The 142,201-nt window shown below is 42.8% G+C and overlaps 11 protein-coding genes, 1 long non-coding RNA gene and 1 pseudogene across 18 annotated transcripts in view; 6 read left to right on the top strand and 7 right to left on the bottom strand.

The window, feature by feature from the left end:
* LOC118380681 (four and a half LIM domains protein 3-like) overlaps window positions 1-27,990 on the bottom strand; it is a 29,100-nt gene extending 1,110 nt beyond the window's left edge. The window contains exons 1-6 of one of the 2 annotated variants that reach the window (XM_052472745.1): window positions 27,804-27,990; window positions 10,903-11,082; window positions 7,710-7,884; window positions 2,639-2,808; window positions 2,313-2,499; window positions 1-1,815 (exon numbers count right to left, since the gene is read on the bottom strand). The exon at window positions 1-1,815 is cut by the window's left edge and continues 1,110 nt beyond it. In XM_052472745.1, coding sequence (XP_052328705.1) covers window positions 1,655-1,815; window positions 2,313-2,499; window positions 2,639-2,808; window positions 7,710-7,884; window positions 10,903-11,058 — 849 coding nt within the window. In that variant the 5' untranslated portion in view covers window positions 11,059-11,082; window positions 27,804-27,990 and the 3' untranslated portion in view covers window positions 1-1,654. Of the gene's footprint in view, window positions 1,816-2,312; window positions 2,500-2,638; window positions 2,809-7,709; window positions 7,885-10,902; window positions 11,223-27,803 lie in introns of those variants that run through there. The other variant, XM_052472746.1, reaches the window with a different exon arrangement.
* Window positions 27,991-35,218: 7,228 nt separating this feature from the next.
* On the top strand, window positions 35,219-38,396 carry LOC118377638 (c-Myc-binding protein-like). The gene is made up of 5 exons (XM_035764582.2): window positions 35,219-35,547; window positions 35,921-35,993; window positions 37,056-37,104; window positions 37,781-37,910; window positions 38,114-38,396. Exons 1-5 carry the CDS (start codon window positions 35,533-35,535, stop codon window positions 38,156-38,158), a joined length of 312 nt encoding a protein of 103 aa, XP_035620475.1. The 5' UTR covers window positions 35,219-35,532; the 3' UTR covers window positions 38,159-38,396.
* Window positions 38,397-38,762: 366 nt separating this feature from the next.
* Window positions 38,763-43,567, bottom strand: LOC118377637 (gap junction alpha-9 protein-like). The gene has a single exon (XM_035764581.2). The coding sequence runs from the start codon at window positions 41,536-41,538 to the stop codon at window positions 39,955-39,957; it is 1,584 nt and encodes a 527-aa protein (XP_035620474.1). The 5' UTR covers window positions 41,539-43,567; the 3' UTR covers window positions 38,763-39,954.
* A 3,503-nt stretch (window positions 43,568-47,070) lies between these two features.
* On the bottom strand, window positions 47,071-55,652 carry LOC118377636 (akirin-1-like). 2 transcript variants are annotated; one of them, XR_004824292.2, is made up of 5 exons: window positions 55,109-55,652; window positions 49,979-50,125; window positions 49,015-49,146; window positions 48,680-48,779; window positions 47,071-48,588 (listed from the first exon to the last, which is right to left on the bottom strand). XR_004824292.2 is itself a non-coding variant. In XM_035764580.2 (5 exons), exons 1-5 carry the CDS (start codon window positions 55,311-55,313, stop codon window positions 48,578-48,580), a joined length of 567 nt encoding a protein of 188 aa, XP_035620473.1. In that variant the 5' UTR covers window positions 55,314-55,627; the 3' UTR covers window positions 47,071-48,577. The 2 variants fall into 2 exon arrangements, 1 of the variants encoding a protein (XP_035620473.1); XM_035764580.2 differs by having other exon boundaries at window positions 48,680-48,751; window positions 55,109-55,627.
* Window positions 55,653-60,154: 4,502 nt separating this feature from the next.
* On the bottom strand, window positions 60,155-67,148 carry LOC118377641 (serine/arginine-rich splicing factor 10-like). Its single transcript, XM_052472743.1, has 6 exons — window positions 66,968-67,148; window positions 63,259-63,362; window positions 62,222-62,326; window positions 61,820-61,997; window positions 61,639-61,695; window positions 60,155-61,275 (listed from the first exon to the last, which is right to left on the bottom strand). Exons 1-6 carry the CDS (start codon window positions 67,030-67,032, stop codon window positions 60,975-60,977), a joined length of 810 nt encoding a protein of 269 aa, XP_052328703.1. The 5' UTR covers window positions 67,033-67,148; the 3' UTR covers window positions 60,155-60,974.
* Window positions 67,149-77,588: 10,440 nt separating this feature from the next.
* LOC118377640 (hemicentin-1-like) lies at window positions 77,589-80,395 on the top strand. Its single transcript, XM_035764585.2, has one exon. It carries the CDS (start codon window positions 77,847-77,849, stop codon window positions 79,983-79,985), a length of 2,139 nt encoding a protein of 712 aa, XP_035620478.2. The 5' UTR covers window positions 77,589-77,846; the 3' UTR covers window positions 79,986-80,395.
* A 4,251-nt stretch (window positions 80,396-84,646) lies between these two features.
* LOC118377639 (lysine-specific histone demethylase 2) lies at window positions 84,647-103,806 on the top strand. Its single transcript, XM_052472742.1, is given in 21 exon segments — window positions 84,647-84,840; window positions 85,132-85,280; window positions 85,582-85,703; window positions 86,850-86,939; window positions 87,051-87,162; window positions 87,292-87,405; window positions 87,589-87,627; window positions 87,734-87,926; window positions 88,427-88,611; window positions 89,160-89,330; window positions 89,412-89,486; window positions 91,384-91,521; window positions 91,772-91,943; window positions 92,450-92,577; window positions 94,285-94,416; window positions 94,752-94,817; window positions 94,819-94,944; window positions 102,076-102,201; window positions 102,442-102,564; window positions 102,708-102,860; window positions 103,319-103,806. Coding segments are annotated over 21 exon segments (2,514 nt in total). The 5' UTR covers window positions 84,647-84,824; the 3' UTR covers window positions 103,403-103,806.
* Window positions 103,807-106,600: 2,794 nt separating this feature from the next.
* On the top strand, window positions 106,601-109,992 carry LOC118381043 (protein DEK-like). 5 transcript variants are annotated; one of them, XM_035768012.2, is made up of 10 exons: window positions 106,701-106,717; window positions 106,849-107,090; window positions 107,220-107,378; window positions 107,493-107,648; window positions 107,777-107,959; window positions 108,075-108,233; window positions 108,346-108,498; window positions 108,625-108,831; window positions 108,933-109,094; window positions 109,242-109,992. In XM_035768012.2, exons 2-10 carry the CDS (start codon window positions 107,072-107,074, stop codon window positions 109,364-109,366), a joined length of 1,323 nt encoding a protein of 440 aa, XP_035623905.1. In that variant the 5' UTR covers window positions 106,701-106,717; window positions 106,849-107,071; the 3' UTR covers window positions 109,367-109,992. The 5 variants fall into 5 exon arrangements, with proteins under 5 accessions (XP_035623908.1, XP_035623906.1, XP_035623907.1 ...); XM_035768015.2 differs by having other exon boundaries at window positions 106,601-107,090; window positions 109,212-109,348; XM_035768013.2 differs by having other exon boundaries at window positions 106,603-107,090; window positions 107,229-107,378.
* A 6,183-nt stretch (window positions 109,993-116,175) lies between these two features.
* LOC118381047 (coiled-coil domain-containing protein 127-like) lies at window positions 116,176-117,084 on the bottom strand (annotated as a pseudogene).
* A 17-nt stretch (window positions 117,085-117,101) lies between these two features.
* On the bottom strand, window positions 117,102-118,750 carry LOC118381048 (uncharacterized). Its single transcript, XR_004824988.1, has 3 exons — window positions 118,612-118,750; window positions 118,356-118,432; window positions 117,102-117,929 (listed from the first exon to the last, which is right to left on the bottom strand). It is a non-coding gene; the product is annotated as an uncharacterized LOC118381048 (long non-coding RNA).
* On the top strand, window positions 118,613-132,150 carry LOC118381046 (succinate dehydrogenase [ubiquinone] flavoprotein subunit, mitochondrial-like). The gene is made up of 15 exons (XM_035768018.2): window positions 118,613-118,764; window positions 119,943-120,020; window positions 120,240-120,401; window positions 121,849-121,992; window positions 123,342-123,506; window positions 123,661-123,809; window positions 124,509-124,633; window positions 124,988-125,156; window positions 127,037-127,232; window positions 127,429-127,603; window positions 127,832-127,950; window positions 128,106-128,217; window positions 128,415-128,545; window positions 129,842-129,955; window positions 131,586-132,150. The coding sequence occupies exons 1-15, from the start codon at window positions 118,705-118,707 to the stop codon at window positions 131,670-131,672; spliced, it is 1,986 nt and encodes a 661-aa protein (XP_035623911.2). The 5' UTR covers window positions 118,613-118,704; the 3' UTR covers window positions 131,673-132,150.
* Window positions 132,151-132,457: 307 nt separating this feature from the next.
* Window positions 132,458-137,282, top strand: psma2b (proteasome 20S subunit alpha 2b). Its single transcript, XM_035768010.2, has 8 exons — window positions 132,458-132,604; window positions 133,098-133,174; window positions 133,380-133,512; window positions 133,758-133,880; window positions 136,339-136,420; window positions 136,519-136,592; window positions 136,781-136,838; window positions 137,001-137,282. Exons 1-8 carry the CDS (start codon window positions 132,564-132,566, stop codon window positions 137,115-137,117), a joined length of 705 nt encoding a protein of 234 aa, XP_035623903.1. The 5' UTR covers window positions 132,458-132,563; the 3' UTR covers window positions 137,118-137,282.
* Window positions 137,279-139,004, bottom strand: ntaq1 (N-terminal glutamine amidase 1). The gene is made up of 6 exons (XM_035768011.2): window positions 138,821-139,004; window positions 138,539-138,638; window positions 138,408-138,458; window positions 138,096-138,244; window positions 137,842-137,966; window positions 137,279-137,731 (listed from the first exon to the last, which is right to left on the bottom strand). Exons 1-6 carry the CDS (start codon window positions 138,898-138,900, stop codon window positions 137,625-137,627), a joined length of 612 nt encoding a protein of 203 aa, XP_035623904.1. The 5' UTR covers window positions 138,901-139,004; the 3' UTR covers window positions 137,279-137,624.
* Window positions 139,005-142,201: the final 3,197 nt, after the last annotated feature.

Raw genomic sequence — 142,201 nt, 5'->3', positions numbered from 1 at the left:
ATACAGAAGATGTCTCACCCTGACCTTAGAGATCCTTTTTATGTCTCTATTTTGGTTTGGTCAGGGCGTGAGTTGGGGTGGGCATTCTATGTTTTGTGTTCCATGTTTTCTATTTCTGTGTGTTTGGCCGGGTGTGGGTCTCAATCAGAGGCAGCTGTCTATCGTTGTCTCTGATTGGGAACCATACTTAGGTAGCCTTTTCCCACTTGTGTTTTGTGGGTAGTTATTTTCTGTTTTGTGTGTTTCTGAACCTGACAGAACTGTTTCATTTGTGTCGCTTTGTTATTTTTTGTTCTAGTGTTCAGTTTGATTAAAAATCATGAACGCGTACCACGCTGCACCTTGGTCCTCTTCTTCAAACAGCCGTTATAAAAGCCCTACATGGCAAAAGACCAAGTCCATATTATCGCAAGAACAGATCAAATAAGCAAAGCGAAACAACAGTCTATCATTACTTGGTGGTCATTCAAACTTGGAAAATGTCAAGATATTTGAAAGTTTCATGTGCAGTCGCAAAAACCATCAAGGGCTATGGTGAAACTGGCTCTCATGAGGACCGCCACAGGAAAGGAAGACCCAGAGTTACCTCTGCTCAAGAGGATAAGTTCATTAGAGTTACCTGCCTCATAAATTGTAGCCCAATAAATGCTTCACAGAGTTCAAGTAATAGACACATCTCAACATCAACTGTTCAGAGGAGACTGCGTGAATCAGGCCTTCATGGTCGAATTGCTGCAAAGAAACCACTACTAAAGGACACCATTAATAAGAAGAGACGTGATTGGGCCAAGAAACACGAGCAATGGATATTAGACTGGTGGAACTCTGTCCTTTGGTACTGATGAGTCCAAATTTGAGATTTATGTTTCCAACCGTGTCTTTGTAAGACGCAGAGTAGGTGACCGGATGATCTCTGCATGTGTGGTTCCCACAGTGAAGCATGGAGGAGGAGGTGAGATGGTGCTTTGCTGGTGACACTGTGTGTGATTTATTTTGAATTCAAGGCACACTTAACCAGCATGGCTACCACAGCATTCTGCAGCGATATGCCATTCCATCTGATTTGAGCTTAGTGGAGAATAATTTGTTTTTCAACAGGACAATGACCCAAAACACACCTCCAGGCTGTGTAATGGCTATTTGGCCAAGAAGGAGAGTGATGGAGTGCTGCATCAGATGACCTGGCCTCCACAATCACTCGACCTCAACCAATTGAGATGGTTTAGGATGAGTTGGACCGGAGAGTGAAAGAAAAGCAGCCAACAAGTGCTCAGCATATGTAGGAACTTCAAGACTGTTGGAAAAGCATTCCTAATGAAGCTGGTTGAGAGAATGCCAAGTGTGCAATGCTGTCATCAAGGAAAAGGGTAGCTCCTTTGAAGAATCTCAAATATGAAATATTTTGATTTGTTTATTCCATATGTGTTATTTCATAGTTTTGATGTCTTCACTATTATTGTACAATGTGTGTCCAATCGTTTGTCTGGTACTGTATATATTTAGGGTGATGTAGTATTAAATATAGGTTGAGGTTTAGAGGCTCTCTTTAATGTACGATAGGTGGTCATGTCACCGCTGTGTGTTACAAACGGGATGGCTATAACTGTACATTTGTGATTGGTCAAGCACAGTTGAAGGACAGAGAAAGTGATTCTCATTGGTCTTCTTGGTCGTTGTTGCAGTCTCCGCAAAGGATCTGGTCCCGGTCAGGGAAGAAGCCGGACCCAACCAGAGAGACAGAGCAGTGGGAGCACTTGAAGCAGGGCTGGTGCCACTGCCTATCCTGGAAAGAAATGTACTTCCCCTCGCCAAACCCTGGAGGGAATAAAACACTTAGCATGTATAGTAGCATACGAGTACATCCCAAATGCCACCCTATTTTCAATATAGTGCACTACCTTTGACCAGCGCCCTATGGGCCCTGGTCAAAAGTAGTGCACTACAAAGGGAATAGGATGCCATGTGGGACGTAGCCTATGTCTACATAGAGAACTTTGACTCCCACCTGGATTGACAGGTGTGCAGTAAGAAATGACATTCTGAACATTAAGTTGTGTGGGTAATTCTATGGTTGGCTGTAATATCAGCACTGAACACCTGCCAGTTCTCTGTGTTCAGTTGAAACACTGGCATTCTAAACAGCCACAGGCTCTACCAGTATATTTCCAGTATGTCTGTGCTCTGGCATGCAGGGCATCTTTGCCTGGGCTGGTACTTAGTGCCACAGTGTAAGTGCAGTAAGTAGGGAATAGGGTGCCATTTGAGTGTTTCAAATCAACCCATATTATCTAGTGAAATGGAGAAGACATGACCTGTGATGGGCGAGTTACAGGAGGCACACTTCTGTGCGTAGAGGCTGCTGAAGCACTTGACGCAGTAGGGCGTGTCCCCCTGGGAAGTGAAGGGCTGGCCCGCCAGTGGGCTCTTACAGCCGTTGCACACCAAACACTCCTTGTGCCACGTCTCATCTTTGTAGCTGACGCCTCCTGTCGCCAGCACCTACGCAGGATACATACCCATCAACCTTACTGACTTGATCTGACAAAGTGGTTTCACAAGAAACCGATCTACTACCGTGAGAACGTCAATAACAGTGACAGGGAGAGGATAATGTTGATTCGAGGAGACTCTGGTTCACCTTTTTGCAGAGGCTGCATCGCGGGGTGAACCTGCCCTCGTAGCAGGGTACACAGTAGTAGTCGTCTTTGTCGGGGATGAAGGACTGGCCACCGATGGGCTTCTCACAGCCATGGCACACAAAGCAGTCCTCGTGCCACACAGAGCCCCCATACTCCAACTTCTTTGAGCCTGCCAGAGGGAGAAGGAGAGAGAGAGAGAGGGGAAGGGAGAGACTGAGACATAGATTGAGACTGAGACAGAGATTGGGACTGCGATTGAGACAGACATAGATTGAGACTGAGACAGAGATTGAGACAGAGATTGAGACAGAGATTGATATTGAGACAGAGATTGAGATTGAGACAGAGATTGAGACTCAGACAGAGACTGAGACAGACAGAGATTGAGACTGAGACAGAGATTGAGACAGAGATTGAGACAGAGACAGAGATTGAGACAGACAGAGATTGAGACTGAGACAGAGATTGAGACTGAGACAGAGATTGAGATTGAGACAGACATAGATTGAGACTGAGACAGAGACTGAGACAGACAAATTGAGACTGAGACAGAGACTGAGACAGAGATTGAGACAGAGACAGAGATTGAGACAGACAGAGATTGAGACTGAGACAGAGATTGAGACAGACTGAGATTGAGACTGAGACTGAGACAGAGACTGAGACAGAGACTGAGACAGAGACAGAGACTGAGACAGAGATTGAGACAGAGATTGAGACAGAGACAGAGATTGAGACAGAGATTGAGACAGAGACAGAGATTGAGACTGAGATTGAGATTGAGACAGAGATCGAGACAGAGATCGAGACAGAGATTGAGACAGACTGAGACTGAGATTGAGACTGAGATTGAGACAGAGATTGAGACAGAGATTGAGACAGATATTGAGACAGAGATTGAGACAGAGATTGAGACAGACTGAGACAGAGATTGAGACAGATATTGAGACAGATATTGAGACTGAGACAGAGACTGAGATTGAGACAGAGAATGATACTGAGATTGAGACAGAGACTGAGACAGAGATTGAGACAGACAGATTGAGACTGAGACTGAGACAGACAGATTGAGACTGAGACTGAGACAGACTGAGATTGAGACATAGATTGAGACAGAGATTGAGACAGACAGATTGAGACATAGATTGAGACTGAGACAGAGACAGACTGAGATTGAGACAGACAGAGATTGAGACTGAGAGAGATCGAGACAGAGATCGAGACAGAGATCGAGACAGAGATCGAGACAGAGATTGAGACAGAGATCGAGACAGATATTGAGACAGAGACTGAGACAGATATTGAGACCGAGACAGAGACTGAGACAGAGATTGAGACAGAGATTGAGACAGAGATTGAGACAGAGATTGAGACAGAGATCGAGACAGAGATTGATGCTGAGATTGAGACAGAGACTGAGACAGAGATTGAGACAGACAGATTGAGACATAGATTGAGACTGAGACAGAGACAGACTGAGATTGAGACAGACAGAGATTGAGACTGAGAGAGATCGAGACAGAGATCGAGACAGAGATCGAGACAGAGATCGAGACAGAGATTGAGACAGAGATCGAGACAGAGATCGAGACAGATATTGAGACTGAGACAGAGACTGAGACAGAGACTGAGACAGAGATTGAGACATAGATTGAGACAGAGATTGATACTGAGACAGAGACTGACTGAGATTGAGACATAGATTGAGACTGAGACAGAGACAGACTGAGACAGAGACTGACAGAGATTGAGACAGACAGAGATTGAGACTGAGACAGACAGATTGAGATTGAGACTGAGATTGAGACTGAGATTGAGATTGAGACTGAGATTGAGACAGAGATTGAAACAGAGATGGAGACAGACTGAGATTGAGACAGACATAGATTGAGACTGAGACAGAGACAGACTGAGATTGAGACAGAGACAGAGACAGACTGAGACAGACATAGATTGAGACTGAGATTGAGACAGACAGAGATTGAGATTGAGACAGAGATTGAGACAGACAGATTGAGACATAGATTGAGACTGAGACAGAGACTGACTGAGATTGAGACATAGATTGAGACTGAGACAGAGACAGACTGAGACAGAGACTGAGACAGAGATTGAGACAGAGATTGAGACAGAGACAGAGATTGAGACAGAGATTGAGACAGAGACTGAGATTGAGACTGAGATTGAGATTGAGACAGAGATCGAGACAGAGATCGAGACAGAGATTGAGACAGACTGAGACTGAGATTGAGACTGAGATTGAGACAGAGATTGAGACAGAGATGGAGACAGACTGATATTGAGACAGACATAGATTGAGACTGAGACAGAGACAGACTGAGATTGAGACAGAGACTGACAGAGATTGAGACAGAGATTGAGACAGAGACAGACTGAGACAGACAGAGATTGAGACAGAGACAGACTGAGACAGACAGAGATTGAGATTGAGACTGAGATTGAGACATAGATTGAGACATAGATTGAGACACAGACAGGTTTGGTATAATTCACTCTGTCTGCAAGAGTCATCACCTGTGTAGTCATCACAACTACCGGTTTGTGTGCCTTGTCAGCCACTTGAGTTCTGGGTTAGAAGGTCAAACCTCAGTATGCGTAATCTCCTAGTTCTGACACCTACTGCTACAGTTGAGGGCCTTGCTACTGATAAATGTGTTTTATTTCTGCTTGCATTTTGGATTTATATTATGACGTGTATTTTTGTTGTAATTCAGGGCTCATATACTTTGTTCTAAATATGACTATCTGACTATCAAGGTTAAACAAAGGTAATATTTTTTTTTTTACCAAACCAGATAATTCAGTAAAACCTGAACTCCATCCAGTCTGACTTGCTATAACTCCATCCATGACTTGCTGTAATACCATCCAGCCATCCAGTCTGACTTGCTGTAACACCATCCAGTCTGACTTGCTGTAACACCATCCAGTCTGACCTGCTGTAACACCATCCAGTCTGACCTGCTGTAACACCATCCAGTCTGACCTGCTGTAACACCATCCAGTCTGACCTGCTGTAACACCATCCAGTCTGACCTGCTGTAACACCATCCAGTCTGACCTGCTGTAACACCATCCAGTCTGACCTGCTGTAACACCATCCAGTCTTACCTGCTGTAACACCATCCAGTCTGACCTGCTATAACACCATCCAGTCTGACCTGCTATAACACCATCCAGTCTGACCTGCAATAACACCATCCAGTCTGACTTGCTATAACACCATCCAGTCTGATTTGCTATAACACCATCCAGTCTGACTTGCTATAACACCATCCAGTCTGACCTGCTGTAACACCATCCAGTCTGACCTGCTATAACACCATCCAGTCTGACTTGCTATAACACCATCCAGTCTGACCTGCTGTAACACCATCCAGTCTGACCTGCTGTAACACCATCCAGTCTGACTTGCTATAACACCATCCAGTCTGACTTGCTATAACACCATCCAGTCTGACCTGCTATAACACCATCCAGTCTGACTTGCTATAACACCATCCAGTCTGACCTGCTATAACACCATCCAGTCTGACCTGCTATAACACCATCCAGTCTGACCTGCTGTAACACCATCCAGTCTGACTTGCTATAACACCATCCAGTCTGACTTGCTGTAACACCATCCAGTCTGACCTGCTATAACACCATCCAGTCTGACTTGCTATAACACCATCCAGTCTGACCTGCTATAACACCATCCAGTCTGACCTGCTATAACACCATCCAGTCTGACTTGCTATAACACCATCCAGTCTGACCTGCTATAACACCATCCAGTCTGACTTGCTATAACACCATCCAGTCTGACCTGCTATAACACCATCCAGTCTGACTTGCTATAACACCATCCAGTCTGACTTGCTATAACACCATCCAGTCTGACCTGCTATAACACCATCCAGTCTGACTTGCTGTAACACCATCCAAACATCCAGTAATATTATTCATACTTTATTTAAACTTCTGACTTTAAGCGTCCCCCACAAATAAACACTTCCTCCAATTAGGTAATAAAAGTAGCCAAAATAAACAGCGAGCCATGCCTATGAAAATGAACATCAGATCTCTTAATTATTGCCTTTTGTTTTACGAGCTTTGGGAACTGAAATGCGCACGTGGGGGAGGTCGGCCAGTGCAATCGCAATTGGCTGCATTTTTAAGAGGGGCGAGGAGGTAGTGTATTGTTCAACTGCGTTAGACCATAGAAACAAGCCAAAACGACTACTCAGTGCTCAGTTGTACAGAAACTGTGGAGAAATAACCCTCAACCTGCCCTGTCCAGATTGAATCCTGTGTCATTTCCAGCCCTGTCCTGTCCAGCCCCTGCTGGTGGTGTAACACTGCCATGCCGTCACAAAGACCGTTGGGCCAGAAGTCAACTGAGAGGTACTTTCGGTAAATTTTTTAAAATGTATTTTACCTTTATTTAACCAGGCAAGTCAGTTAAGAACACATTCTTATTTTCAATGACGGCCTGGGAACAGTGTTCAGGGGCAGAACGACAGATTTGTACCTTGTCAGCTCGGGGGTTTGAACTCGCAACCTTCCGGTTCACTAGTCCAACACTCTAACCACTAGGCTACCCTGCCGCCCCAAATGAGCAGACAAGCACAGTCACATCTAAGCTGTGTCACACCCAGCTCAACCACAAAAATACATTAGTCTGCGTCCCAAATGGCACCCTATTCCCTACGTAGGGCACCACTTCTGACCAGGCCCATACGGCTATGCCTTCCGCGACTGCTTGTGAAAACTCCTATGTCTATACGTGCGTGACGTTGACTGAGAGAGAGAGCTGCTTAGTCAAAAGTCATGACAGTGGTTAAACGCCTGTCTGTGATAGGTGTGAGAACAGCAGTTGAGTAACTGAGGCCAAAGCAGGCAATTTTTTCTGTCACGGCAACCATGATGGATAAGTAACCAGGTCAGCTCAGTACAGCTCGGCTCAGCTCAGGAGGACGAAAGGGTGTTGTCATGTATCCCTGCACGTTTTTGGGAGTTTCGATGTTTCTGCTACTCAAGGGAAGCAGTAGCAGGTGTGGGTACCTGGCATGACGGTCTTGTCGCAGGCCACACACTTGGACGAGAACTCATTATGGTAGCAGTCGTTGCACAGCAGCGCCTCCTCCTGGCTGGTGAAGGGCTCGTCCGCCAGCGAGCGGTCACAGCGCAAACATCGGAAACAGTGTTCGTGGTAGTGCCTGTCCTTGTAGAACAGCTCCTGGAGAGGGAAAGGGAGAAAGGTCATTACTGGTAATTACTGGTAATTACTGATGGGGAACTCAGCAGTAAAATGTTGGCAGTTAAATGCAACAACAAAACACATTATTTATAGAAAGCAAACTATTCATACGTTTAAAAAAAACATTTTTACACTGTAAACAAATACTATAATTTGTTTACAAGTATGATAGCTGTACTTTTAGTTTATGGTTGCTGCATTTCTCAACGAGTTCAAAGCATGTGAATGCATCCAACTGGTATTTGTGACATTACAACTGGTAATTCACACCTTCCTACTTGATCATGAACACAGCATTATAATCCGTAAAATTGGGTTTGAAAGACCATTCAGTGTGGCTTAAGTGTGGCTGATGGGCAGAGATATCGGAGGTTGGGCTCATTCTAATATAATATAATAATATAATAATATATGCCATTTAGCAGACGCTTTTATCCAAAGCTGTTACAGTCATGTGTGCATACATTCTAACAATGGGTGGTCCCGGGAATCTGAACCCACTACCCTGGCGTTACAAACGCCATGCTCTACCAACTGAGCTACAGAAGGAGCCAATATAGTTGGAATGGAATGATTTGAAAGGTATCAAACACATGGAAACCATTTTGATGTGGTCCATACCTTTCCAGATCTGTTAACAAGGAGCTAGATCAGATCTGTTAACAAGGAGCTAGATCAGATCTGTTAACAAGGAGCTAGATCAGATCTGTTAACAAGGAGCTAGATCAGATCTGTTAACAAGGAGCTAGATTAGATCTGTTAACAAGGAGCTAGATTAGATCTGTTAACAAGGAGCTAGATCAGATCTGTTAACAAGGAGCTAGATTAGATCTGTTAACAAGGAGCTAGATCAGATCTGTTAACAAGGAGCTAGATTACATGTGTTAACAAGGAGCTAAATTAACAAGAAGCTAGATTAGATCTGTTAACAAGGAGCTAGATCAGATCTGTTAACAAGGAGCTAGATCAGATCTGTTAACAAGGAGCTAGATCAGATCTGTTAACAAGGAGCTAGATTAGATCTGTTAACAAGGAGCTAGATTAGATCTGTTAACAAGGAGCTAGATTAGATCTGTTAACAAGGAGCTAGATTAGATCTGTTAACAAGGAGCTAGATCAGATCTGTTAACAAGGAGCTAGATCAGATCTGTTAACAAGGAGCTAGATTAGATCTGTTAACAAGGAGCTAGATCAGATCTGTTAACAAGGAGCTAGATTAGATCTGTTAACAAGGAGCTAGATTAGATCTGTTAACAAGGAGCTAGATTAGATCTGTTAACAAGGAGCTAGATCAGATCTGTTAACAAGGAGCTAGATCAGATCTGTTAACAAGGAGCTAGATTACATGTGTTAACAAGGAGCTAAATTAACAAGAAGCTAGATTAGATCTGCTAACAAGGAGCTAGATTAACAACGAGCTAGATTAGATCTGTTAACAAAGAGCTAGATCAGATCTGTTAACAAGGAGCTAGATTAGATCTGTTAACAAGGAGCTAGATCAGATCTGTTAACAAGGAGCTAGATTAGATCTGTTAACAAGGAGCTAGATTAGATCTGTTAACAAGGAGCTAGATTAGATCTGTTAACAAGGAGCTAGATTACATGTGTTAACAAGGAGCTAAATTAACAAGAATCTAGATTAGATCTGTTAACAAGGAGCTAGATTAGATCTGTTAACAAGGAGCTAGATTAGATCTGTTAACAAGGAGCTAGATTACATGTGTTAACAAGGAGCTAAATTAACAAGAATCTAGATTAGATCTGCTAACAAGGAGCTAGATTAACAACGAGCTAGATTAGATCTGTTAACAAGGAGCTAGATCAGATCTGTTAACAAGGAGCTAGATCAGATCTGTTAACATTGAGCTAGATTAGATCTGTTAACAAGGAGCTAGATCAGATCTGTTAACAAGGAGCTAGATCAGATCTGTTAACAAGGAGCTAGATTAGATCTGTTAACAAGGAGCTAGATTAGATCTGTTAACAAGGAGCTAGATTAGATCTGTTAACAAGGAGCTAGATCAGATCTGTTAACAAGGAGCTAGATCAGATCTGTTAACAAGGAGCTAGATCAGATCTGTTAACAAGGAGCTAGATCAGATCTGTTAACAAGGAGCTAGATCAGATCTGTTAACAAGGAGCTAGATCAGATCTGTTAACAAGGAGCTAGATTAGATCTGTTAACAAGGAGCTAGATTAAATCTGTTAACAAGAAACTAGATTAGATCTGATAACAAGGAGGTTTTAAGTAAATATTGAAACACCACCACTTTTGTTCCAGGTCAACCGTAGTGCAAGAGAACACTGTTAACACACATTGCATGATTAATGTCTCACATTATGTTCTGGGTGAAAACTATATATATCATCTATTTGATCTGACACACGTGTAGGTTTTTACAGAACCACTACAGGGAATGGGACTGAGAAGGATGAGTGCTGTGAGTTGTGTGTGGAGGAGGATGAGGGCCAAAGCTAACAGAACCTTAATTTACTGCGAGCCCCTCCAAAGGGAGTCTATAACTCAGGGGTCACCCGCGGCCCGTGGCGCCTACGGGTGTTCCCTCCAGCCTTATGTTTTCATTTGACTCTAACTAAAAGGCCTTAATGTCTGGCTGGAGGAACTCAAATGGGATTTGCAGACGTCTGGGTATTCGATAAAGAGCAGGAATGTTATGTTTTCCAAAAACTCCATCTGCTCTTTAGAATCCACAAAAGATAACCACGAGGACAAGGACAAACACACATACAAGTGAAAACCTCAGAAGAGACCGCACATACAGAAGTGTAGACAGACAACAGAAAAACCCACTAGCCACAAGTAAACACACACACACACACACACACACACACACACACACACACACAGACACAGACACAGACACACACACACACACACACACACACACACACACACACACACACACAGACACAGACACAGACACACACACACACACACACACACACACACACACACACACCCTTGTATATGCTTACCCGTGCGTTGTGTGCGATGAGCTCCTTGCACTCCTGACATGTGTTGGCATACAGGCGGTCATAGCAGGGGATGCAGTGGGAAACGCCCTCCACCTGAATGTATTTGCGTCCGTACAGGGACTCCTTGCACTCACCACAGTCAAAACGGTCACTCATGTTGTCTTATTTCTGATTCACCTCCTGAAGTCAAACATCACAACCACAGTGAAGGAGTGTTAGCTGAGAGAAGGAGGAGAGGAATCAGGACAGCGCTGTGAGCATGTGAGGGCGGAGGGAGTAAAGGAGAGGGGGGTCGAGAGAGAGAGCAAGGGAGAGAGAGAGAGAGAGAGAGGGACAGAAGGGAAAGAGAGAGCGACGGGGGACAGAGGGGAGAGAGAGAGAGAGAGAGGGACGGGGGAGTGACATGTTGACCAGATCGAACATGCATGTTGATTTTGTCCCCCCACACCAGACGCGATCAGAACAAGTAGGTTGAAATATCAAAACAAACTCTGAACCAATTATATTAATTTGAGGACAGGTCGATAAGCAAACATTTATGGCAATTTAGCTAGCTAGCTTGCTTGCTGAAATGCACAATATCCTCTACTCCGAAAATTAATCCACAGGTAAATGGTAAACTGAGTTTTAGGAGATGGGAGTTAGAGAGAGAAAGAGAGAGAGAAAGAGAGAAAGAGGGCAAAAGAGTGAGAGAGAAAGAGGGCAAAAGAGAGAGAGAAAGAGGGAAGGAGAGAGAGGCAAGGAGAGAAAGAAGGAAGGAGCGAGAGGCAAGGAGAGAAAGAGAGAGAGAGAGAGCGAAGGAGAGATAGAAGGGAGGGGAGAGAGGCAAGGAGAGAAAGAGAGAGAGAGAGAAAGGGAGAAAGAGAGAGAGAAGGAAGGAGAGAGAGGGAAGGAAGGAGAGAGCGAGAGAGGCAAGGAGAGAAAGAGAGAGAAAGAGAGAGAGAGAGGGAGAAAGAGAGAGAGAAAGAGAGAAGGAAGGAAGGAAGGAGAGAGAGGGAGGGAAGGAAGGAGAGAGAGAGAAAGAGACAGCGAGAGAGAAAGAGAGAGAGAAGGAAGGAGAGAGAGGAGAGAGCCAGCAGATACAGGGAAATTAGTTAGAGGGAGAGAGAGAGAGAGAAAGGGAGAGCGAGAGAGAGAAGGAGAGAGGGAAGGAGAGAGAAGGAGAGCCAGCAGATACAGGGGAATTGAGAATGAGTTAGAGAGGGGGGGGAGAGAGAGAGAGAGAGAGAGAGAGAGAAATAGAGAGAGACAGCAGATACAGGGGAAATGAAGGCCTATTAACTTTTATTGCTCTCTGATTAGAGATGAAGATAGAGAATAGAGGTTTTAATGGGATTGAACTCTCACATCCATTCTAGTAATGTTTGTTTTGTTATCAATAAGAACCCCATTTGGATCTGTTCTGTGAGAACATGAAACCAAATGATGCGAAGAGAGCGAGAGAGGGGGATATGCATCAACAGCAACCTTGGGAAAATCCTCTGCATTTTCATTAACAGCAGACTCGTACATTTCTTCAGTGAAAACAATGTACTGAGCAAATGTCAAATTGGCTTTGTACCAAATTACCGTACGACGGACCACGTATTCACCCTGCCACTCTAATTGACAAACATACAAACCAAAACAAAGGCAAATTGGCACGAGGGCCTGCTATACAAATTGACGGAAAGTGGTGTTGGGGGAATAACATACCACATGATAAAATCCATGTACACAAACAACAACATTTCTTTCCACAGGACCATGGGATGAGACAGGGAAGCAGCTTAAGCCCCACGCTCTTCAACATGTATATAAACGAACTGGCGCGGGCACCAGAACAGTCTGCAGCATCCGGCCTCACCCTACTAGAATCTGATGTCAAATGTCTACTGTTTTCTGATGATCTGGTGCGTCTGTCACCAACCAAGGAGAGAATACAGCAGCACCTAGATATTCTGCACAAATTCTGTCAGACCTGGTCCCTGACAGACCTGGTCCCTGACAGACCTGGTCCCTGACAGACCTGGGCCCTGACAGACCTGGGCCCTGACAGACCTGGGCCCTGACAGACTTGGGCCCTGACAGACCTGGGCCCTGACAGTAAGTCTCAGTAAGACAAAAACAATTGTGTTCCAAAAAAGGTCCAGTTGCCAGGACCACAAATACAAATTCCATCTAGACACCGTTGCCCTAGAGCACACAAAAACTATACATACCTCGGCCTAAACATCAACACCACAAGTAACTTCCACAAAGCTGTGAACGATCTGAGAGACAAGACAAGAAGGGCTTTCAATGCCATCCAAAGAAACATAAAATTTGACATACCAACGAGGATCTGGCTAAATGGAATTATTTCACTATGGTCTATTTATTGCCCACCTCCCCACTCTTCCCGAAAACAAGCAGGTCCAGGGGCTCTGTTCACAAACACAAATAGACCCAACAGAGCCCCAGGACAGCAACACAATTAGACCCAACCAAACAAAAAGATAATTACTTGACACATTGGAAAGAATTAACAAAAAATAGAGAAAACTAGAATGCTATTTGATCCACAGAGACACAGTGGCAGAATGTCAGGACTTCTGCAGAAGTCGGTCCCTCTCCTTGTTCGGGCGACATTCGGCGGTCGACGTCACTGGCCTTCTAGCCACCGCTGATCGACTTTTCATTTTCCATTTGTTTTGTCTTTGTCTTACACACCTGGTTTCACTCACCCAATTACCAGTTTAGTATTTAACCCTCTGTTCCCCATGTTTGGTTGTGAGTGAATGTTTGTTGTATTTGTGGTCTGTATTGTGGGCTTGGATTTATCTTGTATTTTGATGACTTTGAGTAAAGTTACTTTTATTCACTCATCTCTGCTGTCCTGCACCTGACTCCTCTGCACCAGCTACACATAGACCCTTACAGCGACACTCATCTCTGCTGTCCTGCGCCTGACTCCTCTGCACCAGCTACACATAGACCCTTACAGCGACACTCATCTCTGCTGTCCTCCGCCTGACTCCTCTGCACCAGCTACACATAGACCCTTACACAGAATACCTGACCACTGTGACTGACCCAAACTTAAGGAAAGCTTTGACTATGTACAGACTCAGTGAGCCTTGCTATTGAGAAAGGCCGCCGAAGGCAGACCTGGCTCTCAAGAGAAGACAGGCTATGTGCTCACTGCCCACAAAATGAGGTAGAAACTGAAACGGAGAAGGGGTTGGATCTGTAGCGTTTCCTATGGAACAGGAAGGGCAGATAGGGTCCATTAGGATCCATATTGGCAACATTACAAATGGCACCATATTCCCTTTATAGTAGTTCAAAGTAGTTCACCGCAGGAATTACACGACTGCCAGAAGGTCTCAAGAGTTTAGGCATCACCGGCTCAAGGAAACAATGTCAGGAACATGGCATTGACAGAGACTAAAGGCAGACACAAATGTTTCTCTTGGAAGCTGTTTTGTTTATAATATTTTCCCTCTTTTCTGGGCAAAGAATACCCTTGAACTGCTTGCAGAATGTCAAAAAGTGTGGAGCGAGGAGGAGGAGGAGGAGGAGGAGGAGGAGGAGGGAGGGTTGTGGCTTCAGTGATGTGCAGCTGAGAAACAGACGGTGGGGTTTTTTAAAGTGGGAGTGAAGTGACGGCCCTGGGGGTGAAGGGTTCAGCGGCCCTGGGGGTGAAGGGTTCAGCGGCCCTGGGGGTGAAGGGTTCAGCGGCCCTGGGGTGAAGGGGGCCCTGGGGGTGAAGGGTTCAGCGGCCCTGGGGGTGAAGGGTTCAGCGGCCCTGGGGGTGAAGGGTTCAGCGGCCCTGGGGGTGAAGGGTTCAGCGGCCCTGGGGTGAAGGGTTCAGCAGCCCTGGGGGTGAAGGGTTCAGCGGCCCTGGGGGTGAAGGGTTCAGCGGCCCTGGGGGTGAAGGGTTCAGCGGCCCTGGGGGTGAAGGGTTCAGCGGCCCTGGGGGTGAAGGGTTCAGCAGCCCTGGGGGTGAAGGGTTCAGCGGCCCTGGGGGTGAAGGGTTCAGCAGCCCCCGCCGATCAGACAGAACTGACGTCAGGCTCCATGTCAAAGTGGCGACTGAACCCAGGAACAGGCTGCGTTCCAAATGGAAACCCTATTTCCTATATAGTGCCACCCTTTTTGAACCAGGGCCCATAGGACTGTGGTCTAAAGTAGTGCACTATGTAGGGAATAGGGTGTAATTTGAGATGCAGAACCTGGTGCTCCTAATGAAGCCGACTGCATTTCTCGGAAATGCATTTGCAGGGGGGTGTCTTGATATGGAACGGGAGAGTGGGGGGATCAACCATTTCCCATGAAAGGAATCCCATCCAACAGTTGATGTTTTGTTTTCCAGGTACTGAGGTAAATGTACTGGAAGCCACAAGCTATTTGCATCTGTTCCATTAAGTAGTCATCTCAGCAGTGAGTGGGATTTACGTGCCGTTAAAATGAAGAGCCTCAGACTTTATTTAACATTCTGAGCCCCTTTATTTAAACATTCTGAGCCCCTGAACACCATGACAAGCAAACAAGAAAGAAGAGCTGGTGAAAGAACAACTCCTTATTTGTCTATTTTGTTTATTATCAAGCAACTGAAACTTGGTTGAGTAGCTCCTTTACAAAAATGCATTTGGAAAATGGTAAAATTCAGTCATATCATTTCCCATGAGCAAGACTGCATCAGCCTGAAGAGGGTTGAAGCTTTGCAAGTTCAAAGACAAAATGGACGGAACACGAAACAGATACAACTCCATCACACTTTTCATGTCTGTTTCATGTCTGTTTATTGTCAGAGCAGTGGAACTCAGCTTGACTTCCCCAGCTAATGTCTCTCAGGTTTATATTCTGGTCCATACATCCCTAGGATCACCACTACACTGATACAATGGCCGTTCTTCCGGACATAGTTCCTCCTTCTACAGCTCTCTGAGGGCCCCGGCATGACATCTGCAAATACATTCTTTGTACTCCAGCTGTTGTGTCACCGAGCACAGACATTATGACATTCCTTTCTACGAAAGTCATACCAACAAAAAAAAGACAAGGGAAAAGAATATGTCCGAAATTACAAAACCACGGCCTTTCTGTTGGATGATCTAACGCTATTGAGTCTACCCTCCCACAGACAATAGCTTTGTTTAATTCAGTTTCAGCTCATTTATACAATGTCCAGACTCCTCTGGTATAGTAGTAACTACTGTACTACAAAGAGTCTCCTGTGGGGGAGATGACTGACCCTGAATGAGCCACGTCAGAGGTTCATCATCATTATGACTCTGGGGGTTGAAATACACATGGACGTGACCTGGGTATAGAGGGAACGCCTCAAAGATATATGGAGAATAATAAAGAGAATTGACTGAACAACACACACACACACACACACACACACACACACACACACACACACACACACACACACACACACACACACACACACACACACACACACACACACACACACACACACACACACACACACACAGACCAGGCCTATCTGAACTTGTTTTCTTTCTAATCTAACATTTTATTCAGAGTGCAGAGCCAGTTGGAAGTGTGTGAGCCTTGAGTTAGTTTGGGAGGTTCTCTCTCTGCCATGAGTTAGTTCTGCGGGTGGCTCTATCTGGTACAGTAACAACCTAAACCTGCAGTGGTCCTAGACCATATGAAAACAGTAAGAAACAGTAGTAACAGGACAAGGGGTCAACTGTAATGTAATAGTTACCCTACTTCAGTTTAAAATGTATTCATGGCTGAGGCTATCGGTGGGACGACTCTCTCCTTTATCCCAGTACAAGGAGATGACTGTTCCTCTCTCTCCTTTATCCCAGTACAAAGAGATGACTGCTCCACTCTCTCCTTTATCAAGTATAAAGAGATGACTGCACCCTCCTCTCCTTTATACCAGTATAAAGAGATGACTGTTCCTCTCTCTCCTTTATCCCAGTGCAAAGAGGTGACTGCTCCTCTCTGCTTTATCCCAGTACAAAGAGGTGACTGCTCCTCTCTCTCCTTTATCCCAGTATAAAGAGGTGACTGCTCCTCTCTCTCCTTTATCCCAGTACAAAGAGGTGACTGCTCCTCTCTCTCCTTTATCCCAGTACAAAGAGGTGACTGCTCCTCTCTCCTTTATCCCAGTATAAAGAGATGACTGCTCCTCTCTCTCCTTTATCCCAGTACAAAGAGGTGACTGCTCCTCTCTCTGCTTTATCCCAGTACAAGGTGACTGATCCTCTCTCTCCTTTATCCCAGTATGAAGAGATGACTGCTCCCCTCTCCTTTATCCCAGGATAAAGAGATGACTGCTCCTCTCTCTCCTTTTTCCCAGTATAAAGAGATGACTGCTCCTCTCTCTCCTTTATTCCAGTACAAAGAGATGACTGCTCCTCTCTCTCCTTTATCCCAGTATAAAGAGGTGACTGTTCCTCTCTCTCCTTTATCCCAGTATAAAGAGATAACTGCTCCCCACTCCTTTATCCCAGTAAAAAGAGGTGACTGCTCCCCTCTTCTTTATCCCAGTATAAAGAGATGACTGCTCCTCTCTCTCCTGTATCCTAGTATAAAGAGATGACTGCTCCTCTCTCTCCTTTATCCCAGTATAAAGAGATAACTGCTCCCCACTCCTTTATCCCAGTACAAAGAGGTGACTGCTCCTCTCTCTGCTTTATCCCATTATAAAGAGGTGACTGCTCCTCTCTCTCCTTTATCCCAGTACAAAGAGGTGACTGCTCCTCTCTCTCCTTTATCCCATTATAAAGAGGTGACTGTTCCTCTCTCTCCTTTATCGCAGTGTCAAAGAGGTGACTGCTCCTCTCTCTCCTTTATCCCAGTACAAAGAGATGACTGCTCCTCTCTTTTATCCGGGTACCGGCACCCCCAATGTGAAGTGGCTGATATCCTGACGGATCACTAAGCGCTGTTAGCTGCATGCGTGCACAGAAACCAAAATGAACACTACTGGCATTCGCATTTGTTATCTTTGAGGGGAAAGCTCTCATCAAATCGATATGCAATTTCTGTCTGTTTCAACATTCCCAAACGGGATGTTTTGAGACACAGAGTTCTTGAATGTCAACCAAGCCCAACATTCCTAGACCAACGTCCTTCTGAGGTCACTTCAAGCAATGTGTTGAAAAAAAGACTGCATTGCACTGGGAAACACACACTGGGCGATGATGATGAGGATGATGATGGCGTAGCACATGAAGACACGTGAAGACATCTTTATTCTTATCTGAATTTACTTACAAGCACGGACTGATTAATGTCTCCACCTGCTCGTAGGGTAGTAATCAAAATATCCCTTGCTGACATTAAAACAGAAACCCTGAGTCTGTGATCTTTCACCTGCCCATTGGGGAACATTAAAAGCTAAATTAATGAGAGGCTTCGTGCTTGGCTGTGTTTAGCTTGGGCTTTCAGCTGGCTGTTTTTACCCTGCAGAGAACAATGCAAGCTGCAACTGAAAGAACTCTTAGAACCACGTCCCTCCTACACCACCTCTGGTGCATACCAAAACAAAGGGCCAAACCAGATAACAAATAGAGATATCACTGTGCCAAGGCCTTCTTTGCGCTGAAAGCCTGAGCATGACCTGGTGCTGAAGTCGGTCTAGTCAAGCTAACAAAAAAGAGCATAAAGTTAGAAGAAATTCTGAAGAAAAATCTATTGAAATTAGGAATATAGCATGTATAAATCTACTGTATAAATCTATACTGTATACATCTATACTGTATACATCTACTGTATACATCCATACTGTATACATCCATACTGTATAAATCTACTGTATACATCTATACTGTATACATCTATACTTTATACATCTACTGTATAAATCAATACTTTATACATCTATACTGTATACATCTATACATCTATACTGTATAAATCAATACTTTATACATCTATACTGTATACATCTATACTTTATACATCTATACTGTATACATCTATACATCTATACTGTATAAATCAATACTTTATACATCTATACTGTATACATCTATACATCTATACTGTATACATCTATACATCTATACTGTATAAATCAATACTTTATACATCTATACTGTATACATCTATACATATATACTGTATACGTCTATACTTTATACATCTATACTGTATAAATCTTGTATATTCTTCATGTAGTCATAGATAGCCATGGAATCTCTGGAATCCTCTTCTCGAACAATGTTACTTGTGGCAACAGGCTGTTTCATTTAGATTATTTTTCTGTGGAAATTTGACCAAAGAAGACATAAACAAAAGTTGTCTTGATCTGCACAATCAGCAGTCAGTCATATTCCAAAACAAATATGCTTGTAAAATGTAAACACATTTTCCAAACAGATAGCTGCTGGTAGCCAGTGGAGCATCCATCCGACCCCAGACCCCGAGTGTTAATGTTCTCAAGTGTGTTTATTTTCCCAGAGCCCCAGGCACCCCTATGGCCTGTTGCCTCTGTTTCATGGCTGATTGATTTGAGATTTTTTTGTGTAACATCTCCATGTGTAAGCAGTTTAGGATTGTTGAGACAAATGTCTGTCAACACAACCCAGAAACTCAACAAGCTTTGAGGGAGGGAGTATGAGGAACTATAAGATGGAGTGGAGGACAAATCAATATAAGAGAGAGATGGGGGAGAAAGAGACTGGGGAGAGAGAGACTGGGGAGAGAACGAGAGTGAGAGAGAGAAACGGGGGAGAGAGAGAGAAAGAGAGACTGGGGAGAGAGAGAGAAAGAGACACTGGGGAGAGAGAGATTGGGGAGAGAGAGAGAGAAATGGGGGAGAGAGAGACTGGGGAGAGAGAGACTGGGGAGAGAACGAGAGTGAGAGAGAGAAATGGGGGAGAGAGAGACTGGGGAGAGAGAGACTGGGGAGAGAGAGAAATGGGGGAGAGAGAGAAATGGGAGAGAGAGAGAAAGAGAAACGGGTGAGAGAGAGAGAAAGAGAAACGGGGGAGAGAGAGACTGGGGAGAGGGAGACTTGGGAGAGAGACTGGGGAGAGAACGAGAGTGAGAAACTGGGGAGAGAGAGAAATGGGGAAGATGGGGAGAGAGAGAGAGAAATGGGGGAGAGAGAGAAAGAGAAATGGGGAGAGAGAGAGAAAGAGAAATGGGGAGAGAGAGAGAAAGAGAAATGGGGGAGAGAGAGAGAAAGAGAAACGGGGGAGAGAGAGAGAAAGAGAAATGGGGAGAGAGAGAGAAAGAGAAACGGGGAGAGAAGAAAGAGAAACGGGGAGAGAGAGAAACGGGGAGAGAGAGAGAAAGAGAAATGGGGGAGAGAGAGAGAAAGAGAAACGGGGGAGAGAGAGAGAAATGGGGGAGAGAGAGAGAAAGAGAAACGGGGGAGAGAGAGAGAAAGAGAAACGGGGGAGAGAGAGAGAAAGAGAAACGGGGGAGAGAGAGAGAAATGGGGGAGAGAGAGAGAAAGAGAAACGGGGGAGGGACACATGATGCACAGTTTCACTCATGACACAGAAAGGACACCCCTGTCTGACTCCCAAGTCGTTCCGTGCCAACCAGCTGTTAGTGCCCAGGGCTTCATGTAGAACCCTCCACTGGAGGTCCCCTTAGATGTTAGTCCTGTTAGTGGCCAGGGCTTCATGTAGAACCCTCCACTGGAGGTCCCCTTAGATGTTAGTCCTGTTAGTGGCCAGGGCTTCATGTAGAACCCTCCACTGGAGGTCCCCTTAGATGTTAGTCCTGTTTGTTGTGCCAGGACTTCCAGGGTTTTCCACCCTTCCTCACCCACAGCCGCATGTTGTCCAGCCTTAGTAAACCCGCTGCTGCCATTAGTTGCTTCTGCAGTGACTGAAACAATCTCAAAAGGAGGGAAGATAGGCTCCTCCCACACCCACAGCCCAGGCTCCACAGCCCCTTCTCATTTGGGCCTTAATAGCTGCTAGGGCCTCGGTCCAACCCTAATCCGCCAGCTCTCCTCAGCAGCGAGCATGCAGGTTCCTTCCAGCCAACATCAGTATGGTACAGCAGTCTCGACAAGCCCAACATGTCCCTGACTAAGAACAAGTTGTCAGTGATTGAGCATCCCGGTACACAATATGTCTGGTCCTTGTGCACTATAGAGTCCAGACAGGACTTCAGTTAGCGAGGACCTTGGCAAATATCTTCTAGTCAGCACAGAGTAATGCCACAGGCCTGCAGTTCTTAAGTTCACAGAAGGCCCCTTTTTTGGGCAGAAGAGTCAGAGCCGCCGGACGGCAGCTCATTAGCAACTCTCTTACCCCGACGCACTCACGCAACATGCAAAATAAGTCCAGTCCAATTATTCCCCAGAATTTTTCATTAAACTCCACTGGGAATCCATCGACTGCATAACCTTGGCTTCACCGCTCTGACATCTGGGTTACGGCCTCTGCCAGTTCATGGGACAACAGGGGAATGTCCATTTCATCCCTCTGTGCCAGAGAGAGCTGAACACAGATAGGATCACACATTTCTGCCCTATACAACTCAGTATAAAACTCCACAGTCCGCTCCCGCATCTCCCCCACCACAGAGGTCACCCGCCCATCAGACAGCCACATCTCCCCCACCACAGAGGTCACCCGCCCATCAAACAGCCGTAGACAATGCATACCCTTGGCTTCACCGCTCTGTCTTTCCAAACCAATGAAGGAGACAAGCACAAGGACATGTGAAACAGATCAGAGCGTGACAAGGACACCATGCCCCTCATTTCTACAAAGCTCTCCCTCGCCCTCCATTTGGTAAATCCGACCACAATTCTATCCTCCTGATTCCTGCTTACAAGCAAAAATTAAAGCAGGAAGCACTAGTGACTCGGTCTATAAAAAAGTGGTCAGGTGAAGCAGATGCTAAACCACAGGACTGTATTGGTATCACAGACTGGAACATGCTCCGGGATTCTTCCGATGGCATTGAGGAGTACACCACATCAGTCACTGGCTTTATCATAAGTGTATCGAGGACGTCGTCCCCACAGTGATACTGCCCAAACAGATCCACAGATGATGCAATCTCTATTGCACTCCACACTACCCTTTCCCACCTGGACAAAAGGAACACCTATGTGAGAATGCTATTCATTGACTACAGCTCAGCGTTCAACACCATAGTACCCTCAAAACTCATCACTAAGCTAAGGATCCTGGGACTAAACCCTGACGGGCCGCGCCCAGGTGGTGAGGGTCGGTAGCAACACATCTGCCAAGCTGATCCTCAACACTGGAGCCCCTCAGGGGTGCATGCTCAGTCCCCTCCTGTACTCCCTGTTCACCCACGACTGCACGGCCAGGCGCGACTCCAACACCATCATTAAGTTTGCTGATGACACAACAGTGGTAGGCTTGATCACCAACAACGACGAGACAGCCTATAGGGAGGAGGTCAGAGAGGCCGGGTGGTGCCAGAATAACAACCTATCCCTCAACGTAACCAAGACTAAGGAGATGATTGTGGACTACTGGAAAAGGAGGACCAAGCATGCCCCCATTCTCATCGACGGGGCTGTAGTGGAGCAGGTTGAGAGCTTCAAGTTCCTTGGTGTCCACATCAACATCAAACTAGAATGGTCCAAACACCAAGATAGTCGTGAAGAGGGCACGACAAAGCATATTCCCCGTCAAGAAAATAAAAATATTTGGCATGGGTCCTCAGATCCTCATCTACACCACCATCTCTAGCATGACTAGACCCAGCCTCATCTACACCACCATCCATAGCATGACTAGACCCAGCCACATCTACACCACCATCCATAGCATGACTAGACCCAGCCACATCTACACCACCATCCATAACATGACTAGACCCAGCCTCATCTACACCACCATCCATAGCATGACTAGACCCAGCCTCATCTACACCACCATCTCTAGCATGACTTGACCCAGCCTCATCTACACCACCATCTCTAGCATGACTAGACCCAGCCTCATCTACACCACCATCTCTAGCATGACTTGACCCAGCCTCATCTACACCACCATCTCTAGCATGACTAGACCCAGCCTCATCTACACCACCATCCATAGCATGACTAGACCCAGCCTCATCTACACCACCATCTCTAACATGACTAGACCCAGCCTCATCTACACCACCATCCATAGCATGACTAGACCCAGCCTCATCTACACCACCATCTCTAACATGACTAGACCCAGCCTCATCTACACCACCATCCATAGCATGACTAGACCCAGCCTCATCTACACCACCATCCATAGCATGACTAGACCCAGCCTCATCTACACCACCATCCATAGCATGACTAGACCCAGCCTCAGCTACACCACCATCCATAGCATAACTAGACCCAGCCTCATCTACACCACCATCTCTAGCATGACTTGACCCAGCCTCATCTACACCACCATCTCTAGCATGACTAGGCCCAGCCTCATCTACACCACCATCCATAGCATGACTAGGCCCAGCCTCATCTACACCACCATCCATAGCATGACTAGACCCAGCCTCATCTACACCACCATCTCTAACATGACTAGACCCAGCCTCATCTACACCACCATCTCTAGCATGACTAGACCCAGCCTCATCTACACCACCATCCATAGCATGACTAGACCAAGCCTCATCTACACCACTAGCCAGGCAAGGAGTTGACTCTATATAACTAGCCAGGCAAGGAGTTGACACTATATAACTAGCCAGGCAAGGAGTTGACACTATATAACTAGCCAGGCAAGGAGTTGACTCTATATAACTAGCCAGGCAAGGAGTTGACACTATATAACTAGCCAGGCAAGGAGTTGACACTATATAACTAGCCAGGCAAGGAGTTGACACTATATAACTAGCCAGGCAAGGAGTTGACACTATATAACTAGCCAGGCAAGGAGTTGACACTATATAACTAGCCAGGCAAGGAGTTGACACTATATAACTAGCCAGGCAAGGAGTTGACACTATATAACTAGCCAGGCAAGGAGTTGACACTATATAACTAGCCAGGCAAGGAGTTGACACTATATAACTAGCCAGGCAAGGAGTTGACTCTATATAACTAGCCAGGCAAGGAGTTGACACTATATAACTAGCCAGGCAAGGAGTTGACACTATATAACTATCCAGGCAAGTAGGAAATGGAAACAGAAGTGACAGTATAATGACAGTGAATGATTCACAACCTGTCGGCCAATGGGCCCTGCTCATGGCCTAGTCCAGTATCAATGTGTGCATCCCAAATGGCACCCTATTCCTTATACATTTACATTTACATTTAAGTCATTTAGCAGACGCTCTTATCCAGAGCGACTTACAAATTGGTGCATTCACCTTATGACATCCAGTGGAACAGCCACTTTACAATAGTGCATCTAAATCTTTAGCATGAGAAGGATTACTTTATCCTATCCTAGGTATTCCAAAGATCAGGTGTCTCCGGAACATGTGGTGATTGACTCCGCTGTCCTGGCGTCGTGACCCACCATCCATAGCCAGAGCAGCAAACAGTTTTGATCTACGGGAACATCTCTCATGGTAGGGAGGCGAGCAGGCCAGATGGATGAACCAGTGCCCTTGACTGGGTGTAGCCTCATCTAGACCCTGGCCAGGCAAGAGTTGACGTTCCCCTAACTAGCCAGGCAAGGAGGTCTTGACTCTATATAACTAGCCAGGCAGGAGTTGAGGAGCGGGGTAACTAGCCAGAACTTGGGAAGGTTGAACACCATATAACTAGCCAGGCAAAGAGTTGTACTTATAACTGGCCAGGCAAGGAGTTGAGCCACAGCGATATAACTATCCAGGCAGATGACAATGCCTGAAACATAAGTGACAGTATAATGACAGTGAATGATGAAACCTGTCGGAATGGGCCACCGCCTCATGTTAGCCTGAGCCGACAGGGTGTTGTCCAGGATCACACCAAGGTTCTTAGCGCTCTGGGAGATTATTTATATAGTGCACTACTTCCCCATAGGGCTTTTGTCAAAAGTAGTGCACTATATAGGGAATAGAGTGCCATTTCAGATGTAAACACTCTTAGAAAAAAAGGTGCTATCTAGAACCTAAAAGGGTTCTTTGGGTGTACCCATAGGAGAACCATTTGAAGAACCATTATTGGTTCCAGGGGGGGAAAAAAGGATTCTACCTGGAACACAAAAGGGTTCTCCCTAGAACTAAAGAGTTATCCTAAGGGGTCAGACATTTTTTCTAAGAGTGTACCCTCTCAGGCAGTTTCTGGGAAAGACTCCATCTCTAGAAGTCCTGCCAACCATCTGGCACAGCTTCAATGATTGTACACAAAGCCAACCTTCCCCAATGAGAAGAATGTCAGGGGAATGCCACTGTGGTCAGAATGGGGCAGAATCATGTGGCTGCAATGTTAGGATTAAAAAAAGCTAACAAAATTTATTTTCTACCATCACCCCTCTGTTCTAAAAATGGCAAATTCCTCTTTTCCTACAAATAATCAAATAATGAGTGAGTTCTTTTTTTCTGCCGCCACCTTTCTGCTGGTTACTCACAGGGAAAGACTTTTCACAAAAAGCCAATTGTTTAAATAATCAAACCAATATATGTAGAGTTGGACGAAAGTGGATCGAATGAAGGCGAGGATATTGGTTAGGTTAGATGGCTACATAGGCATCCTGTACAGAACTGCTTTAACGGTGATGCTGATAAGGCTGGCAAATCACACAAAAGTAAAACAGTAGAAAACAAAACTATTGTATTCTTCCTATTAGACAATGTCTCCCCTATACTAGTCAGGACACGGTCAATCAAGCTCTTAGTTTGAACGATCCAGTAAATTAGGGTTCCCCAACTGGTGGCCTGTGGATCGAATCAAGTTGATGATCTGTCTATCCAATCTATCCAGTTTAGAGCCCTAGGAATATGTGCAACAGGACAAGGACTCCCCTATTGTCAGGTTGTGCGCTACTGGTATAGAAGTCAGGTGCAGGAGAGCAGAGAGTTGTGCTCTACTGGTGTAGAAGTCAGGTGCAGGAGAGCAGAGAGTTGTGATCTACTGGTGTAGAAGTCAGGTGCAGTAGAGCAGAGAGGTGTGATCTACTGGTATAGAAGTCAGGTGCAGGAGAGCAGAGAGTTGTGATCTACTGGTATAGAAGTCAGGTGCAGGAGAGCAGAGAGTTGTGATCTACTGGTATAGAAGTCAGGTGCAGGAGAGCAGAGAGTTGTGATCAGGTGCACACTTTATTTGGCAGAAGCAACAACAGACGGACGACGGACGCAACTGCGTCAAAAAACCTCCAGCCAAAGGCAAAATGAAAAGCACGACAACAGTCACAATGATGCAAATGTTTAACAATTAAACATACTTCGGGTTAAACACGGTACCCGGGGAAAAACCAGCCTGGCGCGTCACACAAAACACGTAACAAAACAATTCCACACAAAGACATGGGGGGGGGACAGAGGGAATATATATGTAGTTAGGGAATTAGGGAATGTAAACCAGGTGTGCGGGGAAACAAGACAAAACAAATGGAACAATGAAAAGTGGAGCGGCGATGGCTAGAAGACCGGTGACGTCGACCGCCGAACGCCGTCTGATCAAGGAGAGGAGCCGACTTCGGCGGAAGTCTGACACCTATACTAGTCAGGACACGGTCTATACAGGAAATAAAGTTTAAAGAGAGATAAAGAGGACATTTAACCATTTGTTGGCTGAGAGAAAAAAAATGTAATGGAGAGAGAGGTTTGTGACCTGTTGACACAAGAAAAGGACAACCAGTGAATAACTAACACTTGTAAATACAATCCATATTTATTTTATCTTTTGCACTTGAACTATTTGCACATCGTTACAACACTGTATATAGACATAATGTGACACTTGAAATGTCTTTATTCTTTTTTAACTTTTGTGAGTGTAATGTTTACTGTTAATTTTATTGCTTATTTCACTTTTGTTTATTATCTATTCCACTTGCTTTGGCAAGTGAAATAGGTTTCCCATGCCAATAAAGCTCTTCGAATTGAATTGAGATAGCATCACGACTAAATAGAGAGAGAGTGAGAGAGTTAGAGAGAGAGAGCGCACATGAGGCCGAGAGAGAATATGTTAGAGAGAGAGAAACTGTTTTTCACTTTTGTTTATCCATTTTACTTGCTTTGGCAATGTAAACATATGTTTACCATGCCAATAAAGCCCACTGAAATGAATTGAGAGAGAGAGAGAGAGAGAGAGAGAGAGAGAGAGAGAGAGAGAGAGAGAGAGAGAGAGAGAGAGAGAGAGAGAGAGAGAGAGAGAGAGAGAGAGAGAGAGAGAGAGAGAGAGAGAGAGAGAGAAAGAGAGAGGCTATGAGAGAAATATGTCACATGTTCTGCCTGTGTCTTGTTTAAAACAACACCCAATAAAATGTTCCTCCTAAAGAGCACTGCATCTGCTTCGTTTTCAACCCACATTCATATCACTGGTTTGGTATCACACCAACACTACTCTCTGCGGGGTCAACGGTGGGGACGTTTTTAGTTTTTAAGGGATACAGATTGTCAACCTAAATTCAACGTAACAACGGATGTCGAGACTCAGCTCAGGAGTATTTTTCCTCCTTAGTTACTGACTCACAGTCAGACAGGTGTCTCGTTACAGCTGTGATAGATAGGCTATCTTTGTGTGTCCAGATTTCTTGACCTACAAAGCCACGCTTTGCCACGCTCTGTTCTCTTGATAAAAACACACAGGTTACCTTTCCCAATTTATGAAAGTAGTTAACATATACCAAATATGTTATCTGATAAATATCAACGGATGAACAGTGAGTCGATTCGCATGACTGACACTGCATTATCTAGGTGCTATCTTTGCCTGAAAGTTGACATTTAGTCTAGTAAAATTAAAACGAAATAAGGCAATTCACGTTTTAAATCAAATACTGATAATATCGACTAAGTGTGTTATTATTCGTTATTAACACGTTCACAAATGCCAAATATCTTACCACCAGCTCTTTGCGTGTCAGAGAACTTTGCGAAATGTAGTCCCTTGGTTTCAGTCACCAATCTGTGGCTTGCAGTTTTTCTCCGGCAGCTGAATTGACTCCAAATGATGGCCAGTCAAGATCACACTCCTCCGAGGAAGAAGTAGCGCACCCTCCTCTACTTCAACTACTATGAAATGCATAATGAGCCTGCTACCTCCCCGTGCGCAGCAGCATCAATCAAAGCCGTAAAATCCTGCCCAAAAAAAGGCCCTCCTCGCTTTACTGCTGAAGCATAGGTAACAGGAAACTCATCACTATGAGACAGTAAGTCATCATTATGAGACAGTAAGTCATCATTATGAGACAGTAAGTCATCATTATGAGACAGTAAGTCATCATTATGAGACAGTAAGTCATTATTATGAGACAGTAAGTCATCATTAGACAGTAAGTCATCATTATGAGACAGTAAGTCATTATTATGAGACAGTAAGTCATCATTATGAGACAGTAAGTCATCATTATGAGACAGTAAGTCATTATTATGAGACAGTAAGTCATCATTATGAGACAGTAAGTCATCATTATGAGACAGTAAGTCATTATTATGAGACAGTAAGTCATCATTATGAGACAGTAAGTCATCATTATGAGACAGTAAGTCATCATTATGAGACAGTAAGTCATCATTATGAGACAGTAAGTCATCATTATGAGACAGTAAGTCATCATTATGAGACAGTAAGTCATCATTATGAGACAGTAAGTCATCATTATGAGACAGTAAGTCATCATTATGAGACAGTAAGTCATTATTATGAGATAATAAGTCATTATTATGAGATACAGATTGCCTAAACATATCATTTGAATCCAATGTGCTCTTTGCATCAGGTCCTCCTCAACTTTCAAGGATAACCTTATGTATATCCTATAGTCAATCGGGCTTCCATAAGTAAATGCAAATTGCACAGACATACAAAACTTTACTGAGCTTTTCGTTAACTTGAAACGTGTTTCTTTAGCCAACATGTCAATGTTGTCACTGTAGAAGCTGCTTTTGACTTGAATGTGAAAAAGTCAAACACGAACAGAACTCCATAGGCTCCTGTATAGGCTACTTCTAGATCACAGACCACTCATCTCTTCGTCCCTGCTTTATGTTAGCCTGAGTGAATGAGTGCCAGTCTTTACTATCGTGTCAACTCTCAATTGACATGTCATGTTTTGCTTGACCATGACCAATGGAGTTGCCAAGAGCACAAACAGATCTGGGACCAGGCTGTATGTCGCACTAATATTAATTGATATGAAGCTGATTGGGTAAAAACTGAAGCAGTGAACTACCATAAGGCTTTACTTTCAATGATGTCGCTCTTGCTGCTGGTGATTCTCTGATCGACCTCTACACAGACGACACCATTCTGTTATAATCTCCACCCGACACAGCCAGAAGAGGACTGGCCACCCCACATATGCTCTCTCTAATTCTCTCTTTCTTTCTCTCTCTCGGAGGACCTGAGCCCTAGGACCATACCCCAGGACTACCTGACATGATGACTCCTTGCTGTCCCCAGTCCACCTGACCGTGGTGCTGCTCCAGTTTCAACTGTTCTGCCTTATTATTATACGACCATGCTGGTCATTTATGAACATTTGAACATCTTGGCCATGTTCTGTTATAATCTCCACCCGGCACAGCTAGAAGAGCACTAGCCACCCCACATCGCCTGGTTCCTCTCTAGGTTTCTTCCTAGGTTTTGGCCTTTCTAGGGAGTTTTTCCTAGCCACCGTGCTTCTACACCTGCATTGCTTGCTGTTTGGGGTTTTAGGCTGGGTTTCTGTACAGCACTTTGAGATATCAGCTGATGTACGAAGGGCTTTATAAATCAATTTGATTTATACTTCCTTCTTTGGACACTGTGTTAACTAACCTCCAGACGAGCTTCAATGCCATACAACTCTCCTTCCTCCTCCAACTGCTCAAAACGCAAATAAAACTAAATGCATGCTATTCAACCGATCATTGCCCGCACCTGCCCGCCCATCCAGCATCACTACTCTGGACGGCTCTGACTTAGAATACGTGGATAACTACAAATACCTAGGTGTCTGGCTAGATTGTAAACTCTCCTTCCAGACTCACATTAAGCATCTCCAAACCAAAACTGAAATCTAGAATTGGCTTCACTTTTCGCAACAAAGCTTCCTTCACACATGCTGCCAAACATACCCTCGTAAAACTGACCACCCTACCGATCCTTGACTTCGGCGATGTCATCTATAAAATAGCCTCCAACACTCTACTCAGCAAACTGGATGTAGTCTATCACAGTGCCATCTGTTTTGCCACCAAAGCCCCATACACTACTCACCACTGCGACCTATATGCTCTCGTTGGCTGGCCCTCGCTTCATACTCGTCGCCAAACCCATTGGCTACAGGTTATCTACAAGTCTCTGCTAGGTAAAGCCCCACCCTATCTCAGCTCGCTGGTCACCATAGCAGCACCCACTCGTAGCACGCGCTCCAGCAGGTATATCTCACTGGTCACCCCCAAAGCCAATTCCTCCTTTGGTCGCCTTTCCTTCCAGTTCTCTGCTGCTACTGACTGGAACGAACTGCAAAAATCACTGAAGCTGGAGATTCCCATCTCCCTCACTAGCTTTAAGAACCAGCTGTCAGAGCAGCTCACAGATCACTGCACCTGTTCATAGCCCATCTACCTCATTCCCATACTGTATTTATTTATTTTGCTCCTTTTGCACCACAGTATCTCTACTTGCACATCTACCATTCCATGGCCTATTTATTGCCTTAACTCCCTTATTTGACCTAATTTGCACTCACTTTATATAGACTTTGTTTATTTTTTTTCTACTGTATTATTGACTATGTTTTGTTCATTCCATGTGTAACTCTGTGTTGTTGTATGTGTCGAACTGCTATGCTTTATCTTGGCCAAGTCGCAATTGCAAATGAGAACTTGTTCTCAACAAGCTTACCTGGTTAAATAAAGGTGAAAAACGTTGTGTTGTCATTCATTCAGACTCAATTAGGGTTCCTTACCAATTTACTCACCAGATTACATTCTCTGCGGTCACAAGAAACTGCTGGTCCCTGAGAAACTCTAGCAAGCAAGATATATACCTTCCATTTTCCACTACTCCAAACTGCAGGTCTGGGGTTGATTAGAGATCTACGTTCAATACGTTGTGGCTCCATCCTGCCACTACTCATTAGGCATGACAAAATGGAAGAGCACATGTGGAGTATTAACGAGACGTTGTGTCACATACATATTTCAACCTAGTTATCTTGATAGTTTACCCTGTACTGTTAAAAACCTTGTGGATACGCCTCAGGGGGGTTCTATAATGCTTCAATTATTTAAATAATGGGGGGGGAGTCACATTATGCAATGGAATAATGAAACATCCTCTATGGTTGATATCAACCACCTGACCTAATCATTCCCAACATCAGAAGATCTACCTGAGGGACAACAACACATGGCTCATTAATTTTGAACATCTTAAAAGTAAGCTTTTTGAAATCTAACATTTAACCAGACAAGACAGTTTAGAACACATTCTTATTTACAATGACGGCCTACACCCCGCCCTATTGGACTTCCAATCACAGCCGGTTGTGATACAGCCTGGAGTCGAACCAGGGTGTCTGTAGTGACGCCTCAAGCACTGAGATGCAGTGCCTTAGACTGCTGCGCCACTCGGGAGTCCCATATGTAACAGTATAACTTTCGCCCCTACCCGAGCTTGAACCAGGGACCCTCTGCACACAAAGACAACTGACACCCACGAAGCATCGTTGCCCATCGCTTCACAAAAGACGCGGCCCTTGTAGAGCAAGGGGAACCACTACTTCAAGGTCTAAGAGCGAGTGACGTCAACGATTGAAACGCTATTAGCGTGTACCACCGCTAACTAGCTAGCCATTTCACATCGGTTACACATACATGTACAGTCGAAGTCGGAAGTTTACATATACTTAGGTTGGAGTCATTAAAACTAGTTTTTCAACCACTCCACAAATTTCTTTTTAGGAAACTATAGTTTTGGAAAGTCGGTTAGGACATCTAATTTGTGCATGACACAAGTCATTTTTCCAACAATTGTTTACAGACAGATTATTTCATTTATAATTCACTATGTCACAATTCCAGTGGGTCAGAAGATTACATACACTAAGTTTACTGTGTCTTTAAACAGCTTGGAAAATTCCAGAATATAATGTCATGGCTTTAGAAGCTTCTGATAGGCTAATTGACATCATGTGAGTCAATTGGAGGTGTACCTGTGGATGTATTTCAATGCCTACCTTCAAACTCAGTGCCTCTTTGCTTGACATCATAGGAAAATCAAAAGAAATTAGCCAAGACCTCAGAAACAAAATTGTAGACCTCCACAAGTCTGGTTCATCCTTGGGAGCAATTTCCAAACACCTGAAGGTACCACGTTCATCTGGGCAAACAATACTACGCAAATATAAACACCATGGGATCACGCAGCCGTCATACCACTCAGGAAGGAGATGCTTTCTGTCTCCTAGAGATTAAGGTACTTTGGTGCAAAAAGTGCAAATCAATCCCAGAACAACAGCAAAGGACCTTGTGAAGATGCTCGAGGAAACAGGTACAAAAGTATCTCCATCCACAGTAAAATGAGTCCTATATTGGAAGAAGCCACTGCTCCAAAACCGCAATAAAAAAGCCAGACTACGGTTTACAACTGCACATGGGGACAAAAATCATACTTTTTGGAGAAATATCGTCTGGTCTGATGAAAAAAAAGAACACCACCCCAACCGTGAAGCACACGGATGGCAGTATCCTATTGTGTGGGTGCTTTGCTGCAGGAGGGACTGGTGCACTTCACAAAATAGATGGCATCATGAGGGAAGAAAATTACGTGGATATATTGAAGCAACATCTCAAGACATCAGTCAGGAAGTTAAAGCTTGGTTGCAAATGGGTCTTCCAAATGGACAATGACCCCAAGCATAGTTCCAAATTTGTAGTAAAATGGCTTAAGGACAACAAAGTCAAGGTATTGGAGTGGCCATCACAAAGCCCTGACCTCAATCCCATAGAACATTTGTGGGCAGAACTGAAAAAGAGTGTGTGAGCAAGGAGGCCAACAAACTTGACTCAGTTACACCAGCTCTGTCAGGAGGAATGGGCCAAAATTCACCCAACTTATTGTGGGAAGCTTGTGGAAGGCTACCCGAAATGTTTGACCCAAGTTAAACAATTTAAAGGCAATGCTACCAAATACTAATTGAGTGTATGTAATCTTCTGACCCACTGGGAATGTGATGAAAGAAATAAAAGCTGAAATAAATCATTCTCTCTACTATTATTCTGACATTTCACATTCTTAAAATAAAGTGGTGATCCTAACTGACCCAAGACAGGGAATTTTTACTAAGATTAAATGTCAGGAATTGTGAAAAACTGAGTTTAAATGTATTTGGCTAAGGTGTATGTAAACTTCTGACTTCAACTGTACATAGAGTAAGGTCACCAATGTTGAGACAAAGTCACGGGTAGAGTAACACTAGCTAGGTTTCTGAATGGTGACAGATTTTCATGTGAATATTCTAAAATCTGCATTAAGAAAATATTGACCGTTTCCCACCAGTGGTGTGTTCCCACCAAATTGACTTTCTGTAGATAAAAATCTGTGAGTGATGACATAGTGCACACAAAATGTACCTTTTCACTTAAGTTTTCACATACGGAATAATAATCTTAAGTTTAATTTGTTTCCATCGCATTTTCAACTCTATTAATAGTTTCGTCACAAAAACTGTGTTAAAAAGCAAATGTGCCCACTTTGGACTTGGCACGTGTTCTCTAGCCAAGATACAGTACAGGTAGGGGTAGATTTACTTCAATATTATGATTATTTTATCAATATTTGCGCATAAAGGCATTTCCACTGGCATAATTAATCTTACCGACACAAAAAGATCCCACCATGTTCACTGAAAAAAATGATCTGTTGACATTTGTAAAATTGTATCGTAACTTCCTGTTTCCATTACTGTCATCCATCACACGCTGTCATTTTTTATATGGTATGTCTTTACTCGCATAAAAACTGTGGATGGAAACTTAATTTTTATCTAGGTTTCCATCGAATTAATGACAGATTTTCATGCAAATATGATAAAATATGCACAAAAAAAATACAAGTGAAATGGGTTTCCATTTTTATTTAAACTCTTCTGATGGTTTTGTCATAAAGAATGTTGCGTTATATAGCGAACGAACCCACTCGGATATTGATTGGCATTTGCTCTCTTGTCAACACCTCGCAGATACACAGCTGGTATAGCCTTGCAGGATTTACCGCCCCCACCTACCGTCAACCAATCATGTCAATGCGAAGCTGTACGGTGCCCTCCACAGAACGTAAGAGGCCATGATATACAGAGCTTGATTTGGCCACTGCGTGTCTCTGGCAGATTCGCAATTGCGTCACACCCGCGACACGAAGCCTCCGACCACATTTTCGGATCAAGCATAAATTTGCTTTGTCTATTGTGCTCCACTATCCAGGTTGTATTCCACAAGATGTCGCCAAACGAGACCCTGTTCTTGGAGAGCACCAACAAAATCTACAATGTTGACATCTCCAGTAGCTCTTTCGTCAATTTCCAAATCTGGGGTTTGCCTGGTGCCTGGTCAAGTGGACTATGAGATGATCTTCAGGGGTACGGGGGCTTTGATCGTGTCATTGATGCTCAAGTGAGACTATTAGGACAGTTAGATGTTGCACTACCCATGGCAAACATTGAGAAGGCTATACAGCCTACAGTTTCAGATGTTTATGTCATTCAAAATAGGTGACTCCTCTGCTTCGAGGGGTTTGTCTTTGTTACTTTTTTGACTGGACCAGGGCCTGGTCAAAAGTAGTTCACTATATAGGGCAGGGGTGGACAACTCCAGTCTCCGAGGGCCTGATTGGTGTCATATTGTTTCTCCATCCCTAACAAACACAGCTGATTAATCAAATTGCATTCTAAACTGAAGATCACGATGAGGTGATTATTAGAGTCAGGTGTGTTGTCTGAGGCTGGGTTGAAAAACTGTGACACCAATCAGGACCTCGAGGACTGGAATTGCCCACCCGATATAGGGGATAGGGCGCTGTTTAGCACTAACCCTAATCACACTACTAACATTATGCCTAAAATTAAATTAAGACCTAAAAGCACATTTTTGTTTTCATACATTTTTTTCGATTTAGGATTATTTAAAAAAATAAAAAAAACTTTGTGGCTGTGACGAGCGTCAATTTGTCTGTTTCGTCTCATTTCCGCCATGAGCTGTATTTTCCCCGTTCCCTCAATCTCATTGGTGCTCCAGGCAAACGCTGTTTCACTACATGGCCATGAGATGGCGCCAAATATATAGCTAGGGGGGTTTTCCTTTTACACAAGTAGCTCAGTTTCATTTATTGAATAGCAAATAGTGAAGTAACCGACAGCGTATAGAAAAGTCCATCTTCATATTAGAACATCATCAATCATTGACATTTTATCCCATAATTCACAGTTCAGATAATTGTTTTGTTTTTTGTCGTTGTAGCAACCGCACCACTGTGGGAGAAATTGCTTTGTTTGCAGTCGGGCTCTGGGTCTTGTCGGCTGTTGCGTTGATTAGCTAGCTAGTTTACAAACCTTTAATCATCCTAACGCTACATATCTGTTCGCAATAATGGCCCATTACAGAGTAAGTATACGAAACTGTTCTTCAATGAACAGTGGTTTTAAGATATTTCTTTCATGTCCTATGTTTTCACGTGTTACTTTGTAAACTAAGTTAGCTAACTAACTGCATTCATTGATTACTTTGTATCTAGGTTAGCTCTCCTTTATTGGAATCAGCTGTGTGGTTGTGCTAGTTAAACTATTTGTTTTCAAAGTTTATGGTCAATCAGGCATATATATATATATATATATATATATATATATATATATATATATATTTTTTGTATTCTGCTTACCTGCCTGGAAACTTTCAAAAGAAACTGAAGTAGAGTTATCTAGCTACAGCTTTAAATAGCCTATGCTTTTGCTTCTTCTCATCATTGTTGATTTCACAGGCTTCAGAGTCCAAGAGAGAACAATTTCGAAGGTATCTAGAAAAAGCTGGAGTTCTTGACAGTCTCACCAATGGTAGGCCTCTTTCAGAAATTGAAGAACATTACTGGCAACGTTTCTTTTAATATGCATAAAGTCTAAAGTTTCTCATGCGGTATACTTTGATTTTGTGAATAAATGTTCATCATTTTGATTCCAAATCCTAACCACTTGCATAGTCTATAGCAGGGGTGTCAAACATAGGCAAAGGGTGTCCAATATGGGCCGCACGTGAATTTTGTGTTACAAAATAACTCAATACACTTTAACATTTTAGATTTACATTTTAGTCATTTAGCATAACATCTTATCCAGATCAACTTACAGGAGCAATTAGGGTTAAGTGCCTTGCTCCAAGGCACATCGCCAGATTTGTCGGCTCAGGGATTCGAACCAGTGGCCATTTGGTTACTGGCCAAAATGCTCTTAAAGGGAAACTTAAAAAATGTTCAACGTCATAGGTACTCCAGCACCACCCCAACATCAACATATGTGAAAATGGTAGATTAAGTGTTTACAATGACATCATCGGTGTGTATCGGGTGATTTTTGGACCAATCATTAGTAGGCAATACTAATTGTCTATAAATTAGTTGATATAATTGAAAAAACATGTATTTCTCATTCATAATCTCCAGCACCACCTCAACATTAACATAAGTGAAAATAGCGTAGTTCTATGTTTTGTAGTAAAAAAAAGACAATGAAGTAGACATTAAAAATGCTTTCCCTTTAACCGCGAGGCTACCTATCGCCCAGGACAAAAATACACCAAAAAACAAATTGAAACAGTGTATACATTTTAATACACCTAAATTCATACCGTTTCTTGACTTCGTTCAGCTTGCTATAATCACCGAAATGAAAACTAGACAGTCTGGGAGCATCGAATACAAAACGTCGATGATTACTCGTTTTTCTGTGCTATTTTTCACGGTGAGGATGTATAACGCGTATTCAGTGAGGCCCTATGGGACCTTGTTGAAGAACGAATGTGGCCCCCAGGGGCCAGACCTGTTTGACACCCCTGGTCTATAACAAAACTTTTGACTCGCATATCACAACCAATATCCATAACAATTGTATTGCTGTTTGCAGTGTTGGTCGCCCTGTACGAGGAGCCAGATAAACCTAACAATGCTTTGGAGTATCCTTTTTGTCTTGGTTTGATTCATATTCCAATATGATGACAACCATGACCACCGTCTCAACTGATCCCGTTGGTGCAGATGTTGCTTGCTGATTCAGCTAGTCACTCGTAGTGTTGGGCAGAGAGAATACTTTGCCTGAAATCTGATGAATACTGCCTCCCCCTGTGTGCAAAGCGATCAAGCGTAGACTTTGTGTACGTTACAGTAGCCTCGTCTAAAATTGTAGTTGTTCATGTGATGTCTTTTTAAAGGCTCTTTTTCTTATTGGTCTATTAGCTAATTTACCGCCTGGTGATGTCACCAGGCAGGCCAAAACTCCACCCCACCAAAACAGGCTGAAATCTCAGGTGGCCTTTTCAAACAGCTCTTACACTAAAAGGGCATTATCATTATTCTCATTTCACAGCATTATGCCAATCTCATAGTGTGGAAATATATAAAACACAGGAAAATCACATTTTTGACTGCACTGGGACTTTTTTAAAAGAGTTTATGGTGTACAGTGGCTGGCCGGAGTGGTGGTGCTCTGGTGATATGGGTTCAAACCCTGATTTACACCACTTTCCATTCTATGCACCAGCAGCTCTCCTCTCCCTCCATCTCAATCACTTCTTGTTCAAGGTAGCTATCATCAACAACAACAAGTTTAGACTAGCCTTCACCTAACCCCAGCTTTCTAAAGCATCACCTTGGTGTGGCTGGTGCTGAGCCAGGAGACACGGAGGCCCTCCGTCTGGAGCTAACTGAGCTACAGCAGAAGTGGGATCTGCTCATGGAGGAAAACAAAGACCTCAGAAACAGGGTCAGAGAGAATTGAATTTTTTTCCTAAATTCAAGGCTTTGTTTCCTGGACCCAGATTAAGTTTAGATTCTCCAATGATCTTGTTTTTTTTTAGCCCAGAACTAGGCTTAATCTGTATCCGGGGAAACCACTCCTAAATACCCCAAAAATATTTAATCCCGGTACATTGCAAATACCAGACTTTTCTCTACCTTGTTTTACAGCTTCTGCAGTATGAACCAGCACCTGAGGATGGAGCAGCAGAATAGCGGAGTTGGTTGAATTGTTCTTTTTGTCCACTGTTTTGAGAGAAAAAAGGCACTTTTTTTGTTTGTTATTTCTTAGTAGTATAATGACACTATACCCAAGGATTGGGGGGAAAACTGTTAATTGCAAAAGCAATGTATTTTTGTTAAGTAGTATTTTTCTGTGTACAGGCACTTGTTCAATCTAAAGCGTCAACTTTTTCTCTCCAATTTCAAGTCAATAAATACTATTTTCAGCAAATATTCTTCATGCAAAGTTATTGTGTTGATGTATCTTTAGATGGAACTCCCAACTGATCCTTGCCTATTCATTTAAATGCCACACACACAGGGTCACCGTGACAACAGGCCTACTACTTCTGGTCCAGTATAGGCTTGGCGTTCAAAGCCAATTTTCTTGCCTCTTGCTGTTTGGATTTATAATTTTATATCTCTGTAAACTAATTATGTTAAAATATAATCTCATTAGTAATTCAAGAATAGTAGTACTTTATTTTATCAAGTGAAATTATTATACATTGATTTGTATATTCACAATTGTATGATGTAGTGTTTAGTAAAAAAAAACAAAGTACAGCTTCATATAAGCAATAGGCCTGTTCAAAATCAGTCCCAATCAAAATGTATAATTTATATTGTCAAATGATTAGTGGGCTTTGTGCCACAATATCAACGCTTTTTCAGGATGGAGGACATCTGCAGTATCCCGACCTGAAAGAAAACAGAACACGTTGAAAATATTATGTAACTGGTTTAGCCGAAGACTACATTGTTGTAGTAGTTCAATTATAGTTGAACTGAAATAAGCTGTTGCTTTGTTGTTCATTGGATAGTTTAAATAAAGTTGGCCCGAAGCCTATATCGTGAGTAAAGAAACTGTCTTGGGCTGATACTCAAATAGATTATGTCACTGGGAAAATGTCCTCTGATTTGATTGGTAGCTAGTGAACTCCAGCCACTAATTTAAATTGTAAAGTCAAATTCACTTGGTTATTGTGCTTTTTAAAAGTACAATACCTTAAATACAATATTGAGGAAATCATGCTTTGAAACTTTTTCCTTGTTAACACATTCTTTCCAATGAATATCATTGAGTTTTGTGTTACGTAATTGCGAATTACAGCCTAAAGGATATAGATTTTCTGATTCTGCTTTCTACTGCTCTTGGTTCATTGCTGTGAGCCTTGCATTTAAATGCACGCAATGCAATGAAAGTCCTTCGAACTAAAACAGACCTGGTAACAATGTCTGTCTTTTTTATCTAGATTTACTAAGTGTTTTCCATTGCAAAATTCTGCTTTGCTTTTTGTCTTCTGAAAATAACAGGTGCAAACTTGGTGCATAAAAACAGACTGACAAAATGCATTGTGGCCTGGGCCCAGAACAGTTTATCTTAACGGTAATACTGTGTACTCAACTTCACTGACAGAAAAACATCACTGTCTCAAGAACTGCAATTATATGGAATAATATAATTTCTTGGGCTACACTTCAGGGCACACTTAGCTAACACCGTAACAGTTTACCCTGAAGCATAGCCTATTTTTTTATTTATTTAACCTTTAATTAATTAGGCAAGTTTAAGAAAAAATTCTTATTTACAGTGACGGCCTACCCCAGCCAAACCTTCCCCTAAACCGGACAACGCTGGGCCAATTGTGCGCCACCCTATAAGACTCCCAATCACGGCTTGTGATACAGCGTGGAATTGAACCAGGGTCTGTAATGACTGCTGCGCCACTCTGAAGCCCCAACATCGTAACAGTTTCTTGTGACATGATGAGATAAGGTAATAAACCTTAGATCTGCAGGTCGCCTGGAGCTCGCCTGCTGCTGCCGTTACTTGCCAGTGACATTCGGCGGTTGGGAGAGCAGACGGGAGGGCTGTTGCCATCGCGGCTGTGCTGAGACACTGAGCTCAGTTCTATTGAGTCTTGGCTCTGGGGCCTGCTGAGTCTCTTGATGTCCGGCTTAGAGAAGGCCCTGGCTCTGCTGGCAGCAAAGCTACAGCGTGGCTTCATGGTTATCGTCCCAGGGAAGGAGTCCCCACTGTCTGAGCCATTCCCTTCCACCACAGTGGAACAGTTCCAGGGGGCACTGACCCTCCGTGGTTTTCTTGCAATGACCGAAAGGGTCGGGCATGAGGAGGCATCCATCAAGGGTAGCACGGGTAGGGTGGGGTACTCAGAGCCCCGTGACCCTGTGAAGTCCATGTGGTGGGTGAGAGGATCTACAAGGTGGCGTAGAGGACGCACGACAAGATCCTCTGGCTCATTCTTCTTGTCCACAAGGGCAGAGCGTGTCGTCTCACGGTTGATGTTCTTTGAGTTGCTGTTGTGCTCAGGACTTGGCACTGCCTCCTTACTGGCTGTATCGTGACTGTCTGTACATGGCTCGACACCAGGGTCCACCTGAATAGGAACAAAGGCAGAGGAGGCATTGAGGAGGGAATGCGTCGGTCCGTTGCCCTGTTTCTCTATCAGGAGTGTGTACCCACTGGGTCCGCTATGGATAACAGGCTTGCAGCCCCCAGAGGTTCCCCCCATGTTAACTTGTTTGACGTCAGAGTTTCTTTTGGATTTGCTACGGTAGTAGTCATCCTTCAGGTGTGGGTGGTAGGCCAGGAGGCCCTTCTTAAGCTTCCTGTAGCTCAGGTGCGTGATCTCCAACAGGCTGAGGAAGAGGGAGACGGCAGCGATGCCCTGCATGAACATCATGAAGACAGTCTTTTCCGTGGGCCTGGAGACAAAGCAGTCCACCACATTTGGGCACGGCTCCCTCTCGCATTTAAACAAAGTGTCCAGGCGATGGCCGTAGAGGAGGTACTGGCCCATCATGAAGCCCACCTCCACCACAGAGCGGGTGACGATGTGGGCCACATAAGTCTGTAGCAAGGACCCTCTCAGCGGGGCCTTGTTGAGCTTCCCCAGATCCAGCTGTCTCATCTCCCTCTCGATGCGTCTCCGCACCTCGATCAGCTCCACTGCCTCCAGCTCCCGACGCAATGCTGCCCTGTTAGTGTGGCGCGTCTTCTCCAGAGCTCGCAGCTGGTAGATGGCGTGGCCCATGTAAACCAGAGAGGGTGAGGAGACGAAGATGACCTGCAGCACCCAGTAGCGGATGAGTGAGATGGGGAAGGCTCGGTCGTAGCACACGTTACGGCACCCTGGCTGTTCGCTGTTGCAGATGAAGTCGGTCTGCTCGTCGTTCCACACGTCCTCTGCAGCGACGCCAAGCACCAGCATCCGGAAGATGAACAGGATGGTCAGCCAGATCTTTCCCACCATGGTGGAGTGGATATGCACTTCCTCCAAGATCCCACCCAGGAAGTTCCAATCTCCCATCTTCACGTGGGTTTTGCTAAGTAATGGAGAAAATGACATGTTAAAAAGCAGGAAATGGATTGTCAAGATGAAGTGTATGGTGAGGTCAATAATACATGGACAATCAATGTTTATTATAAAGCAGAATTGATGATGACGATGATATAAAAGGGGAAACCTGACATTCCTACATCCATTTTGGGATTTCTAAATTAAGGATATGTACCCATTGATCCTTGAAGAATATCACTTTTATAAATGCCTCATGAGCTTAGTTCAACTGTCGTACCCTGTCAGAACCCAAAATAATAAGCTTGTTTTGCTCCTAATGTTTTTTTAAACAAATTAAACGTTAACAAACACTACAGCCTCAAAAAATGGTTAAAACTATAATGTTGATATCATGGATTGCCAGTCCTTGCATTCATAGTTCTGTATGAATTTGAAAGTGGTAAAAAAATGTCCAGCCCCATCCCTCAGCGTTTTCATGAAACAGGCGGGAAAAACACTCATTGTTTCAACTGCTGATTTGTCTCTTTAATAATCATTATATCACTTGCTAATCAAGGACTAATGATAACCATTAGTCCTAATTGAATGATCATTAGGTAATACAATATCAAATGAAATAATTGCCTAGTTACAGAGAAAATGATCACCCCCCAAAAATATGTAAATTATATGAATTAGAATGCAGTGGTCTTTGTGAGTTTAAATCAGGAGGGCTCTGGTGGGAAAAAAATAAGTTAAAACTCAATCTAAAATCACACAAGTAAACTTACCTTTCATTGGGGAAATAATATGCACATAAACAGACATTTTAGAACAAAATATTTGGATGTTTGATACAATCCTGTGCTCATTGTCAATCTCTTTATCTTCTTAGTAAACCATAGGATACCCAGCCCACAACTCCACAGCTGATTAAATGAAAACAAAGCAAAAAGCAGCCCGTTGGCCTGGGTTGGTGAGAACTTTATAGCCTGCCAAGAGAAATCAATTATACTATTAGTTGTCATTTACCTTGCAGCAGTATGAACGGACTGCCGGTGGAGGGGAGCCCTGCAGGTCATCGGGTAATAGGGGACCGCCAAAATATCCAATCGTTTGTCTATTTGTGGCTGCTCTCAGAGGACCTCAAACCCCTGTGACCCTCGGTGGCGCTCTACCCTGTGATGCCTGTAGTGGAATATGATGTGGTCTGTCCGATACACAGACACTGAGCCAGAGCACTGGCTTACCCCCTTTTGGCCCCAGTGGCTCTGAGTGCATCTCTATGGGGAGCCAGCAGTTAAAGTAAAAATCTATTAGGTCAAATATATCTGAAGTGGATTGATATTCCTGCCAGTGGTTACTAAGTGGTGTCTACTTTGGGAATAAGTACAAAACAATTAGGATACTATTCATTCCCATTATTCATCAAGTCACTGTATTCTCATGTGTCAGAATTGTGTTGCAGAATTACTCAATTTGGAGAATGACAGTTTGATCAAACTCAAATCTCAATAAACTACTGTTGGTAACCAATTGCAGAATGTGTGAATTTCTTTGTTTCATAGTGAGACGGACTGAATAGGAAAGCTCATTTTCTTTTATTTATCCATGGGCCATGATAAGTTATTCCTCATTGATAACCACACACCTTCAATCAATAAACTTTGGCATTTTGGAATGAACCTTTGAAACCTACAACAGATTAAATAATACTCTATATCAGTTATTAGTAACATATATTATGCAATACATGTTTTCTTTACACATAACTGTAGATTGTTCCTTAGCACTGTTCCCAAACACAGTTTTAACACCACAATACTGGCACAATAGCTGCATTTACACAGACAAATTCAGATTTCCACCCCCCAAAAATTATTGGTCTTTTGACCATTCAAATCACGTCTTTTCCCAATAGTTTGGCAAAAATATCAGAATTTGTCTGCTTGTGTAAACAAAGCCATAGCCATGGTGATTTCAAAGCTACAGGTTACAATCCTGTTCAAAAGACACGCTGGAATGGATTGTCTTGTCATCTAATTATCTTGGCTGTAAATAAACTTAACAAAATTGTCCATATTAGTCCAAATATAATTTATCTTACCTTGTTCTGATATACAATGTCAGATTATTGCTAAATCTGTTCACAAGCAGCTGGCTGTTTGGCCCTTCCAATGAAAGGGATATTCCGAGTCATTAAGCAGCTATATCGCTGAACTCAATAAACCCTGTTCAATAATTGCCTTTAGTTTTTCCTGTGGTTTTGTTAATACTGACCCTTCTGTCATCACTATTGGTCTCTATGCCCTCTGCCATGACCTTGAGCCCAATCAACCTACTATACTACACCTGTACTACTCCACGCCAACATTGGGATTTTAACTTTTATATAATGTTGTTTCCTCTCATTGTAAGAACTGATTGCATGCTAAAATGTGAGTGTAAAAACAAAGCAAATGTTTATAAATGAGGCCTCTGGTTTGAAATACTTCTTGTTGCAATCTCACTGTAATTCCGTGTTCACTTCCTGATTCAAGGGATTCGGGGGCCTAGATTCAGTTGTTCTTCACATATACAAGTCAAAGTGAATGCATGCCATATTAAATTATATGAGAGTCTGGAGTGCTTCCACCATGGTACACTATACTTTTCCATCAGTGCTTTTTCTCCGTACTGGAGATCAATCGGTCATGTCCAATTTTATACATGGATGACTCCCTGTGAATCTAATTAAGTTGACACCCCCCAGCTATTGCATGTTTTTTATTCAATTTACACAAAATCAATAGCTATGGCTTGTTGGAAGGTTAGGGTTGCATCCCAAATGGCACCACATCCCTATATAGTGCGGTACTTTTGACCGATGGGCCCTAGTCATAAAAGGAATAGGATCCCATTTTGGACAAATCCTTGGTTTTGTTTACTGTGGCCTGTGCCCTAGGAGTACTAGTTGAACCAGACAATCCAGGCCCTTTTTGAGTTTCAAAGTTGTGAAATATGTAGCGTCTAATTCATAATTCCTTAATGCTTGCTCTATTTGTTACTAAAGTCAAATGACTATTTGTAGTTGCTGTCCATGACGTCTGTCAGGATGTCACTGGCTGTTTTAGCTTTCTCTACTATTGTCATTCTCATATAGCGTCATTGGAGTTGGCTAAAACAGAAACTGGTCAAACATCATTGTGATTTGATTGCGGGTGATGTGGAGGTAAACCCAGGCCCTGCATGTCCCCAGGCGACCAGTTTTGATAGCCTTTATCCGCACCCTCATCCTACTCCTCCTCTGTTCCTCGGGTGATGTGGAGGTAAACCCAGGCCCTGCATGTCCCCAGGCACCCTCATTTGTTGACTTCTGTGATCGAAAAAGCCTTGGTTTCATGCATGTCAACATCAGAAGCCTCTAAGTTTGTTTTACTCACTGCCTTAGCACACTCTGCCAACCCTGATGTCCTTGCCGTGTCTGAATCCTGGCTGAGGAAGGCCACCAAAAATGTGGAGATTTCCATACCCAACTATAACATTTTCCGTCAAGATAGAACTGCCAAAGGGGGAGGAGTTGCAGTCTACTGCAGAGATAGCCTGCAAAGTAATGTTATACTTTCCAGGTCCATCGCCAAACAGTTCGAACTACTAATTTTAAAAATTACTCTCTCCAGAAATAAGTCTCTCACTGTTGCCGCCTGCTACCAAACCCCCTCAGCTCCCAGCTGTGCCCTGGACACCATTTGTGAATTGATCGCCCCCCATCTAGCTTCAGTTTGTTCTGTTAGGTGACCTAAACAGGGATATGCTTAACACCCCGGCAGTTCTTCAATCTAAGCTAGATGCCCTCAATCTCACAAAAATCATCAAGGAACCCACCAAGTACAACCCTAAATCTCTAAACAAGGGCACCCTCATAGATGTTATCCTGACCAACTGGCCCTCCAAATACACCTCTGCTGTCTTCAACCAAGATCTCAGCGGTCACTGCCTCATTGCCTGTATCCGCTACGGGTCCGCAGTCAAACGACCACCCCTCATCACTGCTCCCTAAAACACTTCTGCGAGCAGGCCTTTCTAAGCGACCTGGCCCGGGTATCCTGGAAAGATATTGACCTCATCCCGTCAGTTGAGGATGCCTGGTCATTCTTTAAAAGTAACTTCCTCACCATCTTAGATAAGCATGCTCTGTTCAAAAAATGCAGAACTAAGAACAGATATAGCCCTTGGTTCACTCCAGACCTGACTGCCCTCGACCAGCACAAAAACATCCTGTGGCGGACTGCAATAGCATCGAATAGTCCCGCAATATGCAACTGTTCAGGGAAGTTAGGAACCAATACACGCAGTCAGTCAGGAAAGCAAAGGCCAGCTTCTTCAAGCAGAAATTTGCATCCTGTAGCTCTAACTCCAAAAAGTTCTGGGACACTAAAGTCCATGGAGAACAAGAGCACCTCCTCCCAGCGGCCCACTGCACTGAGGCTGGGTAACACGGTCACCACCAATAAATCCATGATAATCGAAAACTTCAACAAGCATTTCTCAACGGCTGGCCATGCCTTCCGCCTGGCTACTCCAATCTCGGCCAACAGCTCCGCCCCCCAGCTACTCACCCAAGCCTCCCCAGCTTCTCCTTTACCCAAATCCAGATGTTCTGAAAGAGCTGCAAAACCTGGACCCGTACAAATCAGCTGGGCTTGACAATCTGGACCCTCTATTTCTGAAACTATCCGCCGCCATTGTCGCAACCACTATTACTAGCTTGTTCAACCTCTCCTTCGTATCATCTGAGATCCCCAAGGATTGGAAAGCTGCCGCAGTCATCCCCCTCTTCAAAGGGGGAGAAACCCTGAACCCAAACTGTTACAGACCTATATCCATCCTGCCCTGACTATCTAAGGTCTTCGAAAGCCAAGTCAAACAGATCACTGACCATCTCGAATCCCACCGTACCTTCTCCGCTGTGCAATCTGGTTTCCGAGCCGGTCACGGGTGCACCTCAGCCACGCTCAAGGTACTAAATGATATAACCGCCATCCATAGAAGACAGTACTGTGCAGCAGTCTTCATCGACCTGGCCAAGGCTTGACTCTGTCAATCATTCTTATCGGCAGACTCCGTAGCCTCGGTTTTTCTAATGACTGCCTTGCCTGGTTCGCCAACTACTTTGCAGACTGAGTTCAGTGTGTCAAATCGGAGGCCATGTCGTCCGGTCCGGATTTAGATAAAGCAAAATGCTATGAGAACAGGTTGTTCTACCAGGTTTGTTGTTGGTTTAATTGTGAAGCCATAGAAAATGGAAGTCTCCCTCCCATACCAATTGTTCTTGAGTAGCTTCAGTAGTGTCGAGCAATCATAACCGTGTACTTCGACAGTACATTGAATATATTGGACCCTTTCGATACTAGAAATCTTTCAAGTATTTGTGATACTGTGTTTCATGGACTGATATTCTCCATAGTTATGAAAAATGTTTACAAAATGCTGTTCAAAATGCTACATTAATGCTGTCCCCCAGTGCACTATTTTCATTTGCTACTGAATGTAACACTTGTGCCGACTCATATTCGGCTTAATGTCTTCTAATTTAACTCACAAGAACTACATTCAAAATGATTCCCTTCAAATCAAGGCTTTATTCAACAATGTTATAATTGTGTACAGCAAAACTGAGCTCAAAAAACACACATTATTACATGTAGGAAAATTAAAAAAAATTGATTGGGTATTTTTGATTAAAAGTTCATAGTAAGATCTTCTTGTAGAACTCAATCCAAAACCACACAATTAGAGAATCAAGTCTTCGTCTGTGTAAAGAAATGGTCAGAAAGGTCGTAACTCATGATGCATTTAAAATGGTACTTCCTAATGGTAGGCTTGCACCCTATGTACACAGCTTGTGAAGAAGCACATTAGTTCATGTTTGAATGATGAAAATCAGTTTTGTTTCAACCCAAAGCCATCCGTTAAAGACATACATTCACTGTATTCAGTAGTACTATGTAAAAGGACTAAATAACCCCGTCAGTCCTAATCACAGGCTTTACAGAACACACCAGTATTATAGGATCCCCTGACTAATAACCCACAACTAGTCATTTAATAGGGATATCAAGTAGTACATTAAGAGTTTTTAAATCATATGCAGAACATTCAATAAAATAAATTTAAAAAAGGGGGACCGGCTACAGATCGAAAACTTTGAGAAGGTCACTACAATGAGTGTGGTTCCCTTACACACCTCTCAAGGGCCCAAGTATTATAGATTAAAAAATGTTTTTTTAAAGGACTGCAGTTTCAACCATGGGTATATTAGACACAGTTATACTTTACTCCGACCGCAATCTTTTTTTCTTCAATGGTGTTTTATTCCAAACCAAGAGAGGATAGGTGCAGTTTCCCCACATTTCATTCTCACACGAAACAAAGCCTCAACCATAGTCTATCCCTGTGAAAAGGATCTTAATCAGTCAATAAATGAGCCCTTCCCTTCATGGTATTCTTGGGAGTAATAGCCTGCATATTTTATAAAGAGCTCTGTATAAGAACACATGCTTTGCTGGCATCTCCTCAATTGCAGCATAATTGGGTAGAATGTCTGAACAAGAACCTTGCCAATTCCAAACAGATTATCGTGGGGTTGACCTGATCATTTTCTGGAAAGGGTAGATCAATTGAAATATGCAAGACAAGGGAGTCAGCCATGTACAAAAATATGTTTCAAGAAAAGCAAAACCGTCTGTAGTACACTGAAGTACCCCCTGTATAACATCAAATACAATTTAGATAAAGCACAAAATGGCAAATAACTCTCATTAAATTTAAAAAAAAAAAAAACATTTTCATGTATGGTTGGTGAAAAATGAGGATTCATGCTGCAGCAGTGGGTTTGGGAGGTTAAATAGAAGTCACATCAGCCTAGCTTTCTGCAGCAATTTATTAAAAAGGAACGTCAACCATCCATCTCCCCCAAAAAAAAGAGCACACCCACACAAGTACAACTCAGATTATTGAGTGTTAAGTCAAAAAGAAAATCATAGCACTGAAGTAGTAAAGAAAAACGTGGAGATAGGCGAGCAGCAGTCTAGACGTGAGAGCGGGTAACTTCCTTATTTAAGATAATTCATGAGACATCTGAAAAATAAGAAAATGATGATTTAAAAAAACAGGCCCTGCAGAAACACGAGGATAAAAGTTAACGTGTTGTGATATCGTTGGAACTCACAGCTGGAGGGTCTGGCGCCATATTGTTTCATGATCTGGTCATGTGTGAACTTCACAAACGATTCATATTGTTCTGGGAAGGAACCAAAACGTCAAATGATCTATGGAATTAAAACTATTAAACTGAGCTGTCTGACCATGAGATGTCAATCTGGGCCTGTATTCCTAAAGCCTTTAAGAGTAGGAGAGCCGATCTGGCATCCGGTCCCAACTCCCCCTCATGTAAAATGATTAATTATGGTCTAAAATGGTGAAACTGATCCTAGATCAGCACTCCTACTCAGATGCTTCATGAATCCTGGCACATATCTGTAAAGAGGAAGTCGCTCAGTATACCTGCCAGTTTAGTGTTGAGGACTTGCTCATACTCTTCACGGATGTTCTCGTCATGGTCCTTGAGAATCCGTTCACACAGAGAGCCAACTTGGTGCAGTGTGAAACAGGGCTGGTCCCTCTTCACAGAAGACCCTGGAGAAACCATAACATGACAAGGAATGGTCTGTGGCCTGACAACAGCACATGCAAAATCCCAAATGGCACCCTATTCCCTTTATTGTGGACTACTTTTGACAGGGGCACTACATCAGGAATAGGGTGCCCTATCGATGGTTAAAAAGAACCACCTTACTAGGTCAGGATGTTGAAACATCTAGAATAAACACATGCAGAATTCTTAAGAATTTAACTCTGGTGGCTCTTATTCACCACACCAAGAAAACAAGACAGCAGTGTGTGTGTTATTCATCCGGACAGTGAGACAGCACAGTGTGTGTGTTATTCATCCCTACAGTGAGACAGCACAGTGTGTGTGTTATTCATCCCTACAGTGAGACAGCACAGTGTGTGTGTTATTCATCCCTACAGTGAGACAGCACAGTGTGTGTGTTATTCATCCCGACAGTGCGACAGCACAGTGTGTGTGTTATTCATCCCGACAGTGAGACAGCACAGTGTGTGTGTTATTCATCCCGACAGTGAGACAGCACAGTGTGTGTGTTATTCATCCCGACAGTGAGACAGCACAGTGTGTGTGTTATTCATCCCGACAGTGAGACAGCACAGTGTGTGTGTTATTCATCCCGACAGTGAGACAGCACAGTGTGTGTGTTATTCATCCCGACAGTGAGACAGCACAGTGTGTGTGTTACTCATCCCGACAGTGAGACAGCACAGTGTGTGTGTTACTCATCCCGACAGTGAGACAGCACAGTGTGTGTGTTATTCATTCTTACAATCATTTATTTGCCATCAGACGCTAACAGCATCTCCTTCAGCTTGGTGGGAGTGCATGAAAACACACCTGGTTGGGCGCTTGGTGCCATGAAGCCAGGGCTTTGGCCTGGGCCATCACTTAGACTCTGGGACTGGCTCTGGTTGAAGGACGCCTCAAGCTTCCGCCTCCTCTGATAGCGGCTGTATTCTTGCCTAAGATTCTGGACAATCTGCTCTGTGGACAGGAGAAACAGAAAACGTAATCTTAACATGATTGGCGTATCCTGGAATGAGTGTTTCCTCACGCATCAACCCAGGCCTCCCACATGTCTCTCAGTTGCGTGATAAAACATGGTCACACATGCATGCACCTAATCAATCCATCATTTTTTTCAATTTGGTAGGTAGATGGATGTATAAATGACTTCCTAGCAATGGTGTAAAGTACTTAAGTAAAAATATTCAATATTCAATCATTTCGACTTAAGTTGTCTTTTGTGGTATCTGTACTTTATTTATATTTGTCTTTTGTGGTATCTGTACTTTATTTATATTTGTCTTTTGTGGTATCTGTACTTTATTTATATTTGACAACTTTTACTTCACTACATTCCTAAAGAAAATAATGTACTTCTTACCCGACACCCAAAAGTACTTGTTACATTTTGAATGCAGGACAGGAAAATGGTCCAATTCATGCACTTATCATGACCAGGGCATCCGTACCACCTCTGATCTGGCGGACTCACTAAACACACGTTTGCAAAACTATATATATATATATATTTTTTTTTTAAGTCTGAGTGTTGGAGTGTGCCCCTGGCTATCCATAAATAAAAAAGAAAAGTGCCGTTTGCTTAATTTAAGGAATTTTAAATGATTTCTGCTACCAAGCTAAAACTAAAGCAGGAAGCACCAGTGACTCGCTCAATACAGAAGTGGTCAGATGACATGGATGCTACGCTGTAGGACAGTTTTGCTATCACAGACTGGAATATGTTCCGGGATTCATCCAATGGCATTGAGGAGTACACCACCTCAGACACCGGCTTCATCAATTGACGATGTCAGCGTCGTCCCTACAGTGACCGTATGTACAGTACCAGTCAAAAGTTGACACACCTACTAATTTCTGGGTTTTTCTTCATTTGTAGTATTTTCTACATTGTCGAATAATAGTGAAGACAAAAAAACTGGACCGTTCGCACTACCCTCTGTAGTGCCTTGCGGTTGGAGGCCGAGCAGTTGCTATACCAGGCAGTGATGCTACCAGAGGTCGACCAATTATGATTTTTCAACGCTGATACCGATTATTGGAGGACCAAAAAAGCTGATACCAATTTTTAAATTTGTAATAATGACAATTACAACAATACTGCATTAACACTTATTTTAACTTAATATAAAATATCAATAAAATCAATTTAAGCCTCAAATAAATAATGAAACGTGTTCAATTTGGTTTAAATAATGCAAAAAACAAAGTGTTGGAGAAGTAATATGTGCCATGTAAAATATACCTTTCATATACCTTTGACGATTGGATGTTCTTATAGGCACTATAGTTTTGCCAGTGTAACAGTATAGCTTCCGTCCCCCTCCTCGCCCCTACCTGGGCTCGAACCAGGAACACATCGACAACAGCCACACTCGAAGCATCGTTACCCATCGCTCCACAGCCCTTGCAGCGCAAGGGGAATAACTACTCCAAATCTAAAAGCGAGTGACGTTTGAAACATTAGCGCACACCCAGCTAACTAGCTAGCCATTTCACATTGGTTACACCAGCCATTAGGCTGATAGGCTTGAAGTCATAAACAGCGCTGTGCTTGCGAAGAGCTGCTGGCAAAACGCACAAAAGTGCTGTTTGAATGAATGATTACGGGCCTGCTGCTGCCCAGTCAGACTGCTCTATCAAATCATAGACTTAATTATAACATAATAACACACAGAAATATGAGCCTCTGGTCATTAATCCAGAAACTATCATTTAAAAAACAAAACATTTATTCTTTCAGTGAAATACGGAACCGTTCCGTATTTTATCTAGCGGGTGGCATCCCTAAGTCTAAATATTCTTGTTACATTGCACAACCTTCAATGTATGTCATAATTAGGTAAAATTCTGGCAAATTAGTTCGCAATGAGCCAGGCAGCCCAAACTGTGGCATATACCCTGACTCTGCGTGCAATGAACGCAAGAGAAATGACAATTTCAGATGGTTAATATTGCCTGCTAAACTGGATTAGTAGTTATAACTAGCGATTATGATGGATTGTTTTTTATAAGATAAGTTTAATGCTAGCTAGCAATTTACCTTGGCTTCTACTGTATTCGCGTAACAGGCAGACTACTCGTGGAGTGCAATGGTTAGAGCATTGGACTAGTTAACTGTGCGGTGGCTAGATTGGAACCCATGAGCTGACAAGGTGAAAATCTGTCATTCTGCCCCTGAACAAGGCAGTTAGCCCACAGTTCCTAGGCAGTCATTGAAAATAAGTGACTTTGACTTGCCTAGTTAAATAAAAAAGGTATAAATGTTGTTGTTTTTTTACGATTTCAGATTGTTATGAAAACTTGAAATCGGTCCTAATAAAATCGGCCATTCCGATTAATCGGTCGACCTCTAGTCAGGATGCTCTCGATGGTGCAGCTGTATAACCGTTTGATGACCCATACCAAATATGTTCAGTCTCTTTGAGGGGGAAATAGGTTATATGTCGTGCCCTCTTCACGACTGTGAAGACCACGCTAGTTTGTTGGTGATGTGGACGCTGGCTGAGCTGTAGTCAATGAATAGAATTCTCACATAGGTGTTCCATTTGTCCTGGTGGGAAAGGGCAGTGTGGAGTGCTACAGAGATTGCATCATCTTTGGATCTGTTGGGGCAGTATGTAAATTGTGTGAGTGGGACTAGGCTTTCTGGGATGATGGTGTTGATGTGAGCCATGACCAGCCTTTCAAAGCACTTCATGGCTACAAATGTGAGTGCTACGAATCGGTAGTCATTTAGGCAGGTTACTTTGCTTTCTTGGGCACAGGGACTATGGTGGTCTGTTTTAAACATGTAGGTATTTGGCCTAGGACCCCAGATCCTCAAAAAGTTATACAGCCCACCAACGAGAGCATCCTGACAGGTTTTTCCAACAATTGTTTACAGACAGATTATTTCACTTATAATTCACTGTGTCACAATTCCAGTGGGTCAGACGTTTACATACACTAAGTTGACTGTGCCTTTAAACAGCTCGGAAAATTCCAGAATATTACGTCATGGCTTTAAAAGCTTCTGATAGGCTAATTGACATAATTTGAGTCAATTGGAGGTGTACCTGTGGATGTATTTCAAGGCTGACCTTCAAACTGAGTGCCTCTTTGCTTGACATCATGGGAAAATCAAAATAATATCAGCCAAGACCTCAAAAAAAAAAATTGTAGACCTCCATAAGTCTGGTTCACCCTGGGGAGCAATTTCCAAATGCCTGAAGGTACCACATTCATCTGTACAAACAATAGTACACAAGTATAAACACCATGGGACCACGCAGCCGTCATACCACTCAGGAAGATGCGTTCTGCCTCCTAGAGAGAAACATACTTTGGTGCGAAAAATGCAAATCAATCCCAGAACAACAGCAAAGGACCTTGTGAAGATGTTGGAGGAAACAGGTACAAAAGTATCTATAGCCACAGTAAAACAAGTCCTATAGCGACAACCTGAAAGGCCGCTCAGCAAGGAAGGAGCCACTGCTCCAAAACTGCCATAAAAAAGCCAGACTATATGGTGTGCAACTGTACGTGGGGACAAAGATGGTACTTTTTGGAGAAATGTCCTCTGGTCTGATGTCCTCTGGTCTGATGAAACAAAATCAAAACTGTTTGGCCATAATGACCAGCATGTTTGGAGGAAAAAGCAGGAGGCTTGCAAGCCAAAGAACACCATCCCAACCGTGAAGCACAGGGGGTGGCAGCATCATGTTGTGGGGGTGCTTTGCTGCAGGAGGGACTGGTGCACTTCACAAAATAGATGGCATCATGAGGAAATAAAATTACGTGGATATATTGAAGCAACATCAAGACATCAGTTAAAGCTTGGTCGCAAATGGGTCTTCCAAATGGACAATGACCCCAAGCATACTTCCAAAGTTGTGGCAAAATGGCTTAAGGACAACAAAATCAAGGTATTTGGAGTGGCCATCACAAAGCCCTGACCTTAATCTCATAGAAAATGTGTGGGCAGAACTGAAAAGTGTGTGGAGCAAGGAGGCCTACAAACCTGACTCTGTTACACCAGCTCTGTCAGGAGGAATGGGCCAAAATTCACCCAACTTTTTGTGGGAAGCTTGTGGAAGTCTACCCGAAAAGTTTGACCCAAGTTAAACAATTTAAAGGCAACACTACCAGATACTCATTAAGAGCATGTAAACTTCTAACCCACTGGGAATGTGATGAAAGAAATAAAAGCTGAAATAAATCACTGATAATTCTAACGTTTCAGTCTTAAAATAAAGTGGTGATCCTAACTGACCTAAGACAATGAATTTTTACTAGGATTAAATGTCAAATTGTTTCAATGTATTTGGCTAAGGTGTATGCAAACTTCTGACTTAAACTGTATCTACTAGGCAATGTCAGTTAACAATTAATCAAAAGGCCACCCGGACAATTTGCATCGACACCCCCTTTGTTTTTACACTGCTGTTACTCCCTGTTTGTTATCCGTGCATAGTTACTTTACCCCTACCTACATGTACAAATTACCTCGACTAACCTGTACCCCCGCACATAGACTCTTACCCTAACCTCATTGTTATTATGTTACTTTTTTAAACTTCAAGTTTATTTAGTAAATATTTTCTTCATTATATTTCTTGAACTGCATTGTTGGTTAAGGGCTTGTCGTAAAGGAACACCTGTTGTATTTGGCGCATGCGACAAATAGAATTTGATTCGATTTTTGACATGAAAAATTTAGACATATACTCAAGTAGAATTTTACCAGGTGACTTTCACTTGAGTCATTTTCTATTTTAGATATCGTTAGTGGCTAACGTTTGCTAACTACATATTCTATGTATATGCCTTTTACATCATAATGATCTTGTCTTGCTTCAGTGTAAGGCCTATTAGCTACAGCCTTTAAAAAAGTAGGCTTAATTATTATTAGATAGCCTCTTTTACTATGTCCATCCAGCTCAATTGGGGCAATCGACTAACCTGGGGTGAGCCTGTGTTCTCCTCCACAAGTCGGTTGGGGTGACATCGGACTGTTGTCACCTGTAGCAGACAGCAAGTTGCATCGCTTTGGAGACGGGGAGACCGGAGTCCCGGGCAGATTGCTGCACCTTCGCCGTTTTGGAGATTGAGGGCTGTGAAGGGCCTCCAACTCCACTGAACGCTTCAAAGTAGCTGTGCACGCCATGGTAGCTAACTTAGTCCAGAAAACAACTTCTTTTTGGTGGGAGGGGTGTCGGTCAAAATGTTGGATAGCTGCTAATAGTAACTGAGTAAATGAAGATTGGCTGTCCCGTCTTGCGCTTTCTTGTCTTCTAATTTATTTTTCTCGGTGTTTTGTTAAATCACTCGCTTGCTAAATAACAGCGTTCAAATGGCGTCTTCTTCCATCTAACTTTCGTTTTAAGGCAGATGTCACACCTTTAATTGCCTTCACCGCCACTTACTGGGCGGAGTTCAGACCGAAATATTAATTTTGCTTCCTTTTTAAAAAGTTAACACAGCTAGCTAGCTGACCGATTTAAGTAATATCTGTACTTTATCAAATTAAACGTATTCTCTTTTAACAACCAAAATGATAAGTTCAACGTTAGCCAGCTAATAATAGGCGATATAGCTTGCATAATATAGCTGCCCGCTCCTAGTGTTCTACCAAAGCCACGCAGCTAATACTAATTAGTCATTTAATAACATCTATATGAGCTATGCAGGCATTAGCTAATGTTTCCCAACGATTATGGATACACTGACAAGATACATGTCTCTCCGCCCTGACAATGGGAGTCGTTGTCCACAAAGCAGTCTAGTAATATGCATGTCAATCTCATGGCTCAAAGTGGAGGAGAGATTGACTTGATCACTACTTATTTTTGTAGGAAGTGTTAACAAGCTGTCTGTTTAATAAACTACTAGCACACAGCTCGGAAACCCATGCATACCCACAAGACATACCACCAGACTTCACAAAGTCCAGAGCAGACTATGGGAGGCGCACAGTACTACATAGAGCCATGACTACATGGAACTCTTAATTCCACATCAGGTAACTGATGCAGCAGTAGAATCATATATTTCTTTAATACAAATACACCTTATGGAACAGCGGGTACTGTGATGCACACAAACGCTAGTACACGCACTCTACATACACGTACATTGTAATATTGTTGTATGGTGGTATTATACGTTTTGTATTGTAGATATGTAGTGGTGTACTAATGTTATATCATGTACTGTTTTATATTTTTTGTTTTAGGTGTAATGTGTAAACTGGATTGTTTTACGCCTTAATGTGTTTGGACCCCAGGAAAATTAGCTGCGGCAGGCAGCAGCTAATGGGGATCCCAATTAAATACAAATACAAAAACTTGTCAAATAAGCCATACATTTTTTTGTTGACCAAATTCGACACTCTCATTGACCTCCATACAAAAACTCCTTGCTTGGTAGGCGAAACAAGGAAAAAACGCCACCTGCTGGAGAGAGACAGATTTTCCGCCGAGTTGGGCCTCTCTTTATCCTCTACGTTACCTCGTTCGTCTGGGTCGTCACTAGTTACCACAGCCACAAAGTCATAGTTCATCGCTAAACCCCGCGTATTTCTAAAATGTATCTTCTTAAAATCAGATTTGAACCTTAACCGAAACCTTAAACACACTACTAACCTTATGCCTAACCTTAAATTATGACCAAAAAATGTTCATGAATTTTTGCCATTGCCAATTTTGCCATTATGGCTGTAGTAACTAGTGACAAATGACCATCGGTCTGGAAATCATTGGTCTGGGTCGCATAGTTAATTCAAGTCAATAGACTGCACTGACGTTAGTTCGTCATTAAATTATTGACTTGCTATTGTTAACTTTAGCTGCTCATTGATTCACTTTCCAGGTACAAAGTAGTCTAGTGTTTACGGAGGTGTTCAACACAGAAAAACACAAACACCATAACATCAGTACAGAACAAAGCAATGGCATGTAATAATAATAATATATGCCATTTAGCATGTGTCATAACTGAGGGTCACTCTCTACTTGGTTCAGAGCCATAGGCTAGTATCCTTAACATACGTCTCTGAACTGATTAGTTAGTGATGCTTTTGTATCCAAGCATGTTTTTTATTTACATTTTAAATATCTTACCAGGTGACAAAGTAAAGTCAGTATGGTAGGAGGACCGTGTCAACACGCAGCAAAGCAGGGGCAAGGTTCCAGTCTATGACCAACATGGACATGCAGCATCAAGGAGCAGTGTAACAGTTACCGAGGTTCATCCTGATTCTGCTCGCAAAAAGAAGATTACAACTGAGCACATTGGCATTGGAAGTAAACTGAATAGCTTTGTTGACAAGATGTCTCAAAGGTATATATCTATCATTTCAATAATCAGGTCAATTGTTCACAAGAAGAAGAAAGCGAGATCTCTCTGTAGTATGCAGAAGCCTCAGGTAGAAGACACCAGCAGAGACCAACAACAATACACATTTTCTCCCATATAACCAGAACTGTGCTGGTGGTGTTATTCTTATTTCTTAGTATGTTCAGGTAGTCCCTCTACGTTTCTGCCCTTTTGCCTCTGTTTGGTTCCTAGTGAATACGACCCAGTCAGATTAACGTTTTTGTACTCTTTGATTGTCAGTAGTAGGAGCTTGTGGGAAGTTAAACCAATGTTTGTAATTTTCACAGCAACCTGTGATGCACTTATAACCAATCTGGCTATTTGAAAAGCTCAAACTGAATTTTTATTGAAATTCACCATTACAGTCAGTTGACTCACAACTGAGCGCATTGGAAGAAAACTGGATAGCTTTGTTGGCAAGATGTCTCAAAGTAGTTCTCATTTGAATAATCTGGTCAATTGCCAATATGCCTACATTGATGAATTGTAGAATGAGTGTGTGTGACACATACAGTACAACCTTTCATATATCAATGTTGTATAAACACCACATCATTTGCTTAGTCTATTACTGAGCAAAATTGGACATACTGTAGAACAAAGATTAGGAGTACAGTTATCTGGACACCCCTCCCCACTCACCTTCATGGTTATAGTAAAATGTGTGTACAGCACAGCAGGCTCAGCAATACTTGTGTTTTTGGGGAGTCAGGGCAGTAGAAGGAAGCAGCAGTCAGAGCAGTAGAAGGAAGCAGCAGTCAGACCAGAATGAAGCAGCAGTCAGAGCAGTATAAGGAAGCAGCATTCTTTAAGAAGCAGCAGCCTTTATGAAGCAGCAGTCAGACCAGAAGGAAGCAGCAGTCAGAGCAGTAGAAGGAAGCAGCAGTCAGAGCAGTAGAAGGAAGCAGCAGCCAGAGAAATAGAATGAAGCAGCAGTCAGACCAGTAGAAGGAAGCAGCAGTCAGACCAGTAGAAGGAAGCAGCAGTCAGACCAGTAGAAGGAAGCAGCAGTCAGACCAGAAGGAAGCAGCAGTCAGAGCAGTAGAAGGAAGCAGCAGTCAGACCAGTAGAAGGAAGCAGCAGTCAGACCAGTAGAAGGAAGCAGCAGTCAGACCAGAAGGAAGCAGCAGTCAGACCAGTAGAAGGAAGCAGCAGTCAGAGCAGTAGAATGAAGCAGCAGTCAGACCAGTAGAAGGAAGCAGCAGTCAGACCAGAAGGAAGCAGCAGTCAGAGCAGTAGAAGGAAGCAGCAGTCAGACCAGTAGACGGAAGCAGCAGTCATAGCAGTAGAAGGAAGCAGCAGTCAGAGCAGTAGAAGGAAGCATCAGTCTTGTTGTATTAAGTCTGCAGTCCCTCTTGGTTGCCCTGCCTTATTGTTACTAACCTGGTCCCATAACAGTTTGTGCTCTTGCCTACTCCATTGTTTGGCATTAGTTGACAAGGGAGCAGAAACAGACCGACACCCAGGCTATATTGTTACTGCTTGTTGTTCTATGAAGTAATGGAGTAATGCACATACCAAGCTTTGGCACTTAATAGAGCATCTGACCTCAAAGTTGGAGGAACTATTTTGCTCTCAATTGGTATTCTACCACAGCAATACTACTTAGTTTCAACTGTTTTTGTTGCTGTCTGTAGCGGAGTCTTATGTAATATTTCCACCAATTTAATTGTTATTTTTTTGAGGACTGTCATTCATTTCTGTAGAAACAGTGCTTTCTGTGCTCCCCCTTCTTGAGCATTTTATACAAAGCAATCGTGATCACGGAAAGTATGAACAATGATCTGGGAAAACTATGCACAGCAGACGGGATTAAAATAAATGTTCTTTTGTATTGGAAAAAAATGCAGGACTAAATGTAAGTCATATGGAGGATCTTTAAATCCAAAAGCTGAGAATGTTTCAAAATAAGCATTATGACTTAACACCCACACTTGCAGTTGCTATGGTTACCTTACACATCCCATTGCGAAATTTAGTATTTTATGTACCAAAACTTACAAGTTAAAATTGGAATCAAATGGAACATGTAAGCAATTGAGTGGAATATTTGATTGATATATTTTAATGTTTGTTACTTTGCGCTGTTGTTCCAACTGTTCAGCTCAGTTCAAAGTTTATGCTTCATACCAAATTCAAAACCTATTCTTTCTCATTTTATCCATCCAACTTATATTTATTTAGATTTTTTGAATAAGCTCGTCTGACCTTTATCAAGATGAAAATAAATTATTCCTCCCGAATCACGTGTATGGTATTAGCATTCGAGGTATTTTGTGTATAGTGATATTACAGAATCAAATAGATTGCCAGGTACAGATATCCTCGGATTTAAGTCGACGTCTCAGTAAGACTGATGTTTGCACACTGTATTGAATTCTAAAACATCCTCAAATGCAGAAATGCAAGCAAACAATGTCTGATAGAATGCCACCCAAACTAGATAACTACCATTCATTTTTACACATTTATTACTCAAGATACAGTTGCATATACAGTGGAGTATAACTGATATTTAGAAGGAAGGAAGACTACACTTCTTGAGTTGCTGTCGAAAGAAACAAAGATTATAGAATAATACAAGCCACCATAGGAACCGTTGAGTATGAAGCACTAACACAGAGAGAAGGATCAAGGTCATGTTTTTATGTCAGAAAACAATACAAAATACAACAGGCTATGTAAAAACCATAGCAACTAACGCAAACCTTCAGTTGACAGGATGACACTACTGAAATTCTAGAATTCCTGGAAGGCATGAAAATTAGGGCTATCAGAATGTATTAAATCAAAACAGGACTAACATGGGCCTGTATCGCTGAACAAATCTTTAAAAATAAAATAAAATTAAAAAAACAGCATTAGAAAATGAACTGTCCCACCAGTGGCTAGCGACTCTTATACAGGCCAGGTAACTTACACTACAAATCATCCCAACTGTGTGAAACGGTGTCCAATGTACCTGACTAGACAGTCACGGTAATGATTTTAGTGACAAGGGCCAGGATTCAATCTGATCAGCCCTTTTCAGCTATGCAACTTTAAAAAGCAATATTCCCTCGTTTGCCGAGACTGCATATGTTGGCTCAAACGGAAATTACCTTTAAAATGTAATGTGTGTTATTACACAAACCTACCACTGATGGGATGCAATCCTGGCCTTGATCTTGTCCTGTACAGTACTTATAGCCCTGGGTCAAATGAAAGACAACCCTTTTACATAAGATATAATGACTAGAAACAGAGGGTGTAAACGACAGGACATTTCTGGGATTGATGGATTTAAAAACAGAAGGATACCATGTTTGTCTTTCCTCAAAGAAAAAAAACAGGGGAAAAAACAAAGGAATATCATTTTTGCAAACAAACAAACAAACCAACCAACAACTGTTCCATGAACATTCAATTATCCAGCAAGAAAACTACTGTCAAAAAGATCCAACAAACATGTTTAGTGTCCCCCTGACTTGCGTCCAGTCCAGGACCTGGAGCGAGAGCGGGACCGCGAGAGGGAGCGGGAACGCGAGCGGGACAAGGAACGCATACGGGACGACGCCTCGTCCCGAGGCTCATAGCCACCGGGGGCTTGGTGGAAGTCGCCATCTTGTGGGCTCAGGGACTTGGAGTGGGAACGAGACTTTCCTCTGGACTCCCTCTGGGCCCTGGATCTGGAGTGAGAAGGGGAGCGGGACTGGCTGTGAGGGGAGTGCCCAGGAGGGGGTCGTCTGTGGTCACGTGGGGGTGGCCTGTGCCTGCGTAAAGAACAAAACCATTGGATTATTAGAATCTCACTTCCACTGACGAAGACAGCAAAAGTGACAGAAGATCACAGCCAACTAATGATTGATAGATGAATTGAAAGTGCCCAGAACATAGCTCTGTGTACCTCCCAAATAGGTCCATATTCCCTATATAATGCACTACTTTTGAATAAAGCCCAATAAATCCTGGTCAAAAGTAATGTACTATATAGGGAATAGAGGTGCCATTTGGGATGCAATCATTGGATGTCATAAGGTGAATGCACCAATTTGTAAGTCACTCTGGATAAGAGCGTCTGCTAAATGACTTAAATGTAAATGTAATTGTCAGTGGTTCAGCTGTGAAGGACCCACCTGTCGTTTTCCGGGCTCCTGCTTCTTCCTCTACCACCATACATCCTTCCACGGGAGCTGGGTAACAAAAGTATATTGTCAAGCAGAATGTACTCAGCAGAACTGACATTTTATAGAAGCTTCGCAGCTTGAAACCCCCCCCCCCATCCCCTCCAAATAGAGTTATTTGAAGCATGCTTACTCCCGGGGACTATCAGAGCGTCTGGGTCGGCGCTCGTAGGATGGGCTGCGTGACCTGCGTCTTTGGTAGCTACGGCTGCGAGAGCGCCTACGGCGGCTGTCCCGATCATAGTCACGATCATCATGTCGCGAAGAGCTGCGCGAAGATCCCCCCTCTTTCCCTTGCATCTGATTGGGTGCTGTGATGGAAAAAATAAAAAGGGTGCTTGGGTAAAGAGAGAAAAACCCAACTCGCAGACATACCATACTAAATGCTTTAGCTCTACTTGAAAGTATTACAGCTGTTCCACGTCAGGTAGGAAATACATGTATTTGAACTTACAGCTTGAAAGTAAAATCAGTAAATTGCTCGATATGGTACATAGTTACTTCAGCAAACAATAAATTGGGGTAACTGTCTTACTCTTTCGATCTCCCTGCGCGAACTGGATTTCAATCTGTCGGCCACACACCCACTTCCTGTCCAGGTTGTGAAGAGCATCTTCTGCGTCGCGCACATCTTCAAACTTGCTGAGCTGTTAAGGTTCTTACCTTCTGGCCTTGTGTGGTTAAATTATTTTCAGCACAACTGTTGTAATACAATGCATCTTCTGCCACTTAATCAAAAGGGAAGCCATATTGGCTGACAGTATAAAGCTAAACGTAGGTTGTGGAACAATTGTTAAGTGCATGTTGGGTTCTTCTGAAGATTAAAGATGAGGCAAACATGTTTCAATAATGTGTCGCTAATTTTATGGCCTTTACCAAGTAACCAATACTGCCTTAGTTTCAAATGATATTGTTGAGTGCAAAATATATTGATAAGAGTACAATTATAATTTCTTAGTTCAATTAAGAATCAAATTTAGCATATTGGCTATGATTGCTTTTCCTGTAATATTTGTCGATTCATTTTTTTGGAGAGGATACAAAATAATTCAGGTTTGTTACCTTAAACACGCTCGACTTTGACTTACATCTTGATCTTTAAGCTCTTTAACCGCCTCCCAGAAGAACTTGGGTTTCCTGCTCGTCTTTGCCCTTTAAAATCTCTTCCCTTTTCCTCTTTCTTTTGATGACATATCCAAGCCTCGACTCCGTCCCCCTTTTTCCTTTGTCTCTTCAAGCTTTAAATTCTCTTTCTTTTTCAACCTTTCTCCCTCTCTCTGTTTCTTGCATCCTGGCGGTCTTTTGCTGCTTGTCTTTAGATCTACTCTACTTTCCACAACAACTGGATACCTTTACATTTTCTGGGGCAACAGAGAAATGTAAGTTAGATATTAAAAAGTTCTTCAGCGTGTACATACAGAAAACAGTCACAGCAAATCAATTATACAACCAAAACTCAATGCTTGAAGACACCGTCTTGAGAAAGCATGTTAAGTTTACACCACATTCAAAATTAAAACAAAAAGAGAAACACATATTTCATAACGCTCACTGTAGAAGGGAAAGGATATTGAATATATGCAAATCCTCTCGGTCGGCGTGAATAGAAGTCAAGTGGAATGTAGACATCTACTACAGGCCCATAGCGACCAAACTCACGCCGCAAATCCTCAGGCCTGAATACCGTAAATAGATAGAAATTTCACTTCAATGACCTGGAGGAAAAGTCTTAAGTTCCAGAATAAAGTGGCACCACCATGGGAGCCACGGACAGACCGCTGAGACTGGTGGCTTCTGTTGGGCAATATGAAGATACCACTTCTTTGCATTAAAAACACAATTTAAACTTTTTTTGAAGTTCATGCACACTCTGAAATGTATCTTAGTTCCAAGAATTGTTCAAATCCCCTGTGTTAGTAGCCCAAATGCCGGCAGATCGCAATATTTAGTTGTTTCAGCTTACCGGCCAATGGGAATATTATGCAGCCAGCTATACACTCGTATCCCCCGTGAATTTTAGGATAAAATAATGAATTCGGCCTTTACTAATATAGTCCATACATACGCATTGAATAACACATTCATAAATGGCAAAAAAAATGTCTTTGCTATATCCAGGAGGAGATAAGAGCTCAGGATTTTTTATATTTTTTATTAATATACATAGTACCAGTCAAAAGTTTGGACACACCTACTCATTCTCCTTCTTGAATCAGGCCTTCAACCATGAAGGCCTTTTGCACACAATGTATATAGACTCCCCCCCTTTTTTCCCCTACTGTGTTATTGACTTGTTAATTGTTTACTCCATGTGTAACTCTGTGTTGTCTGTTCACACTGCTATGCTTTATCTTGGCCAGGTCGAAGTTGTAAATGAGAACTTGTTCTCAACTAGCCTACCTGGTTAAATAAAGGTGAAATTATAAATAAAAATAAAAATTCAGTTCTCCTCTGAACTGTTGATGTTGAGATGTGCCTGTTAGTTGAACTCTGTGAAGCATTTATTTGGGCTGCAATTTCTGAGGCTGGTAACCCTAATGAACTTATCCTCTGCAGAAGAGGCAACTCTGGGTCTTCCTTTCCTGTGGCGGGCCTCATGAGAGCCGGTTTCATCTTAGCGCTTGATGGTTTTTGCGACTGCACTTGAAGAAACTTTCAAAGTTCTTCACATTTTCCCGACTGACTGACCTTCATGTCTTAAGAATTGGATTGTCTTATCTCTTTGCTTGTTAAAGCTGTTCTTGCCATAATATGGACCATCTTCTGTATACCACCCCTACCGTGACACAACACAACTGGATAAAACACATTAAGATAAGAAATTCCACAAATTAACATTTAACAAGGGACTCCTGTTAATTGAATTGCATTCCAGGTGACTGACTACCTCATGAAGCCGTTTGAAAGAATGCCAAGAGTGTGTATCATCAAGGCAAAGGGTGGCTACTTTGAAGAATCTCACATCTAAAATATATTTTGATTTGTTTAACACTCTTTTGGTTACTACATGATTCCATGTGTGTATTTTCATAATTTTGATGTCTTCACTATTATTCTACAATGTAGAAATAATAGTCACGAGTCCTGTGACATTTGTGGGAGTCGTAGAGCAAAACGGAGACGTGTTTGTGAGAATCTCACTTTTGTGGGCTCACAGTTAGTAGCCCAAACGTTACCAACAGAAGTTGACAGATTGCACAAACTTCCGACCTGTGACAATTGTGGGGGCCGCAGAGCCAAACCGTGCAGACGTCTTCGTGAGAAGACCGATTTTCGGGATGTCTCATGGTCTGACAAACGTCACTGTAGCTCGGTTATCTACCACCGCAGATGCGGAAGGCTGCCTATTGATATGCAGTTCATGCAACAAAAAAAACATCTAACTTAAACTGATGGATATTGATGGATTGCTTTTTATTATGTTACTTAAAATAGACACACCAGTGCGGCAATAGACTTGCAGCAGTCTCTCCCCCCGTTCTGATAGTTTCAATGGCATGTATTGGATTTGTTAGCATGAACTAATTTACAGAACGATATTCAGTTTTAATAAGATGAAATATTTACGATGTGAAATTATCAAGTTTAAATTAGATTTAAAGTAGAACACATTGATTTTTTAACCCACATTAATTCATGTAATGATTGTTTTGTTTACAGGTCTATTAAGTGATATGTTCATAAACTTGTGCAATCTGAAAAGTGTAATTAATAGTAAATAAATGACTATACATTTTTTATTTTAAATGGATCCGAATGCTGCCACTAATAACCCCATTTCTCTCTCACTATGCCTGAGGGAACCCTGGCCTGAGGATTCCTGGCTCTGCATGTCACCAATCCACCTGGTTGACCTGCCCATCCCATGCTGCAGGCTAGCTGACTTGCCCTGGACAGATCTGACTACCATGCCTCTTACCACCACATCCCTTGACTGCCTAAAACATTAAAGACCACCTGTCCTTTCAGTCTTGAAGTGTCCGCACCCTGTATTCATTATGGGTTTTAGGCTGGATATCTGTAAAACACTGACAAATCCTGATGTAAAAAGGGCTCTACAAAATAAACGTGATTGAAGTGTGGCGCATTCCATTTCCTGATACATAAATCAGTTAAGATTGACACACCATATTTGTTAATCTAATAAACAATTTCAATATGTAAACAGACAATAAGGGGCGGCAGGGTAGCCTAGTGGTTAGAGCGTTGGACTAGTAACCGGAAGGTTGCAAGTTCAAACCCCCGAGCTGACAAGGTACAAATCTGTCGTTCTGCCCCTGAACAGGCAGTTAACCCACTGTTCCCAGGCCGTCATTGAAAATAAGAATATGTTCTTAACTGACTTGTCTAGTTAAATAAAGGCAAAAAATAAAAAAATAAATAAGCTGGACTGTGCATTATTCGATGAGACCGTATACTGGTCTTGGTGATGACTGGGTGATATGGTACATGATATATTATATTCAAGGATTTCTGGGAACAACTTATTTTGTAACTATCTGTGGAAAAGCTGTGGAAAAACAAACTGCTGCAACACGATTGGTAGAACGCGATACGCAACATCTGGGACTAGCCACAGTAGCATGGTAGTGGAAAATGGCGTTTCATTAATTAAAGTAGGTTATATATTTATAGCCTTGTCGACAATAAAACGATTATCGACGACTTTTTGCCCGAATTGAGAATGTTTAAAGTATAAACGGGTCCACGGAGGAGATGAGTATAGTTGGCTGCATAACGTTGCATTCCCCTTTGGACAGTAAGGTTTAATTAACCTCAGTATCGCCATCTGCCTGCCTTTGGGCGACTGTGTTACTATGTGTAGGCCTGTGTATGTATTGTTCTTGCAAATAAAACACATGGCTGTTAACTAGCTAGATATGGGGAATATGTCATTCTAACAGTCATATGTTTAAGCCATTTATATTAGAATTCCATAAAGCAAAAGCGGAGTTTATTTTCCCACCGAAGTGTGCACCGGAAGCTACAGCAAGCTAACGACGTTAGCTCATTAGGCAGGACAACTAACTACTCCGAAGTATTGCCAGATTGAAACATACGTTTGTATCTATATCAATCTGATCTAATGATAGTAGCTTTCTTTTGATTTTTATGGACTAGGATTTGAGTCTAGCCTCCTCTGGTCTATCTACCCCGGTAAGGTCAAGTCAGGCCGAAGCGCGTGGCTAGCCGACTAGCATTGGGCTAATGTTAGCTAGCTCGGGGCGTAGAAGTATTTAGTTGACTCGACTAGGGGGATATGTTCCAAATGTGTACTCACCTGGATTCATCGGAAATGTTTCTGATGAAAAGCGATGTATTTGGAGGTCTCAAATATCTGGCCATGTTCAAAATATTCAGCAAGAACGCAGCTTTACACCAAATATTTCTGCTATGTTTTGGCTTTATGCGCAGACAGAGATTGTGGCGCAGCAACGTGGAAGAAGGAATGCGCAGGCGCGTGTTCTACTTCGCGCAATTGTAAGCAAGTGAAAGCGCAAACACAATTAGCAACATCTGCTGTTTATTTTTTAAATTGTGTATAACCAGGGAGTTAGATGAGCCCTGCATGAACACATTAGGTGCCGTTATCATAGCGTGCTGAGGAAGCAGCAATATCCCTACTGTAGGTACTGAGTAGGTGGTTTTGTTAAAGAGTAACTAACATAAAATAATCTCGGTGGGTTTTGTTGCCAGTCCCAACTAGGTATGCTACCTGTATGGTATGCTAACTGCCTGTAATTATGACTTTTCTTTTAGGTAAAATAATAATACAATTATAGAATTTTGTATCATTACTGCCTGCATTTTGAGGCGTTGGGCCAGTAACCGAAAGGTTGCTGGATAAAATCCCAGAGCTGAGAAGAAAAATTATTTTTCTGCCCCTGAATAAAACACTGTTCCCCGGTAGGTCGTCATTGTAAATATAAATGTGTTCTTAACCGACTTGCCTCGTTAAATAAAAAACTCCATGCATGCATAATGTTTTAAAAATGTGTTGGCCTGAGCACTCCGGAGCAAGTTTTCCTCAAGGATCTCTGTACTTTGCTCTGTCCATCTTTCCCTCAATCCTGTCTCCCAGTCCCTGCCGTTGAAAAACATTCTCACAGCATGACGCTTCCACCACCATGCTTCACCGTAGGGATGGTGCCTGGTTTCCTCCAGACGTGACGCTTGGCATTCAGGCCAAAAAGTTCAATCTTGGTTTTATCAAACCAGAGAATCTTGTTTCTCATCATCTGAGAGTCTTTTATGTGGCTTTTGGCAAACCCCAAGTGGGCTGTTATGTGCCTTTTACTTATTAGTGGCTTCTGTCTGGCCATTCTACCATAAAGGCCTGATTGGTGGAGTGCTGCAGAGATGGTTGTCCTTCTGGAAGGTTCTCCCAGCAAAACAGAGTAACTATGGAGCTCTGTCAGAGTGACCATCAGGTTCATGGTCACCACCCTGACCAAGGCCCTCCTCCTCCAATTGCTCAGTTTGTCCAGGTGGCCAGCTCTAGGAAGAGTGTTGCTGGTTCCAAACTCCTTCCATTTAAAAATGATGGAGGCCACTGTATTCTTGGGAACCTTCAATACTGCAGAAATGTTTTGGTACCCATCCCCAGATCTGTGCCTCGACTCAACCCTGTCTCAGAGCTCTACAGAAAATGGAATGATATTTGCTCTGACATGCACTGTCAACCGTGGGACCTTATATAGACAGGTGTGTGTCTTTCCAAATCATGTTCAATCAATTGAATTTACCAAAAGTGGACCCCAATCAAGTTATAGAATCATCTCAAGGATGATAAATGGAAACAGGATGCACCTCAATTTCGAGTCTCATATCAAAGGGTCTGAATTCTTATGTAAATAAGGTATCGGTTCTTTTATTTTTAATACATTTGCAAAAATTGCCAAAAACTTGTTTTCATTTTGTCATTATTGTGTATTGTGTGTAGATTGATAATGATTTTTTTAAAATCAACTTTAGAATAAGGCTGTAGCATAAGAAAATGTGGAAAAAGTCAAGGGGCCTGAATACTTTCCAAATGCACTGTATATTTAGGTTAAAATAAATTGTATTCCTTTATTACTATCGATTGATCAAAAGCTCTCATCATGGATCAAATTAGTCCATCGGAAAATGTAAAAGGTGGTTTCGCTTCAGACCCCTTGTGAGGATCATGATCAGTTCCTGGAGCTCCCATCTCTACCTTTAGCATCTTGACCCTAGTCACTGGGGGAAAGATGCTCACAACAGACCATAGCAAGTATCCCCGAGGATTAGGCTCTGGAAGTCTGCCACCACATCAGCCTGCCTGTGGACACCCAACCAGAGATGTGGGCTGAGCAGTGGCAAACATTACACTAAACTACACTAAACAATACATTAATTGCACTATAACGGTGACAAATGGTGCCCACAAACTGTTAAGCCCTACATAAAGCTGTCCCAACACCTTACCACTGCTACACCTGGCTATCAGCTGAGCCTTGTCTGACAGCGAAACGGCTGTACAAACTATGGCATAAGGGGATGACGAACGTATAAGAGACAATCCGTAATTTATGTTAAGACATTAATGAGCAAGCTAGGACGGACGTAGTCAATATAACTATTTGTTCAGCACTTTTGAAATGTACAGCGTCAGAATTCAGAACATGGGCCGTTCTTACAGTATTCTCCCTGTATGCCAAGTCAGAGCCACAGGATAAATAAGGGGACATAAGCAGACAATGAAAGCTCTTACAATATTCGATGTTGTAAATTTCTCTAGAACAGGCTATAGGCTACATGTGCACCACCAAGTCAGAACAGTAGGCTAAGTTATGAGGGGGAAAGGGACCAAATGATTAGGGTGAGGCACATGGACTACTAACAGCTTACTACACAACTTACACTTTGCATTACTTTCAATCTGGAGCTTGGAAGAGGCCGACTTGGAATTCTGAGTTGGATGACCGTTCAAAGCGAGTTCTCAGTTGTTTTGAACTCACTGAAGTCTGAGATTCCCGAGTTTCTATTTGTTGTCAACTCGGCAGAAGTCATGCTGGATTGACAGCATGGCCAAAGCTGAATGTTTATCCTTTTAAGCTTGGAAAAGAGACCCTTAAACCCTAGATTTGGACCACACACCAACTTCACTGAATAGCAGGCTAGTGATTGCTTTGCACTGCTTACAGTTAGCCACTGATCCCTTCCAAACCACTCATTGTTGAATTTGCGATTTCCAACTTGTGTAATCTTTATGTCCAATGGCCGATGAGCATCAATACATTTTATCTATAATTTCTATTCATATTGGTGCGGCAGGGTAGCCTAATAGTTAGAGCATTGGGCTAGTAACCGAAAGGTTGCAAGTTTGAATCCCCCAGCTGACAAGGTACAAATCTGTCGTTCTGCCCCTGAACAAGGCAGTTAACCCACTGTTCCTAGGCCGTCATTGAAAATAAGAATTTGTTCTTAACTGACTTGTCTAGTTAAATAAAGGTAAATTGTAGATTGTAGATTGTCAATTTGATTCATGAGGATGACTGCTAGCTAAGATTTTGAAAGTATGATGTTGACATGATCAGTCCAATCAAATCAACGGTAGATATAACGTGATTTGATGTCATTTTATCTGTGGCCAATGACCTTGAGCCTTCCTGGATGAGCACTTCTAAGGTAATTCTATGGCAGCACCCAAGGGGCTTGAATTTTCCAACTCTCCCTGTAGATTTTGCGGTGACGTATTTTGGAGCTGCCTTACTCAAGAAAGCAAAAAAGAGACCATGTTTGTATGCGAATATATTAACCACATTTTTTTTCTTACATTGTTTGCAAACTGATATGTGACACTTATTAATGCCAAAATAACATGCCCCACCTGCCGTGAATGATGGGTCACCACTTGGGCAGAGGAATATGCCTCCCCCCACCCCCCAAAAGAACGCCTCTCTGTGGAAGAGGCTACGCCAGTACCTCGGGAAAAAGGAAAAGGTCTGCCTCCTCTGTTAGCCAGCCTGCCATCTTAGTGGTCTGCCACTAGCAGTTAGTGTAGTCAGCTCAGCTATCCCCATTGAGATCGTGTCTGTGCCTCGATCTAGGTTGGGCAAAACTAAACATGGCGATGTTCGCTCTAGCAATCTCACTGGAATAAAGACCTCCTCCATTCCTGTCATTATTGGAAGAGATTGTGATATCTCACATCTCAAAATAGGGCTACTTAATGCTAGATCCCTCACTTCCAAGGCAGTTATAGTCAATGAACTAATCACTGATCATAATATTGATGTGATTGGCCTGACTGAAACATGGCTTAAGCCTGATGAATTTACTGTGTTAAATGAGGCCTCTCCTCCTGGTTACACTAGTGACCATATCCCCCGCGCATTCTGCAAATGCAGAGGTGTTGCTAACATTTACAATAGCAAATAGCAAATAGCAGCTGCATTTATCTTTTGAGCTTTAATCATGAAATCTATACAGCCTACTCAACTTTTTCTAGCTACTGTTTACAGGCCTCCTGGGCCATATACAGCGTTCCTCACTGAGTTCCCTGAATTCCCATCGGACCTTGTTGTCATGGCAGATAATATTCTAATTTTTGGTGACTTTAATATTCCCATGGAAAAGTCCACAGACCCACTCCAAAAGACTTTCAGAGCCATCATCGACTCAGCGGGTTTTGTCCAACATGTCTCCGAACCTACTCACTGCCACAGTCATACTCTGGACCTCGTTTTGTCCAACATGTCTCCGAACCTACTCACTGCCACAGTCACTCTGTACCTCGTTTTGTCCAACATGTCTCCGAACCTACTCACTGCCACAGTCACTCTGTACCTCATTTTGTCCAACATGTCTCCGAACCTACTCACTGCCACAGTCACTCTGGACCTCGTTTTGTCCTGTGGAATTAATATTGTGGATCTAAAATGTTTTCCCTCATAATCCTGGACTATCAGACCACCATTTTATTACGTTTGCAATCGCAACAAATAATCTGCTCAGACCCCAACCAAGGATCATCAACAGCCGTGATATAAATTCTCAGACAACCTAAACTTTCCTAGATGCCCTTCCAGACTCCCTCCACCTACCAAAGGACATCAGAGTACAAAAATCGGTTAACCACCTAACTGAGGAACTAAATGTAAGCTTTTGTGTAATACCCTAGATGCAGTCACACCACTAAAAACAAAAAACATTTGTCATAAGAAATTAGCTCCCTGGTATACAGAACATACCGAGCCCTGAAGCAAGCTTCAAGAAAATTGGAACGGAAATAGAGCTACACCAAAGTGGAAGTCTTCCGATTAGCTTGGAAAGGCAGTTTCAAAGATCCCTCACTGCTAATCGATCATCCTATTTTTCCAACTTAAGTGAGGAGAATAAGAACAATCCAACATTTATTTTTGATACTGTTACAAGGCTAACTAAAAAGCAGCACTCCCTAAGTGAGGATGGCTGTCACCTATGGTCCCTCTCTGGCCTCAAGGTCACCAGGCTGCTCGTTATGGCGCACACCTGTCACCATCGGTACACGCATCAACGCACAATGACACTCACCTGGACTCCATCACTTCCTTGATTACCTGCCCTATACATGTCACTCCCTTTGGTTCCTTCTTGAGGTGTCACTGTTTCTGTGTCATGTCTGTGTGTTGGTCATTGTTTTTTTTTCAAAACACACTCCCTGAACTTGCTTCCTGACTCTCAGGGCACATCGTACAGATGGCTTTCACTTCAGCAGTGACAAATTCATGAACTTCTTTGACGAAAAGATCATGATCATTAGAAAGCAAATGACTGACTCTTTAGATCTGCGTATTCCTCCAAAGCTCAGTTGTCCTGAGTCTACACAAAACTGCCAGGACCAAGGATCAAGAGAGAAACTCAAGTGTTTTAATACTGTATCTCTTGACACATTCATGAAAATAGTAATGGCCTCTAAACCTTCAAGTTGCATACTGAACCCTATTCCAACTAAACTACTGAAAGAGCTACTTCCTGTGCTTGGCCCTACTATGTTGAACCAAATAAATGGCTCTCTATCCACCGGATGTGTACCAAACTCACTAAAAGTGGCAGTAATAAAGCCTCTCTTGAAAAAGCCAAACCTTGACCCAGAAAATATAAACTATCGGCCTATATCGAGTCTCCCATTCCTCTCAAACATTTTTGAAAAAGCTGTTGCGCAGCAAAAAGCTGTTGCGCAGCAACTCACTGCCTTCCTAAAGACAAACAATGTATACGAAACGCTTCATCATCCATCATAGCACTGAGACTGCACTCGTGAAGGTGCTAATTTACCTTTTAATGGCATCAGACCAAGGATCTGCATCTGTTCTCGTGCTCCTACACCTTAGTGCTGCTTTTGATACCATCAATCACCACATTATTTTGGAGAGATTGGAAACCAAAATTGCCCAACCCTGGAAGCCTGTGTTTCAGACACAAGGAAGTGGATGGCGGCAAATGTTTTAATTTTAAACTCGGACAAAACAGAGATGCTTGTTCTAGGTTCCAAGAAACAAAGAGATATTCTGTTGGATCTGACAACTAATCTTGATGGTCTCAAATAAAACTGTGAAGGACCTCGGTGTTACTCTGGACCCTGATCTCTCTTTTGACGAACATATCAAAACTGTTTCAAGGACAGCTTTTTTCCATCTACGTAACATTGCAAAAATATGAAACTTTCTGTAAAGAAATGATGCAGAGAAATGTATCCATGCTTTTGTCACTTCTAGATTAGACTACTGCAATGCTCTACTTTCTGGCTACCCGAATAAAGCACTAAATAAACTTCAGTTAGTGCTGAACACTGCTGCTAGAATCTTGACTAGAACCCCAAAATTTGTTCATATTACTCCAGTGCTAGCCTCTCTACACTGGCTTCCTGTGCAGTCTTGGGCTGAATTAAAGGTTTTACTGCTAACCAACAAAGCATTACATGGGCTTGCTCCTACCTATCTCTCTGATTTGGTCCTGCCGTACATACCTACAAGTACGCTACGGTCACAAGACGCAGGCCTCCTAATTGTCCCTATAATTTCTAAGCAGCTGGAGGCAGGGCTTTCTCCTATAGCGAGAACGACAGGGTGTTGTCCGGGATCACGCCAAGATTCTTAGCGCTCTGGGAGGAGGACACAATGGAGTTGTCAACCGTGATGGCGAGATCATGGAACGGGCAGTCCTTCCCCGGGAGGAAGAGCAGCTCCGTCTTGCCGAGGTTCAGCTTGAGGTGGTGATCCGTCATCCACACTGATATGTCTGCCAGACATGCAGAGATGCGATTCGCCACCTGGTCATCAGAAGGGGGAAAGGAGAAGATTAATTGTGTGTCGTCTGCATAGCAATGATAGGAGAGACCATGTGAGGTTATGACAGAGCCAAGTGACTTGGTGTATAGCGAGAATAGGAGAGGGCCTAGAACAGAGCCCTGGGGGACACCAGTGGTGAGAGCGCGTGGTGAGGAGACAGATTCTCGCCACGCCACCTGGTAGGAGCGACCTGTCAGGTAGGACGCAATCCAAGCGTGGGCTGCGCCGGAGATGCCCAACTCGGAGAGGGTGGAGAGGAGGATCTGATGGTTCACAGTATCGAAGGCAGCCAATAGGTCTAGAAGGATGAGAGCAGAGGAGAGAGAGTTAGCTTTAGCGGTGCGGAGCGCCTCCGTGATACAGAGAAGAGCAGTCTCAGTTGAATGACTAGTCTTGAAACCTGACTGATTTGGATCAAGAAGGTCATTCTGAGAGAGATAGCGGGAGAGCTGGCCAAGGACGGCACGTTCAAGAGTTTTGGAGAGAAAAGAAAGAAGGGATACTGGTCTGTAGTTGTTGACATCGGAGGGATCGAGTGTAGGTTTTTTCAGAAGGGTGCAACTCTCGCTCTCTTGAAGACGGAAGGGACGTAGCCAGCGGTCAGGGATGAGTTGATGAGCGAGGTGAGGTAAGGGAGAAGGTCTCCGGAAATGGTCTGGAGAAGAGAGGAGGGGATAGGGTCAAGCGGGCAGGTTGTTGGGCGGCCGGCCGTCACAAGACGCGAGATTTCATCTGGAGAGAGAGGGGAGAAAGAGGTCAGAGCACAGGGTAGGGCAGTGTGAGCAGAACCAGCGGTGTCGTTTGACTTAGCAAACGAGGATCGGATGTCGTCGACCTTCTTTTCAAAATGGTTGACGAAGTCATCTGCAGAGAGGGAGGAGGGGGGGGGGATTCAGGAGGGAGGAGAAGGTGGCAAAGAGCTTCCTAGTGTTAGAGGCAGAAGCTTGGAATTTAGAGTGCAGAGTCATGCCTAGGTCTATGGTCGATCATGCAGAGACATGCCTAGGTCTATGGTCGATCATGCAGAGTCATGCCTAGGTCTATGGTCGATCATGCAGAGTCATGCCTAGGTCTATGGTCAATCATGCAGAGACATGCCTAGGTCTATGGTCGATCATGCAGAGACATGCCTAGGTCTATGGTCGATCATGCAGAGACATGCCTAGGTCTATGGTTGATCATGCCACATACAATACATTCACTTCAGTTTTAATGTGTATGTAGTTCTAAAATCATTCATACAGTGTGGTAGAAACACAGATGACATGTTCAATAATTTATAAATTACCCTAACCCCCCCCATCCATGATTTCAGGCTCCTTTCCTATACTGAATGAGTTGGTGACAGTGAGGAGAGGAGAGTAGCCTCAACTCTTGATGGCGAAGTCGTCACCCTTCTGATCAATGATTGTGGTTGGCTTGAGACCCGTATGCATCTTGACAAGCATCTCAGGTACAGCTAAAACACATAATAGAAACTAAAGAAAAGTCATTTATAAGAGTACAATACACACTCATGAACATCTTCTCTGTCTTCTCACCCATTGCTTTAAGAAACTCCTCATGGTTCTCCTGACTGTGGATCTTCATCCTGTTCCATTGAATACCCATGTTTAGCTCAGTGGACCTGTTGGCTCCTTCAGTATTGTGACAAACAGCAGGCAGTAGTTTAACCTCGAGGCAAATCAAATGGATGGTAAGTCCATATGTTGTGACAGGTGTCTTCATTAAGACAGAACTCTCCCCTCTCACTTTCTCTCTCCCTTTGTCCCTCTCATGCACACATATTGGTCACTATGACCAGATATTATATATTTTTTGGGGGGGAGTGCAGAAGAAGTGCTGAAATTCATCAGCAACATTTAAATGATCTGACAACATTTAAATGATCTGATTTTAATGCACATTGGATATTTCACAGATAAATAACTGACAACTCAAGTTCTGGCAGAAAATGAAAAGAAGTAGATGGTTATAGGTACTCACTGTTGGCTTCTGATGGTTCACTTTCCCAGTGAAGACCCAGAAAGGCTCACTGACTAATGCTTTTCTCTTGAATCAAAGTCTGAGGGCCAGGCCAGGCCTCGGAGATGAAAACATACGAGGAGAGAGCAAAACACAGTGTTTTCTTCCTGAACACAATAGGAAGCAAACACTGACACATTCTATACAATAGTGTTATGTTTTACATTTAAGCCAATTAGCAGGCACTCTTATCCAGAGCAACTTATAATAGTGAGTGCATACATTTTTATAATTATTTATACTGGTCCCCCATGGAGAATTGAACCCACAACCCAGGTGTTTCAAGTGTCATGCTCTACCAACTGAACCACTAATGGAAAGCACAGAAAAATTAAGAAAATAGCACACATGAAAAATGTATTTTCCTTCACACACTTCAGCATTTATTCTTTAACTAGGCAAGTCTGTTAAGAACAAACTCTTATTGACGACCAAACCCTAAGCCAATTTTGTGCCGCCCTATGAGACTCCCAATCACAGCCAGCCTGGAATCAAACCAGAAACTACAACAATGTCTCTTGCATTGAGATGCAGTGCCTTAGACCGCTGCGCCACTCGGGAGCCCAAATGTGGCCGTAGATATTGACGTGTGGCAAGTCAACAGTGTTGCTCCAGAGCCTGTAAAACAAAAGTATAATCCCATCTTTAACTGCAAGAATCGGACAATGATTTCCATTCTACAGTACATGAAGTTGGGTTTCAGGTTAGGCCCAGTTTAGTGACTGTTGGATGTTAGGTTAGATTAAAATGTATATTGCTGGAGAATAGTCATAGGAGAGAGGGAGCTGTGTGATTACAATTGTTTCTGTCAACGTCCTACACTCAGGGATTGAAACCCGATCTCTAGTGTGGAGCAGTATATGTGCCTTGAGCCGTTAGCATTACTGCTAGGCATTAGCGCTAGGCATTAGCGCTAGGCATTAGCGCTAGGCATTTGCGCTAGGCATTAGCGCTAGGCATTAGCGCTAGGCATTTGCGCTAGGCATTTGCGCTAGGCATTTGCGCTAGGCATTAGCAACTGAAGAAGATGCTGACATCAAAATGTGTAGACTTCCTGCTATGGAAAAGATGTTCACACTTCTAAGGACGCTTGATCACGCAGTACTTTGGACCTCTGTGTGAGAACCAAGAAGTCTAGGGAAATGTATAGAATGTAAAGAATTTTTTTTATTTATTAAAAAAGCACACGTGCACACACACTAAAAGAAAAGTGAGATGGCTCGATCTTTATCAAAGTTGTGAGAACAACACATCTTGTGAAATTACTCAATAGGAACAAACAACAGCAGCATCGTGTTAGATGTTATAGATTAGGTCTTCCGCTCTGTTAGGGTCACTCTCTGGCAAAGGAGCAGTTGAATATAGCTTTTTGAATAAAAACAGTTATAGCTTCACATATGTTTGTATAAGACCTGAACATATTTGCCTCAATCCCCTAGAAAGAATAACGTGATCAACGTGATTCCATAGTCAACAGACTGTAAACTAGGCCTTCAAGTTGGTCATATTTAGTCATTTCCTCCATGTAGTCATCATATAGTACTTTATACTTTTATGAATCTACTTATACTCTCTATAAGTCCTTGGGTATGTGCATAGGCTACCCATATGCACATCTGTACATATACATGGATGTTAATGTGGGCCTAAGTGCATGCAACATAACTCATTGTGGCCTCAATGTCCACACTGTAAGATACTTATCTTGATAAACAAACACACTTCGAAAGTTCAGATCTGTATCAGGAACTTAGGCTCGTCCTCCTTTAGGCAGTAAGACCCATTCTCAACACTTTGTTCGACTGCACTGCCAGTGAGCTTTCTTTCACATTCTAACTGATGCCCATCACATTGGCAAGAGATATGTTTGCAGGACTACTCCTCTTTATATCCAGTCTGTTGGCTGTAGATGCAATGAGTTGCGATGAGAAGAACGTTTGTGTTTTAGAGGGATCGTCAGTGAACATGAGCTGCAATTTCTCAAATGATGATGACAATTTGTTGTCAGATATTAGCAATTTATTCTGGTTTAACAATGACAACAAGAAGAAATGGAAGGACAAGACCATTCCCGAGGACTTAACAGTTGACAAAGCGTATTCCGGACGTTTTAAGTGGCTGTTTGATGTTTCAGGAAGGTATATAAAACACAACGCCTCCTTCTCTATCACGAAAACTCTCCAAGTCAAAGATCTAAGAAAGAGTGACACCGCTGTCTATCGCGTTATGGTTCCGTCAGAGAACTCCGGATGGAAATTAATCAAAACTGGAATCACTGTTACTGTCACAGCTCTTAAGGTGACAAAGTATACAACCACTGTGAACAACAGACAGAAAGTAACACTGACCTGTAGCACCACCTGTACTCTGAGTGACAATCTCAACCCCAACTACATCTGGTACAAGAACGGACAACAGCTTACCAACCCAAAGACCCTGAATGTCAACCTGTACCTAGACCCAGTCAGCAGTCAGGATGCAGGCAGTTACATCTGTGCTGTAAAAGACAGTGAGAAGCTCCACTCCCCTGCACTCTGTCTCCTTGGTAACTGCTGGGATGTGACACACCAACACAAGACCATCTGCGCCTTCGCCGGGACTAACATTGAACTCCGTTGCAATTACACATATCCCAGTAATCAAACCATCACAGACAGAATCTGGTCAAAATCTGGTGTCAAATACTTGGACAATGATCGCATAGAGTATCGTGGTAAGAAGGAGAACGATTGCACCCTGCGAATCACAGACCTGAGAGAGGGTGACTCTGGTTATTACACATTCTCATTAGAAACGCAAGGGGTTCCAAAGTACAGTGATCCATTTGGGGTCAATCTGTCTGTCACAAACTTACAAGTAGAAGTTACTCCTCCTGTTGCAAATGAGGGAGATCTCGTCATTATCTCCTGCATGACCTCCTGTCCAAACTTCAGTGACTTACTTTTGTACAAGAACAACGCATCTGCCACTGGCAAGTCCAAGACCATGATCCTCGATGCCGTCAGCAGTAAGGATGCAGGCAGATACTTCTGTGTTGTAAGAGGCTTTGAGGATTTTCCATCCCTTGCTGCTACACTGGTTGTGAGATATGGCCCGAAGAACACTTCAGTGTCCGTTAGTGGTGAAATAGACGAGGGCAGTCTAGTGACTCTGACCTGCAGCAGTGATGCCAACCCACCAGTGAAGTCTTACACTTGGTACATGAGGAATGGGACTGAAGTGAGCGTCTTACAGACAGGAGCAGGAAGAGACAAGTACATCATCCCCAATGTCAGTCTGGGAGATAAGACCCAGTACTACTGTAGGGCTGAGAACAAGATGGGAGCTCAGAACTCTACTGCCTTGGACCTCAACACAGGTGTGTTTTTTCCAGTGTCTGTTTTGGCTTCTGTACTGGGGGTGGTTGGGGTTGTCCTGGCTGCTAAAGCTTCAGTTCTCATCTACTGTACACTGAAGAGGAGACGCACAGCAGGAAGTGGTGTCAGAGGAGGAAAGGGTGTCAGACCAAGTATTTGTGTCAGAGGAGGAAGGGGTGTCAGAGAAGAAAGTGGTGTCAGAGGAGGTTGTGATGTCAGAGGAGGAAGTGGTGTCAGAGGAGGTTGTGATGTCAGAGGAGGAAGTGGTGTCAGAGGAGGTTGTGATGTCAGAGGAGGAAGTGGTGTCAGAGGAGGAAGGGGTGTCAGAGAAGAAAGTGGTGTCAGAGGAGGTTGTGATGTCAGAGGAGGAAGTGGATCCAGAAAAGGTTGTGATGTCAGAGCAGACACACAAACCATCTATTATGCCAATAACAATTCCTCAAACTCAGATGTGAGTGAGACGACCAGCGCCTGTATCTATGAAACCATTGATGATATGCACCTAGACCCTGATGAATATAATGACATACAGGATGACGACTACACAAGTCTTCAGAGAGATGCTTGCCCATCCTTGTATGACACCATCCCCAAGAAAGCGTCACCACAGGACCTGGAATGAAGGGTTACCTACAACACCAAACCAAAGCTAGGCCTTACACCTTTTTTATGCCATTGGCTTTGTTACAGAATCCCCCTGCAGAGGGCATTGTGGGACTCATTTCCAGCCTGCTTGTTGTTGTTGTTTATGTCTGGCTGGCAACAAGTAGTTTAGCTCCCCCTCACATGAGTGATAAAATCACCTCCAGCTCGTGGCTTCAGCCAATCAGACTTTCCCCATGCACACCATACTCTACCCATGCACTGATCATGTGTAAGGGAATTTTAATGTTTTTGCTTTTCATATAACTAATTTCTGTATTCATGCAAGTGGCTGACTGTACAAATCCTCACTTATCTATCTGTTAGAGCATGGGATTGAGGGTGATGATGGTGGGGAGGGGGTAGAGAGTTGGTTGTTTGATTTTTCCATTTGCCTGTAAAACACTGAAAAGCCCAATAAAAGAAACTTGTTTAAAAAAAGCATTAAATAATGGTGATTCATATTTAATACATCTTCTTTGTGGAAACCATAGTAAAGTAAAAACGCTTCACACTTAAACTAATGAATAACCAATGTGCTGTGACATTCATTCATTCTGCGACAGAGGCTGTAATCACATAGGACAGTTGTCACTGTCCTCTTCCTAGAATGCATTGGTCTCTGACAAATTCCAGAACTCAATCAATGTATATCATTTCCTGTGTTTGTAGTGTTCCGTAATCGATGCATTCTAGGTTATCTACATCAATTACAATCAAAGATGTGATGGCGGTTCTCTTTTATTGATTCGTCCACATTCACAGGCAAGTGGATAGATTCTAGAACTGCCTTCCTAAAGACAGAACTCATGTACAGTGCATTCACACCCTGTACCATGTACACTGGGAGTCGGGAAGCAAATACAGGGAGTGAATTTAATAATAAATTAAACTAAACAAGAAACACCAGTAGTGTACAGACACTATACACAGAAACAGAATCAATAACGCCTGGGGAATGAACCAAAGGGAGTGACAGATATAGGAGAGGTAATCAGGAAGGTGATGGAGTCCAGGTGAGTCTCACGCAGGTGTGTGTAACGATGGTGGCAGGTGTGTGCAATGATGAGTAAACTGGCGACGAAGAGCGCCGGAGAGGGGGATTAGACGTGACAGTACTCCCTCCCTGACAGCCGCAGGACCCCAACCAGAGGGCCGGTCCCGAGGACCAGGAGTGGGCCGATCACTTCTGCTGAGGCGCGGGAACCTGCAGAGCCGGCTGTGGAGTGGCTGAGGCGCGGGAACCTGTAGAGCCGGCTGAGGAGTGGGAACCTGTCGAGCCGGCTGAGGAGTGGGAACCTGTAGAGCCGGCTGAGGAGTGGGAATCTGTCGAGACGGCTGTGGAGTGGCTGAGGCGTGGGAACCTGTAGAGCCGGCTGTGGAGTGGCTGAGGCGCGGGAACCTGTAGAGCCGGCTGAGGAGTGGGAACCTGTCGAGCCGGCTGAGGAGTGGGAATCTGTCGAGCCGGCTGTGGAGTGGCTGAGGCGCGGGAACCTGTCGAGCCGGCTGTGGAGTGGCTGAGGCACGGGAACCTGTAGAGCCGGCTGAGGAGTGGGAACCTGTCGAGCCGGCTGAGGAGTGGGTACCTGTAGAGCCGGCTGAGGCGCGGGAACCTGTAGAGCCGGCTGAGGAGTGGCTGAGGCGCGGGAACCTGTAGAGCCGGCTGAGGAGTGGGAACCTGTAGAGCCGGCTGAGGAGTGGGAACCTGTAGAGCCGGCTGAGGAGTGGGAACCTGTCGAGCCGGCTGAGGAGTGGGAACCTGTCGAGACGGCTGAGGAGTGGGAACCTGTAGAGACGGCTGAGGAGTGGGAACCTGTAGAGACGGCTGAGGAGTGGGAACCTGTCGAGACGGCTGAGGAGTGGGAACCTGTCGAGACGGCTGAGGAGGTGGGAACCTGTAGAGCCGGCTGAGGAGTGGGAACCTGTCGAGCCGGCTGAGGAGTGGGAACCTGTCGAGACGGCTGAGGAGTGGGAACCTGTCGAGACGGCTGAGGAGTGGGAACCTGTCGAGACGGCTGAGGAGTGGGAACCTGTCGAGCCGGCTGAGGAGTGGGAACCTGTCGAGCCGGCTGAGGAGTGGGAACCTGTCGAGCCGGCTGAGGAGTGGGAACCTGTAGAGACGGCTGAGGAGTGGGAACCTGTAGAGACGGCTGAGGAGTGGGAACCTGTCGAGCCGGCTGAGGAGTGGGAACCTGTCGAGACGGCTGAGGAGTGGGAACCTGTAGAGACGGCTGAGGAGTGGGAACCTGTAGAGACGGCTGAGGAGTGGGAACCTGTCGAGACGGCTGAGGAGTGGGAACCTGTCGAGACGGCTGAGGAGTGGGAACCTGTAGAGCTGTGTTGGTTCCGTTTTTCCGTGCTCTGTTTTATTTACTTAACAAATAAGGAACACTCAAAATGTGCACTTATAAATCACAACAATTTTAATCAAAATACAGCTGTAGACAGAAGTCAAAGATCAAACATCACACATACAACTGATGTCTCTCATGAGTTCTGCCCCAAAGGAAAAGTCTAAGTTGCTTTTATCATGCTTGTAGTCAACATCCTGTGATGTCACTGCATACGTCATTACCTGCTACTCCTCAGACCAAGCCCATGCATACACAACTATACAAACTTACAAGAGATACAATAGTTCCAGTGTTTTCTTAGGCATCAGCAGTAAATGTCCACTCCCCCAAGTTGATTTATAGAGGTATGTCTGACTAGCCTATCATCTCTTCTACTCCCCTGCAGGGCTCTATGTTAATCTGAAGTGCTTTCTCACAGACCCCATGTAATAATTCATACAGTTCTCAGACCATTTCTTTATAAGAAAGAGACTTAGAAAAGACTGTGGAACAATTCTAAAACCTTATGAATATATATTTTGTTCATCTGTAGTCTAGGACCCTATAAATGTAGAGGAGGAGAGGTCCCATAGCCCCTCCCCTTCTATTAATACAACATAAGCATAATCAATTATTATGATACATCAAACATTTGGTGCAGCCCCTATCATGACCCCAATTTGACCCTATCAGCTGGCAGAGGCGCGGGACCCCGACGAGCCGGCAGAAGAATGGAAGCCTGACGAGCCCACCGAGGTTTGAGAACCTGTCGATCCAGCTGAGGCATGGAAACCTGTCGAGCCAACTGAGGCATCAAATCAAATCAAATGTATTTATATAGCCCTTCGTACATCAGCTGATATCTCAAAGTGCTGTACAGAAACCCAGCCTAAAACCCCAAACAGCAAGCAATGCAGGTGTAGAAGCACGGTGGCTAGGAAAAACTCCCTGGAAAGGCCAGAACCTAGGAAGAAACCTAGAGAGGAACCAGGCTATGTGGGGTGGCCAGTCGTCTTCTGGCTGTGCCGGGTGGAGATTATAACGTAGGGGTCCCCGCTTGCTTCGGCAGCCGCCCTTGGACCCCTACGTCAACAGTAAAAAAAAAGCATTAAAAAATCTCTGTTGCGTCCCTTTGGTGAGGCATTATTGTGCAACATGTATGCTGAGTCGGGAAGCAAGTACATGGAGTTGAATTTAATAATAAAATGGAACAAAACAAGAAAGACAGGAAGCAAACAAACATTAAACACAGAAACAGAATGAATTACGCCTGGGGAATGAACCGAAGGGAGTGACAGATATAAGGGAGGTAATCAGGAAGGTGATGGGATTCGCAAATAGATTGCCAGGTAAATATGCTTCTAATCTCTATTTGAATTAAAGAAGCTACTGTATGTCATGGGTGGGAGGATTCCGTCCTAGTTGCTCTGTGTGTGTGTGTGTGCGTGTGCGTGTGTGTGTGTGTGTGTGTGTACAGCGATGTGACTGTTGGCTGAGTCAGGAGATTCACGTTTGACATTCAGAACATGATGATGGCCTAGGACAATGAGGACCAGGCAACGACCCAAATTGCACCCTATTCCCTATATAGTGCCCTACTTTCCCTATATAGTGCCCTACTTTGGACCTGGGCCCATGGGGCTCTGGTCAAAAGTAGTGCACTATGTAGGGAATAGGTTGCCATTTGGGACTCAGGCCCATAGTGTCAAAATGAACGGAGCAGACATTCCTCAGACAGCCCATTATGGAGCAGTCCAGCCACTCAACTAGCAATAGAGCAGGAGAAGCTTGTCAACTGCACAGTAGGCAATGTGCACCCCACTATCTAGATGTGTGAACGTTAGTGTATAAACTAGTGATCCATCGTGTATGACATTACTGGGAGTGTGTAAGCTAAAATGTTGTATTATCATATCATTTTTACATGTACTTTTGATACTTAAGTCATTTACTCAAGTGTTTTTTTATAGGGTTACTTTTACTTTTACTTGGGTCATTTTCTATTAAGGTATCTTTACTTTTACTCAAGTATGACAACTGGGTACTTTTTCCACCACTGTGTACAACGCATGGTTTTCAGGTAGTTGCCATTAAAAACATTGCAAATACCTGGAAGAATTATAACTACTTTCAACGCATCTCACAAAAACACCTACTTATGTGGATGTGTTGGCATCGGAACGTAACTCAATGCGACCGACACACCGAAATACGTATGTATACGTTACTATGGTTACTATGGTTACCCCCCTACTACGGCAAGCAGAAGATACCAAACAGTAAAAACTCGAAACGCATACTTTCCCCGTTGTGACACACCGGAAGTAGGTTTTGGTGTCAGTTTAGCCACAGTTTCTATCTTTGGCTTCGCCTTCATTTCCTACTCAGAATAACAACAACAACAACAAAGACAGATTGATAACAAATTCAAATCGTCTCAAACAAAGGAATATACTCTGAATCGGAAAGATAGAGCACAGCCAGCTATGCTGACAGATGCAGGTTAGCGCGCTATTTCCATACTCTGACGGTATTGTCTGACAGCTCAGCTTTTGAGCTAACGCTAGCCAGCATAACAGCTAGCCAGCGTAACAGCTAGCCAGCGGCACATTTGCATATCCACATTGCTGTTAGTTTTGGGCAGCTGAGTATTGGTCGATGGGGCAGCACGTAAGCTTCATGTTGACAATCTATTATTACTTAATAATACATGAGAGATCATGTGTTATGACATGTTTTATCTAGGCTGTGACATGGTCACATTCAGCGATATGATATGTGGTCAATTTACAGATTATACAGTGAATGCTTCAGGTGCTCGGCGTGCCAAGAAGAGGACAGCAATGGAGTCATCATCTGGGGATGGTCAGTCGTCCCTTCGCTCCTCTGGTAGACAGGTCAACGTCAGAATGAAGCGCTGCAATAATCCTCCACCTGGACAGGTATATGTGCACCCTAATATTAGACAAAACAGACTTCATACAGTTGCTTTGGGACAAACCAGAGCTGGCAGATCAAGTATTGTACCTGAGCTAGGCACAATACTAGATATGTCGGCTCTGGCTAGTTTGGGACTGTGTGGTGTAGTGAGACCACCTTTTTATCAGTCATTCTCACTCACTTTACATATTGCCATCCAGTCAGCCCATTAATTAAGAGCCTCCTGCCTTTTACCAATCTCTCTGCTTTCAGTAATGAACATATTTTCCTTGATATTGAAGTCTGTCTGTCATTGGATTCCAGACTAAAAGAAAAGCCACTGACACAGAGGAAGAAGAGGACCAATCTGAGAAGAAGTACAGAAAGTGTGAAAAGGCTGGATGCTCGGCCACATACCCAGTGTGCTTTGCTAGTGCCTCTGAAAGGTATCATCAAATATTTTTTAAATAATTTAACCAACATAGACAACAGCCTGTTATTTCAAATGGGAACAAATTAGTCATAGTGGGCAGAACAAGCAAGGAGGTGGTTAGAGCCAAGCACCAGCTAGCGAGATCCTATTGGCGCTTTCTAGTCACATTTGCATATTTCCGTTATGGAACACCTACTCTGAAGTGCTCGTGTGCAATAACTCAATTTGCCTTTGCACTCCTTATAAACAATGCAGTTTTTTAAAGCTTCAAATCAAATCAAAGGGTAAAGTCTACAAAACTTAGTCCACTCTATTTATAACAGATTTTGGGAACTGAAAACTGTATTGAGATGTTTCATCGATGAGTAAATTATCAGAATGTCGGCCAAAATCCATCCACTGCTAGTCATTGGGCTTTCTCTCACTACCATATTTGGTATTGAGTGGAAACGCCAACCGGATAATTCACATTTATACATCTGGTGAAATATCTATCTCATTGTTCTATCTGGTATCATCTCCTGTTTTTACTTCACTGGTGGTTTCCAGAGAGAGTCATTGGCAGCTGTGTCCGAAATCTGTCTTGCCTACTACTTACTAAAACTACATACTGTGTACTAATTGTACTACGTACTATTTAGAATGTACTGTTTAGTACAAATTAATGCAGTAAGCAACTAATATCAACATACTAATCTATACTGAGGATGCGTCATCTGATGAGCTGTTGGGTTGATTCTCGCCGTTCTTTCATTTTGGTACAGCGCGTCGTCACCTTCTCTGATTATCAGCTGTTGTCAAACACACACACACGCGTCTGGAAAGACACATTTTGTTCCCCCCTCAATAAGTGTACAGTGAATTGTACTAGATGAAATGTGTAGGATATCCTGTTTATTTAAAGCATAGTAAGTTTTAGAAATGTCGTATACGTTCTATTTTCGTATGCCTACTATTTAGAACGCAAGTATGGGAGTTCTGCCACTGTCTTACATCAAATAGTGTGACGGTTCTTGCCCTGCACTGATCAGTTGAGGTACAAGTGTCCCGTATGAGTGATGCCACCTGTTGGAACACAATGGAGAGAAAGTATGACATCACATTCAGTGTGTTGAGTACTCGCTGACAGGTTTCTGACTGCTCTCCGTCTTTCTTTCAGGTGCGCCAAAAACGGCTACACTTCTCGGTGGTACCATTTGTCCTGTGGGGAGCACTTTTGCAATGAGTGTTTTGATCACTACTATAGAAGGTTAACAGTCTAATTAAAAAATAACGTTGTCATTTTGTTAAACATGTCATCATAGACACCTGTTCTCTGTTGATCTGAATGTAATGACTATATATTTCCTTGGTTTATCAGTCACAAAGATGGCTATGAAACATATGCATCCTGGAAGAGGGTTTGGACTGGCAATGGGAAGAGTGAGCCCAGTCTGAAAGCTTTCATGGCAGATCAACAGCTTCCATACTGGGTGAGAGCAACACAGCTGCCTTTCAACCCCAAAATGGCCAGCTAACTGGCATAGTATTCAGGTCAATGCAGCCACTCTCCATCAAGTGAGTAATTCAAACACATTCACTCCATTGTGATTGGTTTCCAGGTCCAATGCACTAAGCCAGACTGTGGGAAATGGCGTCAGCTAACCAAGGAGATCCAGCTCACTGCCTCACTAGCAGCCACGTATCGCTGTGGCATGAAGGTCAACAATGTCAAGGTAAACAGGAAGTAGCAGGAGGAAGAGACGACAAGATAATCAACAATAACTTGATCGACATTTCATGATAGTGCCATAATATCACGTGTTTACATCTACAGAGGAAGAGCCAACAACATAATCAACAATAACTTGATTGACATTTCATGATAGTGCCATAATATCACGTGTTTACATCTACAGACCGAAGGGCCAGACCAGTGCTCTCTGCCAGAAGATTTGGTGAGTGACTGTCTTTAAAAATGACCTTCTGTGTTCCTTCATTTTCAGTCAACAATTTAAAGTATCACTGCAGCCTTGTCCTTATTCGGAACCTTGTGTTCCACAGAGAGTGGCGGAGGTGATCGACAGCTGGTGGCATTCCATGCTGATCCTGCCCCCGTTATTTAAGGACAGCCCGGCCAACCCTTTCCTCACAGCCTACTATCCCGACTGTGTGGGCATGAGCCCCTCAGGATCCACCAGCAACCACTCTCATGCTGAGTTGAGGGCAGAGCACTGCAGAGCCATCCCACCACAGAGTAAGTCCATCGTGGGTGGGAGAGAATCCACATCTCAACTCTGTTATCTACTTCACAGAGAAGGGAGTGCGACCCAGAGCTAAGGAACCAGTAAATCGGCAAGTAGTTAATATCCATAATAAAATGGGTGGTTCGATTCCGGAATGCTGATTGGCTGACAGCCGTGGTACATCAGACCGTATAGCACCAGGTTTGATAAAACATGTATTTGTACTGACCTAATTACATTGGTAACCAGTTTATAATAGCAATAAGGCACCCCAGGGGTTTGTGGTATATGGCCAATATACCATGGCTTAGGGGTGTGTCCAGGCACTCCGTGATGCGTTGTGTCTAGAACAGCCTTGAGCTGTTGTGTAATTGACCATTCCCACACCCCCTTCATGCCTTATTGCTTAAGTCTAGGCTACTTTTCTTTCTATTATCTTAGATAGTCTGTTGAAACACCAGTCACTCGTGGTCAGTAAATGCATGTTCTCTAACTCATACTTTGTGTTCAGTTCCAGGGCTGTGTCCATACTTCCAGCCCTTTTACCAACCCAACGAGTGTGGGAAGGCCTTGTGTGTGCGACCGGACATGATGGAGCTGGATGAGCTCTACGAGTTTCCAGAGTTTTCCCGTGACCCCACCATGTACCTGGCCCTGCGTAACCTTATCCTGGCCTCCTGGCACAGAGGCTGTAAGGTAGCCAGACAGATAATTCCTACACTGTTTAAATTAGATGCTTTTTGGAAGCGTCATAGTAGTAGTAATAATAATAATATATATATATTTTTTAGTTACAAACAAGAATCTCAAAGTTGCTTTGAAAACAAAAAGAAATGTAGAGATCTGTCAGTTCATGAATTGATGGTCTTTCACAGCTTCAGAGGCAGTTTGAAAAGACAGTCAGTAGCTTGAGCGGAGGGAGCGTCGATGATAGACAGGCAGGGAGAAACGTCAGTCAGATACTGGTAGACAAGCCTAGAGCTCTACATCAGACACGCCGTCTCCTCTTCCTCTGTAGGTAGGCTGGATCATCCACTAGCATCCACCTGGTTTGTGTGGAGTACCTTTCTCTTTCCACATGTTATTTCACATAACCCAGCCATCTAGTCACATACCTATTTTTGACGAGAGACTAATAGAATAGTGAGGAAAAACAATGGAGTTAGTTTAATTTATTTTCTATCAATTAAACACAACAGGGCCTGGTGGTAATGATTAAACACGTCCCTTCCTCTCATGTCTAGGAGGTGCTGACACCCCAGAACTGTGCTCCCCACATCATTGTGAGAGGTCTGGTACGTGTGCGTTGTGTACAGGAAATGGACAGGGTGCTTCTCTTCATGACCAGGAAGGGTCTGATCAACACTGGGGTTCTATCAGTCAAACAGCCCCTGCTTCCCGAGCGCTACCACAACGTGAGTGTGTCTAATTTTCTACCATCAACTTTGTCCAGTTATGTTCTGCAGCTCATACAGAGTTTTTGTTGGTCTTTGCAGAAGAACGTGATTGTGATTGGAGCCGGGGCGTCGGGGCTGGCTGCTGCGCGGCAACTGCAAAACTTTGGCATGCAGGTATTATTTTAAGATTTAAAATGTACAACTACTTCAAGTGTTTATTTTTGTTTTTGATGTTTTGACCATACCCAGTTAGCACATAACGTTCTGAGAACCTTATGTTTCTTAGAGCTTGGTGAGAGCGTGGTTGTCCTATGGTCATTCCCAGAACTTCCTACAATGTTCTGGGAATGGTGCAGGATACCCAGCAAGCACGTAACATTCTGAGAACCATATGTTCCTAACAGGCTGACTACACCTCTCGCATCGCAAAATATATTTAGGAATCTATGTTATTCAATTATTGCACCCACACTGCTCGCGCGAGCCAACGAGCGTCTGCGTTGCCAAGGGCTAAAATAGAAATCAGTTCTATTTCTGACGCAGATCGCGCTGCAAGTCCCGTCTCTCCCATCTCCTCATTGGTTTATTAAAGCAGGTACCCATGTGCCATCTCCTCATTGGTTATACCCACGTGGGTGACTGAAAGATGAACGAGGTCAGTGGCAGTAATGCACCTAATTTATGAAAGTTGACAATCGCAATATAAAGTCAAGAGAAGAAAAAGCCTGGAAGGAAGAGAGGTGACTAGAACCGATTTGGTTGACCGTTTTATGTGTGGATTAATTGGCGGAGTAGAGGACCACGTGCATTTCAGGTAAAATAACAACTCAATGTTTCTATCCCAGGACAAATTAGCTAGCAAGTGCAAGCTAAATTGCCATACATGTTTAATGCTTTTCGACCTGTCCCCAAATTAATATAATTGGTTCAGAGTTTGTTTTGATATTTTAACCTGCGTGTTGTGATCGCGTTTCGTGTGGGGGGACAAAATACATTTATGAACGATGGCGCACGTGCGCAGCCTGTTTGGGTTCCATGTTAGGTGGGAATTTCAGTACTTCAACATAACGTTTCCTCATGATTCTATTTAAAATTAATTTCTCAAATTGTTCAGAGAACGTTAAGAAACAATGTTCTGCTGTGGGAATTTCAGTACTTCAGCATAACGTTTTCTACAGGTTTCCTCATGGTCCTATTTAAAGTAATTTTCTCAGAAAACTTTCCATAAAAACTACAAGATCACATTAGTAACGTTCAAAGAACGTTCTGAGAACGTAAATTAAAAAATATATACATTCTGTTCTCAGCCTCAACAAAATCTTCTGTCTTAAGTGTGTTCAGGTGTGTTGGCCGAGTCCACTAATTGGCCACACCTGATCTTAATGAGTGCTTGTTTCCTGACTAGATTAAAATTAACAGCTTTGTACGAGTTTAAAAAAACATGGTATGCTAGCTCCATCCTGGTGGCACAGAGGACTAATTCCATGGATAGACAACAGAAGATCATACATTTGAATCTCACTCACTTTTTGTTTGTTGCATGATTAATGCCTAAGCAAATTAATTTCCATGTGTCCTATCTGCTTGGAGTTCAAAAAGTGAACCCAAACTAAGCTAGCAGTGTTGTTCGCAGTCTTATTGAGTATGTTCTCAGAACGTTATTTAATTACCTTCAAATAACCTATCATTGTTGTTCTCAGAACCTCCCTGAAACCTCTAAAAATGTATGTTCCCAGAACAGGTGATATTTGTACTTACATTCTCAGAACATTAAAAAAAAAAAATCAGTTTTAACCGTCAGGAAACGTATGAGTTCATTCCCAGAACCTATGGAAATCAATAACATACGTTTCCACAACTTCTAAGGAAACAAATGTGCTAGCTGGGTGTCCTAATTTTAGGTTAATTCAGATATGGAACCTACTCCTATAATAACCCATAAGATGTTCTTGGTCTGAAATGAGGTATACATAATATTGTTCACAACGTATTGAATGAATAACTGCTGATGAGTTCTGTGGCTGTGCCTTCTTCATGAACTTTAACCTCCAAGTGTTTGATCCAATCACAGGTGGTGATGCTCGAGGCGAGTGAGCGGATTGGAGGGCGGGTGTGGGACGATACATCGCTGGGCGGCGTCACTGTGGGTCGGGGGGCTCAGATTGTGAACGGCTGTGTGAACAACCCAATTGCACTGATGAGTGAGCAGGTGAGAGATTCTTTGTAACAACCCTGACACACTACTGGCACTCAGTCGTTCACTCACAAACCGTACCTTGAAAACAGGATTTTTCAATGTCAACATTTCTAATCATTCACCCAAAGTTCAACCAAATAACGTTGTATTTTTTATGCTGCTGCCGAATTTAATTTAGTATTGTGTAACTGCTAATAGACGCCTCAGAAGTCTTTCGGGTCCTACAAGTATTCACATACTCAGTTGCTTCTCTTGTATGTAGCTCAGCATTAAAATGCACAAGCTGGGGGAGAGGTGTGACCTGTTCCAGGAGGGAGGGAGTGCCACAGACCCGGCCATCGATAAGCGCATGGACTTCCACTTTAACGCCATCCTGGATGTGGTGTCAGAATGGAGGAAAGACAAGTCTCAGAACCAGGACACTCCTCTGGGAGGTACAGCACATTTGTGGTCACTCCTAGGGTTGCGAAATCTGGTAACTTTCCCCAAAATTCCAAGGTTTTACAGAAATAGCGGTAAAGCCTGGTGTATATACTACAGAGCTGTAAAAATTTGCAGTACAAATGCATACTAGTAGTAGTCATGGCTCCTGATCCAGAGTCTACATGTCTTGAGTGATGTTTCACTGGCTTCTTTTCTGGCGAGCTCTCATTGGCTGTTGCTCATCACTGTTCTCAAAACGTGTCGTTGCACATCTCACACTACAAGAGCATTGCAGATTTTGGGTTAGAATATGGGGTAAAATCGTGTAGCATAAACCTGGCTTTTAGAGTAATAACAGAATTTATATTTATTTACTCCTGATTCCAGAAATATTCCAACCAGGATTTCTGGAAGACTTGGGAATTTTGGGACATCGTAATGTTTTGCTTATATATGAAGTAGTGATAGACATTTGGTCAGTTTCTAGTTTCTATCATTTTACAATTTTGACTTCCAGAGAAAATCCAGGAGGTGTACAAGACATTCCTTCAGGAGTCTGGGGTCCAGTTCAGCCAGCTGGAGGAGAAAGTGCTTCAGTTCCATCTCAGCAACCTGGAATATGCCTGTGGAAGCACACTGGACCAGGTCTGAGGATGAGATCATTCCTACCCTGTCTCTTGTGACAGTCCATGAAGTGACCGTAGGAGAGTTATGACAACATAGTCGGGGGTTAAAGTTCTCCGTTACAGCAACGGATTTCCATCATATGGATCCTGGAGAAGTCGTTTTTTTTTTCTTATTTTCCCCGATCAGTGAAGATGCTCAATAAAATCTGGTTTGGAGATGACATAGAACAGATATGCTTGTCTCTATTAGGCTATGAAATATATTCCCAAATAAATGTATTCTCAAGTATTTTATTTTCTGTTACACTGTTTGTATTCAAGTGACATGCATGATTGTGGATGACACTCCGATGTTCAGACGAAGGGAATTAAATAGTCTGTCATGCACACCACAGCAGCGCTCCACTCCGACAGCGGCGTCTAGTCTACTGTAGCTGCTTGTAAAGTCATTCAAAGACTATGCTACAATTTTTCTTTTGCCATTTTAATGTTATTAAAACAAAATCAGACAACCCCATAGTAGAATATTTGACCTATTTACCAAGTCGGCTTGTTGTGTTTTATAAATATTCCTCTCGAGGCTCATTGAAGTTACAAGAGCCAATGAGGTCTTGGGAAAACACTTTTGACCTTTGCTAAAAGAAGAGTGGGATCCCAGTTTTCCATTGCTACCACGTTTATTTCTATACTCCTTCAATTGCGCGTGGCGTAGTTTTAAAATAGTTTTTATTTATTTGACCTTTATTTAACCAGGCAAGTCAGTTAAGAACATATTCTTATTTTCAATGACAGCCTAGGAACAGTGGGTTAACTGCCTGTTCAGGGGCAGAACGACAGATTTGTACCTTGTCAGCTCGGGGGTTTGAACTTGCAACCTTCAGGTTACTAGTCCAATGCTCTGACCACTAGGCTACCCTGCAGTCTTACAACCAGAGTTTCAAGAATGGTTCAGGTGTAACTGTACAACAGAGCTCTTAAAATGGTCAATATTTTCTTCGAAGGGCAATGACATACTCTGTAATAGAAAAAAGTGAAGTGAATACTAATTAATAAGGATATATTTATAATAAATTAATAATAACAATCAGGATGTGGTGTTCTATGGGGTAAATGCAGATGGACCAACCCCATGCTTCAGCCTATGTATAATTTATAGCCACTATGCTATCAGTTGGGCTACAGGTGCTAATGCTTATTCCTGATAGCATACCTGATAATATAGACCATGCATAGGCTATATGAATGATCCAATATGTTCAAATAATTTTAATATCATTTTTACCAATAGTTATTGGGCCCATTTTTGGAAGTGGAAATTATATTTTAGATGGTGTCAGTGTCATTTTATTTTCATGTTTTTTTTTTTTTTAAGTCACCAGAACTGAGCTTCTCAGTCCTTGTGAAAAAACATTATCCCGTTGAGGACCCCGGACCCCCTAAGCAAGGATACATGTACAAAATTATTATCTTTCCTGAAAGCATGGTGGTTATGACGTTCTTACATGAAAGTGGAGGTTAACATGTCCCCAGACAATCCATCTGAGATCGTCTTAAGTTTCAGTCATGGGATATTTTGTTGTTGCTTTAACCCCTGAATTTAGTGTGTGTGTGTGTGTGTGTGTGTGTGTGTGTGTGTGTGTGTGTGTGTGTGTGTGTGTGTGTGTGTGTGTGTGTGTGTGTGTGTGTGTGTGTGTGTGTGTGTGTGTGTGTGTGTGTGTGTTCACAGGTGTCGGCTCGATCCTGGGACCACAATGAGTTCTTCGCTCAGTTCTCAGGAGACCATACACTGCTGACAGAGGGCTATTCGTCTGTGCTTAATAAACTGGCCGAGGGCCTCGACATCCGCATCAAGAGCCCGGTGAGCCATCAGATACTATGTCCCAATTATCTCTCCTTCCTCGCAAAGTGTGTACTTGTCTACTTCCCTTCACTGATTTGAAAGGAAATGACTGGTATGAGAAATATGCTGGAAACTCCTACTAGCCAATGCCTTAAGCAATTCAATGCTTTTTAGATGTGTGAACAAGTGCACACTTAGGGTGCGTCCCAATAATATCTCCTTTCGTTGCCCATTCTCCTCTCATCTTGGTTGTAGTATATAGTTAGATACAAGTGAGAGGTTTCTCAAATTTGTTTTGTACTCAAGCATTTCGAGCAATGCCTCACAATCACAGTACACTTGTTTCATTGTAGGTTCAAGCTATCGATTACTCAGGGATATAGTCAAAGTTACCTCATCCAATGGCATTTATTTGGTCTTTTTTTTAAGGTTCTGGTGACAATCCCATTGACTTTACTCCAGAAGAATATCATTCAATTCAACCCTCCTCTTCCTGAGAGAAAGCTGAAAGCTATCCACAGTCTTGGAGCAGGTCTCATTGAAAAGGTAAGGGTTTAGAGCTGCGACACAGTCTGGATGATGTAAATGAAACTGGTTCACCCTGTCACCAGAAACTGTCTTGATAATCTGGAGGCGAAAGAAACGCACACCTGTTTATTAGAGGTTCTGGCTAGTGGAGTAGAACACCTGTTTATTAGAGGTTCTGGCTAGTGGAGTAGAACACCTGTTTATTAGAGGTTCTGGCTAGCGGAGTAGAACACCTGTTTATTAGAGGTGCTGGCACCTGTTTAGAGGTGGCTAGAGTAGAACACCTGTTTATTAGAGTGGAGGTGCTGGCTAGTGGAGTAGAACACCTGTTTATTAGAGGTTCTGGCTAGTGGAGTAGAACACCTGTTTATTAGAGGTGCTGGCTAGTGGAGTAGAACACCTGTTTATTAGAGGTTCTGGCTAGTGGAGTAGAACACCTGTTTATTAGAGGTGCTGGCTAGTGGAGTAGAACACCTGTTTATTAGAGGTGCTGGTGCTGGCTAGCACCTGTTTATTAGAGGTTCTGGCTAGTGGAGTAGAACACCTGTTTATTAGAGGTGCTGGCTAGTAGAACACCTGTTTATTAGAGGTTCTGGCTAGCGGAGTAGAACACCTGTTTATTAGAGGTTCTGGCTAGTGGAGTAGAACACCTGTTTATTAGAGGTTCTGGCTAGTGGAGTAGAACACCTGTTTATTAGAGGTGCTGGCTAGTGGAGTAGAACACCTGTTTATTAGAGGTTCTGGCTAGTGGAGTAGAACACCTGTTTATTAGAGGTTCTGGCTAGTGGAGTAGAACACCTGTTTATTAGAGGTGCTGGCTAGTGGAGTAGAACACCTGTTTATTAGAGGTTCTGGCTAGTGGAGTAGAACACCTGTTTATTAGAGGTGCTGGCTAGCGGAGTAGAACACCTGTTTATTAGAGGTGCTGGGAGTAGAACACCTGTTTATTAGAGGAGTAGAACACCTGTTTATTGGCTAGAGAACACCTGTGCTGGCTAGTGGAGTAGAACACCTGTTTATTAGAGGTGCTGGCTAGCGGAGTAGAACACCTGTTTATTAGAGGTGCTGGCTAGCGGAGTAGAACACCTGTTTATTAGAGGTGCTGGCTAGTGGAGTAGAACACCTGTTTATTAGAGGTGCTGGCTAGCGGAGTAGAACACCTGTTTATTAGAGGTGCTGGCTAGCGGAGTAGAACACCTGTTTATTAGAGGTGCTGGCTAGTGGAGTAGAACACCTGTTTATTAGAGGTGCTGGCTAGTGAACACCTGTTTAGTAGAACACCTGTTTATTAGAGGTGCTGGCTAGTAGAACACCTGTTTAGTAGAACACCTGTTTATTAGAGGTGCTGGCTAGTGTTTATTAGAGGTGCTGGCTAGAACACCTGTTTATTAGAGGTGCTGGCTAGTAGAACACCTGTTTATTAGAGGTGCTGGCTAGAAACACCTGTTTATTAGAGGTGCTGGCTGTTTATTAGAGGTGCTGGCTAGTAGAAACACCTGTTTATTAGAGGTGCTGGCTAGTGGAGTAGAACACCTGTTTATTGGCTAGAGGTTTAGGAGAGGTGCTGGCTAGTGGAGTAGAACACCTGTTTATTAGAGGTGCTGGCTGGCTAGTGAGTAGAACACCTGTTTATTAGAGGTGCTGGCTGGGAGTAGAACACCTGTTTATTAGAGATGCTGGCTAGTAGAACACCTGTTTATTAGAGGTGGCTGGCTAGTGGCTAGTAGAACACCTGTTTATTAGAGGTGCTGGCTAGTGGAGTAGTTTATTAGAGGTGCTGGCACCTGTTTATTAGAGGTGCTGGCTGTTTATTAGAGGTGCTGGCTAGTAGAACACCTGTTTATTAGAGGCTGGCTGGGAGTAGAACACCTGTTTATTAGAGGTGCTGGCTAGTGGAGTAGAACACCTGTTTATTAGAGGTGCTGGCTAGTGGAGTAGAACACCTGTTTATTAGAGGTGCTGGCTAGTGGAGTAGAACACCTGTTTATTAGAGGTGCTGGCTAGTGGAGTAGAACACCTGTTTATTAGAGGTGCTGGCTAGTGGAGTAGAACACCTGTTTATTAGAGGTGCTGGCTAGTGGAGTAGAACACCTGTTTATTAGAGGTGCTGGCTAGTGGAGTAGAACACCTGTTTATTAGAGGTGCTGGCTAGTGGAGTAGAACACCTGTTTATTAGAGGTGCTGGCTAGCGGAGTAGAACACCTGTTTATTAGAGGTGGCTGGCTAGTGGAGTAGAACACCTGAGGTTTGGCTATTAGAACACCTGTTTATTAGGTTCTGGCTAGTGGAGTAGAACACCTGTTTATTAGAGGTGCTGGCACCTGTTTATTAGAGGTGCTGGCTAGTGGAGTAGAACACCTGTTTATTAGAGGTGCTGGCTAGTGGAGTAGAACACCTGTTTATTAGAGGTGCTGGCTGGCACCTGTTTAGAGGTGCTGGCTAGTAGAACACCTGTTTATTAGAGGTGCTGGCTAGTGGAGTAGAACACCTGTTTATTAGAGGTGCTGGCTAGTGGAGTAGAACACCTGTTTATTAGAGGTGCTGGCTAGTAGAACACCTGTTTATTAGAGGTGCTGGCTAGTGGAGTAGAACACCTGTTTATTAGAGGTGCTGGCTAGAACACCTGTTTATTAGAGGCTGGCTAGCGGAGTAGAACACCTGTTTATTAGAGGTGGCTAGTGGAGTAGAACACCTGTTTATTAGAGGTGCTGGCTAGAACACCTGTTTATTAGAGGTGCTGGCTAGTGGAGTAGAACACCTGTTTATTAGAGGTGCTGGCTAGTGGAGTAGAACACCTGTTTATTAGAGGTTCTGGCTAGTGGAGTAGAACACCTGTTTATTAGAGGTTCTGGCTAGTGGAGTAGAACACCTGTTTATTAGAGGTGCTGGCTAGTGGAGTAGAACACCTGTTTATTAGAGGTGCTGGCTAGTGGAGTAGAACACCTGTTTATTAGAGGTGCTGGCTAGTGGAGTAGAACACCTGTTTATTAGAGGTTCTGGCTAGTGGAGTAGAACACCTGTTTATTAGAGGTGCTGGCTAGTGGAGTAGAACACCTGTTTATTAGAGGTGCTGGCTAGCACCTGTTTATTAGAGGTGCTGGCTAGTGGAGTAGAACACCTGTTTATTAGAGGTGCTGGCTAGCGGAGTAGAACACCTGTTTATTAGAGGTGCTGGCTAGCGGAGTAGAACACCTGTTTATTAGAGGTGCTGGCTAGTGGAGTAGAACACCTGTTTATTAGAGGTGCTGGCTAGCGGAGTAGAACACCTGTTTATTAGAGGTGCTGGCTAGTGGAGTAGAACACCTGTTTATTAGAGGTGCTGGCTAGTGGAGTAGAACACCTGTTTATTAGAGGTGCTGGCTAGAACACCTGTTTATTAGAGGTAGAGAACACCTGTTTATTAGAGGTGCTGGCTAGCGGAGTAGAACACCTGTTTATTAGAGGTGCTGGCTAGCGGAGTAGAACACCTGTTTATTAGAGGTGCTGGCTAGTGGAGTAGAACACCTGTTTATTAGAGGTAGAACACCTGTTTATTAGAGGTGCTGGCTAGTGGAGTAGAACACCTGTTTATTAGAGGTGCTGGCTAGTGGTTTATTAGAGGTAGAACACCTGTTTATTAGAGGTGCTGGCTAGTGGAACACCTGTTTAGAACACCTGTTTATTAGAGGTGCTGGCTAGTGGAGTAGAACACCTGTTTATTAGAGGTGCTGGCTAGTGGCACCTGTTTATTAGAGGTGCTGGCTAGTGGAGAGAACACCTGTTTATTAGAGGTGCTGGCTAGTGGAGTAGAACACCTGTTTATTAGAGGTGCTGGCTAGTGGAGTAGAACACCTGTTTATTAGAGGTGCTGGCTAGTGGAGTAGAACACCTGTTTATTAGAGGTGCTGGCTAGTGGAGTAGAACACCTGTTTAGGAGAGGTGCTGGCTAGTGGAGTAGAACACCTGTTTATTAGAGGTGCTGGCTAGTGGAGTAGAACACCTGTTTATTAGAGGTGCTGGCTAGTGGAGTAGAACACCTGTTTATTAGAGGTGCTGGCTAGTGGAGTAGAACACCTGTTTATTAGAGGTGCTGGCTAGTGGAGTAGAACACCTGTTTATTAGAGGTGCTGGCTAGTGGAGTAGAACACCTGTTTATTAGAGGTGCTGGCTAGTGGAGTAGAACACCTGTTTATTAGAGGTGCTGGCTAGCGGAGTAGAACACCTGTTTATTAGAGGTGCTGGCTAGTGGAGTAGAACACCTGTTTATTAGAGGTGCTGGCTAGTGGAGTAGAACACCTGTTTATTAGAGGTGCTGGCTAGTGTTTATTAGAGGTGCTGGCTGTTTAGAGAGCTAGTGGAGTAGAACACCTGTTTATTAGAGGTGCTGGCTAGTGGAGTAGAACACCTGTTTATTAGAGGTGCTGGCTAGTGGAGTAGAACACCTGTTTATTAGAGGTGCTGGCTAGTGGAGTGTTTATTAGAACACCTGTTTATTAGATTAGGGTGCTGGCTAGTGAACACCTGTTTATTAGAGGTGCTGGCTAGTGGAGTAGAACACCTGTTTATTAGAGGTGCTGGCTAGTGGAGTAGAACACCTGTTTATTAGAGGTGCTGGCTAGTGGAGTGTTTAGAACACCTGTTTATTAGAGGTGCTGGCTAGTGGAGTAGAACACCTGTTTATTAGAGGTGCTGGCTAGTGGAGTAGAACACCTGTTTAGAGGTGCTGGCTAGGGAGTAGAACACCTGTTTATTAGAGGTGCTGGCTAGTGGAGTAGAACACCTGTTTATTAGAGGTGCTGGCTAGTGGAGTAGAACACCTGTTTATTAGAGGTGCTGGCTAGTGGAGTAGAACACCTGTTTATTAGAGGTGCTGGCTAGTGGAGTAGAACACCTGTTTATTAGAGGTGCTGGCTAGTGGTTTATTAGAGTAGAACACCTGTTTATTAGAGGTGCTGGCTAGTGGAGTAGAACACCTGTTTATTAGAGGTGGCTGCTGGCTAGTGGAGTAGAACACCTGTTTAGAGGTTAGAGAACACCTGTGCTGGCTAGCGGAGTAGAACACCTGTTTATTAGAGGTGCTGGCTAGTGGAGTAGAACACCTGTTTTTTATTAGAGGTGCTGGCTGGCTAGAGTAGAACACCTGTTTATTAGAGGTGCTGGCTAGGGAGTAGAACACCTGTTTATTAGAGGTGGGCTAGTGGAGTAGAACACCTGTTTATTAGAGGTGCTGGCTAGTGGAGTAGAACACCTGTTTATTAGAGGTGCTGGCTAGTGGAGTAGAACACCTGTTTATTAGAGGTGCTGGCTAGTGGAGAAACACCTGTTTATTAGAGGTGGCTGGAACACCTGTTTATTAGAGATGCTGGCTAGTGAGTAGAACACCTGTTTATTAGAGGTGCTGGCTAGCGGAGTAGAACACCTGTTTATTAGAGGTGCTGGCTAGTGGAGTAGAACACCTGTTTATTAGAGGTGCTGGCTAGGGAGTAGAACACCTGTTTATTAGAGTGCTGGCTAGAGAACACCTGTTTATTAGAGGTGCTGGCTAGTGGAGTAGAACACCTGTTTATTAGAGGTGCTGGCTAGTGGAGTAGAACACCTGTTTATTAGAGGTGCTGGCTAGTGGAGAACACCTGTTTATTAGAGGTGCTGGCTAGTGGAGTAGAACACCTTTATTAGTTTATTAGAACACCTGTTTATTAGCTGGCTAGCACCTGTTTATTAGAGGTAGAACACCTGTTTATTAGAGGTGCTGGCTAGCGGAGAACACCTGTTTATTAGAGGTGCTGGCTAGTGGAGTAGAACACCTGTTTATTAGAGGTGCTGGCTAGCGGAGTAGAACACCTGTTTATTAGAGGTTCTGGCTAGTGGAGGTGCTGGCTAGTGGAGTAGAACACCTGTTTATTAGAGGTGCTGGCTAGTGGAGTAGAACACCTGTTTATTAGAGGTGCTGGCTAGTGGAGTAGAACACCTGTTTATTAGAGGTTCTGGCTAGTGGAGTAGAACACCTGTTTATTAGAGGTTCTGGCTAGTGGAGTAGAACACCTGTTTATTAGAGGTCTGGCTAGTGGAGTAGAACACCTGTTTATTAGAGGTGCTGGCTAGAGAACACCTGTTTATTAGAGGTGCTGGCTAGCGGAGTAGAACACCTGTTTATTAGAGGTGCTGGCTAGTGGAGTAGAACACCTGTTTATTAGAGGTGCTGGCTAGTGGAGTAGAACACCTGTTTATTAGAGGTGCTGGCTAGTGGAGAGAACACCTGTTTAGAACACCTGTTTATTAGAGGTGCTGGCTAGTGAACACCTGTTTAGTAGAACACCTGTTTATTAGAGGTGCTGGCTAGTGGAGTAGAACACCTGTTTATTAGAGGTGCTGGCTAGAACACCTGTTTATTAGAGGTGCTGGCGGAGTAGAACACCTGTTTAGAGGTGCTGGCTAGGAGTAGAACACCTGTTTATTAGAGGTGCTGGCTAGTGGAGTAGAACACCTGTTTATTAGAGGTGCTGGCTAGCTGGCTAGTAGAACACCTGTTTATTAGAGGTGCTGGCTAGAACACCTGTTTATTAGAGGTGCTGGCTAGCGGAGTAGAACACCTGTTTATTAGAGGGCTGCTGGCACCTGTTTATTAGAGGTGCTGGCTAGGAGTAGAACACCTGTTTATTAGAGGTGCTGGCTAGTGGAGTAGAACACCTGTTTATTAGAGGTGCTGGCTAGCGGAGTAGAACACCTGTTTATTAGAGGTGCTGGCTAGTGGAGTAGAACACCTGTTTATTAGAGGTGCTGGCTAGGGAGTAGAACACCTGTTTATTAGAGGTGCTGGCTAGCTGCTGGCTAGCGGAGTAGAACACCTGTTTATTAGAGGTGCTGGCTAGCGGAGTAGAACACCTGTTTATTAGAGGTGCTGGCTAGCGGAGTAGAACACCTGTTTATTAGAGGTGCTGGCTAGCGGAGTAGAACACCTGTTTATTAGAGGTGCTGGCTAGCGGAGTAGAACACCTGTTTATTAGAGGTGCTGGCTAGCGGAGTAGAACACCTGTTTATTAGAGGTGCTGGCTAGCGGAGTAGAACACTCTCGGAGGTCAGATGCAATAATTGAATAACCTAATTAACCAACGTTTCGACAGACAAGTTGTCTTCATCAGAAACTGTCTTAACACACATTCCTTCTCTCAGGTTGCTCTGCAGTTCCCGTTTCGCTTCTGGGACGGAAAGATCCAAGGAGCAGATTACTTTGGCCACATTCCACCCAGTCCTGACAAGAGAGGGATGTTTGGTGTGTTCTATGACATGGATCCACAGGTGAGATACCACCAATCATCTTTGTACTCTAGCTATACTTACTATGTAAAAATCTGTTATTTCAAAGGAGAGAAATGCTGTTATGTAGACATTAGAGACAGCTGAGGTAATTGCAGCATGTTCATTGAAGTGAACCTGTTCAATTGTGGATAGGAATGTATGCTGAATATGTAAAAAATAAAAAATAAAAAAAATGTTTCCTACCAGAGAAAAAGATGTGTTCCTGTCTTGGCCCTGCAGGGAAAACGGAGTGTCCTGATGTCCGTAATCAGTGGTGAAGCTGTACCTTCTATCAGGGACATGGAGGACAAAGATGTCGCTGATCAGTGCATGAAGGTGCTGCGTGAACTCTTCAAAGAGCAGGTATTAGAACAACTGTCTACTTTGAAGAGAAAACCACACATTACATTAGGACTACTACAACTGACATTTTTAAGGTATACAAAATAAATGCCCAATAAATAAATAATGTTGTACCTGTATCTTTACGTATTTTTCCATTGTAGGAGGTCCCCGATCCGGTGAATTACTTTGTGACTCGGTGGAGCAGAGACATGTGGTCTCAGATGTCATACAGCTTCGTGAAGACAGGGGGCAGCGGGGAGGCCTATGACATCATTGCTGAAGATGTGCAAGGAAAGGTGTTCTTTGCTGGGGAGGTAAGACCTGACCCCTTTTATCACCGTACACCAGTGTAGGCTGCTGAGGGGAGGACGGCTCATAGTAATGGACGGAACAGAGCAAATGGAATGGCATCAAACACATGGAAACCATGGAAACCATGGAAACCATGTGTGTTTGGTGTGTTTGATACCATTCCACTTATTCCACTCCAGCCATTACCACGAGCCTGTCCTCCCCAATTAAGGTGCCACCAGCCTCCTGTATCTTATACCAATGTATTACTACAGGCCTTCACTTGAAAGAGAACATCCCATGAGAAGCATCTCAGAGTAGGACTGCTGATTTAGGACCCGTTTTGCCTTTTAGATCACAAGGAATCAGATGACATGCACAGAGGAGACCTGATCCTAGATCAGTACTCCTACTCTGAGACGCTTGATAGATACGGCGCCTGATTTAACATTTTGTTTTTCTCCTGTCTTTCTATCTTCAGGCGACCAACAGGCACTTTCCTCAGACGGTAACAGGAGCCTATTTGAGTGGCGTCCGAGAAGCAAGTAAAATAGCTGCCTTGTAACCCCTTCCCTTTGAGCAGGCACACGATACCAGCATAAAGACATCGACGTTGTACAGCGCAAAGCATTCGTTCCCCAAGTTGCTCCTCTTTGAGTGGTGTCTTCTTCTTGTGTGTACAGTACCTCGTGTGAGCAGAGATGGCTATAATGCTGTTTGAAATGTTATGGTTATAGTTTTTCTGTTTCTTATGAGTGAAATATGATGCATCTTGTTGGTTTAGTTGGAGATCACTATAATTCAGGATCAGCTGCACACGTATGCTCCTAAACAATTCATTTTGATGTACAAATGGTTAAACGGTATTTGCATTCTATATGGATCTTCGCCATTTGTTTGTCAATATCACACATCATTAATGGCTTTTAAAAAATAATAAAAATATATGTTTTATAGTCAGATACACCAGCTAGGTGCAGTGAAATGTGTTGTTTTACAGGATCAGCCATAGTAGGACGTCGCCGGAGCAAATTAGGATTAAGTGCCTTGCTCAAGGGCACATCGACAGATTTTTCACCATGTCAACTTGGGTATTCGAAACAGCAGCCTTTCGGTTACTGGCCCAACGCTCTAACCGCTAGGCTACCTGCTGCCCTTTCAATGTTCCAATGTGTGTGTGTAGGGATAATGAGCAATGTGTGTGTGTGGGGATAATGAGCAATGTGTGTGTGTGGGGATAATGAGCAATGTGTGTGTGTGGGGATAATGAGCAATGTGTGTGTGTGGGGATAATGAGCAATGTGTGTGTGTGGGATAATGAGCAATGTGTGTGTGTGGGGATAATGAGCAATGTGTGTGTGGGGGATAATTGTGTGTGTGTGGGGATAATGAGCAATGTGTGTGTGTGGGGATAATGAGCAATGTGTGTGTGTAGGGATAATGAGCAATGTGTGTGTGTGGGGATAATGAGCAATGTGTGTGTGTGGGGATAATGAGCAATGTGTGTGTGTGGGGATAATGAGCGCTTAACTATCCAAGGATTAATATTATTTTAGTTGAGACGTTATGTAAATGAGTACTTCTGCATTAGTGTTTTTTTTTTGGTTTTGTAATTATTAATTAATTAATTATAAAAAACACCAAATAAGGATTGGTCATTTGGCTTTAATCAGAGTGACTGGTTAGTTAGTGTAGCCTTCAATTGGGTATTAGTTGTACCTGCATTGTTTTTAGCAAGAAAAGTTGAAAACATTTGACAGTTCTCTCTCTCTTTCCAGGTTATTGAGGCTTTAGTTGGCTACCACACTTATCATGTTCCTCTGTCTATATTCTGACACCATGTTCGAACATGACATTTATTAAACATGTGTAGCTTAATAAATGAACTAAACTAACTACATTATGACCTACTCACTTAATTGAGACTTAATGGACTGCACTGATTTGTCACTAGCTGCGTAGTGCACTGCACGCTACAGGGGTGTATTCATTAGTCAGAGTCCGTTGCAAAACGTTTCGTCTTTTGCAAAAAATGTTTTGCAACGGAAACCATTAACCATTTACTGTACGAAGCAAACGGTAACGAAATGGGGAGGGAAATTTGTCCAATAGAAATTTGTTTTCATTGCAATTGGAGTAAACGGTTGGAGTAAACGGTTTCTAATTGGAGTAAACGACTTCTGTTGCGAAACCGTGAATTGCTTACTCTAGGAACCAAACGGAATCAAACAGGGAGGGATCTACCTGAATTTATCAACTACAAACTCTAGTATGTTCACTATGGAAGCTGTTTAGCGTTTTAGAACCAAACTGAAGAAAATGAATAATAATTCTGTTAAGTTCAGTTTGCTTCCGTTTAAGAAATATTTTGTAACTTAATCGGCAGAATGAATACACCCATTTAGTTTAGAATTGTTTACATTATTGTTTAAAAAAATATGTTTTTTGGGGGGGAGGGGTTCGAGTACTCATCCTTTTTATACATATTTATTATTATTATTAACAAATCAATACAAAAAGTACATTGGGGAACACAAGTCTATATAAAGAACATTTGGGCTAGGGTGTACAATATCACATTACACAAGGACCTTCTATGGGGCATACACACATTTTATAATTCTAACAGCTTTTTTTGTTGGTAGAGTATTTAAAATATAGTTCAATTTTTTTTGTAAGATAAAAAAAAAGAAGTTTTGTTTGGAAATGTACATTTGTGAATATGAAATTTGACCGAAATAATAATTACATGAATTACTTTAAAATAGTTTCAACTTAAAAAAGAATCCAAGCAGTACATCTCTCCACAATAGTTTAAAATCTTAATAAATGTGTTCAGTTAGAAATCTACTGATGTCTTGCCACATATTCCTTACATGAATACAATGCAAAAAAAGATGCAGCACTGTTTCTCGGTGGTCATTACAAAAGGTACAATTTGAATGGATGTTTTTCTTACATTTCTTCATATAGTGGTTGGCATGATAATATTTATGAATAATAAAAAATAATAAAAGTCCTCATTGTATTAATAAGTAGGTATGTGTGTGGAAACATCCAAACTTTTTCCCAAAGAAGATTTTATCAATAAAACCACTCCAACAAGGCTCGTAAAGCTCTACTGTTGTTGGATGGACTAAAAGAAAAACAAATCTTTCCAACTGATGAGTCAACAGATTTAATGAAAAATAAAGCAACACCAGATGGAATGGCATCTAAAACAATTGCAAAATCTTTAGATGTTACGGGGATCTTGTAAAGTGATAAAAAATGCCTTAGAATTAAGTAAAAGACCCTCTTCATTTACAAGTAGGCTCCCAGTAGTTTCAATATTGAACACAAAATGTTGGACCATGACGTCATCAAATAGGGACATCGAGCCTTCTAGTTGAAGATTGTCATTTAGATTGACAAGATAGTCAAGTGACCGCTCTAAAAATGGAATTTACATGTCCTCAAAGATGGAAGGCAGACGTGAGGAGGTGACATCAGGTGGGACCCTTCTAGCCAATGACAAGGCAGAACAACATGTCATAGAAGTAGATAGAGGACTCATATTTGTAATTGCGCCATTATAGCGTCTGTGGCAGCATGGGCAGCGCCATTGGGGCTATCTCAACTTTTTAAGTAGTCCTTTTCTTCTTTTACATTGGCTGATTGCTCACAATTTATTGGAATCCCCTCCCAGTTGGCTACCTTAAAATGGCGGAATCCAACAATGGCAATGGCTATGCTATCTATGATGAGTCCTCTATCTATCTCTATGACAACAGGCACAACTGCAATATAAAGTCGTTTCCGAAATGCCACGTAGGTCTACTTATATCAGTGCATTCAACCTAACAATTTCGAAACTTATATTCGACCAAATAAGCCTCAGGTAGTAAATGAGCAATTACATTTTTTTTGCATACAATTACATACAAAAAATCCTCACTTCGTGGGTTTATTTCGTGGAAAGATTTTAGGTGGAGTAAAATCTCTCGCTCCGCCTTTTCCTCTCTGTTCTAGCGCAGAGCTCGGTGCTTCAAGCAAGTGTAAACAAAAGGAAATTGACATCTTGCAATCTTGCATATCTTGGAAAGGCAATCGGCGGATCAAGGTTTTTACTTGTTGAGTAAATCGCTAGCTATATTTACATACTACTGTGCTATTTGAGTATTCAATTGTTGTGTATACCCTCGCGCATTTTAACTTGAGCTTCAGATTGAGCAGAAGAAGTGTAAGTCAAAACATGGTGGAGACACGCACAGGTGAATATTTTATTTATTTAACCTTTATTTAATTAGACAAGTCATCCAAGGACCTTAACGATATAACCCTCGAATATATGCAATGACTTATAGCTAGCAGTTGTATTCTTTTAACATGTTTTCTGGCAGTACCGTTAGAGTCCTTGGATGACAGCTCCGATGATGAACCCCTAATTGCATTAGTAAAGAAGAAGCCGCAGCACATTGAACACAATGGGACTCAGGGTGAAAAAGACCAGAACCGACAACCTGAACCTGAGTCAAAGAATAGCACTAGAAAAGATTCTGGTGAGCGAACACTACAGTGAAATTAAAACCTTTAAACACCTATTAAATATATTTATAATTATATATTTATGATTATATATTGTTGATCATCATATTCACTGTTTATGTGATTAGGGTTGGATGACACCTCAGATGATGAGCCCTCGACGAAGTTGCTGAATAAACTTTCCAGAGCTAAAGAAGCCACTGTACAAGCAAAGAGGCCAGTGACTACTGATATCCAAAGAGGAACAGGTAATGGAATCAAGAAGACAAACAACAGATTCACAGGTGGGAACCCCTCTCATGTAGGCTATGCCCTGAATATTGTACAACACACACACACACACACAAACCCACACACTACTATTCAGAATGGAAGGAGGTATCAATTGATTTAGTCTTTGTCATAATTTTAGGTTCAACCCAGAATGAGGACTCCTATGATAGCTCAGACGATGAGCCCTTGATAAAGATGGCTAGAAAGATCCCTAAACAGACATCATTGCCATTCAAAAAGAGACCCTTCAACACAGCCAGAGAGGTGAACGATGTGAAGAAGCGCAGAAATAGCTCACAGAACACTAATAAAATAAGCACAGGTGAGACTAGTTCCTCAAAATCTTGTATTTAGAATATAAATACAGAAATGAGCTAAATGGATTCAGCGGGACTAAACTTGCTTTCCTCTTCACATTTGTTCTTCTATGTAACTAGGTTCATCATCAGGTGACAGCTCAGATGACGTGCCCCTGATTAACATGGTCGACAAACTCAAGACACAAATGCGAACGAAGACACCCACCACTACAGCCAGAAAAACACCTGGCATTAAAAAGCCCAGAAAAGTTTTTAAAAAACACAACAGGAGTATAGGTGAGAATACATATCGCCTCTTGGCTCCATGCTTTCACCGTGACATAATATTTTTGGAGACTTGTATCCTTGTTTCTAATTCAAATGTTTTGTTTTCTGATTGCATGATCAGAGACCTCAGACGACAGCTCTGATGATGAGCCATTAATAAATCTGACCAAGAAGTCTCCATCTAAAGAGACTGAAAGGACAATACTGAAGAGGTGTGTCACTAAGGAATCAAACAGCAACAACTGTAATAAAATTGAAGGGAAAATGAGCAGAGGTAACTACTTCTGCAAAGCACTTTTTCAATTTTATTGCACAATATCCTGGCGGATCAGGTTGGGTCGCTGAATTTGTGTCGTTAAATTTCTCTAATATTTTTGCTTCATCCTGTTTTGATTGTCAGAGGAAGAGGTAAGTTCTGATTCTGATGATAAGCCCTTGATAAATCTCGTCAAGAAGCCTCTTAAAGCTGTAAAGAAGACCACGACATCATTAAAGAAGAGGAGCGTATCAGGAAAGACTGTGGTAGCCAGAAAGAAGACGAGACCAGACATTATGAACAAAGCAGTCATCAGACGGAGCACCAAAGTTGTTCAAAGAACACGTGAAGGTGAGAGTTATTTTTCAGCACAATCCAAAATACACATTAGAATAAATAAAATAGGTTGTCTTGTTTTATGCAATAGTTGATAATTTGTATTGCTTTATCAGGGTCTTTGGATGACAGCTCAGACGATGAGCCCTTGAGTAAAAAGATGGTGAGAAATCCACAAATGAAGAGCCTAATGGTGATTCTGGAGAGATGTGACACTAAAGAAGTCTTGGAAGATAACTATAGAGCCAACGTGGGAAACACCGGTAAAAGAAGTGCAGGTAAGAATTCCTCTTATCGTATATTTCCTCTCCCATATGGAATATCTTTGACATAGTCTACAGCTGCACTGTTTGATAGATAACATTGAAGTGGGCTATTCTCTACCTATTATGCAGAGCACCTATAGTTGTTTATTTATTTGCCAGGGGATAAGGAGAACTCCGATGATGAACTATTGATAAAGATGGTCACGAATCCCCCTCATTCTTCACCAGAAACTATGGCAGAGAAGGAAAATAAGTCACAAACTGCCCTTACGATGAACCTTTGATAAAGATGGTTGGAAACCCAAAGTCATGTTCAAGGGATATTATAGATACTGGAATAGTGACTTTGTTTTGGGAAAACGTTGAGTAACAAACTTGCCGGGAAGATGGCACAATTGTTACTGACACAACAACCCCATTTTTTTATTGCATGAGTTTACAGTGTTATGGTGAAAAGAAATATGTGAATTGTCAAAATATTTTGGTGATCTGGAATCACTATTTTCATGTTAGAATTTTTTAGTGTTTTAAATTTTGTAACTTTTTTTATAATTTTTAAAAATATTTTTTTTACCACTCGGATGCTGGTGGTTTCATGTCTATAGCATATTTATAACCATGCAAAATTTGACTCACTCAATAGGTCAAATTTTTAATTGTTGCCAATACTGTCTCCAGCATAATGAATTATAGAGTACATTTGTGTGATCGAATGCAATACCTTCCTCCTCCCTATTCCTTTTGGCTGGAATGGGCCATCGCTGGAAGCAGTACTATACATTGTAGATGTTCTTGTTTCAGTCCAAGTATAAGGGCGCTGACATTCAATTGTGAGATTACATTTTTTTTTTGTATTATTATTCATGAATTGATTTGTTTTCAACAATTTTATTAAAAGAACAGAAGTTTCCCATTTTGTCTTGTTTCAATGGGCAGAAAGTATGCTTTAAAGACCACCAACAGACACAGCACCTATTTAGTTGTTGTTGTTGCAAACACTGAGTTCTTGAGGTTGACTGTCATTATTAAGGTATTTTTGAATTGCTAAACACAAGGTTTTAAAATAGATTCAGTACAAAAATATACACTTTGTTACAAACAAAAAAATCTATGAATGTATCATACAATAATCTATTCAGACAGAATAGTTTTAGGTCCTGCTGGCCGTTTTTGTCTTTTTAGGAAAATGTGTGATGTCAGTCATTCCCAATGGAACACGCCTTCACTTCTATGGGAGATAATCGGCAAAGAAGTCCAGTCTTCATTGAGACAGCATCTGTAAAACGAGGGGCACATTTTGTGTCAGTTGAAACATTAAAAGGAACTGGGGACTGGAAACCCTCCAGTGTCAATCTTGGTGGGGCAAACTCCAAACAAATTAGTGGGATGCATGCCAGCAATGCCACAACACAACACTAAACAATACATTAATTGCACTATAACGGTGACAAACGGTGCCCACAATCTGTTAGGGCCTACATAAAGCTGTCCCAACAGCAGAGTCCCAACAGCAGTCCCAACACCTTACCACTGCTACCCCAGGTTATCAGTGGAGCCTTGTCTGGCAGTGAAACAGTTCATTCAGCCTCATTTACTGCGTTAAAAAAAATCAAGGGCGATATTGCTGACTTTCTTAAACAAATGTGGTTTCTAATGACAATTGAAATGGCATAAGGGGAAGACGAGCGGATAAGAGGCAATCCGTCATTTCGATTAAGACATTAATACATGGTTATACATGGGGATACATGGGTTACTAACAGCTTACTACACAACATACACTTACTTTCTTAGCGACAGTATACAGTGCCTTTTGGAAAGTATTCAGACCCCTTGACTTTTTCCACATTTTGTTACATTACAGCCTTATTCTAAAATGTATTAAATATATATCTTTTTTTATTCATCAATCTACACAGAATATCCCATAATGACAAAGTGAAAATAGGTTTTTAGAACATTTTGCTAATTTATAAAAAATTAAACAATGGAAATACCTTATTCAGACCCTTTGCAATGAGAATCGAAATTGAGCTCAGGTGCATCCTGTTTTCATCGATCATCAAATCAAATGTATTTATATAACCCTTCTTACATCAGCTGATATGTCAAAGTGTTGTACAGAAACCCAGCCTAAAACCCCAAACAGCAAGCAGTGCAGGTGTAGAAGCACAAGCACGGTGGCTAGGAAAAACTCCCATGAAAGGTAGGGATGTTCAAATGTTCATAAATAACCAGCATGGTCAAATAATAATAATCACATTAGTTGTCGAGGGTGCAACAGGTCAGCACCTCAGGAGTAAATGTCAGTTGGCTTTTTTTCATAGCCGATCATTGAGAGTATCTCTCCCGCTCCTGCTGTCTCTAGAGAGTTGAAAACAGCAGGTCTGGGACAAGGTAGCACGTCCGGCGAACAGGTCAGGGTTCCATAGCCACAGGCAGAACAGTTGAAACTGGAGCAGCAGCACAGCCAGATGGACTGGGGACAGCAAGGAGTCATCATGTCAGGTAGTCCTGAGGCATGGTCCTAGGGCTCAGGTCCTCCGAGAGAGAGAAAGAAAGAGAGAAAGAGAGAATTAGAGAGAGGGAATTAGAGAGAGGTCTGTCATAAAATAATTGAGACAGTAGATCTAGCTGGTCTGACATAATAGAGACAGTAGATCTAGCTGGTCTGTCATAATATAATAGAGACAATAGTTCTAGATGTTCTGTCATAATATAATTGAGACAGTAGATCTCGCAGGTCTGTCATAATATATTTGAGACTGTACATGTAGCTAGCTGGTGTATCATAAAATAATTGAGACAGTCGATCTAGCTGGTCTGACATAATATAATAGAGACAGTAGATGTAGCTGGTCTGTCATAATATAATTGAGACAGTAGATATAGCTGGTATGTCAGAAAATATTATAGTCTGTAGATGTAGCTGGTCTGTCATAATATAGTAGAGACAGTAAATCTAGCTGGTCTTTCGTAATTTAATTGAGATAGTAGATTTAGCTGGTCTCTCATAATATATTTGAGGCAGTAGATATAGCTCCTCTGTCATATTATAAATGAAACAGTAGATCTAGCAGGTCTATCATAATATATTAGAGACTGTATTATAGTCTGTAGATCTAGCTGGTCTGTCATAAAATATTAGAGATACTAAATCTAGCTGGTCTGTCATAATATACTAGAGATTGTAAATCTAGCTTGTCTTTCGTAATATAATAGAGACAGTAGATGTAGCTGGTCTGTCATAATATAATTGAGACAGTAGATATAGCTGGTATGTCATAAAATATTATAGTCTGTAGATGTAGCTGGTCTGTCATAATATAGTAGAGACAGTAAATCTAGCTGGTCTTTCGTAATTTAATTGAGATAGTAGATTTAGCTGGTCTCTCATAATATATTTGAGGCAGTAGATATAGCTCCTCTGTCATATTATAAATGAAACAGTAGATCTAGCAGGTCTATCATAACATATTAGAGACTGTATTATAGTCTGTAGATCTAGCTGGTCTGTCATAAAATAGTAGATACTAAATCTAGCTGGTCTGTCATAATATACTAGAGATTGTAAATCTAGCTTGTCTTTCGTAATATAATTGAGACAGTAGATCTAGCTGGTCTTTCATAATATAATTGAGACAGTATATCTAGCTGGTCTGTCATAATATAAAAGAGGCAGTAGCTCTAGCTGGTCTGTCATAATATAATAGAGACAGTAGATCTAGCTGGTCTGTCATAATATAATAGAGACAGTAGATCTAGCTGGTCTTTCGTATTTTAATTGAGGCAGTAGATCTAGCTGGTCTTTCGTATTTTAATTGAGGCAGTAGATCTAGCTGGTCTTTCGTATTTTAATTGAGGCAGTAGATAAAGATGGCCTGTCATAATATAATAGAGACAGTAGATCTAGCTGGTCTTTCATATTTTAATTGAGGCAGTAGATATAGCTGGTCTGTCATAATATAAACATAGATTTCTGCCCATTGGATGTTAATCCAGAACTATACAGGCGTTTTTAGATGTTTTTCGGCAAACTCTAATATGGTCTTCCTGTTTTTGAGGCTTCCCAATGTTTTACATCTTGTAAAAATATAAACTGTATGTATTTAGTTTGACACAGAGACACCTACCTCCTGGGGTCATTCTTGATCTGGACAACTGTTGCAAAGGGTTTTTTATTCACCAGGGAAAGAATGATTCTGTCATCCACCACAGTTGCTTTCCGTGGTCTTCTGGACCTTTTGGTGTTCCAGAGCTCACCAGTGCATTCTTTCTTTTTAAGAATGTACCAAATAGTTGATTTAGCCACACCCTAATATTTTAGCTATCAGTCTGATGGGTTTGTTTTGATTTGTCAGCCTAATGACAGCTTGCTTCATTGGCAGTGACAGCTCTTTCTGACTTCATATTGAGGGTTAACAGCAACAGATTCCAAATGCAAATGATACACTTGAAATTCATCTCTAGGCCTTTTATCTGCTTACTTGTAAATGAACTAATGAGGGAATAACACACCTGACCATGGAACAGCTGAGCAGACAGTTGTCCAATTACTTTTGGTCCCTTAAAAAAAGGGGGGGGGGGACATATAAAAAGTGCTGTAATTCCTACACCGTCCACCCAATTTGGATGTAAGTACCCTCAAATTAAAGCTGAAAGTCTGCACCTTCAGCTCATCGTCATTGTTTAATTTCAACTGCAATATGCTGTGGGAGACAGCTAAAATAATACTAACTTGGTCAATGTCCAAATATTTATGGACCTGACTGTATATATAGACCTGAGGCAGTGTATTAGCATAGCCTATGTGTTTGTCTATGACATGCTGTGGATGTGGTTTTTGAGTGTCTTATTGCCACATATTTCATTATAGTGATTGTGTTCCCCATACTCTATATAATATACATGTTTATAGATGTGTGCTGTGTTTTTATGTATTTGATGCACCAGTAAAAGTATTGATGCAGGGCTCACCCCCTTGCTAAAATAAACGTTAAATAAAATAAGTAATAGTAAACTTGACTTCTAACTGATTAAAAAAAAATCCTCAATAGTGGTCGAGACTCTGACTCAGATGACCTCTGGGAGCCAACAACAAAGAGACCACATTCAAGTCCTCCTTCCCCTCACTCATTCAAACGTAGGAACTGGTTCCTCCAGTCTGACCGCTGCTGCTGTCTCTGACTCCACACCCACCCCTGCCCAGCCATCGAGGTGTGAAGAGGCCAGCCCAGAAGTGGAGGAGGGCCAGTGCACCAGCGACATCTACCACTGAGGGAGACTTTGGCATACTTTGCTTGAGGATGTGGAGCCACTTCCACCAAAATTTAGACCTAAAAGGCAGTCAGGACCTCAGCTGGACATGACTTGAAATTAAAGCCCCCTTCATCTTTGTGTGTAAACTTAAATTGTTTATTACCATAGCATGTTTGTATGTTCTCTCTAGCTATGTACTTGAAAATGTTGCAATTGACCAAATCGGCCACTTGGGTACATTTGGGCAAACTCGTGAGGGACACCTGGGAGACTTCACACTAAATATTATGTAGCTCTCTCATTCTTAAATGTATCCGTTTGACACTTTGCACACACACAATTGCCCTGTTGTGGACAACATCTAAATTATCCGCAGCTTCCTATCTCAATGTATGGTTTTTCAATTGGTTTTATCTTTTACCAGATCTGTTGTGTTATATTCTCCTACATTCATTTCACATCTTCACAAACATCAAAGTGTTTCCTTTCAAATAGTTAAAGGAAAATGCATATCCTTGCTTCAGGTCCTGAGCTACAGGCAGTTAGATTTAGGTATGACATTTTAGGTGGAAATTGAGATGAAGGATCCTATCCAGAAGTTTCTTCAGTCTTTCAGGAGTTCATTCATTGTTGGTTTCCTGGTCTTAAGAGGTGTCTCTTCATCTGAACTGTCATCAGCGATTCCATCATCAACTCCGGATCTGTAAACATTAAAACCAATAGACAACGAAAGTACTATAGGCCTATACGAATTCCATCATTGCTATGAAACAAATATACTCCAAGAGATATGTAATCTGGTGTCATTATCTTCATCATAATAATCCTGCATCATACCACCCCACCTTCCTCTTTTTCTTCTATGGCATATTGGCTTGATTCGAACTCAGCATCCACTTCCGCCATCTTTTTCCTCTTGGGTGTCTATTTTGTCACGAGGCTGCCATTTTCTCTCCTCATTGTTTCAAGATTAAACATTTTGGGACAGTTTGTATCCTCTCCAGCAAATAATACAACACTGACACCTACTGGTGAAATGACTAAACAAACACATACATACACTGCGATATCAAGATGTAAAAAAAAAAACGGAACCTTTATTTAACTAGGCAAGTCAGTTAAGAATAAATTACTATTTACAATGACGGCCTACTATTCCCTCTACTAGAATATACTGGAATGCAGCCCTAGGACAAGTGGACTGGAACTGGAACAAAGTGTTGTTGTTGTCTGGCAAATATTGTTTTTCTAATGAGTTGAAATAAGTATCATACCAACTCATTCATAGAATCCACCCTGTAAAGACCTTTATTATACACAGAATCCAAATAGCTATTGATAACACATGTGTATTTTGTGTTTGTGACCCAAAGACTCTTGACCACTTATTTTGGGACTGTTCTTATGTCAGAAGATCTTGAAGTGTTTGTGAGAAGATTTTATTTGAAAAGAAATGACTATGAATGTTAATCTAAGAGACTCTGATATTGTGTTTTATGTTGATCTACATGATATGGACCCTGATTTAACTTTCATTGTTAATCTTTTTAATTTTTCATGGCAGATTCTTTATCCATAAAATGAAGTGGGCAGAGAAAATCCCCTCTTCACATTGTTTAAGAATTGACATATTATTTTGAAATGATCAGGAAGTGTAAAAACAAAAAAAGCAATATGTACCATAAAACTTTTTGACAAATTGAAAATGTATCTCGATATGTAATACCCCTCCCTGTCTGTTAGGTTTATGTACTCTTGTTTGTATATTTCTGTTTTTGTATTTGTTTTAATAACAACAAAAATATGAATAAAATAAAATGTAAATAAACTGATATACAGTGGCAGTCTGGTACTTTATTTTGCGTAACCCATAAACATACAGATTTGAGATATAAGATGGAAAAAGGCAGTACATGATAGGATTCTATTGGTCATGCAAATACCATTTTAGATTCAATAAGTGCTTTACAGGGTTTACCATATTGTCCAGCTAAAGAATGGTGAAGTTCAGACTGCCCTATACACATTTTGGAATTCAACAACAGTGATTTTCTGTCCTCATTTCAATTTTTCCCCCTTCCTCATTTGACCTATTACACATCATTAATAAATATCAGTTTGAAGCATAATCCCAGATACATCATAGATTGCTAGACTGTGTTTCCAACAATGTGGCCTCTGCTCTCCTGTTTCTGTAGTGTGACCTGCATCTGCCAGTATCTGAGCTATCGTTCTTGCGCTTGTCCATGTTCAGGGACTGTGCACAATGGAGGTCATTTTTAAAGATGTCCTTAAAGCCGGCCCCCATGTCCAGCTGGGCGAGAGCCTGTTCCCTGCCAGCACGTCCATCTCCATTTCCAGCCTCTTCTCCCAGGACACCAGAATGCTGTAGAAGGCCTCCTGCCTCTTCACCAGATCCTCCTTCACCTCCCTCAGAGCAGCCACAGCCCCTCGGTGCCACTCTCTCTCCCTCTCCAGAGCCATGTGGAAGAGGGCCCTAGCGCCGGCTCTTCTTCCCAGTTAGGGATTCCTGCTCCTGGCTAAGCCTGTTGCATTCCTCCATCAGCTGCTGGCTCTGGGAGGCTATGGCCTGGAGGTAGCACTGCACGCGGTTCTTCTCCTTCTCCAGGTGGACCGCCTTCCATCGGTTCGCTCTCAGTGTCTCCTTGTACTTCAGCTCAATATCATCACGGATAGCCTGAAAGCACTTGTCGGACCTCCCTCTGTGACTCCCTGGAACAGATCAACTCTGAAAAATGGACACATTTAGCTTGTTGTCTTTTACCTATGCCTTACAAGTTATGGAATGTTGCCACTTGTTCAGACCTTATTTTACCAAATGAGAGTAAGGAACATTTGTCATCTGACATGCCAATCTTGGATAGCAGGAAGTGCATTGAGATAGTTAATGCATTTAATAAGACATCAACAGCACAGTACATATTCATTGGCCTAAAATGGATGTCTGTAAAGTGGCCGTCTCATAGCAAAGTAAGGTTGAGTCAGCAACGTTACACGTAATTAACTTATATCTAGTCAACAGACAAGCTGCTCTGTGCTCCTGCAGAGGTCCTTGAGCATGCAGCTTGTGTATATGTAATACAGTACTTACGGAAGGCAGGTAGGTCAATCATGGGCATTAGTAGGGCGTAATTCCACTTGTTCCCATTGCCGCCACTCCGGGCTGAGACTTCCTTAATATTAGAGATCGCACACCAGCTGTTACTGACAAATAGACCCAGACCACCACCTTGTCTTACCTGGGGTAGCTGTTGTGTCTGGCTGAGGAAAACCCAGCCAACTGTATATTACCCATGTCGTCGTTCAGGCACAACTCTGTGATATTACAGTTTTTAATGTCCCGTTAGTAGGATAGTCTTGAACGGAGCTCTTCCAGTTTATTCTCCAGTGATTGCATGTCGGCCAATAGGACGGATGTTACAGGCGGATAACCCAGTCACCGACAAATTCTCACAAGGTATCTGGATCTGCAGCCTCTGAATCAGTCTCCTCTTCATGCGAATGACAGGGATTTGGGCCTCCTCCGGGAGCAGCAGTATATCCTTAGCGTCAGGTTGTTCGTCTGGCCTGCAGAGGTAGCATACAGAAACTTCAACGAGTGTTACCATCTCCGTCTAAAGTGAATGGGCAGCTCACCATAATAGAGTTAACTGCTCTGGTAACGTTATAAGAACACAATCATGAAACAATTTATTAACGTACAAATGGGGTAATTTGTGCAAAATGACCACATCATTCAGAATTGAGGGGGCATATATTTACTGAAGATAAACTACACAGTTGTTGACTGCCAAGCTATAACTGTCATAGCAAGTATATCGATCACACAAACACAATTTTGCAAAGGAAGGTTTTGCCTCATCATCTTGACAGCTAGCTTTGTTTTGGAAAGGCTAATCTGTCTCAATACATTATGCATTCAATTCCATTCAAACCAATTTAGTAAAAAATATTTACCAAAAGGATGGATTAAATAACCTTGCAGATAGATACCTTTATGTTCATGAATGTCTCTTCAATCGAACCTCAATCGTCTCTCTTATGAAAATAAACATTCCGTAATTTCCCACCTAGAATCCGCAGAGGGGATTTAACATTGAGTTAATTTAGATATCGTCAATATAATGACGGAAATCGAATTATTTTGGTTGTAAAATATGATAACCGTTACATATAAATTACTTGACTATATAATGAATTCTGTATTTCATTAATGAGGATTATTTATTTTTCCCTTGACGAAACGAACCCCTCTCTTGAGATGGTATACTCCGGCACCGGCATACACTGGGACCCAAGAAGTGTTTGGTAACGTTGCTTTTATCAGACGAAACGACCCATCATGGCTGCGGTGTGTACTGCCTCCCGTGTCCTCGCCAAAAAGGTGCTGTCAGCCAAGGCGGTAAGTATTTGGAAACAAACTTTTGCTGTAGAATATCACTATGACCTACTTTATATGTTGCCTTCGTGAATGTGTTCATATGAGCTGGTATTCGCAGCATCAGCCGGTAATGATGGTTCACCATTGCTGTGGTTTCGTAACGTAGCTAACGTTAGCTACTGTAGCTATTATTTTCTATACGATACGAAGAGGGAGCTAGCTTCGTTTCTGTCGCAGTTTCAACGTTGTCATTTTACGTTTCCATAGCAAATCGATTCTGACGAATAACTTGATTGAATATACTTTTCATTTTGCTTAATTATTGCGGTTGGGTTGATTCTTACGGTAGCCATAAACATCAGTGCATTGAAGGTCAAGCAAGGCAAGTTACTTAAGAATCTGTGGCTTGTTCCCAGTGGGCGAATTCGTTTAGCATGGCCCGGTGCCCCTAGTAGGCGGTGTTTTGATATTTGCGACAATTCCATTGGCCCTAAGGAGAAATCTCCACTCACCGGGGCACCGGGCTATGCAAAACGAACTGTTGGCTGAGTTTGTGTTGTCAGTCAGTCAGTCACTGATTTATTTATTTGAATCACAAATAATGCCTCGACTGTTTTGAGTGCATGCTGTGTTTTTAAGAGGGGATTTGAGATTGGTTGCGGAAGAAAAAGCAAATAAGGTGTTTGTTTAGATGGGAGGAAGTGAGGATAATCTACGATACCAGAGACGTTTTTACCTAAATTATCTATATGATTTTGAAATCTATATTTGTCAAGAATGTAATGTAAATGAATCCGAACTCTCCTACACATTAGTCTGTGTTTACACTCTCAGAAATATTGGTTGGAATGCTTTTATGAAGCACTATTATGCACGTTGTGTAGTGATTTTAAAAAAACTTTTTTTTTTTTTAAAACACACACAACTAGACAACTTTGTTGCTGCATGGTTCTCACCTTATGTCACAATCAGCTGGATGGGTTTCTGCTGCATTTGAAAACAGTGAGCAAACTAGACTAACTTTAGAAACCCATAGTAAAGGTTTACATTAACTTGAGGAAAAAAAGCCATTGCCATTGTGTGGATTAGCCTAGTGTTTTTAAGCAAGTACTTAAGTACTTAAGCGAGTACTTGCATCAATAGCCAAGCATAACCTATGATTTAGGCCTATATTGACCTACCCTCCCCTCCCCATTTAGCTTCCGGCAGTATCCCAGAGCTCCAGGAAGCTCCACTTCTCAGTCTATGGGAAGAACAACTCTAAAGTATCAGATGGCGTAAGTCTGCAAACTCCCATGTTCATCATTGACAGTACTATATGAAATTATTCAATATTTATTTTTTTGCACAAACTATATTGACTTTTTAAATGTGTATTTGTCTCAGTGCTTGTAGAGGCAATTTGTATACATTTGTATGAACAAAACTCTTAACTCGAGAGAATTTCTGAAAAACACTGAAATGCAGCTCTATGTTTTGTGGGTCGTTGTTTGCAGATGTCCACACAGTACCCTGTGGTCGACCATGAGTTTGATGCAGTGGTAGTGGGTGCCGGCGGAGCAGGGCTTCGTGCTGCTTTCGGTCTGTCTGAGGCTGGCTTCAACACAGCTTGTGTCACAAAGCTGTTCCCCACCAGGTCACACACGGTGGCTGCACAGGTAGGTCAAGTTATATTTACAAGAATCAATAGAATGTGACCATGTCACAGGAGGGGATATGACAGATTGTCCCCTTTTTAAACTCTCTAGGGTATGTGGTTACGCTAGCGTCCCACCTGGCCAACATCCAGTGAGATTGCAGAGCGCCAAATTCAAATACAGAAATACTCATTATAAAAATTCAGAACATATACAACTATTTTTACATAGGTTTAAAGATGAACTTCTTGTGAATCCAACCACGGTATCAGATTTAAAAAATGCTTTACGGCGAAAGCATACCTTTAGGATTATTTGAGAACATAGCCCAGCAGACAAATCATTACAAACAGTAACCAGCCAAGTAGAAGCGTTACGCAAGTCAGAAAGAGATAAAAATGAATCACTTACCTTTGATGATCTTCATATGGTTGCACTCAGAAGACATTCATTTATTCAATAAATGTTCCTTTTGTTTGATAGTCTCTCTTTATATCAGAAAACCTCTGTTTTGTTTGCGTTTTCTTCAGTAATCCACAGGCTCAAACGCAGTCACAATAGACACAACAGACAAAATAATCCAAATTGTATCTGTAAAGTTCATAGAAACATGTCAAACAATGTTTATATTCAATCCTCAGGTTGTTTTTAGCCTAAATAATCGATAATATTTCAACCGGACAATAACGTTGTCAATATAAAAGGTAAACAAGAAAGGTACTCTCTCGGTCGCGAGCATGAAAACGCTCTATGACACGGTAGGGGCCACTCATTCAGACTGGTCTTACTCCCTCATTTTTCAGAATACAAGCCTGAAACAATTTCTAAAGACTGTTGACATCTAGTGGAAGGCATAGGAACTGCAATTTGAGTCGTAAGTCAATGGATACTGTAATAGCATTGAATAGAAAACTACAACAAAGTAAAAAAAATCCTACTTCCTGAATGGATTTTTCTCAGGTTTTCACCTGCCAAATCAGTTCTGTTATACTCAGACATTATTTTAACAGTTTTGGAAACTTTAGTGTTTTCTATCCAAATCTACTCATTATATGCATAAACTATCTTCTGGGCCTGAGTAGAAGGCAGTTTAATTTGGGAACGCTTTTCATCCAAAATTCCAAATGCTGCCCCCAACCCTAGAGAAGTTAAGTGTAGTGTTGCATTTTTAACTGTTCATTAAAATGAGGCCACTTTCACTCTGTCCACGGAAGGCAGCAATGCCATTTTAAAGTCCCAATGAATCAATCATATCCCACTGCAGTGGCGTTATCAGCCACCTTAATGTGTTACACTTGTATTAAGCCTAACTCCATGCGGTCTCGATATAAAGCCGTCCAAAGTTCATGCTGATCATGCACTTTGAAACTGCCGTTGACGCACTCTCTGCACTGACAAAATGCCCATTATTCCTTTAATATTATTTATCTTTCTCCCAGTGGTCCTAAACAGTTGTTTTTTCATTTAGGGTGGGATCAACGCAGCCCTTGGAAACATGGAGGGAGATGATTGGAGGTGGCACTTCTACGACACAGTGAAGGGATCTGATTGGCTGGGAGACCAGGACGCCATCCACTACATGACAGAGCAGGCTCCACATGCTGTGGTGGAGGTGACACACACACACACACACACACACACACACACACACACACACACACACACACACACACACACACACACACACAGAGTAACTTAAATTAAACTATGCCTCTGACAGTTCTTCTATAGCAAATATTGCTCTGTATGGAAACCTAACCACAGCCTCTTGAAAGGGGATGTGGAAGAAGGGTCCATTGGGGGAATGTGGGCCTGCTAACAGGGGAATGTGGGCCTGCTAACAGGGGAATGTGGGCCTGCTAACAGGGGAATGTGGGCCTGCTAACAGGGGAATGTGGGCCTGCTAACAGGGGAATGTGGGCCTGCTAACAGGGGAATGTGGGCCTGCTAACAGGGGAATGTGGGCCTGCTAACAGGGGAATGTGGGCCTGCTAACAGGGGAACGTGGGCCTGCTAACAGGGGAACGTGGGCCTGCTAACAGGGGAACGTGGGCCTGCTAACAGGGGAACGTGGGCCTGCTAACAGGGGAACGTGGGCCTGCTAACAGGGGAGGTGGAAGAAGGGTCCGTCAGGGGAATGTGGCCTGCTAACAGGGGAGGTGGAAGAAGGGTCCATCAGGGGAATGTGGCCTACTAACAGGGGAATGTGGCTTGCTAACAGGGGAATGTGGAAGAAGGGTCCGTCGGGGGAATGTGGCCTACTAACAGGGGAATGTGGAAGAAGGGTCCGTCGGGGGAATGTGGCCTGCTAACAGGGGAATGTGGGCCTGCTAACAGGGGAATGTGGGCCTGCTAACAGGGGAGGTGGAAGAAGGGTCCGTCGGGGGAATGTGGGCCTGCTAACAGGGGAGGTGGAAGAAGGGTCCGTCGGGGGAATGTGGGCCTGCTAACAGGGGAATGTGGGCCTGCTAACAGGGGAATGTGGGCCTGCTAACAGGGGAATGTGGGCCTGCTAACAGGGGAGGTGGAATAAGGGTGCATTCTAAAAGAGCTGCAGGAGAACTCCAGGGCCCCTCATACTTGGACTCTTCATGGGATGTCCTTTTTCATACCTTCTGATGTATCCAAACAAGTGGAAGTGGCCTTTCAATGCCCTTAATCTGTTCTGCAGTGTTGCATAGCTGCCTTTTTGTAGACTTAAACAATTTGATTTAATACATTCTATGTAATTCAATATTGAGCTAAAATGCAAGTGTAATTATGTAGCATCTACTTTTGGGGGGATTCAGTTGAAATGCCCATAATCACAAAGGATTGGCACAACATCAACACAAACACTGATAGGCTGATCAAATTAAAACATTCATGTATTATTTCTTAGCTAACTGAATTTGTCTAACTTCCTGTTATGAAAATAACTGTTGTGAAGCATCGAGTTGACTTTTTTTTTTGTGTCCCCAGCTGGAGAACTTTGGCATGCCCTTCAGCCGTACCGAGGATGGTAAAATCTACCAGAGGGCTTTTGGAGGCCAGAGTCTGAAGTTTGGCAAGGGAGGCCAGGCCCACCGGTGTTGCTGCGTAGCTGACAGAACTGGCCACTCCCTCCTGCACACACTCTATGGGCGAGTACGTCACACTCTCTGGACTCTAAATCTCATAATTCACCACTTGCAGTCCTCTGAATCCCCTTTTGCTGACACACTGCTTTTAGAATCTCAAATTCTGGCCTGTTTTTGCCAGTCGGTCATCTATCACTCTTCTATGCTTCTCACTGATTTAGTCTCTGAGGTACGACACCAGCTACTTTGTGGAGTACTTTGCCCTGGACCTGCTAATGGAGGATGGAGAATGCAAGGGAGTAATTGCTCTGTGTATGGAGGACGGATCGATCCACCGCTTCAGATCCAAGAACACGGTCATCGCCACAGGGTATGTATTCAGATCCAAGAACGGTCATCACCACAGGGTATGTATTCAGATCCAAGAATAGTCATCGCCACAGGGTATGTATTCAGGTTTAAAAACACGGTCATCGCCACAGGGTATGTATTCAGGTTCAAGAACAGTCATCACCACAGGGTATATATTCAGGTTTAAAAACACGGTCATCGCCACAGGGTATGTATTCAGGTTCAAGAACAGTCATGTATTCAGGTTTAAAAACACGGTCATTGCCACAGGGTATGTATTCAGGTCCAAGAACGGTCATCGCCACAGGGTATCTATCCGTCTCTGTCGGGTGTTTCTGTTGTGAATAAGTATAGTTAGAATACTTTAAAAAAATGTTTTACCTTTATTTAACTAGGCAAGTCAGTTAAGAACAAATTCTTATTTTCAATGACGGCCTAGGAACAGTGGGTTAACTGCCTGTTCAGGGGCAGAACGACAGATTTGTACCTTGTCAGCTCGGGGGTTTGAACTTGCAACCTTCCAGTTACTAGTCCAACGCTCTAACCACTAGGCTACCCAATTAATTTGGGTGTGTGAGCTTTGTTTTACCAGTTATACCCAGTTTATAACGTTAACTTTTAAATAATTTGCACCTGAACAGAAGGTGCCTCCTTGATGACAATTTAAAGTGCTCCTATTGTGCCCTGATTCTTACTCCTGCCTCTCTGCTCGATCTAGTGGTTATGGCCGTACCTACTTCAGCTGCACCTCAGCCCACACCAGCACAGGAGACGGTAATGCCATGGTGACCCGTGCAGGACTTCCCTGCCAAGACCTGGAGTTTGTCCAGTTCCACCCTACAGGTCAGTCCCATATCGGATTGGCAATACAGGCCTGTCTGCTAGGGAATGGACTTATGAGACGAAAATAACATTTAAATAAAATATTTATTGGAGAAGAATGGATTAGCGCTCAGAATAGGCCTATCAGAGGTGTTGTCTTGAAAATGTTTCTGTGTAACTGTAACTGCTGAATAATCCTGTGTGTTTCATAACATAGTATTGTTGATGTCGGTTAAGTCAATCACATGGTGATGTAAGTCAGAGGGCTGGCAGACTAACCCTTTACATACTGTGGCTACATAATCATACTATAAATGTCATTGGGTGTGAAATGCCCTCCCTCAGTGCTGATTTCATATAACGTTATCCCTCTAGGCATCTATGGAGCCGGCTGTCTGATCACAGAGGGTTGCCGTGGTGAGGGAGGAATCCTCATCAACAGTGAGGGTGAGCGCTTTATGGAACGGTACGCTCCTAACGCCAAGGACCTGGCCTCCAGAGACGTGGTGTCCCGCTCTATTACCATCGAGATTCGAGAGGGCAGGTAAGATCACCGCCAAGGCCCCGTCTTCCCTGAGCAACCCACAGAATCATTGCACTGGATAACTGATATATACAGTGCCTTCAGAAAGTATACAACCGCTTTGTTAGGGCAAGCCTAAATAAGTTCAGGGGTAAAAACTAGCTGAACAAGTCTCATAATAAGTTGCATTGACTCACTGTTTCTAATCATATTTGAGTTACTACCTCACGTCTGTAACCCACACATACAATTATCTATGAGGTCCCTTAGTTGAGCAGTGAATTTCAAACACAGATTCAATCTTAAAGACCTGGGAGATTTGTCAATGCCTTGCAAAGAAGGGCACCTATTGGTAGATGGGTAAAAAAAAAGCAGATATTTAATATCTCTTTAAGCATGGTGAAGTTATTAATTACACATTGGATGGTGTATCAATACACCCAGTCACTACAAAGATACAGGCTTCCTTCCTAACTCATTTGCCGGAGAGGAAGGAACCTGCTCAGGGATTTCACAGAGTTTAATTGCTGTGATAAGACCAAATCTGAGGATAGATCAACAACATTGTAGTTACTCCACAATACTAACCTAAATGACAGAGTGAAAAGAAGGAAGCCTGTACAGAATACAACTATTCCAAAACATGCATCATGGTGACAATAAGGCACTAAAGTAAAACTGCAAAAAAATGTGGCAAAGAAATGAGCTTTATGTCCTAAATACAAAGCATTATGTTTAGGGCAAACAACACTGAGTACCACCCTTCATATTTCTAAGCATAGTAGTGGCTGCATCATGTTATGGTAATGCTTGTCAATCGGCAAGGACTAGGGAGTTTTTTTATGATAAAAAGATAGAATAGAGGTAAAAACCTGTGTCTGCTTTCACAGAGATACTGGTAGACAAATTCATCTTTCAGCAGGACAATAACCTAAAACACAAGGACAAATATACACTGGAGTTGCTTACCAAGACAACATTGAACATTCCTGAGTGGCCTAGTTAAAGTTTTGACTTAAATCGGCTTGAAAATCTGGCTAGAATTGAAAATGGTTGTCTAGCAATGATCAACAACCAAATTGCCAGAGCTTGAAGAATTATTTAAATGAATAATATGCAAATATTATACAATCCAGGTGTGGAAAGCCTTACACAGAAAGACTCACAGCTGTAATCGCTGGCAAAGATGATTCTAACATATTGGGTGTTAACACTTAAATTAGACATCTGTATTTAATTTTGAATAAATTAGCAAAAAAATCTAAAGATGTGTTCGCTTTGTCATTATGGGGTATTGTGTGTAGATGGGGTGATGTATTTATTTATTTTTTAAATCAATTTTGAATTCAGGCTGTAACACAACAAAATGTATAATAAGTCAGGGGGTATGAATACTTTCTGAAGGCGCTGCATGCTCCATGGCTGTCAGACCAGCGATTGATATCGGCATACACGGTTTTAAAATAACCAGTCAAATGGCTTCAAATAGTCCATCTAGATCCATTTAAAATGCTTTGGTAAACTAAAGTCGAGCTGCAAGAAATGCACTTGAATTTGGAAACAGGAAATGGAATTAATTTGTAATCTACCCATAACTTCCAAATTCCAATGGGGATGACCCCACCTTGCTATGAGTTTCAGTTGTGAAAGACTAGTGTCATGCCAACAGCCCTGTATCTGAGTGACCCAGAGAAACCCCACGTGAACCTGTCATGCCAACAGCCCTGTATTTGAGTGACCCAGAGAAACCCCACATGAACCTGTCATGCCAACAGCCCTGTATTTGAGTGACCCAGAGAAACCCCACGTGAACCTGTCATGCTAACAGCCCTGTATCTGAGTGACTCAGAGAAACCCCACGTGAACCTGTCATGCTAACAGCCCTGTATATGTGTCCCTAGGGGATGTGGCCCAGAGAAGGACCATGCATACCTGCAGCTGCACCATCTCCCCCCACAGCAGCTGGCCACTCGTCTACCCGGCATCTCTGAGACCGCCATGATCTTCGCCGGCGTGGACGTCACCAAAGAGCCCATCCCCGTCCTGCCCACTGTACACTACAACATGGGAGGAATCCCCACCAACTACAGGGGACAGGTAACTAGCAGTACCCATAACCAAATAAATGCACTAGATCTGCATAGTTTAATTTTTAAAAGTGCTGTTGAATAACTCTAAAATAAGTAGACGGATACAATGAGAGCTCTGTGTAGAGTCTTAACTGGGTCTCCCCTAGTTTGATTACATTAAACCTTTTTATTATATAGTTATTTACTGTCCTGTTCTCCCACAGGTCATCACCCACACAACCGAGGAGGGTGATAAGGTGGTGCCAGGGCTGTTTGCCTGTGGCGAGGCCGCCTGTGCCAGTGTCCACGGTGCCAACCGTCTGGGAGCCAACTCCCTGCTGGATCTGGTGGTGTTTGGACGCGCTTGCGCTCACACAATCGCTGACATCTGCACTCCAGGTAACAACTTCATACACTCTTTTTTAATTTTTATTTATTAATTTTTTTCCCCAAACCTTTGCCCTCAAGACAAAAATCACATGCATTAAGGATTGCCCCACAGCCTTTTCAATGTGAATGCTAAGACTCCCTTGAGAGATTATCACAATGGGACTAACCTGGATGACTAACAGATTTCTAAATAGTTAAATACATGTTTACAATCCTGGCAATGTGATGTTTCTGAAGGAGAGAAGCTCTCCCCCCTGAAGCCCAACGCAGGAGAGGAGTCTGTGGCCAACCTGGACAAGCTGAGGTTCGCTGATGGCAACATGAGGACCTCTGAGATCAGAGTGAACATGCAGAAGGTATGGATCCTATAAACTGGAACGGGATGTCTTAACATCCATAATAGGGAATTGACCTTGGATGTTTGTCAACAGTACAGGTAATGGGCTTTAATGAGGACTTGTACAGTACCGTCACGTCTTCTCTAAGCATGTGTCCCTCTCTCCGCTGTCAGACCATGCAGAACCACGCTGCTGTGTTCCGTACCGGCAAGGTCCTGAAGGAGGGATGTGACAAGATGGACGCCGTCTACCAAACCCTGGACGACATCAAGACCTTCGACAGAGGTCAGCATCTCGTTCCCTCTGCTGATGTGATAAAAATAGACTTTCAATTGCCCCTTCCAACAGAGGCCGATTTTTGTTGTCCCATTTGTTGGGCTTGGTTGTAAAAACTTCAAACATGCACGTGAAAATATGTTCTGTAGCACTCTCGTTCACTCGGTCTCCCCCTCAGGTATACACTCTGTCTCCCTCCCCCTCAGGTATTGTGTGGAACACGGACCTGGTGGAGACCCTGGAGCTGCAGAACCTTATGCTGAATGCTGTGCAGACCATCAACTCTGCCGAGCAGCGCCAGGAGAGCAGGGGAGCCCACTCCAGAGAGGACTTCAAGGTAAGAACTGAAGACACAAACCACTCCTATACTAGCCTGGTCTGCAATGACATTTACTGAAGACACAAACCACTCCTATACTAGCCTGGTCTGCAATGACAATTTACTGAAGACACAAACCACTCCTATACTAGCCTGGTCTGCAATGACAATTTACTGAAGACACAAACCACTCCTATACTAGCCTGGTCTGCAATGACAATTTACTGAAGACACAAACCACTCCTATACTAGCCTGGTCTGCAATGACAATTTACTGAAGACACAAACCACTCCTATACTAGCCTGGTCTGCAATGACAATTTACTGAAGACACAAACCACTCCTATACTAGCCTGGTCTGCAATGGCAATGTACTGAAGACACAAACCACTCCTATACTAGCCTGGTCTGCAATGGCAATGTACTGAAGACACAAACCACTCCTATACTAGCCTGGTCTGCAATGACAATTTACTGAAGACACAAACCACTCCTATACTAGCCTGGTCTGCAATGGCAATTTACTGAAGACACAAACCACTCCTATACTAGCCTGGTCTGCAATGACAATTTACTGAAGACACAAACCACTCCTATACTAGCCTGGTCTGCAATGACAATTTACTGAAGACACAAACCACTCCTATACTAGCCTGGTCTGCAATGACAATTTACTGAAGACACAAACCACTCCTATACTAGCCTGGTCTGCAATGGCAATTTACTGAAGACACAAACCACTCCTATACTAGCCTGGTCTGCAATGACAATTTACTGAAGACAAAACCACTCCTATACTAGCCTGGTCTGCAATGACAATTTACTGAAGACACAAACCACTAGTATACTAGCCTGGTCTGCAATGACAATTTACTGAAGACACAAACCACTCCTATACTAGCCTGGTCTGCAATGACAATTTACTGAAGACACAAACCACTCCTATACTAGCCTGGTCTGCAATGACAATTTACTGAAGACACAAACCACTCCTATACTAGCCTGGTCTGCAATGGCAATGTACTGAAGACACAAACCACTCCTATACTAGCCTGGTCTGCAATGGCAATGTACTGAAGACACAAACCACTCCTATACTAGCCTGGTCCGCAATTAACATTTTGTGTCTGGTAAAGTGAGTTTTTCTTCACAGTAGGGGTCTCGATGGGGACATAATAAAGTAATGCATATTGACAGTCAATGCTTTTGTGTAGACATCCACCATAAAACAACTATAGGTGCAGTCTCTCCAGCAGTAGTTGTAACAGTATGTAGACTGATGTCATTCTGAAAGAGGCCTATTTAACATTGCAGGACCGTATGGATGAGCTGGACTACGCCAAGCCTCTGGCGGGACAGGTCAGGAAGCCCATTGAAGAGCACTGGAGGAAACACACCCTGTCCACTGTGGATCCAAAGACTGGGAAGGTAAACCCAAATTGATGCCTAATGATTGCGTTAACTTCATTTTTCTAAATATAAATGACAGGATTAATTGTAACTAGGGTTGGGTGGTATAACTGGGGAAGCCAAGCCAGAGTAAAAAAACATAAAAAGCCATATTACAACCTGTGTTGTGATAAATTGTGTTGCTCTATAACCTGTTAGTTCATATGCCTTGACACTGTGATATAAAGTCAACCATTTGTTTCATCACTAGAGAGCAGCATCTGTCCGGTGAAGTCGAGAAAACACATTGCATGTAACAAACAGTTAAAGGACCTACAGCATGGTCAATCAAGTTAATGTTGCTGACATTTTCACAACCACAGGTTTAGAACCACAGGTTTAGAACCACAGATTTAGAACCACAGATTTAGAACCACAGTTGTCGCAAGTCCAAATAGAAAACGTGAGCTGCCTCCACTACTCGAGAACCATTTCAACTTCAACATCATCAAATCACCTCTGTTTTAGTCTAATAGTGACAACTAAAAGATTACAAAAACAATTTAGTCCAATCAAGGTGTGTGTGTGTGGTAGAAAAACATGTTGATTCACCCTACTTGTAGAGAAACGCCAATGCCATCCTCTCTTTCATGTTAGCGACGTGGTCTATAAAAAAAATAATAATAATTGTCCTAGGCTACCTGGCTAAAATACTTGCTTGCTAGCCCAACTTGATTTCATGGGTAACGATTACCGAGCTAGTTAACATTAGCCTACTACATCTAGCTAGATATTGAACTTGCATCCTCTCAGGCCAGAGACACAATGTATGAATTTAGGGTTAGATCAGAATCGCCGTTCTAATCATTGGCCAGTACAGATAATTAAGTAAAACCACAAGTCCAACTCCCTATCGCCATCCATGGCTAATTTAGGAAAGGGACAATTTTAGCCCACCGGAGGACAACCACACAACGAGATGCAACAATTCAAGTTTTCTGTCAATGACGTTTGGCTTGGTGTGATTGGTCTGAAGCCAAATCCAAACTGACTTCCCTTGACACTGGGCCAGGATCATTTGTAGCTGAGCTCACTCCGTTTAACTCAACGCTGATTTGGTTATTGTATAAAACATTTTCAGCAAGGGAGGCCAAATGCTCGCTGGCTTTGCTTGCATTCAATGCTACGGGCGGCAACAATTACATTTTTTTTGTTGATCAGACAGCATCGGATAAATGGTCTCTACACATACAGAGACCGGGTCAGTGAGATGATACCTTCAGCCCTTTGCTAATTGAAGGAAAAATTATGAAACGCAGACAAAAGGTTTCTTTATGTATATTTTATTATTATTTGGTCCATTTTTTTTTTTTTGGGGGGGGTGGCCTCCCTTGGCATCTATGTCCTTATGTACATGCCACTAGTTAGATTCAACTTTATAGTTGGTTATAACAACTTTATAGTTAGTTATAACTTTATAGTTATAAGCAGTGGCGTAGCACCTCCTCCGGTCCCCAATCAAAAGCATACGTTTGTATACGCTATATCCCTCAAGCCTAATTGTAACCTATGTTCATGCTTAACAGCACAATGATAGCGGAGTCTAGGTACATGCCAATGTACATTTGCCATCACTCACTCATTTCTCCCTTCTGTGCTTTTGTTACAGGTAACTCTGAAATACAGACCTGTTATTGATAACTCACTGGATGCAGAGGACTGTGCTGCTATCCCTCCCGCCATCCGTTCCTATTAAGCACATATACCGATCCAATGCAGACTATTTTATTCATGATCATAATGGATGCTTTTGCAGTTATCATTTATATGAAGTTTCAACCGGATTTTCCCTTTGCTCATAAATACTATATGTGTGAATATTTCTTATGTTCAATAATAAACTGAAACTTACTGTAACCTTCAGAGAATTGTGCAAAATGGAGTGTTTCGTGTGTACTTTCAACTTTCACCACATTTGCTATAGTTCTTACAGGCAAATAAATACATATTTAATATTTAAATATTGAATGATTCTAGAAATCTGTAAAAAGAAAAATGTAATCACGGTGAGGGGGGGGGGGGGTGAACCATGTTTACGATATCCACACACAATGCCAATACAATACTCAATTTGTTCATTCTGTCCTTTGCTCAACTGTATGTAAAGTTCTGTTCATCTTGCATGCTTAATGTGGTGTTGATTTTATCTCAATAAAGATGCTCAAATAACTAAATTCCTCCTGTCTTAGTGATTGTAGGGCATCTCCACAATGCCATGTTCCATCTGAAATACAATACTTGTATTTGAAGATGAAAGGAATAGAGAGAATGTGTATTTATTTTAAACCATTTTCACTTATGTAAATTACCTCTGTTGCATTTACACCAGTTAACATCCACTCTGACAACACCCTTACAAAGAATAACAAAACAACCCCTTTCTATCATAAATTCCATTATAATACTTGTTAAAAAAAACGTTTATTCATGAATTCCGAGAATCCTGTGAACGTTATGTGCATGTTTCATATCACCCATGTACCCCCTTCGGTTTCACATAGAAATAAATGGGCGGAACCGGAACTTCATGTAGTTCATTTCCGCTATCTGGTCCGTCCAGCAAAACTTTCCTCAAGACGGATTAACAATGGCTGAACGAGGATATAGTTTCTCCCTCACTACATTCAGGTAAAGTCAAATAAAAATAGATTTCTGCATCGCAAAACGTGGTCAATTAACATCTTACTGCGAGGCCATATTCTGCTATAATTGTGATCTTGATCTTGCTCAATGGCCATTAAAAACACTTGAGGCAACTCTGCAAGAGATGCAGTGTCACGCCGATGCTAACTAGCTAGCTTCTTACCGGTAGCTGTTGAAGAGTTCAAACGGGCTAGCTTGCGTAAACCAATTGATAGCGCTGTAATTTAGGCTAATGTATGATTATTTGTAGCTCCTGCAGTGGCTAGCTAAATGGCTAGCCCCCCTGTTACGTTAGCTGGCTACATAGCCGAAACTAGTTTGGTTTTGGCTACTGGCAACTCAGCTAGCGAGATATGTAACGTTAGCTAGCTAAGTAAATGGATGTAACTGATTTAACTTAAAACATTTCTATGAACAGGTGTAGATTAGTGCTATAACTAACGTTTACCAAGTTACATATCTTCCTCGTTCCTTACAGCCCCTCTGGGAAGCTAGTCCAAATTGAATATGCCCTGGCAGCAGTGGCCGCAGGTGCACCCGCTGTAGGAATCAAAGGTGAGTAGTCAGATTAAAACATTTTGATGCAGGTAGTTTATATCCACCTTATTTATTTATTGTTTTTGATTTAATAAGTACACATCCAATTAAACACCTCAACAGACTCAGACACAACTAAACATTCACTTTTTTTATCACCTCAAGTTATGAGAGCTGATCCCAAGCGTTGTAATGTCATGTAATCGTTCTTCCCTAACTACAGCCTCAAATGGAGTTGTCTTGGCAACAGAGAAGAAACAGAAGTCCATCCTGTATGACGAGACCAGTGTTCACAAAGTTGAGCCTATAACCAAACACATTGGTATGGTGTACAGTGGCATGGGACCTGACTACAGGTAATGAGGGAATGGGGAACTCATTCAACTTCAGCATGTAGTACTATACATATGCCAACTACCTATGTACTCTAGTATATTATATATAGAAACATTATTATAGAAACATGATGTAGTTGTTTTATAGAATATTGCTAAGATCTTATTTCTTAGCATACATGCTAAACCAAGTAAACTAAATGTACAGTCCTTGACTGTAATGAGACGACTGGGCTCGGGAGAGATACTCTTTGTTGTGTTGACAGGGTGCTGCTCCGGAGAGCCAGGAAGTTGGCCCAGCAGTACTTCCTGGTGTACCAGGAGCCCATCCCCACAGCTCAGCTCGTTCAGAGGGTGGCCTCCGTCATGCAGGAGTACACACAATCAGGGTATGGAGTACGATACTGTAGCTACTTATTGAGGATGAATGTTTTGCTTACCATGACTGATTACAGTTCTCTCAGCTTAAATGACCAGATAAAGGTGGAGTAGTCCAAAAGTCAACTGTTTATTCATCATTTATTCAGTGCACTAGGATAGTATTCAGACCCCTCCCCCTTTCCCACATTTTGTTACATTTACATTACATTCTAAGTCATTTAGCAGACGCTCTTATCCAGAGCGACTTACAAATTGGTGCATTCACCTTATGACATCCAGTGGAACAGCCACTTTACAATAGTGCATCTAAATCTTTTAAGGGGGGTGAGAAGGATTACTTTATCCTATCCTAGGTATTCCTTAAAGAGGTGGGGTTTCAGGTGTCTCCGGAAGGTGGTGTGTAGATTGGATTACGTTACGTTACAGCCTTATTGTAAAATGGACAAAGAAAATCCAATCTACACACCATACCCCATAATGACATTGCGAAAACAGGTTTTTGCAAATGTATTAAAAATAAAAACTATTTTCAGACTCTTTGCTCTGATATCCATCTACTTAGCCTTAGAAAAAGCTGTTTGGCATAGACCCAATTGTTCATACTGGAAATCTAGTAGACTCACTAGAAGTAGTTCAACCTGAAAGGTCTAATTCATGACTTTTGGGAAACTCATGTCTCTCTCCATCTCTCTCTCACTCACACACCCCTCACACACATACAGTGCCTTTGGAAAGTGTTCAGACCCCTTGACATTTCCCACATTTTGTTACAGCCTTAATCAAAAATATATATATTAAAAAAACTCAATCTACACACAATACCCTATAAAGACCAGGTGAAAACAGGTTAAGACATTTTTGTGAATGTATAAAAAAAACATGTATTTACGTAAGTATTCAGACCCTTTGCTATGAGACTCGAAATTGAGCTCAGGTGCGTCCTGTTTCCATTGATCATCCTTGAGATGTTTCTACAACTTGATTCGAGTCTACCTGTGGTAAATTCAGTTGATTGGACATGATTTGGAAAGTCACACACCTGTCTGTATAAGGTCCCACAGTTGACAAGGTGTGTCGGAGCAGAAACCATGCCATGAGGTTGAAGGAATTGTCCGTAGAGCTCCGAGACAGGATTGTGTCGAAGCACAGGTCTAGGGAAGGGTACCAAAATATGTCTGCCGCATTGAAGATCCGCAAGAACAATGGCCTCCATCATTCTTAAATGGAAGAAGTTTGGAACCACCAAAACCCTTCCTAGAGCTGGTCGCCCAGCCAAACTGACCCGATGGTCACTCTGACAGAGCTCCAGAGTTCCTCTGTGGCGATGGGAGAACCTTCCAGAAGGACAACCATCTCTGCAGCACCACACCAATCAAGCCTTTATGGTAGATAGGCCAAACGGAAGCCTCTCCTCAGAAAAAGGTACATGACAGCTTGCTTGGAGTTTTACAAAAGGCACCTAAAGGACTCTGACCATGAGAAACAAGACTATATAGTCTGAGGAAACCAGGCACCATCCCTACAGTGGAGCATGGTGATGGCAGCATCATGCTGTTGGCATGTTTTTCAATGGCAGGGACTGGAAAGCTAGTCACGATCAAGGGAAAGATGAACGGAGAAAAGTATAGAGAGCCTTGACGAAAACGTGGCCCAGGGCGCTCAGACTGGTTCACCTTCCAACAGGACAACGACTCTAAGCACACAACCAAGGCAACGCTGGAGTGACTTCAAGACAAGTCTCTGAATGTGGTTCAGCCAGAGCCCAGACTTGAACCCGATTAAACATCTCTGGAGAGACCTGAAAATAGCTCTGCAACAACGTTCCCATCCAACCTGACAGAGCTTGAGGGGCTGTGGGGAAGAATGTGAGAAACTCCCTGAATACAGGTGTGCCAAGCTTGTAGCGTCATACCCAAGAAGACTTGTGCTAAAACAAAGTATTGGGTAAATGGTCTGAAATACATATGTAAATGTAATAGCAGTTTAAAAATATATATATTTCTAAAACTTGTTTTTGTTTTGTCATTATGGGGTATTGTGTGTAGATTGAGGGGAAGTAAACTATTTAACCCATTTTAGAATAAAATGTGGGAAGTCAAGGGGTCTGAATACTTTCTGAATGCACTGTAAGCAGATGTCACAAGTGCAAATACAGATACCCAGCTTACAACCACAAAGCGCGAGGAATGCAGATGTAGAACACAGTGGACAGGGAAAACTGTAGAAAGACAGGAATCTAGAGGAACAAGGCTCCGAGGGGCTGACCAATCCTCTTCTGGTTGTGACGGGTGGAGATTCTAAAAGTACTTCAATGTTCCTTTTCAGACTCATTGTAACAAAATTACTCTGGGGGAGGGGGGTTAATTCTAATGTAGTTCATTTAAATTGATCAATGAATGCATTCATGATGGAGTCAATTTGCTTCATGTAGGCTTAAATGTTTTGATGTGTCGTCTTACGTTGCAGGGGTGTCCGTCCTTTCGGAGTGTCCTTGCTGATCGCAGGTTGGGATGAGGACCGACCATACCTTTTCCAGTCCGATCCGTCTGTAAGGGCTGGTTACCACCATTTGCTATCTGAGCATATTTGTCTGTTTGTTGTGAGATCGTGATAAATTGATAACCATGTCTGTATTTCTCTACCCAGGGAGCATATTTTGCCTGGAAAGCAACTGCTATGGGGAAGAACTATGTCAATGGGAAAACATTCCTTGAGAAAAGGTATTTCAATTTACCCCCCTACACCGTACAATGACGGCCAAACCCTCCCACAACGCTAGGCCAATTGTGTGCCGCCATATGGCACTCTCGATCACGGCAGGTTGTGATACAGCCCGGCATCGAACCAGGGTCTGTAGTGACGCCTCTAGTAACCCTTTAATAAATGTGGGGTAATGTGTGTCTCCTAGATACAACGAGGACCTGGAGCTGGAAGATGCCATCCACACAGCTATCTTGACATTGAAGGTGAGTGACTGCGTTGTAAACGTATCCTCCTATGTGGGAAGGTTCTCATCTCTTCCCCCTTTCTATGCTCTCCTGTCATCACATATGTCTTAAGAGACCACGGGACTGTCTTGTGATCTTTCAGTTATTAGCAGAATCCTGAATGCTATATTTTATTCACAGGAAAGCTTTGAGGGTCAGATGACCGAAGACAATATTGAAGTGGGGATCTGCAATGAAGCCGGTTTCAGGCGACTCTCACCCGTAGAAGTGAAAGACTACTTGGCGGCCATTGCTTAAAGAAAAAGTGACTCGTTGGTGTGATTTGTTTCGTATTTGGTTATTACTGAAATAATTTAGACTCTACTGTATTTTCAACATAACAGCATTTATTTTCTTTGTATTCCCAGTTCCTCCTTCCCCTCTGACAAGTTCAGTACCTATCAATAAATGCCAGAAACTAAAGCTCCCATGTTTTTATTTACATCTTGTGCTTATCGCACAAAATAAAACATTTCCACAAAGACAAATGCATTAATTGCCTTAAATGACGTTAAGATACATTTTACAACTCATCCCTGTACAGTTTGCTTCATATGCAATTCATTTAACTATACAATGTGTAAATGTAGTTTGTGGCATCTGTATTCCTGGCAATTCCTATGGCTTCCTTCTGCTACCAGGATAAGGAACCTAGCATTGAGTGGTTATTTCCTGGATTGTGACCCTGTAATAGTCTTGAGCTGAGAAAGGCAGAAAATATCCAGCAGGTAACCAATCTGAAGTATATTAATTTCAAACCAGCAATTATAATTTTTCTGCAAAGTGTTTGACAAATTCAGAGAGACTATACACATGTCCACATCCCACTTTGGAGTCCATACTGATGAAGTCATCCAGGTTCATTTTAGAGTCTAGAATGAAAACAAACATTATGTTAAGACAACCCTCACACAGACAAATGTGATTTCCATTCAAATATTGAGTTTCACAAGAAGAAATGTGTAATAGGACCGAGATGTACCTGTTGTTTCAATACAAGGATACAACGGTGGAGGCATGCGCCATGTCCCATCGGCATTTTTCATATGTGACCGGTCCGAGGCAAAGTTCTTCAGGAAGGCATCTGCAGGAATAACTCGCAACTTCCTGGAACGCGTTGAATAGACGAGCGTTTAAAAGTGTTCATCATTGAAGAGAACCGGTTACCATGACACACATACTTGCTTAGAATATTTAAAAAAAAAAAGTTAAATAACAATATGAATACTTGCTTACCTCCAGAAAGCTGGTTTCAGGCCATGATCTGTATGGAAGGCTTCTGTAGTGTAAACTTGGGAAGGACAGGAGAAAGGCAGGACTGTATCCAAGTCATAAATAAAACTCTGTCCCTGCTGATTCTGATGAAGTAGGACAACGTGATAATCCTACAAACAGAATGATGTTATATTGTGACTGTTGTAATAGTTTACAGTGCAGGCTACAATATTTTTCCTATAATGTTAAAGACAAGGGTGTGGCTTCATATTTCCTCGTTCTGGTTTCCTCCATCCTCTTGTCTGAAAATGAAAGCCAAGGGACAGTGCCTACCCAAACAACAGGTTCATCTCCACGACTGGACCTCTGTTTCCATATAGGGATCTGAGAGGAATGGAAACTCATCAATTATTATAACAGAGTAAAGGGTTAACAATGACACATTTTAATGACCTACAACTTACCATTTTTCTTTCATTTGATATAAATACTGCATACACTTCGTCCAAATGTATTTGCGTTTGAGTCTTGACGTGTTCACATAGTTTCCAGACATTTTCCTCACTGAAAAAGCAATATGTTAAAATGTAATTCATGCACCCATTATATTAGCGGACTACTTCACTCCATGGTGAATTAAATTCATATAAGCTTCACCAAGAGTCCTTCACCATGGAGTGGAGTTTATTCCGCTCCCATTGTGTATTGAGCTAGCTTCATCCTGAGCATGCATTGCGGACAATTACCAGTAACAGCTTGTGTACACGCATTCATCCCTGGATGGAGTGATGTTCACATACTTTGAGGAAACGTGTTCTTTATGCATGTTTTCCCTGAAAATGTAACAGACTGACCCTAATCAGCAGTTGATTTTGCAGCAGTTTGCATATTTTGGTGTTACATTTTTAAGTATCCGCCGGAGGACGAGAGTCGTCTTCTTCTGTAGTATAATATCGGTCCGCTATTAAGGTGCATGCCGCCACCTGATGTGCCGGAGTGTGCGATCAATCATGGTTTGGCTAATTATGTACTACTTATAAAATAAAATCCTTACTAACTTCTAACAAACCCTCCCCAAAACCCCTCCTCTTCAAACTATCTCTATCATACTGAGACAATCCATCCTTGCGATTATTCATCATTAAAAAAAAGATGTAGACAGTAACTTGTTACCCCTAATAACTCTGTTGCCACCGGACATTTCTGCTTTCCACAATACGATTCGTGAATTTACTACCAAAATGTCCTTTGAAGCAGCACATTTATGGGAGCAAGCTTTCTGAAAAGGCCTTGAGACCATGTCAGGACTAGTAGAAGCACCAGTTCCTTCACATTTTCTTTAATATCATCTATGGAGATGGTGGGACCAAAGAAATGACTCTAGTCAATATAGCATAAGCTCCAGGGACATGTTTTTTGATCTTCTTCCTATTGAGAGTGTCCATTTGAAGAATCTTCCCTAGCTGAGCATGGCTACCACAGGATAATAGCAGTCTACCATTTCCAATGAACCGGGCTAAGTTGACTTCACCAATCTCTTTCTTTACGTCATTGCTTAATGGGATAGGGTGTAGATGCAACCCTGTGGTCACATCAAACACACCATCACAACATTCCAGCTGTTGAATCTCCAATCTCCTCCCCATATCCTCCATCGCTCCTCTGAAAAAACATTCGTAACCACACTAATAAAGGTAATCTAGCAGTAAAGGGTGTTTTGCCTGTAACCGAAAGGTCTCTGTTTCGGAATCCCAGAGCCGACTAGTTAAAGGATCTGTCGATGTGTCCCTGGGCAAGGAACTTAACCCTAGTCGCTCTGGATAAGAGTGTCTACTAAAATATACATGTTTATTGATGTTCCCCTTTCTATCACCGGCTTGGATGTCGCTACAACTCACATGCTACGCAGGAGTTTGTCGGTAGGGGGTGACATCCCGTTGCAGAAAGTGAACTTGTTCCTTGTTTTCCCTTACATAATTTGCTTTAACACTTTCATGTGAGTCCACAGGAAAAATGTGCATTTTTAGGGTAGTGGAACTGTCCCCAGAATTTGTTTAATTTCCATTGCAATATTTAGCAAGACTCTCTCTCCCTCTCTCCTCCTGTCCCGGAGACACAGAGAGAGTACCGTATAAACTTAAGCCCTCCTTATTTGCAGAATGGACATCTCTGGCCTGCTGTCATACACCGAGTACGATGAAACAGCATCCATTCTTCAGATGTTCACCTCTTCTGCTGCCCTGGGGGCCATGGATGTGGAGCTCATTGTTAGGGTCGACTTGTTTAGGTCTCAACTCACTCAAAAAGGCGGTAAGAATGTGAAACAGTGGGCTTCTCACAGTTTCTGCTCCAAGCTGCTATTGTTAGTCTCATTGATTTTCTCATTGATTTCTGGTGTTTTCACTCTCAAACAAGGATTTTGCTTTGTGTTTGCCTCTGTAAGTGAGGTTAAAGATTGTATTTCCCATAGTTGTCTCAGATTCTTCCCACCTCAAGATTTACATACTGTAGCTAGCTGTTTGTTTATCACAGTTCGTAAGCCTAGAAGGATCAGCCTTTTCCATCAGAGGTTAAAACAACATACCCAGTCTTTGCTCTGTGGAATACATATCAGCCCACGAAGCCCTTACACTTCCTCCAGGTTTTTAACCATGGGGAACCTTGTCAACGATAAAATATACTGTTTCACCTGAATTAGGTTTTGTGGGAAGTTTTTTTGCATTACAAAATATTTGTACATGTATAAATGAAATCACATTCAAAACAATCATGAGACCAAGCAAGAATGTCAAACCACTGACTTTTTCTCTATAGTAGATCATATGAAGAGAAGTAATTGTTGCAGAGGAGAGCAGAGAGACAATCTCTCCCCCTTCCTCTCTCTTTGTCCCCCCTTCCTCTCTCTCTGTCTCCCCCACTTCCTCTCTCTCTGTCTCCCCCTTCCTCTCTCTCTGTCTCCCCCTTCCCCTCTCTCTGCCTCCCCCTTCCTCTCTCTCTCTGTCTCACCCTTCCTCTCTCTCTGTCTCCCCCACTTCCTCTCTCTCTGTCTCCCCCACTTCCTCTCTCTCTGTCTCCCCCTTCCCCTCTCTCTGCCTCCCCTTCCTCTCTCTCTCTGTCTCCCCCTTCCTCTCTCTCTGTCTCCCCCTTCCCCTCTCTCTGCCTCCCCACTTCCTCTCTCTCTGTCTCCCCCTTCCCCTCTCTCTGTCTCCCCCTTCCTCTCTCTCTCTGTCTCCCCCCTCCTCTCTCTCTCTGTCTCCCCCACTTCCTCTCTCTCTGTCTCCCCCTTCCTCTCTCTCTCTGTCTCCCCCTTCCTCTCCCTCTGTCTCCCCCTTCCCCTCTCTCTGCCTCCCCACTTCCTCTCTCTCTGTCTCCCCCTTCCCCTCTCTCTGTCTCCCCCCTTACTCTCTCTCTGGCCCCTCCTTACTCTCTCTCTGTCTCCCCCTTCCTCTCTCTCTCCCCCTTCCTCTCTCTCTGTCTCCCCCTTCCTCTCTCTCTGTCTCCCCCTTTCCCCTCTCTCTGCCTCCCCCTTCCTCTCTCTCTGTCTCCCCCTTCCTCTCTCTCTGTCTCCCCCTTCCTCTCTCTCTGTCTCCCCCCTTCCTCTCTCTCTGTCTCCCCCTTCCTCTCTCTGTCTCCCCCTTCCCCTCTCTCTGTCTCCCCCTTTCCCTCTCTCTGTCTCCCCCTTCCTCTCTCTCTGTCTCCCCCTTCCTCTCTCTCTGTCTCCCCCTTCCTCTCTCTCTGTCCCCCCCTTCCTCTCTCTCTGTCTCCCCTTCCCCTCTCTCTGCCTCCCCACTTCCTCTCTCTCTGTCTCCCCCTTCCTTTCTCTCTCTGTCTCCCCCCTTCCTCTCTCTCTGTCTCCCCCTTCCTCTCTCTCTGTCTCCCCCTTCCTCTCTCTCTCTGTCTCCCCCTTCCCCTCTCTCTGTCTCCCCCTTCCTCTCTCTCTCTGTCTCCCCCTTCCTCTCTCTCTCTGTCTCCCCCTTCCTCTCTCTCTGTCTCCCCCTTCCTCTCTCTGTCTCCCCCTTTCCCTCTCTCTGTCTCCCCCTTTCCCTCTCTCTGTCTCCCCCTTCCTCTCTCTCTGTCTCCCCCTTCCTCTCTCTCTGTCTCCCCCTTCCTCTCTCTCTGTCTCCCCC

The sequence above is a fragment of the Oncorhynchus keta genome, chromosome 20 (genome assembly GCF_023373465.1).
Source record: "Oncorhynchus keta strain PuntledgeMale-10-30-2019 chromosome 20, Oket_V2, whole genome shotgun sequence".
NCBI classification, from domain to species: Eukaryota; Metazoa; Chordata; class Actinopteri; order Salmoniformes; family Salmonidae; genus Oncorhynchus; species Oncorhynchus keta.
This window is presented reverse-complemented; position numbering and strand designations above follow the sequence as displayed.

Bases quoted from the DNA above. Each gene is read 5' to 3' on its own strand.
- LOC118377636 (XM_035764580.2), bottom strand. From the start codon at position 55,313: ATGGCGTGCACAGCTACTTTGAAGCGTTCAGTGGAGTTGGAGGCCCTT. The intron at 49,147-49,978 runs GTGTGTTTTCAT...TGGTTTCTCCAG, and splicing joins GGCACCAAGCGCCCAACCAG to GGTCTTCTGTGAAGAGGGAC. The intron at 48,752-49,014 runs GTATACTGAGCG...GTTCCTTCCCAG, and splicing joins CCTCAACACTAAACTGGCAG to AACAATATGAATCGTTTGTG.
- LOC118377640 (XM_035764585.2), top strand. From the start codon at position 77,847: ATGCCCATCACATTGGCAAGAGATATGTTTGCAGGACTACTCCTCTTT.
- psma2b (XM_035768010.2), top strand. From the start codon at position 132,564: ATGGCTGAACGAGGATATAGTTTCTCCCTCACTACATTCAG. The intron at 136,593-136,780 runs GTATTTCAATTT...TGTGTCTCCTAG, and splicing joins AAAACATTCCTTGAGAAAAG to ATACAACGAGGACCTGGAGC. The intron at 136,839-137,000 runs GTGAGTGACTGC...TTTTATTCACAG, and splicing joins CAGCTATCTTGACATTGAAG to GAAAGCTTTGAGGGTCAGAT.
- LOC118381043 (XM_052472741.1), top strand. The intron at 108,234-108,345 runs GTGAGAATACAT...TTGCATGATCAG, and splicing joins AAAACACAACAGGAGTATAG to AGACCTCAGACGACAGCTCT. The intron at 108,499-108,624 runs GTAACTACTTCT...TTTGATTGTCAG, and splicing joins TGAAGGGAAAATGAGCAGAG to AGGAAGAGGTAAGTTCTGAT.
- LOC118377638 (XM_035764582.2), top strand. The intron at 35,994-37,055 runs GTAGGCCTCTTT...TGCTGTTTGCAG, and splicing joins TCTTGACAGTCTCACCAATG to TGTTGGTCGCCCTGTACGAG. The intron at 37,911-38,113 runs GTCAGAGAGAAT...CTTGTTTTACAG, and splicing joins ACAAAGACCTCAGAAACAGG to CTTCTGCAGTATGAACCAGC.
- ntaq1 (XM_035768011.2), bottom strand. From the start codon at position 138,900: ATGCATAAAGAACACGTTTCCTCAAAGTATGTGAACATCACTCCATCC. The intron at 138,459-138,538 runs GTAAGTTGTAGG...CATTCCTCTCAG, and splicing joins TATCAAATGAAAGAAAAATG to ATCCCTATATGGAAACAGAG. The intron at 138,245-138,407 runs GTAGGCACTGTC...TTCTGTTTGTAG, and splicing joins GAGATGAACCTGTTGTTTGG to GATTATCACGTTGTCCTACT.
- LOC118381046 (XM_035768018.2), top strand. From the start codon at position 118,705: ATGGCTGCGGTGTGTACTGCCTCCCGTGTCCTCGCCAAAAAGGTGCTG. The intron at 120,402-121,848 runs GTAGGTCAAGTT...TTTTTCATTTAG, and splicing joins CACACACGGTGGCTGCACAG to GGTGGGATCAACGCAGCCCT. The intron at 123,810-124,508 runs GTATGTATTCAG...TGCTCGATCTAG, and splicing joins AACACGGTCATCGCCACAGG to TGGTTATGGCCGTACCTACT.
- LOC118377641 (XM_052472743.1), bottom strand. From the start codon at position 67,032: ATGGCCAGATATTTGAGACCTCCAAATACATCGCTTTTCATCAGAAAC. The intron at 62,327-63,258 runs AATATCCTTTCC...AACAGCTCAGCA, and splicing joins GAGAGGATTTGCATATATTC to AGTTTGAAGATGTGCGCGAC. The intron at 61,696-61,819 runs GTAAGCATGCTT...TTTGTTACCCAG, and splicing joins CGCTCTGATAGTCCCCGGGA to CTCCCGTGGAAGGATGTATG.
- LOC118377637 (XM_035764581.2), bottom strand. From the start codon at position 41,538: ATGTCATTTTCTCCATTACTTAGCAAAACCCACGTGAAGATGGGAGAT.